Source organism: Rutilus rutilus (genome assembly GCF_951802725.1).
Source record: "Rutilus rutilus genome assembly, chromosome: 17".
Taxonomy (NCBI): domain Eukaryota; kingdom Metazoa; phylum Chordata; class Actinopteri; order Cypriniformes; family Leuciscidae; genus Rutilus; species Rutilus rutilus.
In genome coordinates this window covers 5,201,821-5,345,999 of record NC_140230.1, presented here as the reverse complement: position 1 = coordinate 5,345,999, position 144,179 = coordinate 5,201,821, and the positions used below count along the sequence as shown (strand labels likewise).

Genomic DNA, 144,179 nt, shown 5'->3' with positions numbered 1-144,179 from the left:
TTATCGTGAATAGGTTAGGGCCATTCAGTGACTGCTTGAACTTTGGATTCGTCCATCTTTTCACCTTGATGGGTGATGTAATATCCCAAGAAGGTTGTTTGTTTAACATGAAACTTGCACTTCTCAGCCTTGACAAAAATCTCATTAATGAAGGACTGAAAGACTGCAGGGGCATTAGCAAGTCCACTGGACATGACCAGATATTCGTAGTGCCCCCTAGTGGTGAGGAAGGTCATCTTCCATTCATCCCCTTCGCAAATTCTGATCAAGTTATAAGCACTTCTGAGATCAAGTTTTGTGTAGATCTTGGCTTCACATTTTACATTTGACTCACGTTTTTCTAGGGGTGTAGGAACCAGTGGAAGGGTGTAACGGAATTTGACTGTGGCATTATTCAATCTCCTGTAATCGATAAATGGGCATAAGCCTCCATATTTCTTCTCAACAAAGAAAAACTCTGCAGCAGCTGGGGAAGGGCGGATAAACACAGAGTTCATGGTCCCTTCTATATACTCCTCCACTACGTGACAGAGGATACACTTTGCTTTTAGGGGGCATGGCACTGGGCAACAGGTCAATGGCAAGTTGCGTGGTCTTTGTTTTACTAAACGCTTCAGTGAGGTCATTATAACAGGCTGGAATCTTCGTGGTTTGCTTGGTGTCTGGGCTTTCAATACTTGTAGTGAAACATGGCTGGACTATGGTGGAGTGCATGCAATGGACTAAGCAAAATTCAGACCAATGAGTCAGCTCACCATGATGCCAGGAGATAACTGGGTTGTGGACAGATAACATGTGCCTCTGACACCGGCTCAATCAAGCAGTTGAGATTTCCCATAGCGTCAAGCCATGTTACAGCGTCTTGTTCCCTTCTCAGGGAACTGAGTTACATATGTAACCTGAGATGTTCAATTCCCAGGGTATGAAATGAATAAAAAAATAAATAAACATAAAAATATTTGAATACAGTGTAAGTTGCTTAGGGTAAAAGCATCTGCAAATTCATGAATGTAAATGTAAATATATCTGTAAATAGTGGGACATGATGCAGGTAGAAGCTTGTCTTTTTTTTTTTTTTTTTTTTTACTTAAAAGGAGGTAATTCCCTCAGCAATCTTTTCCCACTCCCATGCTGTTCCACCTCCGTCAAATGAAAATATCACCCCCGTATTAGATTCTCATGATGTATCTCTCCGTCATCAATTTACTTGTTCTCCATAAATGGCAGATCTTCTTTTGGCTGACCTCTCAGAACATAGGCATGCCCTGGCAAAGGCACAGGGGTAACTCTGAGTCAACCATGAACCTAATGAAGCAACCACAATTCCTCCCCAGCTTTGATTGATTAATACTTTCTGGGTGGTTGTAACTGTGATATTAGGTGTGGTCTGTAAGGTAACAAGAGACAAACTGATTTAGCTTTCTCGCAATCATGAAGTACATTTTTTTCTTTTTATTAAAATCAGTAATAACATTTATTTGTAACCCATTATACTTATGTAATCTGCCGTATTAGCAAGTGAAACGATATGAAAATCTCAACTGCTTGATTGTTAAATTGTCGAAAAATGAAAACTATATTATTGCCAAGCAGTTTACGTACCTGCATTGGGACATACTGTATAAGAACGTCCAACTTTAACCACATACATACAGTACTCATGTAAAACAATTTATACTCTATAGCAAATCTCAACTGCTTGATTACTTGTATTGTCAAAATATAAACTATGGATGTGTTCACAATTGTAGTTCGGTACTCTTGGTCCTTTAAGTCGAGACTAAACATTTATTTTAGTCCTGGTTCACTTAGTGTTCACACTGTCAATTTTGTGAACTGGGATGCAAGATAGCCTTAATGTCGCCTGGAGCAAACTCCAGGTACCCATGAGATATAGAGAGCACCTGAAGGTCTCCTACTCTCCTCAGATAAGTAATGACTAATAAAAAAGCTACCTTGAGGGAAGGTTCTGGGCCTCAGCCAACTCCAGAGGTTCGAAGGAGGCCTCAACCAGCCCTTCGAGAACCACTACCAGGTCCCATGTGGGAACTCTGGTACGAGCCGCAGGTCTCATCCTCCGAGGCCCACGGAGGAAACGTACGACCAGCTGATGTCTCCCCAGAGGCCCATCACCCAGAGGAGCGTGGAAAGCTGCAATGGCAACAGGTCCCTCCTCAGACACTGGCCTGCCAGGAGTGCTACGATGTCTAAAAACCATACCCGGGCCGGCCAGTACGGGGCTACTAGAATTAGGCTGATCCCGTCTCGATGGACCCTCTCCAGAAAAAAAGCATACAGGCGTAGCCTCGGCCTCGTCTGTACCATGGCATTCAACCCAAATGGGGCTGGATGGGTAAGAGAAAACCACAGTGGACATTGGGATGTCCCTCGAGACGCAAACAAATCCACCTCCGCTGCCTCGGCAAACACGAGATCCCAGCCCCATAATCTTTATTGCAGAGTAGACCTGTAATCTACGCTCTGCCTCGGCAAACGCGAGATCCGAGTCACTGGATTCTATATTGCAATGCAGACCTTTATTTGGGACAATTCTTATGGGACAAACAACACCAAATAGGACAGACAGTTTGACACAGAGCGCTTGCTGAAGAGCAAAAAGCAACTCTGAGTGCCGGCGTCCCTTTGTAGCTTCCGTGTATGCAGTTACGTCATGACGCAGCAACAATCAGGAGTGGATTAGTTTCATTCATATTTCAGATGCGTTATGCTAAGGATGTTCCCCAAAGTGTCGTAGTTGACGCAGTTTGAGTTCCCTCGAAAGGGAACCAGGTATGCTTGAGCACACTGTCCTTTTTGGGTTGCATCTTGTGACATCACATCCTGTTTCGATAATTTAGATGTCTTTAATCTGTGTTGCATTCATAGATGATGTTAAAATATTCTAAACATTAACATCATGATTTTCTGTGAAGCTGATTTGAAACTAAATGTATTGTGAAAAGCGCTATACAAATAAATTGAAAAATTTTGTGGGACTTCATTTAATTCTTCAGGAACTGATTTCATGAAAATTGGGCAGAATGGCTATTTATACATTTCCATTTATGTCACTGGCTGATGCTGTTGTCCAAAGCAACTTACATTGCATTCAATGTATACATTTTATCAGTTCATCCATTCCCTGGGAATCGAACCCATGAACTTATCTCACAAGAGGTTGAGATACTAGCAACATATTATTTTGAAAAGGAAAGTGATGCATACTTTATTAAGAGGACATCCTTGTTAATTCCTATGGTTACATATTCATTCTCTGTCTCAAATGCCTGAGGAAGCATTGAGTTTGTGTACCGGGGAACGCCTCTCCGTTGTCCAATATGCGACGTGGCTCCTGTCTGTTTATTTGTAGACGTCAGAGATTCTCAGTGTGGTCAAGTGACTGCTGACTTCATGGACCGTGTGAGTTCTCCGTTGCTCTGAGAAGGTGACCTTGCCCTCATTGTCTATAAACATCTCCTGGAGGTCAGCCAGCAGTCAGACCACACCGAGGAACGTTTCCCGACTGGACTGCCACCACGGCACCCTGCTCTCTCAACTGTTGACTGAAACCTTGAGGATCTACTTTATCCATCTGTAAAGAGCATACAGCTTTGAATATTTACAGAAGCAAATGTCAAATATCAAGAGGCTTCCATGACATTATCCCTTAATGGGTTTAGGTGTACCAATACGTCATGAGTTGAAGAATGTTTTCCATCATCTTGTGACTGAGCCAACACCAAATATAACCAGGAAAGTAATTAACACCTGGTAAAGCAGTAAATACGGATTCATCAGATGTCACCACAATGGGTTCATGATTTATTGCTATTCATTAAATAATTCAGTGTTCAGTGTGTTTTATTTTCTTCATGCCATACTAATTTCAGAGGGGAACCAATGCACTAAGAGTGCTGTATGTATGTCAGCAGTAAGAGATGGGTTTTAAAATGGTTACATAATAAGACTGCATAACAACAGGCATTCTCTTTCTTACCCTCACTTTGAGAGTTAAGGTGACTCTTGGAGATTCCTGTGTTTGATCCAGCATCCATGACATCTGAAAGTATCACGGCAGCCTATGCTACTTTTAGCATATCCAACCTCATGATTGGACTCACTTGTCCTGGAATCCATCCAGAATATCCTTGCAGAATGTTTCATAAGGCCCCTTGTAAACACCATCCACTGGAACTTTTATATAAAACCTTTTCTTTTGGCTTTCTCAAATTCTTAAAGTCAAAATCTTGTGAGTAATTAGACTACACAAATAAAAACAAACAGTAAATACGGGATGGAACATCTTAGGTTGGACTTCTTGTTCTTTGGCATCCATGACTGCAGAAGCCCTGAAGACTTAAGAAAGTGGCTGATCTATTTTTCTATTAATATACCAAGATGGCCTGGTGACAAACTGCCTGTAGCAGTGGTGTTACCAGTCTTTGCTGGTTAAGCTAGTCAGGAAACCTGCACCAGCATCCAAACACAGAAATTAATCTAAATATAGTAACCAGAACAGCAATCCAAATATCCTAATAAAGTAGTAAGAGATAAACACAAGAATAAGTCAAAACTCACAATTACTTTCTGAAGTTGAAGACTGTACTTTACATAGATAAAGCTTTGAAACTATTTTTATTGTGTAAAGCGCTATATAAATAAAAGTGACTTGACTGTGTTTCCCATATTGAATAGAAATGCTTCACTGAGCTTGTTTTTATGGATTGGGATTGTTTTATCCATGAAAGTTACAAATGATGTTGCATAAACATCTTGTATCTCTGCTAAATGCATTTAGAAACCATTTTCATGTTAATATGGTGCTACAATATTAGGAAACTTAGGTAGGACATTTATTAGGTTTTGATAATCACTTGGGATTAAGCTGGAAATTACTGAGTGTGGATGTTGATGTGACATAACCTCCCTCACTTACGTTGACTCCTGACATGTGTATCTGGCAAATCTTGGTGAGTACTGACAATGTGAGCTGGGCTGCTGTCAACATCTTGTGGACTGTGGAGAAAGGGTTCAGGATGTGATTGTGTGGGTTTGACGGAGGACAGAGCTGGTTTTTAGTAAAATACATGCAATAGACCTTAGTCAGGTTAGACGCCATATTGAATTACACACAGATGAAACCAAGACTATGAGGGAGATTCAGTCTTTACAATGCCATGCACTGTAAAGGTACTAGATCACGTAGTTTTCACAACTCACAACTTTTTTTTTTTTTTTTTACAAATTAACCAAAAAATTGTTTTATGGAGTTTTTGTCAACTGAACTTTTATTCATTCCCATCAAAAATGAAATATGGTGCTACCCTGACTAAGGTCTATGTCAATAAATTTCTTACAGTTTGACAAGCTTCTTACATATTGACGTCAACAGCTTGACCTCTACTGCTACGCTGTACCCAGTCATCAATGGCATCAAACAGTGGAGAGTGGTATCTTAAAATGCATTGAAATATAACCATGGTGAATGGACTGGTTTGGGCATTCTGGGTATTTTCTGCTTGGGGAAGATACGCCTGCATGCCTTTGAAAAGATATCAATAGTAATTAGATTTGTAACCCCTAGGAATACCGATAGATCAATGATGAACAATGAAAGAGGCCTGTGCGGAAAGCATTTATTTACACAGGCTACTACTTATTAATCCACAATTAGCCCCTAACCTTTTCCCTAACCCTACCAAACCTAGTTTAGAATCTAGCATTTTTAATGATTATTATAAATGTTTTTAAGCTCATAATTACATGTATACCCATTTTCATTCTCCTGTCTCCATGGCTGGTCCGAATGCAGCAGGTTACCCGACACTGCTGACTCAGACAGCGTTGCTTAGGGTGATAAACAGGCATAAGTGAATGTTATATTGACAGATTACTTCCATTAGCGATGTTTGCTATGGGCCACACATCACCAAGCAGAGGCAGTGTGGGGAGATTTTGCCTATGGAAGCAAATAGAGTTTTCCCTTAAGTACACAATACCATCTGTGTGGGGAATATGAAAAAAGTTGAATACTAATAGCACATCTTGCTCACTCAGGATGCGTCCCAATTCTCATTAAATAATGATTTTTACAATTCTCATTCCTACTCGTGTATCATTAAAACACTGTTGCTTTCGCATATATCCACCACGTTTTTGGAAGGAAATTGTGTTTTCATCCACACAAATTACTAGCTATGTTTTCATCCGCATATTTTTATCCAAATTTTGAGGTTTTGCAAAAAATAAAAAATAAATAAAATGCATGCCCTCAATTGAAGCAGATCATTTTTGATTCAGTAAGAAAACATGCACATAAATTAAGATGGAAAAAAGATTTAACCAATACATTTCTGGATAACATATTCTCATTGAACACATTTTAAAATATTGACAAAACATTGTTTTAAATATTTAAAATATTTAAAATATTGCAATTGTTTAATCTGCACGCTCTGATGCGTAAGTCATTTATTATATAGGAAAAACGAGTCACAGGCTTCTTTTATTACTGATTCTTCTTGCCATGCAGTTTCCCAGGAAGTGAATATTTTTGTCTCTTGAACGTATGGGATGGGAACGGTGCTTTATTCGCAAATGCTTTATGTGATATTCCAATTTTTTGCACAAGTTTAATTAGAAATTTCTGATCGAAACAAAGCTGCTAACTAAATCATAGCACAAAAGGCTGTGGGTAACATTATTCGAGAAAAGACAGACAAACATACAGAAATAGCCGCGTGTTCAGATGGTAAATCTGAGTGGTGCTTACATGTGCAAAACTCACCATCACAATGTTAGGGTTTGAGCAAAAGTAATGGCTTGCCTAAGCAAACACAACTAATTACTGTAATTGTTTTAGTACATGAAAGAGCATGTTCTGGTAATATTCATAAATCAATCTTGTGCTTGCATGCATGATTTTCCTCATTACATTTCTGTCTCTCATTCTTTATTTAAAATGGGTGGCACTATATTTGTAACCATGCAGTTATGTCTAAATGCGTCTATGCATATTTGCGTGGGCGGCTTTTGTTGATTACAAGAAAATGGCCTTAACATGAAATGGGCAAATTCATGCTTCTCAGAGGTTAATGAATGGTTGAAAAGCGAAGCTGTCATCTGCAATGCTTGGCAACCCACAATCGCACCAAATCTGCTCACTTTCCCTTCATGTAATGTTCCTGTAAAAGCACAGTCTGCAAGAATCAGCAATTACAGAAAATCGCCTGTGTGATTATGACCTTTAACAGAAGCATGTTGCATAGTTGCCAGCAGATTAAGAAGATCGGTATGATGCATTTGCCTAGTTATCCATGTCCTACATCACAGTTTGGTCTGCTGTCAAAACCTCAATGATTTGAGCCTGAACTAGACGGGTTTTGTAATATTCATGGTACGGCATATTTTTTGAGTCCCAGTAGACACTGAGTTGTACACACCACAGTAAGTTGGTTAACCAAACTATTTAGCAATGCTGCTGCTCCAATAGAGCACAACAGTGACCGCTCTCTTCAACAGCGGCCTTAGTTCTGGAATTTTCTTTCTGAGAGGATTTCAAAAAATGTTCCAATAGGATATTAACCATACCAACTGGCAACAAGTCGAATCAGAAAACAGTTTTCACAAATTGCACTTCGTGATTCAGCATGTACCACAATATCTATTACTGTATGTTATGATAATGTAGAATAAAAAAATAATTTATTTTATGATTGAATGAACTGCTCATCCCAAGAAACCTTGTGATTAACGCCATCGAAACTACCAACAGTGACGACCCGTGTCTTCTGTGAGGCTTTCCCCAACACTTTCTAATATCTAGATGGATGACTTGTCCCCCAAATTGCTTCATAGTTTTACTGTAGACAGCTGTTGCTTAATTCACTATAGCATTGAAGTACATCTAAGAATGTTCACTAACATTTGCCAATCAGCTGCTTGATGCTTAATTAGGGCACGTGAACCACGAGCTGAAGGGGACGTTTATGTGGAATTATACAAAAACTTTTACTTGCTAAAAATTTAATTTTATCTTAAATTAGTCATTAAAATCATTGTAATTTATTTGGAAGGTGGAATGAAATGTCTGGAGTAGGCATGCTGCAATGGACGCTTCCAGTGGAGACAGCTTTATTCATCAGAACTGGAGTGATGCACTTTCAACATGCTGCAACGTGTCGCTCCTGTCCGGTGTGATTGATGGAGCGTTATTTCACTGAAAATCTGTCAATTACACACTTTTTAAAATTAAAGTTGAAATTACAGACTTGTGGCCTCTACTGTAGCATATATAAATAAATAATTGTAAATTATTTAATTCTGGAGTTCGTTAGATCTGTTTTGAAATGTTAAAATGTTGCTAAATAACAGTTTCTCTAGGAAGAAAATCAATGGGATTTTACCTAAATAACTCTTTTGGGGGTTCTAGAAACAGCATATAAGTTATAAAAAAAATAAAAAAAAAACAGTAGTCGTGGTCTTTTTTGAGCAGTGCATATTGCAGAATTAGCATCCTAATGGTTTCCTATAAGGTTAACATATCCTAGACATAGTAGGTGGGCTATGTGGACACAGATGACACAGGTCAAAGGCTTGAAATGCCCTCATTTAAACCTGTGACCTAAGTGTTTCTCTCTGGTTTAACACATACACAGACACACACACATGCTCAACCACCCCTGCCCACACAAGCTCAGTCATTTCCAAAGTAGCCGTTAAAATCAGTTGGCAGAGACCTCACACCATGTCACAAAAGACCTCACACACCCTCTGTGGAGCTGTCACACTGAAATACACACAGTGACCTTAACAGGTGTCCACAGTGGTCCAGGACCCATGTGAGATTCAAATCTGGACCTGGCTAAATGTCTTTAAGTCAACATGACGTGCTGTTCTCTTCCGAGTGAAACAGGATTTTAAACAAGAAAAATGTAGGATGGAACTGAAAAGATCTATAACACCTGGAGAAGTAATTCATTAGCATTTTTATTGATCTGGCAAAAATGCCACCAAAATTACTAAAATGTCCACAAAATTCAGGATATGGAGGCAAAGAAATGCACCTTTGTTCTTGTGTTTTTTTTTTTTTTTATGTTTATGGTATTATTAAAGGTACAATATGTAAGAATTTTGTATCAAAATATCCAAAAACCACTTGCACAGTGTTATATATTTCTTTCAATTGTGTACTTACATTATCCTAAATGTTTCTAAGAAAGTGCAAATTCAGAGAAGTTCACAATTTGAAATAGTGCCCGTCCCTTGTCACTTGTCGGCTGTCAATTATGTAATATCCGCGTTATCCCTGGTTTCCGCTTGTACTGCCATAGTAACCATGGCGACAGACGTGGACAACTGCATTACGTCTAGCGGCACACTCACGCTGTTGTTGTTTCGTTCAAACATTATGGACCATGGCAAGCAGACTTTGGGACAAAAGGAGAACTAAAATGAGGATCAATATCGGCGTGGCGTTTTCAATGTTAGAATATGATCAGTATGTTATTCTAATGTTGATCTAGCTTACTGCTAGTCTCATACAGCCAGCAAACTAACACATAGAATAACATTATAACTTTCAACTCACTCAAATGCAGTTTAGTATGATAGTGTAACGTTAGACCAAGTGAAACAGCGCTGCGTTACCTCACAAGTTAAATTCTTCAAATAAACGGACCATTTCAAATGAAATGTCTTCATTCCGTTATATCTGCGCGACTCGCGTGTGGTGCTGATATCTATCTGTCATCAGCAATCACAGCCTGCTTCATACCATAGTCATGTTAAAAAACATGAATGTATTCACTCATCCATAAACATTATTTCCCCTTAACATTATTAACGTTAGATCCACCGGCATGACGACAAGTTCCATGATTCCACGCTCATTTACTGCATCATCAATCTACGCCTTTGTTATTGTAAGAGGTTAGCGACCCCTTGAGGCGAAAAAATTACAGATTGTAGCTTTAATCAATATCACATGAGTGCTGTTTTCTCGCGAAAACAGGAATTTATATTTCACAACTTACATTAGACACATTATTTCCTGTTTTGAGTGTCAACACAATGGTGTTTTGTTACTGAATGAATCCACGGTTTTGAACAAATCGTTTGAGTGAATGATTCAATAGCTCATTTATGAAGACAGTATAATCTGTGCAGCTAAAATTTGACAATAGCTCCGCTTTTAGGCATGTCTGTAGCAAATGTGCTTATGTACAACCAATATACAACCAATATAATCAGCATCTACTCATGATGACTGCAGTTGGAAAAATGTAAGGTTTGTTTCTAAATGTGCAAAGTTAGTGTTTCACAGTAGGGGACGAGAAAATATATCGTAGCCTACACTCCGACTTTTTCTTTATGATAGAAATTTATTATTATGCAGTTGATGACATATAGTCAAAATGCAGAATCCCTAACTGCAAACATGAGACAGAATATGATTCTGTACAAATTTCTCACTGACATTTTGGACTGGGTTTTTAATGATCACATAAATTAAATACAAGTCAGGTACACCAATTATCACAACAGGGTTTTCTTGTGTTGCATGAAATGGTTTATTTCAAAAAGCTGATTTTTGGTAATCATATTGTTGTTCATGTAAACATGCTTATTGTGTCTGCATGGGTAACATGTAACAAATGTCTAGACATTGCTGTTTTTCAGTCAGTGATTTTGACCATTTCACTTCCCTTTGATTGAACCAAAATCATCTGCGATGTCATACAGGCCCAATGAAGGGTCTGCAATCCTGTTGTGAGGTCTCATTCAAGACAGATGCATTCATGCCATTATGTTATAGCTCCCCCGTGTGGTAGGGAATTTGATTTTAGAAAGACCGTAGTATTGGGGCCGGGGGTATTAAATAGTTTTTAGTGAATAGATGCCTCTGCATACATAGATAGAGGCACCTACATATGAAAAGAGTAAATATAAAAGATGCTATAACATGCAAATAAAAACAAACACCTAAAATGTCCTTATACTTATTAAGTGATTAAAATATTTGCACTTATAGCCGCGATATATTAATGTCTGTGCCAATATAGATATTCAACAAAAAATAAAAACTGAGCAAACCAACCACAGTCTCTCCTACATACACCACATTCATTCATCCTTGAAATATAGGAACAAAACAGTTTTCTTTGTTGTTTTTTTTTTTTTTTTTTTTACCAGAAAAAGTGACAAATTTTAGTGCATAATGTTTAGTGCACCATTCAACATCTTTTAAAGCATTATAATCATTTAAAATGTTCAAACTCCATAGCATTATAAGCTGCATACAGGCAAATTAGCTGTAGAGAGTGAGTGTTATCATGAGTTAAGACTAAACAAGACATTTATCCTTGTTCTGCAACAAATATGAAATCACTAAGTTTTGGATGATATGGCTACTGATGTGAATGATATGATTTCCATTTCTTCCAGCCAAAATAAGAACCAAAATTAAAGTATACAAGCACATGCTCTTTGGAGGATAACAAGAGATAGCAACCAATGAGAATAGTGTGACGTAGTGGTTAAAGATCTGAAGCATGATCCATGCACTATCATCATTGTGTCTTTGAGCAAGAGTTACTCAGGGAGGATTGTTAGGTGTAGGCCTATTGTAAGTCACTCAGGATAAAAGTTCCTGTTTAATTAAAGGTTCTTAGTGATTTAGATTCAGTGATCTTGTGAAGCATAAGGCAATCAAAGCACTTGATAATGGGTAGTGCTACAATGTATTCTGAACAGATAAAAAAAAAAAAAAAAAAAGGGTTTTGTTGTTTCAAACCTGTATGTGGTTATTCTACAGTGTGAGAATAAAGGTTAGGGTATGTATGGCGCTTTTATGTTATTATTTTTTGGAGCTTGATAATCATGGTCACTATGAACTGTTGTTGTTTGGAAAAGGTTGAATGGTTTGCACAAAAACATTAAAGGAATATTTCACCCAAACATGAAAATGATGTCATTAATTACTCACCCTCATGTCGTTCCAAATCCGTAAGACCTTTGTTCATCTTCAGAACACAAATGAAGATCTTTTTGATGAAATCTTTCTGATTTCTGTCCCTCCATTGACAGCTACGCAACTGAAACTTTGGCACTTCAAAAAGTTCATAAAGATATCGTAAAACTAATGAAATGAGCTGTTTAGTCCAAATTTTCTGAAGAGACTCAATCACTTTATATGATTAACAGATTGAATTTAGGCTTTTATTCGACATGAGGGTGAGTCATTTTAATTTTTTTTGGTGAACTATCTCTTTAAGCAGCACAACTGTTTTCAACTCTGATAACCAGAAATGTTTCTTGAGCTGCAAATCATCATATTATGGCACTTTTCCACTCCATGGTACGGTACGGCTCGGTTCGGTACGGCACGCTTTGGTTGCTTTTCCACTGCATGGTATGGTATGGCTCGGTTCGGTACGGCTCACTTATGGCGCATTTCCACTGCATGGTACGGTATGGTACGGCTCGCTTCGGCTCGCTTTAAATGGTACCACCTCTGTTGAGGTTCCAAGCGTACCGTACCGATACTAAAATGTGACGTGAAAACACTGCAGATCACTGATTGGTCAGACAGAATCATCTCTACCAGCGTCATTGTATTTATGACACGAGACACTTAAACCCGCTAGATTTAAATAACCAGTAGACAACAGCCAACGCTGAAGCACCTGTTTTAAAAGTATTTGCTTAAAAAAAAGAGTATAAACTTCCAAAAAAAAGAAAGAAATGGCTGAATCGTGGTCAGTGGACGAGGTGCAGACGTTCCTCTCGTTGGTTGCCGAGGAGTGGATGGGGAAACACGGAATGAAAAATTCGCATTTAATATGATGATGTCATGGTAGTAGAGACGGCAACTATATAACGATCAGTCCCACCCACTTTGAAGCGGTACTAACTGCAGTGGAAAAGCAACCGAGCTAAAGCGAGCCGAACCGTGCCGTACTGAGTCGAGTCGTACCACGCAGTGGAAAAGCAAAGCGAGCCGAACCGTTCCGCGCCGAGTCGAACCGTACCGAGCCGAACCGAGCCGTACCATCCAGTGGAAAAGCGCCATTAGAATGATTTCTGAAGGATCATGTGACACTGAAGACTGGAGTAATGATGCTGAAATTTCAGCTTTGCATCACAGGAATACATTACAAGGCAAAATATATTACAATATTTATTTTTTTCTTGTTGATTAGTTCTTTGATTGTTCCCAGATGTGTCTTGTTTACCAATTACCCCTTGTGTAATTAAACCCCAGTGTTTCTAAAGGCGAGCATACACTGTGCGATTTTCGTCTGAGTTTGAGCCGAATTCTGACTCGTGCGACTCTTTTTCGGGTCGGGCCGATTTTCAGCTTTGTCGTGCGTCGTTTGTCGTGCAGTGTTCGTGCAGTGTACACGGGGAAACGAGAGGCGATTAACCTCTCCCGACCGGCATCCGATTGGATGAATTTCTGGCATGTTAGAAATTTTGGTGCTCCTCGTGACTATAATTTTGGTCGCTCCTCGTGACTATATCCGCAATTATATCGCACAGTTGAAGCAGAGATACGAACCGATTGCCCTAAACTCAGTGTTTTTTTCCCTCACTGCGCCTGCGCGAAAACAGAAGTTTAACCATTTCATCTGCAGCAAAAAATTAAAAAAAAATAAAATAAAAAAAACGAAAAGAGGGAGATCTTTAAGTTCTGTAGTTCAAACTAGCTACAAATTACTGTTGCTTACCTCCAGTTCGTGTTGCAAAATTGATTAACCATTACCCACTTCTTCCAAGCCACCTGCGATGTACACTTTGCTTCTTTTATTAATATGTTAAACAATGTTTTTGAAATAAAGCTGTTTTTAATTTTCAGTGATGAATTATTGCAGTGTTCGGACATATTATAGACGGTTAATAATTAATTATATGTCTATAATTCATTGTAATCGACCTAAATGTTTTAGACAATTTTCAATGAGGAGGAGCTTCTGTGTGATATTTTATTATCCTCACAGTGCGTTGGTTTTGCGGTGAAGCGCTATGAAATTATTGCGTGGCAATTTAACAGCCAGTTAATTATCACTAATTATCACCAGTTTATTATCACTTTAATAATAAAAGTAGCCTAGGCCTTCCCTAATAATAATAATAATAATATACAATAATAATACTAATAATAATTTAATACATAAATTGGAAATGCTAATCATCTTGATATTGATAGCTGATGCTTGTTTTGACAATATCTCTGGATACATGATATCATCTAGGCGCAACCCGGCACGAGGGTTTATCGCGCTGATTCGCGCATATTTCACACGTATAGTGTGAGCAGTCAAGTCGCAGCTCTACGTTCGGACCGTATAGTGTGAGCACAGAAATCCTGAGCTTTGGCTTTACATCGCATGCGATCTACTCGTTCAGTGTGAGTAGGTACCTTGCTGAAATCGCACAGACATCGCACAGGGTATGCCCGCCTTTATGTTCCTTGTCGAGTCTTGTCCTTCATGGCAGTATGTTTGGTGTGCTCATTCTGTTCCTAGTTCTCTGGTTTGTTTATTTTTTGTAAAATATGTCCTATTGTTATGTTACATACAGTAGAGCTATGTGCAGCTCTTCCTTTGTTTCTGAGTTCACCCATTAATGAAAGCTTTAGCGTAAGTTCTGCCGGGACGACTCAATTGTTACACCACTTATTACCTTCTCATCTATCCAATCGCGTTCTAATACTTGTAGTATAAAAGATCGGTACTTACACGTCTGAGTTTGCAGATGCTGACGCCTACATTCACCTCCATCCTCCCCACCACCACCAGGATGGTCCCTTACCATACCTCCCAGGGCTCACTGTAACTCTAACCCTAACCCATACCTCCTGGGGGTCGGCTGCGCCCCTGCCTTCGTCTTCAGGTAGGAAATGCAGTTTCGACCATCTTGCAGGAACATACTATTGAGCAACGGTACCATGCATGTTTACGTTGGATGTATTGCAATGGCACGAAGACACGCAGTCGTTCAAGCATTTCAGTTCGACCCAGAATCGGATCCAGATGGAGAAGCAACGGATGAAGAAGTTGCAACTCAGCGGCACCAGCAGGACGTTTCCAAATGGTTAGTTTAAAATATTATGTCTGGATACGGTACTTTAGTGAATAACAATAATACTTAAAATTAGATCTATGAAACGACAAAATGATATTACATAATTTATTTGTTTAAATAATTTATATTTCATTTATATTAAAAGTAATATATATATATATATATATATATATATATATAGCATGGGGGGAAAACTGTTTATTGTGCCTAGATGTTCTAGTACAGAGATCTGTAACGTCTGTAATTTATCTTATTACAATTACATCAAGCTCTGCGATCTTGAAATGCGGATATCGCGCGCACCATATAACCAACAGGAAAACGGTTATCCAAATAACAAAGAAGTGTACAACACTCGCGTTACAGTGTGTGTGTCCACATTCTACGTGTAACAAGCTAGGTAACCATAAACAGTAAACAAGCAACACACTTATATATCATTAGTTGACTTGCTTGTCCGAGGTGTGTAGTTGAGCCAAAGAGAGTTGGTACTGATCCAGACTTTAGTTTCAGACGTTCAGCAAGCCCAGCTCTGTATTGACCCAAGTTGAGGGAACAGTCGTCGGTGAAATGTTTGCCGCAGACATGCAAAACTTGGGGAAGTTGTGTCGGCGCATTTCCAGAGAAAATGAAATTAATCCACTGGTTCTTCTGGGGCTTGGATGAAGGCTTCGGTGTTCATTTGTACATCCAGTTATTGAGCAATTATTCGCTCGCTCAAAAGCCATGATATCTCTCGTGGACAAACTAAAATCGCGCGCGCGCGTTCCTACTTCCTAGCTCATTTTCTCATGGTCGGGAAATATTCTCTGGGCGGGCAAAGCAGAGAAAGGGGAGGTAACATTTCTCCTTATGACGTCATAAGGAGGAGATTCAAGATCAGCCTGATTGAGCCTCCATTTTCTCAAAGGCAGAGAAAGATAGCAAAAGCTCGATTTACACCGATTCAAATTTCTAGAAACTTGGGGACCATATACAGGCTAGGGGAACTCATATTAATGTTAAAAAACCTCAGAAAGTGAAAATTTCATGTCATGGGACCTTTAATAAAGTTTGGCTGCTGTTAATGGATTCTCTACGTGCTTCCTTGTGGAACCAACCCTTGGCAACCGTTCAAAAGTGTGGGGTTGGAAAGATTTTTTTTGTTTTTGAAAGAAGCCTCTTGTTCTCATCAGGGCAATTATTTGATAAAAAAAATTAATTAAAATGTACTGTTTTCTATGTGAATATATTGAAAAATTTATTTATTTTGAATGAATTTTCAGCATCATTACTCAGTGTCACATGATTCTTCAGAAATCATTATAATATGCTGATTTGCTGCTCAAGAAAAACAAGAAAGAAAAACAAAGACGTTTTACTGACCCCAAACATTTTAAATGGAAGGATAGCAATGTTTGGGACATGTTTAGTTCTACACAGAATGAAGAAGAGAAAGGTCACACAAGGTTGAAATGTTCCTCCTTTAGTGTTTATTCTTCCAGTACTATCCTCTAAAGTTAGACTAGGCATCTGTTAATCAACCTGTTATCAAGTGTACACAGACAAACATAGATGGAAACTTCCAGAGTTAGCGACCAACATATTTGGAGATTGGAAAAAACATATGGAAAATTCAGAGAAGGACAGTACATGGGGGGGACCAGTTGTCCTGGGCCTTGTGATGAAATGAAAATTTATATTTTCTAAATGCATGTTGATCTTATTGTGAACAATTCATCCATGTTTCTTTTTTTTTTCTTTTTTTTTACCTTGCTATGTTTAATCAATATGACATAAGTGGATCTTCCAGTAAAACACCAGACTTCTCTCTGGTGACATTTGCAGGACTTCTCCTATCATTTAGTCTGTTAAACCCCGCCCCTTTAAGCACACACTCATCTGCGTCCATTTTTGAGAGCCACGCTCACATCTTAACTTCTAATTTTCTCTTTTTTTTTTTTTTTTTTGACAACCTATCACACTCAGATATAAACTTCAGGGCCATTGGGAGCAGTTTTGTTTGGTTGTCCTGATTCAGAGAAGAAAGTACAGCTTACAGGAAGCCTGAGCAGAGATGATGTTTACATGTGTCATTCCTCGACGGGTTTGGCAAAGCATCCCTCTCCAATGCGAATGTCAGCCACTGCTGCGTTTATTTATAAAGGTGTTTATCAAGGTTGGCTATTTCAGCCTCTAGTCTTGCACATTCTCATGCACAGCTGATCGTGTCCCTTGGCTGACAGTGTGAGGAACAGGCAGAACAGAATAGCTTGTTCCTCAGAGTGTTTTGTCTTTGGTTTTTATGAGGGATGACAGCACATGTGATGAAGTAAAATTAAGTGTTTTAGACCGAAGGGGCAGTCAAGACAAAGTCATACCTGATATCTGACTCGTGATGAGTTCATTGGATCTTTTGGTTAAACTTTATTTTAAGGTGATGAAGTAACCTTCTACCTACTCAAATAAATACTGAGTAATATTAACTACTTGTACTTAGTATAGAGTTACGGTTAGAGTTAGGTTTTTTTAGGGTTATTTACTGTAGTTATTACTATCGTAAGTCTATGTAACATGTAACAAGGACACTGTAAAGTTTTACTGACTTTTTAATGTTTTTGAAAGAAGTCTCTTATGTTTATTGTTGTTTATTGGCTTTAGTAATTTCAGAATTATTGCAGGTTCTTAAAGGGGTCATATAATGGTACATGCACTTTTATTGTACTATTTTATTGTACTGAAATGTGTGTTGGCAGTGCCTGTACACAACCATCATAAAATGATAAAAATCCATCCAGTGGTTTTAAAAAAAAATCTTCTTATATGTTTTCCCCCATCTCAAATCAAGCCGTTCGATTTTGTGACGTCACAAAATCGACGCCCCTCCCACAATTGTTGATTGACAGCAGCGTTTCAACACAGACCCGCCCTCGCTCGTGTCAATCATAGTCTGCGCGGACCGGCGCGGTCATTGTTGATACGCTGGAGCAGAATGGCGTCTAAGCGAGTGTGGTGTTCTTTTCTTGGGTGTAATAAGGAACACAGCATCATTTTGATGTTCCTAAATCCGAACCGCTGAAGACGCAGTGGCTGAGTTTGTTTTCGAAGGGAATATTCCCCACGATCAACGTCAATGCTTTCATGTTTGCGCAAATCATTTCACACACCAGACTGCTTTACAAACGAGGTCAGTATAAAGCTGGTTTTGCTAAGAAGCTGCTCCTGAAAAAAGGATCGGTACCAACTATTCGTGTTCCTGCTGCACCTCCAGAAGAAGTGAGTGTAACGTTTTATTAACCTTTATATTAATCTTTGCAAATCGCTTGCTGCACGCTTCACGATGAATGCGGCTGTTTACACTCAGGGTACATTACGGCATGTTTTCTATGTACGACATTCTCAATATAATTCATAATCCCACGTTTATAATGAACAACGCGTTATTGTGTTACAAAGGGTGTACGCACAGAACAGAGGGGCGGGGTGAGCAAAGCTCATTATCATTTAAAGACACATGCACTTAAACGGCGTGCTGAAAACAGAGCTGTTTTTGACCAGTGTTTTCTTACAATACTAATGAGAATTTTTAATTAAAGTATATTACAAACTTTTAATTTAGACCCTAAAGAATCATATTAGCTTGTACAAAAATGGCATTATATGACCCCTTTAAAGGAATAGTTCACTTAAAAATGAAAATTCAGTCATCATTTACTCACCCTCAAGTTGTTTCAAACCTATATGAATATCTTTCTTCTGCTGAACACAAACGAAGATATTTTGAAGAATGTCAGTAAACAAACAATTGATGGACCCCATTGACTTCCATGGTATTTTTTCTCCTACTATGGAAGTCAGTGGGGTCCATCAACTGTCTGGTTACCCGACATGGTAACACTTTATAATAACTGCACTCTATTCATTATTAGTTAAGCATTAGTAAACAGTTAATTGATATTTTATAAAACATTAATAGACATTAGCAGTTTACAAATAAAGCTTTAAATGCTTTATTCTTATTTTATAAGCACTATAATGTGTTTAATAATTGTATTTTCATACTTTATTAATGATCAATGTATCATTTATAAATGAAGTATTGCATTATTTACAAACCAGTTATTTAGGAGTTGTCGGTGGTTCATAAGATCACATAGAAAGTGTAAGTAAATGATGAATAAACTATATTTGAATGTATCATACATCTTAAATATTTCTATGTTCTGTATCACTGTGTTGTGTTTGTTTCCTTTTTCTGTTTAGAAGAAAACTGAGCCTTTAAATCTCCGTTGTAAACGCTTTACAAAGCATAACTAGTCCTCACTTTAGATAAGCTCACAAAAATAGTTAACTGACCACTACTAAATGCTTTATAACTATACCTGAATTAACCATGCATTACAGTAGAAATACATGTTAATAAAGCATTTATTAACACACTAAGTAACTATTACTATATGTCTGAATAATAGGATGTATGAATGTACATTTAAATAGTTTATTAATCATTTACTTAGACTTTCTATTTGATCTTATGAACCACTGACAACTCCTAAATAACTGGTCTGTAAATAATGCAATACTTCATTTACAATTGATAAACTGATCATTAATAAAGTATGAAAATACAATTATTAAAAACTTTATAGATATGCTTATAAATCATGAATAAAGCATTTATAGTTGTATTTATAAACTGCTATTAATGTCTATTAATGCTTTAAAAATGATGAATTAACTGTTTACTAATGCTTAACTAATGATTAATAGCGTGCAGTTATTATAAAGTGTTACCAAATAAACAAAATGCAAAATACACAGACTTGACTTGAAACATGAACTTGAACTAGAACTAAACAAACTCACCAACAGCAGTTATAAGGAACAAAGCTAGACAAAGTAACGATGAAAAACAAGGACTATTTATACACTAAGATTTACGAGTCAAGTCAAGTCACCATTATTAACATATCGCTTTTTACAATACAGATTGTTTCAAAGCAGCTTAACAACAGGAAAATGGTGCATTTCAGCTGTTCAGCTGAAGTCAGTTCAGCATTGATTCAGTTCGGTTGTAAAGATCATCAATTATTAAATTAATCCTAATCCTGATTCCCTAATGGAACACCCACTCCAAAACAAAAACAGCACAAAAAATCCAGGAGGGTGGAGGAGCGGAGGTGGTCAAGAAGGAAGGACGGAGAGCCAGGCCCCTGAAGAGAACAAGGATCTGCATGGCCTAGATCATGAAGCAGTGGTGGGCCTGGGCCATGAAGCAGTGGTGGGCCTGGGCCATGAAGCAGTGGTGGGCCTGGGCCATGAAGCAGTGGTGGGCCTGGGCCATGAAGCAGTGGTGGGCCTGGACCATGAAGGAGTGGTGGGCCTGGACCATGAAGCAGTGGTGGGCCTGGACCATGAAGCAGTGGTGGGCCTGGGCCATGAAGCAGTGGTGGGCCTGGGCCATGAAGCAGTGGTGGGCCTGGGCCATGAAGCAGTGGTGGGCCTGGCCCATGAAGCAGTGGTGGGCCTGGGCCATGAAGCAGTGGTGGGCCATGAAGCAGTGGTGGGCCATGAAGCAGTGGTGGGCCATGAAGCAGTGGTGGGCCTGGGCCGTAGAGCAGTGGCTGAGACCAAGGACCATGGAGCAGTGGCTGAGACCAAGGACCGTGGAGCAGTGGCTGAGACCAAGGACCGTGGAGCAGTGCCGGTCTCCTTTACTCCGGCACCGACTCACTATGATCCCTGGGTGCATCAGCAGCAGAAGGTGCGAGCCAGACCCCAAGCGAGGACCTCTCCCCCTCCACTGCCCCAAATCTTTGCGATCTCCACCGGCAACCGCTTCGCCCCTCTTCGCGAGACTGAACATCATGCTCTGGTCATCGGCGACTCCATCGTTCGTCACGTCCACGCTACCTCAGCTAAAGGTAAGGTGCGCAGTCACTACTTTCCTGGTGCTTGTGTTCTCGATGTCCTTGCACAGGTACCCACGATCCAGAAGGGTGACGAGAGCATTGGAGCTGTCGTGCTGCACGCGGCAGTGAACGACATCAGGCTGTGGCAGGCGGAGGCTCTGAAGCAGAACTTCAGGAGCCTGATCGAGACCTGATCGAGCCTGATCTGTTCTCTTCAACACGGCACATTGACTGCGACAAGGATCATTGTGTCCATCTAAATTTGAGCATTTTCAGAAGAATTGGAGAAGAGCTGGAATCTTGTCGGATGCTTAGCAAGCATCACCAAATTGATATCTTCCTATATGTCATGATGGCTTTGTCTAAGATTAAGTTATGACTAGCTGAACAGAATTAAATCTGGATGACTGATTTAGCTTTGAACATCACAAGAGTCAAATCATATAACCCAACCAAAAGCGTGTGGACAGATAGTCTATGATAGTCCGGATTTGTCCTTCATTACAGATAAAATAAGATTGTGCACCCTCTGGCTCATGCTGTTTTACAGGTGTTAAAGCGTGTGGGTTCACAGAGTCTCCCCATGACAGTGACAATCTCAGTCGAGCAATGTCTATGGCTGTCATCATCGCAACTGTCTTTGTCCATCATTCTACAGTCCTGTCTGCACTTGCATAACTCAATGTAGGCTTATAAAACTTGGACCATTTACTTAAAAGCATTTCGAAGACCAAAGACAATTTAGACCATACAAAATGTAGACCATGTATTTAAGATTAGATTAGAGCTTTTAGATTAGTGCAGCAACAACTTCCTGTCTTGATGATTGATTAATTATTGATAATTTGATAATTGATTGATAATTGATTTTTCTATTAATCAAAGGATCTGACATTCTAGAGCTGCATTGAATGATAAATCATAACTTGGTTACGAATGGTAACTTAGACAGTTACCTCTGATAACAGATCACTGTAAATTGTAATGTGGACTTGCATTTTCTGTAACACTGCTTTGAAATTATGTGTATTGTAAAAAGCGCTATACAAATGTGAACTGAATTGAATTGAATTGAATTTTCAGTCTTTTGCAGTGTGTAAAATAAAAATAAAAATATTTTTTTTCTTAGGTAAGTCATTATGACAGTTGCCTTTTAACTGTTGTATCTCACAAATGAGTACAAACCTAAAGGTCTTAAACTCACTGAAAATGTTGTAGCTTCAATTTCTTTTCACTGCACTTATTTTAGTCAAACTTCTTGCAATGCTGGAGTGATGTGCAAATTTGGTGGGCAAATGTCTCTCTATTTCCTGTGAAGTGATGTATGTCAGTCTTCTCTCATTCCGTATGCCGTTTGCAATGCCCTTCATACTGAGCGCTTATGGATTTGAACCTCTCTTAATATGGTGGTATACCATGTGAAGTCAACTTGATAGGGCAATTATGGTAGATTGGAACACATCATAGTATGCTAGTTGCTCTCTAAACCTGTGGTTTAAAATAAGAAGTCATTTAAACAGTTTGAACACAGCAGAACAGCTGAAATAACCAAACTTTCCAAAGCACAAAGTGGTACTAAATAAACCCATTTTTTTATAAATCCATTTAAAGTTAGAATTCATAAATATTTATAATTACTTACAATGTTTATAACTTAAATGGGTTTAATTTGTGGTATATATGCTCTATGAATATTGAATTATATCTTACTGTCAGGGTGAAACTGTAAATATAAATGCTTTATTTACATTAGGTCTGATTCCAGTATGCCCTTTACATAAATGTGATATTGGATCTTACAAGTGCACACTACAGGACTGAATATTACCCTGAATACCCTTTCTTGTTTTAAAGGGATAGTTCACCCCAAAATAAAAATCATTCACTCAATCTCATGTCATTCCAAAAATTTGACTTCTGTGGAAAAACAAAAGTAGATATTTTAAAGGAATGTTTTAACTGCTTTTGTCCATATAGTGAAAGTCATTGGGGTTCAAAACAACATGCAGTTGCATGATAATAGAATTGTCCGTTTTGGAGTAAACTAGCCCTGTAAGTTTGCATCATACTGTACATCGGCACAGCAAAGGTCTGTTTCTGATATACTTGCAGACGCAGACAATAAATTCCAAACTGGTTTGAAATCTGGCCAACCAGATTGGCCATCAGGCATGCTCAATGTCTGACTAGCGAGAGAGCGGCGATGCGCGTCAGCCAATGAAATGACAAAAAGCCCCAAGATGATGGCGAAAACAAGGGAGTAGGGCTATGGGCGATAAAACGATAACGATAATTATCGCGATATAATTTTTCTCGATAAAACGATATCAAGAGTTCGATAAATGTTCGATGATGTTTATGCGCCAAAAGCGGAACGAAACTCATTTGAACAGCGCGCCACACGGACCATTCATCCGCTCGGCTCAAAGTCCAAACGGCAGCGCAGCGCGAGCGTTTACTCTGATCACTCTAGTCACGAGATCCAGTGAGAAGCGCAAGAACAAATGTCTCAGTGATTTAAACCAGTTTAAAGGCAGATGAAACAGCGCTGACAAACAGGAGAAACACTGTGCACAACGATACTGCCAGAAGGCTTTTCCGTCTACAAATTCCCATCATTTACCATGGATTTACTGTAACGTTAGCCTAGTAATATTAACTGCACCATGAAATGTGGGATATACATATTGAACTGTATTATATTATTAATGTAGACAATGTATTAAAGGACTAATGGAATATAATTACAGTATTTAATTAAAGCTGCAAGCAGCATTTATCGGGGTTCAAGCAGTTAAGGCCTTTAAGCACAAAAGCATCAAAAGTTAGTACGTTTTATTTAGCAAACATGTAACCACTGACATAATAGATGAAAAAGACCATTTCTCACAGGGATCACAGTGGTGTAAGACACTCGATCCTGGGACAAACGGTCTACGAGTTATGAGCAATTTTGAACTTTTGGTTGCTGTAGCGCCACCTATGGGCCATTCGGGGTCATACTCTGATAGGTTGTTCCCAAATTGAGGCCTACCATCTGGCCAGGTTTCAAGTCTCTAGGCTTTACGGTTTGGCCTGCACGATGCGTTTTACAAATCCTTACAATTACAATAGGGTTTCAGCATTTCATGCTTGAACCCCTAATAAGAAGGAAGGCTTTTTGCCAGTTATAGCGCCACCTATGGTCCGATCTCCATGAAACTCTGCATGCTTCCTCACCATGTTCTGACACATATGCTCATCAATTTTTGTGAATTTCTGAGTTTTCCTTTGGGATTTATAGGCTTTTGAGTGTATTTTGCCACGCCCCTTTTTCTAAGTGACCCTGTTACAGCCACCCAAATGCCAAAGTTCAACTTTTTTTTGATAATTATTGATCTAGAGAGTCCAGAGAACTGTCCTAGACTGGTTTGGTTCCGATCGGGCCAAAAACCAGGGACTAGTTCGCAAAAGTAGGTTTTGGACAAAATTCGACATAGCAGAAAATTTTCCCTGCCTAAATCAAAATCAGAGATAGCCAATTTTGAACTTTTGGTTGCTGTAGCGCCACCTATGGGCCATTCGGGGTCATACTCTGATAGGTTGTCCCCAAATTGAGGCCTACCATCTGGCCTGGTTTCAAGTCTCTAGGCCTTACGGTTTGGCCTGCACGATGCGTTTTACAAATCCTTACAATTACAATAGGGTTTCAGCATTTCATACAATAATGTATTTAGGCTACTGTTTTTCATACAAATACCATAGAAACCATAAAGTTACATTTTGCCATGATAGTGAGGTGCTGTAGGCTATGCCTGGTTTTATCTGTGGTTATCATGATCTAAATGCATGATACTGGATGACCAATGGTTAAGTTTAATAAAACTCAAACAGTCAGAATATTACATTTTACCAAATAAAAATTAGCACATGCAGAAACTAAGAAATTAATTGTCCAATAAAGATATATTGTTTTTTTTAAGGAAAAATGACAAATGTTTGAATGTTCAACCTCAGATTTGTGAAATGTTCACCAGTTTGGCAAGTGTTTGTCCTGATATGTTCTGACAATAAAGAGTAGTTTAAAACCACAATTAACGCTCTGGTTTCTACAACTTTCACTTAGGAGCAAAAATCTGCCTTTAAACTTGAAAGAAATAAAGATTTGACTTTTATCGTGATAATTATCGATATCGACTGATATAAAAAAAAAATTGCCCATATCGCCCAGCCCTACAAGGGAGCCAAAACAATTAACATGCCATCAAATAGTCAGTTAGCTGACTCCAAACAACTGTCTCCATATTTTTGTGTTTTGTGCAAAATCACTCGACCACAAACCCTTCCTCCAATCTTGTTTTGTTGACGTGTTGTCATGAATGTCATGACGAGCTTCAATCTTGTAGCATGCGCTTGGCCTAAGAGCACGCAGAGGTTATAGAGGACAAAATCAGTTAGTGACCTCCTTAGTCATAATATCCATGACAGACCTTCAGCAGATATCCTCTTGTTTTAAATATTAACCTTGCACAGCTGCCGTTATCTCAGGACCCTGGCAGGAATGTGTTAGGGAGGAGGAGGTGCTAAAAGAAAAGAGATACGGTCCAGATCTTCATGCACTGACCTCGCCATTATTTCCCTAACTGCAATGTGGAACAGTGGAACAAAGTGGATCTCATAACAATATGTTTTTTTCTTCTGTTATCCCTCAGCCTACCTGCTGCTCTCAACCAATGGTGGAACTATAAAGCGGACAGTCTAAACTCTTCATTAATAAAGTTTGAAATTCCCATCTTGTCCGATGACCTTTCTGGAAAAAAAATATAATTAACTGCTTATATGTTAAATGATTATGAACGGTTGTTGTAGTTAGACAAATATTTTGCTTCCAATATACATTTTTACAGTCTATTTCAAGAAAAAAATTGTCTTAAGCAAGACATAAAGTACAGAGATATAAACCCTTAAAGCAATAGAATCAGTAAAAGAAGAGTGCTGTTTGAGTCTTTTGAACACACTGGTAAACCTAACAAATGTCCATAATGCATTATTGTTGACTTTATTGTGTAAATCTTGCCATTTATTTGCAAACTATCCCTTGGTTAATCAGAAAAGTTCCCTCTAGTTTAGATTTGTACGAATACCATTTTTGTGATGGAAGTGAACGTTTTTTGAAACGGGTCAATCTCAATTGAATTATCACTCATTTTCCCGAATTATGCAGTTATCGTTCTTTTTAGTTTTGATCACTCATTTTCCAAAGTCAGCTTTAATTGCCAATACACATTAAATTTTGAGGGAGCACAACAGAAGTTGACTCCACACATCAATGTTGTCTTCCTGAAAATGGTTTTGTCACCATTTGTGATTAGTGTTTGCTTTGGCTGAGCATTTATGGAACTTGCCTTACATTAATAGAAGGGCAAGAAATCATGTTCTGGGGGCTGTGAAAGGAAGTCTATGGGATATGCTACTTCTTGAAAACTCTGGCTTTTAGTATGAATATGTTAGCCTTACTGTTATCTGTAAATAATCTATTGTGCTCTAAAACAATGCATTCGCATTTAGAAGATATAAGCATTCAAAACTTACAGCCTCACACTTCCTCCAGTATGGATCAATGATTTTGATGACATCACTCTGCACTTCAGCTTCTCATCAGATTTTCTTTCCAATCAAATGTTATCTAGAATCTGAAGCTCCGCCCCCTACTTTATAAATAGACGCTGAAGCTGCAGCTGAAATCGGTCACTTGTTCACACACTATTTTCGACATGGTGAATGGCACTTAGTGGATAGGGAACGATTCAGACAGTGTAAATATGCTTTCCATTGGGGCGAAGACCACAAAACATATCGGACCCATTTGAATTCTGCACAAAATGCTATATTTTTTAGCGATATGGAGGAGATTAGGAGGAAACTCAACTGCAGCTTTTGGCTATTTAAATAGCTGTTAAATATGTCCTGCCCTGTCTTCCTGTGTCAGTGGAAATTACATCACCACATTGAATAATGCTGCGCGTTTCAAGGCACTTCAGTGGGCCTTTAATGTTGTAATATAAAAGTATGATGCATCATCTTTCAGCTATTACACATTTATATGTTACACATCGTGGACATTAACATTTGTAACAAAGAGGGCTGATAAAGGACCCATAAAATTCTGACAATACCTTGGATATGACCTCAACGGGATTTGTGTTGAAACACACAGGCATCAACATTCAGCATGCACAACCCCACAGTTGTAACAATCAAATTATTTTATATAGTAAGATAAGACTTTGGACATTGGACAACAGTTTAGTAATAATGACAACAAACAATAACTGCAAATAAAACCTGAATGTAGCAACTGCGATGTACTTGTTGCTGAAAATAGATAAAGAGTATACTCATACGTTTATTCCAGGGTTCCTCGGATCTTGCCCCTGGATTTGAGGATCCCTTCCTGGTTTACACAGTGAAGAAATTACAACATATTTAACATCACAAGTTAAAAGTGATATGGTGACAAGTTATTGTGATGCCACACAAGAAGAAATCATGCTTCCTGGATGATGATCCAGTTTCGTGTTGTACTTGGTGAAATCAGATTCTGCATATTGAGTGGCACTCTGGTTCTAACCATATGATAAGTGTAATGTCATGTTTTTTGGGTTACAAGTAGTTCAATGCATTCTCAAACATTTAACACAAAACTTCACTACATTATTTTAAACCAGTGAATGCAATATTGATAATTTCCTTACAGCAAAATCAGATCCTGTATTAAAACAAGACCTGCCTGAGTAATACACCTTAGCCGCTTTCCGACCAAGTAGTTACAGGAACTTAGTTCTAGGAGCTGTCCACTTCTAAACAGTTCTATGAACTACTCTCCCCCAAACTCGGTTTTGCTGTTTGCGTTCGCACTGGCCAAGTGGCCATAGGAACTAGTAGGAGGAGTAAGGGAGTGACGTAAGCATGGTGACTTTTATTTTGACGGCGCGACGGACCTTTATTTTGGCGCCGCTGAGAACGCCAGAGCAAACAATGCTCGCATTCTCTGTGTTTATTAGTTAGCGATCTGTCTAACAGTACTGTTTAATATGTTATTAGATAGAACTGTTATAGAAAGTAGACAGTATATGAAAAAAAGGTTGATGTCCAGTGTTGCTAGCTGGGCAGATAAACATAATCATGTTTGGCTTGGTCCCCTCAAAGTTGCGTTGGATTTTCTCTTCAGCATAAAGGTTTAGAGACCCATCTATCACTGTTTTCCATGTTTGTATCTAGTTTCTGGAGTAAATATAGGCTATAATCTGTGTGTTTACATTCTAGCTGTTTTAAAATGGCGGGTGCTGGTGTTCCGCGTGCGTTCGGTCAATCAGCGTACACTAACGTCACGAGTAGTTCCTATAGTGCTGGTTTAGACCCTACTCTGAAGTAGGACCTAAATTAGTTCCTCCAAATGGAGTTCCTAGAACTAAAATCGTTCCTAGTTCCTGCGGTGCGAACACACCGACATCCGGGTACTTTAGCCAATAGTTCTAGGAACTGTGAAAAGGTTCTTCCGGTCGGAAAGCGGCTCTTGTGAGTGATGCTACTGATACAGTCAAACCAATCATCATCAAACTTGCAAATCACCAGAACAGTCGTCATAGAGAATGACCTCAACCTTTAAATGAACAGACTGCTCATTTGTATCAGGCCACAATCCACACTGTGTTTCCATAATGAATACAGAAAACATACACAATAAACATATCATTTGACTTCCAGAATGTCCTTATCAAGGGGTGCACTTTGTGCTGTGTTATCTTGCAAGTATTCTTCTCTATATGGTTTTACCAGCGCCCCAATGAAGCCTTGCGTGGCATTAACTTTCACCCACCCATTACTGGCAGCTGATAGATTGGATCTCTGCCAACCAAGCCACTGCAAACGTGCGCCTGCCCATGTAGGCACTTGGACTCAGCCCATAGAAATGAAAGCAATGCAAAGAGAGAGTTCATTCATTGATGAGTAAGAAACCTAAATGTTGTAGATTGTCTCATCAAAACAGGTGAAAAAAGATTACAAATGTAAACTGATTCAGTGAAAGCAATGCAACATTCTTCACATGGCTTTAATGTGGTCATGCATAATAATGTATTGTAGGAAGTAATTGGTTACATAACTGACATTTGAGTCTGGTAATTGCTTAGGTTCTACGTGCCACCGGTCAGGGGTGCTTTTTCCCATATAACGATGTAGCTCGCTTCTTAACTAGTACGATGCATTGTTGGAGAAATGATAACTAGCTAGTCAAGACTGTTTCCTGATATCATGTTAACATGGTCATACCTCTGTCATTTTAACCATGTTGGTTTAACAAAATATACAACTTGTCGTTATTGATGTCACATGTATGTGGTGGAGTAATAACTTCTGCTAATGAATCAAAGATGCAATTCAATGTCAGATTATTATAGTTCACTTACACAAGCTACAGAAAGCCGTTTTCAAATCACATTAACATGCAGTATATAACTGCCTTACACTTTACTCCCATATAAATCCAGTCATTAGCTTTCTCCATAAAGTAATTTCACAGACATGCTGCTGTAACTATCATGTCATCTGAGGACAACTTCACTGCTTTTGTTCCCTGTTGTTTGATTCAATGTAAGAACCCTCTTACGTCATACTCAGGGGTTCCCTTACCCATTTATGCGCATGCAATTTCTAAAGAAATGCTGATTGTTGACACGCTTAAATATATAGATTGAAATGTATATGTCACGTGTGGATGTATATAGTAAGCACACATAGACGAATAGCTCAATCAATAAAGTCTTTAATTCAATAATTCACAAAATAGGAAGGAGAAACTCAGAAAACACAACCATGAACATCGACGAAACCAGACAAAGAACTGAACAAAACAGAGAGTATATATACACAGACCAAATGAGGTAATTAATGAACCACAGGTGAACGGAATCATTAATCAAAACACATTAGGAAAGTAGGTAAAAATGACAAAGCACACAGGCAAACAGGAACAGAACAGGAGAGGGGCAAAAACAGTACATTTGGGAGTGGAAGGAAGAAGGAGCCAGGAGCAGAGGGAGCCAGGCAGGGACCCAAGCCACAGCCAGCAAGATGTTCCATGGCGGAGTCGCAGGAGGGAGGATCCATGGTGGAGGCTTGGGAGGAGGGACCAAGGATGCAATCTCCTGCGATGGAGCCGGCCGCAGTGGAGACCCAGACGGAGCCAAGGAGACACAAACCCAGGGTGACACCGCAGGTCTGAAGGGCCAAGGTGGAGCTGACGGCTCATGGGACTGAGGCAGAGGCAGGGATCTTGTGCGACAGAGGACAACGTTGGAGCCAGAGGGATGGAGGGCAGAGGTGTACCTGGGAGCCAGGAATCCCGTCGTGGAACCAGGGTGATGCCTGACCAAGGCGGAGACGGGGAATGAGGGAGCCCGGCAAAACTGGTAGGATGACAGGCCACGGTGCTCAGTGGCTGAAGGTGGAGAGGGGGATCCTCATGCCTAGGCGGAGCTGGGGACTTGAAGCAGATCCGCAACACTGAAGGTAGCCGACTGAGGATGAGCCGAGGGACTGACAGAAACCAGCAGTGGCATGGCTTGGGAGCTGGCTGGCTTTGGTAGAGGAGGTGGGAGAGGGAGGCTGGGAGGGATTTCTGTAGACTTTGAGCTGGACGGAATCAGCAGGAACGCAGGAGTTTCTGAATGGGGCAGAACCAGCGGGGACACAGGAAACTCTAAGCTGGACAGAACCATCAGGGGAGGGAAATTCAGGGGAATAATCTCTACCAAATCCAATTCATAATTAACATAGGCCAGTAGCAGTTCACCCTCAGTGGCGGGAGTGTGAGCGGTGCTCCATTCCATGCCCTCAAATTCCACCAGAACTCCCTCGGGGTCAAGCGTTTTTGCTGGATCGCGCACGGGGTCAGACATGTCCTTGCGTTCAGGCTCTGGGTTGGGGTATGGGGTATGGCTCAGGTGGGTCCTCTGGCTGTTGTGGGGCTGGTGTCGTCCTCCGCAAAAAGAAAAAAATCCCTGATGTGAGAGTCCAGGGAGCGATCCTTCTGCTCCAGGCATAACTAGAGGAAGTAACTGCGGGAAGGTCCATGGGGGAAAAAAGAAAATGCAGCGAATAATCCTTTGTTTTAAGTCCAATCTTCTGTCACAGGTGGCTGTATAAAGAAAAGAAAAGAAAAGAAAAGAAAAGAAAAGAAAAGAAAAGAAAAGAAAAGAAAAGAACCATAAAAAATGAATAAAACCCATAATAATTTCAAAATTAAGACAAACTGAACAAAACAAATTTCTGTCGTGACAACTGGTAATGGATATGACAGCTGATATGTTTGACCTTGGCTGAATAGATCTGCTGTGCTGCTGCTGTTGTTGCTGCTGCAGAGCAATACAGGACTTGCTACTGCTAATACACACACGACACGCTGCTGTGAGCAAGTAAGCCATACTGCTGCTATACAATATAGCATTACCCATAGCAGATCTATACTGGTGGAGCTGGGGAAGGTGGAGCGTTTCTGAAAGCGCACTGCAACTGCTACAGCAGGTTGAGCAGCGAGCTCATTGGCTACTGATACAGCAGGAACCAATCAGCTGTGCTGTAGAGAATGATGTGATTGCAAGCAGATTGAGTTGGGATTGACCTATAAGCCAACGCCATCTAGAGTTTCATGACAGAACTTTGTAATTAAACTGGAAATGATGATTTTCGATTAGACCAATATAAAAATGCACTATAAATGACACTGACATTTGATTTTTTCCGTGTATTCTATACATGATATATATACATGGTATTCTTACTATATTAACATCTTACTCTATCCAGACATATGATTCATACCAACTGAATAATTGATGCTGTTGATGAGGCTTTGTTTTGCAATGAATCATCAAAGTCAGATGCCCTCAATGAGTTAGCCAAGTGAGATTCCTTGCCAAGTTCCAGTGGGCTTTACGCAATGACAATCAGGTCTTTTATTCCACAAATGTCAGTTCCCATTCACAAAGACAACGCATATCACATGGCCAAATCACGCTGCTAAACACACTGAGCCATTGAAAACGGTGTCATCTTCTACAGATTATTGGATTACATTTATGTTTACACTTTATTTTGATGATCCCCTTTAGGCATTCTGTTGACATTCTTGCAAAGTTACTTATAGTCAATATAATGTCTGTTGGGGACCATCATGATAAAGAGTTAGCAGATATTAGTCTACTAATACTCTAATGAGAAATGTGAAATGTTACTTGATAAAAAGAATGTCAAAGGGAACCATCAAAATAAAGTGTTACCAGATTTATACTTTACATTTCCATCTTCAGTGCTTTTAGACTGTGATCCAATTTGGTTTCTTTTTCAGTTCATTTAATTGATGTGATTGACATAAAGCATATTACAACTTCACCATTTGTGTGACAAAATTCATTAAAGTTATTTAAATATATTATCTTTTCCATGTGTTAATTAAAAAAAAGTTAATATTTCTAGTAAAGATAATTGCAATAATGTTCAATGAGCAATTTCTCACTGGTGATTTCTCTTTTGTTTGGATGGGAATAGGCATTGTGGGAAAATGCTGCAGATGTCATTGAGCCTTTGGACCTGAACTGGGGAGCGGCTCTTTCTTTGTCTTTATGACATTCTTCAGTTCTTCATTTGTGTTAACGGGGTCAAATATGTTGTGCTTGGGGAAAGAGTTGTAAAAGAATGTCCAATACCAATGTTGTAATACATTACGTATTATTAACATAAGGCATTAGTCGTGCGATACGTTTGTACTGCGGCCAACACAAATACTTTTCTAACAAATCACTAACAATGTAACCAAGGGCCCTTTCCTCACAACTTAGTCTTGCTGGGTTATAAAAGCCAACAACATCAATAACACATGCCTATTCTCTTCTTTGTTCTTCCTTGCCTCAAAACGTGGAAAATCACAGGAAAGATCCTGCGGTGAAGCATCTGCTGGGAAAATATGTTTCCATGTCCCAAAAAAATCAGGCTGCATGAAACTGACATGAACACTGTAACCACATCAAGATCCTCTGTTTGTCTTACTAACACATAGGTTTTTTTTTTTTTTCAACCTTGGTAGTTTTATTTCCCAGGTTTTGTTTGTTTGTTTCAGAGTTATTATCGTTAACTAAAACTATAAAAAAAAAAAAAAATTAACTGTAGTTACAATTTAACTGAAATAAAATAATAAAAAGTATTGTTTCATTTCATTTAGTTTAATTTGAAGTATTAAAATAACTAAAACTACATAAAAATAATAAAACTGTATAGACATATTTTAATTAATTATAAAAGTGACAAAAACACACAACAAAATGTAACCAAATTTAAAGTGAAACCATAAAAACTAAACTAAATTCAAAATATTAACAAAAACTATAATACCTTTAATTAGCCTACCTATAATAGTACATAAAAAATACCTTGGACACTTTTCACCATGAATGAATATAAAAATGGCATATCAGTTTTTACATAAATCATGACAATCACGTTTACATTCTGCCACGACCAAACATTTAGCCCCATAAAAAATAAATAAAATAAAAATAACCAACAACATCAGATTAGTTTATCGAAACATTAATACATAACATGAGAAAATACAACAGGAAACAGAACACGCATACCGTTATGACACGGTAGATTCACACAAACAAGCTTTGTTGCTATGTGAACAGTGATGCTGTTGTGTGAGGATTCTGAGCATGCGCAGACGATCAGAGCTCCCTCACTGGTCAGCGTGCGCTCACCTCACACGTGCGTATGCAGAGAGACAGGAGATGTCCTTCAAAAAACTAACAGAGACAAACTGCATCTTGTGAGCATTTCAGTGTTCGATTTTAACACTGTTTTTAATCTGGAATAGACATATTTGTATAACTGTGTTTTGACAGGTATTTGTCATTGACAGGTATTATTCATGCCAAAGACTTTGCCCTTACAGCACCTGAGAGCACAGACCACCGGAGATGGACACAACTCGTCTCGCTTTCAATTCATCAGTGTGATTATGAATTGGTCGCACAACACAGGTTGTTGAACTGGAATGACAGGAAGAATTCAAAGAAATTCAAGATTGACATAACAAAGGAATTTTAATAGTCCAATACAAGCTTACAGATATGACAACAATTTTACATAATTAACAATTCCATCTTATTCTCCTCTTCTTTCATTTTATTTGATGGAATGAAAAAAAGTCTATCCATCAACACACCTCATATTCATATATGGGCCTCATATTCATGAAACACAAGCAGAATTAACTTTTCGGTTGCACTTTATTTTACTGTATGTGTAGTTAAAGTGTACCTAAAAAGTACTGGGTAATATAAGGTAACTACAGGGTCAGTACTAGTTATTACCCAGTTAGAAAGTAATTACATAGTTATTTACATGGGGAACAGGACTGCAATAAGTGCTACCATTTTTTGTGCAAATCTTTCAGTTATGTTGACGTACATTTTCAGATTCATGAAAGTGTTCGTATTTTCAAAATGTTAGTTGGTATGAGAAAATGTACACCTGCTCCCAACCACGGGCAAAACATCTAATTGTTTTGTGCTCTTTTAGGCAAACTGATTCATGGGGTTTATGCTAATTGTGAATGATGTTCTCCTCATTGGTGCGTAACTTAGTCACTATGAAATCAAAATTGACAAGTCTAATTTTTTAGGGAATATAGTGTTTATTATAAATGATTTATCCATGCACAATATTATATTTTTAAAATGTATCTGCTCTTGTAATCTTTCATCAGAATAAGTTTCCCTCCCTCTTGTAGCATAATGAGGGCGGGGCAACCTGTCACTCACACGAGATCCACCAATAACAAACCACAACCATCCAATTAATTCCATATAGACAAAATCAAGCCCCGCCCAACAATTTTTCTTGTTCCAGATGCCATTTGACTCAGATATACGTCACAATAGGGAAGCAAAGACTTTAACACATTTAACTTATCAAACCTGAGGTTTACGAAGTGTTTGTGTATCGGAAAGGCACATAATAAGTGCAAATTTCTCTGTCTGAATTTACTTACACTCACCTAAAGGATTATTAGGAACACCTGTTCAATTTCTCATTAATGCAATTATCTAATCAACCAATCACATGGCAGTTGCTTCAATGCATTTAGGGGTGTGGTCCTGGTCAAGACAATCTCCTGAACTCCAAACTGAATGTCAGAATGGGAAAGAAAGGTGATTTAAGCAATTTTGAGCGTGGCATGGTTGTTGGTGCCAGACGGGCCGATCTGAGTATTTCACAATGTGCTCAGTTACTGGGATTTTCACGCACAACCATTTCTAGGGTTTACAAAGAATGGTGTGAAAAGGGAAAAACCTCCAGTATGCGGCAGTCCTGTGGGCGAAAATGCCTTGTTGATGCTAGAGGTCAGAGGAGAATGGGCCGACTGATTCAAGCTGATAGAAGAGCAACTTTGACTGAAATAACCACTCGTTACAACCGAGGTATGCAGCAAAGCATTTGTGAAGCCACAACACGCACAACCTTGAGGCGGATGGGCTACAACAGCAGAAGACCCCACCGGGTACCACTCATCTCCACTACAAATAGGAAAAAGAGGCTACAATTTGCACGAGCTCACCAAAATTGGACAGTTGAAGACTGGAAAAATGTTGCCTGGTCTGATGAGTCTCGATTTCTGTTGAGACATTCAGATGGTAGAGTCAGAATTTGGCGTAAACAGAATGAGAACATGGATCCATCATGCCTTGTTACCACTGTGCAGGCTGGTGGCGGTGGTGTAATGGTGTGGGGGATGTTTTCTTGGCACACTTTAGGCCCCTTAGTGCCAACTGGGCATCGTTTAAATGCCACGGCCTACCTGAGCATTGTTTCTGACCATGTCCATCCCTTTATGACCACCATGTACCCATCCTCTGATGGCTACTTCCAGCAGGATAATGCACCATGTCACAAAGCTCGAATCATTTCAAATTGGTTTCTTGAACATGACAATGAGTTCACTGTACTAAAATGGCCCCCACAGTCACCAGATCTCAACCCAATAGGGTTTTAAAACCCATAAAACCCATAAACCCATAAAATATCCTTTGGGATGTGGTGGAACGGGAGCTTCGTGCCCTGGATGTGCATCCCACAAATCTCCATCAACTGCAAGATGCTATCCTATCAATATGGGCCAACATTTCTAAAGAATGCTTTCAGCACCTTGTTGAATCAATGCCACGTAGAATTAAGGCAGTTCTGAAGGCGAAAGGGGGTCAAACACAGTATTAGTATGGTGTTCCTAATAATGCTTTAGGTGAGTGTATATATATATATATATATATATATATATATATATATATATATATATATATATATATATATATATATATATATATATATATATGGAAGTGTCATGAATGTGGCCCATTGTGGTAAACTACCGTGAATGTATGTCAAGCAGTAAATTTCTACTGTATCCATGGAGAGTATAAGGCCACAGTCATATTTTTTTTGTGAACAATTGTTTTTATTGAGTAGTCAGTTCAATATATATGTAAAAAAAAGATACAACATATTAAAGTTTAAACCACACCCAGGTCACACTTATATTGATGATGATGTGGTTATGACAGGCTGATCTACTCTGCTGTGGATGGAAGAAGACAGTGGCCCTGGTTTGTGGTTTTAGTAGTGTTTTCCACCCTCTAGTGGTCATTTTTTTCTAAATGTGTCACATCTTGAAAGAAAATAGATCTAATTTCTGGTTTACTACTCAACTTCTGAAGACTGGGTTAATATGTCAAATAACAATGCCAGATGGATTGATTGACATGTGTTAGCCATGATCATTACATTATATTACCAGAAAGGTTGTAGAAAGAACGTCAAAATTAGAGTTACTGTTTATGTGATATATTGTTAAAAGCGCTATATAAATGAAGGTGACTTGACTTGACTTGATATCATAAGAAGAGTATGAAGTAATGTGAAAAATTCTGAAAAAAGGCTCAGGTTGTTTTTCTCTTGTTCTTCAGCCAAAAATCAATAATAATAAAAAATATATTGCATTCGGAGAATTTATCACTGGCACCGGGAAACTAGATTCTGACATTTTAATATTTGACACTTGTCACCATACTACAGTATATTATTATGTAGACAAAATACTCCAAGACACTCATGTGGTAAGTAAACAGCCTTTTATGAACTGGGCTAAATCATTAAAACCAGTTAAAAAATGCATTACATGCTACATTATTGTTCAATTGTTTGATTTTAATTTAGTTCATTTTGTTAGGTGTAGTTATTACCTTTATGTTTTTATGTTTTGTTTTGTTTTTTTGTACAGGTGAAATTACAGTACTGTTCGATATATATTCTCTGAAAAGTCTTAATATCTAAAACATGTTTACCTATCAGGGAAATGGTCTTGTTTTTAAACCTGGTAAAGTCTGACATATACAATAATTACAATATATAATAATATGTTGGAATAGTTTATTGGGCTTTCAGACAAAAAAAAAAAAAAAAAAGAAATTGCCCACATATAGTATAATATAAATAGAATATGGAGCTTAAAAACCTCACTTTTAATCAAGAAGCCAAAAATTTGCACTTTGGTGCAGTTTCTGGTATTTATATGACCAAAAAGTAAAATAAAATTTTGATGCTTTTAATGTAAATCAATGAGATTTTTATAACAGTAAATGCACATGAATATCAGTTGTCACTCTATATCAGCCAATATTATGTCTTAGTTAGATGATATAAATGCTTAGTTTTATGATGAAAACTGTAGTTTTAATAATGCAATACAATACAATGTTGATTGAGAGATGAATCATATCGCATACACACATTTTAACATGATTTTTCTGAACATGATGTATGGATAATCAAGTAAACGCTGCTACAGTACAGTGAATGTTCATCTTGAAATATTACTAACAATATCAAAGTTATTCTTACATTTACTTTATAAAAATCATGATCTCACAACAAAAATATATTTGTAACACAACATGAAAAAAAAAGTATAAACTATTAATTATCATATGAAGCACTACATCCACTGTTATATAGTCCATAGAGGCTGAATCTTGCCATTCCATTAGTATCATGGCATTTCAAAAAAGATTTGTCATGGCAAAAATGTATGCCACACACACCTGAACCCCTATTTTAACAATGTCCCACTTTCCAAACACCAAAAGGCCAAAGATCATCCCAGCAGTGGTTGCTATTGTTCCTCCCCATGAGGATGATTTCACAGCTAAAGCTGCAGCTCCTCCCATGGACACACCAGCCGCTCCAGCCGCCCCGCACAAAGCCCCCGCCGTACCACCTACTCCCAGCATCAGCGCCAACGCTTCAACTATCATCAAAACACCCACTGCAACTACAGACGCCCACACTATCACCTTTCCTCCAGCCTCTCGTGCCATCGGACCACCGACTGTTGCACCTAAACCAACCTGACACACTTCTGACACGAAGAATCCTGCAGAAACTGCCTGTACGGAGGATGTGTGTGTCATCCAGATGCTAATGTTCTCCCTGCTTATGTTTAGTCCTGCCCTTCGCATTTTTACAGACATGCCTGCCACCTCCTGTCCGGCATGAACAGTCAGCACAGCAATGGCAAATGTGGCAAACATTGCCATGCATCCCGTAAACATCCAAAAGCTCATACGCCGTGACCTCATGAGCCAAAACGACATGCTCAACACCAACACTAACAGGATGACAAAAACAAATCTGTAATCTCCAAACCCAAAGATGCCAAAGCCAGCGGTCACGAATGCAGTCACGGTCATCGGAATGCCAGAGAATGCAAGAAACTCCATGTATTTGTCCACCGCTTTGAGCAGCCGTTGTCGAGAAGTCCTTTTCTGCATTTCCAGTTCAACGCCCTTCCTTTGCTGTCTCTTAATTTCTACTCTTTCTCTTTGTTGGGCCTTCCAAGCCTCTAGATCTTCCTCTTTCAGTTCCTCCATCTTGCTGGCAATGATCCGCTGTTCCATTTCCATTGCTGCCCGCTGTCTTAGATCGACTTCCATAGCAAATAGTTTTGCTTGTTCTTTCCTGTTAAGTTCAGTAAATATTCCACAGAATTCCCATTCCGTGCATGTAAACTTCACCAGGACGTACATGAATAGTTTTAAGACTGTGAAAATCCCAAATGCCCAAAGCAGGCTGACCATCCCGTAGCTCATGCTCAGTTTTTCAATGACGGCCCCTAGTGTTGCCCCGCTTGAGGTTGTGGCGATGCCCGCGGCCAGTCCTGCGGATGCCCATCCCTCACTCTTCCTCACTCTTAAAAGAAACAAGGCCACAGAAGCGGCTCCGACGACCCCCGTCACCACCGCTGTCATTGATGTGATGAGCGCTGTAGTTCCTAGAAGCGAGCCCAGTCCCAGAGCCCCAACACTCTTAATGCCAGATACGACGGGTTTCAGATGGGTTCCTGAGATGATCCCGGTCATAATCTGATTCACTGGCACCTCCATGGCTCCCAGCGTACTTCCAGCCACTGATCCAAGCACAAAGCTAATTGCATACTCCATTAATGGGCTCGTTGTCTCTGGAAAAAAGTGAAGTGCCAGCTGTTACAAGTTATTAACATAAAGTCAATAACAGAAAACATTAATGTTTTTTTTTTTTGTTTTTTTTTTTCAAAAATCTAAAGTTGTGTCACTAAATGGAATAATCACAGCATTTTTTTGGACCAAAAACCAAATTCCTCTGCTTCTTGTCCCATTTTTAAACTTGGTTCCACCCCTTAAAGGCACAATGAAATGACATATTTTTTTTCCACCATATTGTGATGTACATCCGAGATTGTGATTCACAAAAGAAAATGCAAGCGGGGCTTGGTTATATCCATTGGTTGTTTATTGGCTGGAGGCAGATCTGAATGTAAGCTTGCAGTTGATAAGAAAGGGGCGGGGTTAAATGATTGGAGAAGTCCTGCATACATCACCAGAGAGAAGTGTGATATTTCACTGGAAGATCCAGTTATGACATTTAGATTAAGAAGAAAATAGAAAGGGTGAATTATCTGGTGACTAAGTTTTTGTATTAAATAAAATTTTATCAGCTAAATGAAATGTTAGTTCAAAAGTTACTTTTTTTGAATATATTTTCTAGAGGAAAGAGTGTTGACTGAAACATGTCGAGCCAGTTTAACCAGGTGCCATACAACATGATGGTGTGGGTATTGTGTCAACATGCAGGTTGTAGTTAAATATGAATATGACAACATAGGTTTTAACTTCAGTCAACAAAACTGTTTTCCTTAATACTGAAGTAACAATATCTCCTTGTATACTTTTCCAACCATTTGTCCACTGCACTTTAAATACACTTTATTCACACTTTAATTATGTGACATTCATTATACAGAATTGTCAAGTCATTGTCAGTGATTGTCAGTTTAGATTAAATGTTTGTAAATCAGAATTGCACAAAACAATAAATTTATTTTTTAAATGGCCGTCTTTTATACCTAATATGTTCTATACCTGTAGAAGGGTATCTGACACATACTGTAACATGTCCATTATTTTTTTTATTTTAAGATTTTTTGTAAATATTTAGATATTAGACCATGTATTCTCAATTAATATGCCGTTTTATAACAAATACATGCATAATAAATATCTAAGAATTAACAAGATGGTACACAAAAGTAGTTTTAGATGGAATTTAGCATATTACACCAGAGGACATTTCAGCTTTCTAAAAATATTCCATGTTAACTACCCAAATATCTATTTCAGAATTGAACAATGGTAAGGTAAAACAACACTGCAGATATTATTATATGTAATTTATCCAACCTGCCATACCTTATCAAAGTCTTCAATAACATCTCTGACCTTCAAGTTTATTTTCACCATTGTTAAATGTTAATCGGGTTTTGTCTTACTCTGCTGTGATGGCACCATGGTGATTCGGGCAAACAGGTAAAGTCCTTCCGCTTGAGTGTGTAGATATCACTCGCCCCGGCTCTCTCCTTTCCTTCAGTGCAGCTGAGACAGCAGCTCCTTTGCTGACAGCTCTGTATGTGTGTGTGTGTGTGGTAATACCAGTCATTTTTGACCTTGTGGGGACTTTTTTTTTGGTCCCCATGAGAAGAGAGAGAGAAAAAACTCATATTAAATTATTATTATTATTATTTTGAAGCCTCATAGCATAATTGCCTAAGTTTTTTTTAAATATTACTTAGGCAATTATGCTATGAGGCTAACGATATGTAAAATTGCAGATAGCGTATTGTAATGGGTAAATTGGGGAGAATATACAGTTTGTTCAGTAAGCCATTGTGTCTATGGAAAGTTCCTATAAAACACGTGTGTGTGTGTGTGTGTGTGTGTGTGTGTGTGTGTGTGTGTGTGTGTGTGTGTGTGTGTGTGTGTGTGTGTGTGTGTTTGTTTTTATCACATGGTGGGGTCCTCAGCATGTTGTGTGTGTGTGTGTGTGTGTGTGTGTGTGTGTGTGTGTGTGTGTGTGTGTGTGTGTGTGTGTGTGTGTGTGTGTGTGTGTGCGTGTGTGTGTGTGTGTGTGTGTGGCCAAGTAAACCCTACATTTTGGGGACAAAAAGATGGCAATAACCAAAATCCTTGTCCTTGTGGGGAGATTTGTTTGGTCCCCATGAGGAAAAAAAGCTTATAAATACTAATTGATTTTTTTGAAAATGTAAAAATGCAGATGGGTAGGTTTAGGGGTAGTGTAAGGTGGTAGAATATACAGTTTGTACAGTAATTAATATGTCTATGGAAATTCCCCATACAATAAAGTTACCAGTGTGTCCTTGATGAATGTTTGTGTATGGGCTTCCTTTGGTTTCCTCTCAGGAGTCCTAATTTTATCTAACTATCTTTTTTCTTTGCAACGTCGCCTTTGTTTTTGTTTTTATTGGGGGTGTGTGATGTTCTGTCATGTTTTGCAATGATCGTGACAGGGATAACGTTACACGAAGAAAACGTCAAAACTAAATAGATGCGGAACCTTTCCTGAGCGGCTCTTGTTTCACACGGACTGTTTAGAGAGTACTCGTAAATATTAGTAAAGATGGCGACGCTCGTGAAGAAGCCACATGTCGTTGTTGAAGATGGAAATGGTGAGAAATTGTACTTTTACAGTCAAATCATAATGTAGCACACATAGCATGTCCTTTTCCTAGGTTACGTATTATTAATCGTTAATCAAACGACCGTTCTTGACTCAAGCTGGAACTCAGAAAGGAGTGATTCAAACTCGTTTACAGTAGATTGTACAGTATTTAGAATACAGTCATCCTCTTTGCAATATTTAGTGACATGTTGGACAGCTGACTTGTCTTTGCTAAAAAAGGTTTGTTTTTTTTATCTCAATGGATTACATTTAAACTGGCTAGAATTACACAGTTTAGGGTCATTCTAACTTTACGTACATACAACGTGACTGCAAATTCTCTCAACTAACTTCATAGGGTGCATCCTGAGATGCTGTTAACATGCAGTTCATATATTTGAATTATATAACAAATTTCAAGCATTTAAGCCTTTTGATCAAGAGATTCTGAAGATTCAGTCATTTGTGATTAACATTTCACTTCTTGTGTCTAACATTTGGTAAATTTTAAAATTAAGCAGAAACTGCTTGAACATAAACTGCGATGCCGTAACTATGTATGAAATTGATGTTGCATTGAATTTATTTTTCTTTCTTTCTGTGATCTGGATGTTCAGATGAAGAGTATGGAGTTTCTGATGACAGCATCAGTAATGATGGAGAGAGTGGACCAAGAAGTGATCAGGAGGGATCCGATGGGGAAAGTGATGTAGAAGACAGCGGTGATCAGGATGGAAAGAGTGAAGAAGAACAGAATGATGCTGAGGAAAATCCCAACGCTGGATGGGCCGAGGCCATGGCCAAAATCCTGGGGAAAAAGACGCCAGACAGCAAACCCAGCATCCTCCTGAAGAACAAGGAGCTGGACAAGATCAAGGAGAAGGAGAAGAAAGAGCGTCTTGAAAAAAAGAAACAGGTGAACTTAACATTTAGTATAATTTGACCTTTGGCAAAACTGGACTTTACCAAATCTCACATGAATTTAAAAAAAATTGTGAACTGCAATTTTTTCAAATCTAGACAGGGGTCACATTTTATTTCATATTAAGCTATCAAGGGCTGCAATGAACCGTGACATTGCAAAGCATTTTTATCTGCTTTTTATTTTTTGGTAAAGAAATGTTACATTTAGCCAAATGCTTAAAGGGATAGTTCACCCAAAAATGAAAATTGTCATCACTCACTCTCAAGTTGTTCCAAACCTGTACAAGTTTTTTCTTCTGTTGAACACAAAAGATATTTTGAAGAATGCTGGTAATCAAACAGTTGACGTCACCCATTGACTTCCATAGTGTTTTGTTCCTACTGTGGAAATCAGTGGCTACCGTCAACTGTATGATTACCAACATTCTTCAGAATATCTTTTGTGTTCAACAGAAGAAAAAACTCATACAGGTTTGGAACAACTGAGTGAGTAATGACAAAAATTTCATTTTTGGGTGAACTATCCCTTTAACACAGTCAAGTGAAATAAGTAAATTAAGTGTACAAAACTGCTAATCACTAGTACCATAAATTTCAAAATAAATTTATGGAAATGTATTAGTTTCATTAATTTATCTTGGAGCAAATGCTCAGTATGAACTTCTAAACATTTGAAGTAAAATTTAAAAAGGCTGAAAAACACCAGTTTTCTTCATTGCATTGGATAAGTTTTAAAAAGGCACATAACCTCAAAACATGTTTTTTATACATGTATAATGTACAGATTGATAAGAAACGAACATGGGAGAATATGTGCCGAGAGAAGCCTGATGTGGTCCGAGACCGAGAGCATGAGAGGAACCTACAAAGAGTTGCTACCAGGTGAAACCTCGTTCAGTTCCCATCTACCAACACTATTGTGATTAGCCAAGCAATTTATGACCTCTTGTGCTATTTTCAGTTTAATGTAGTTCATTGTTTCTTTGTGTGATGCCTTTAGAGGTGTGGTGCAGTTGTTCAATGCGCTGAAGAAACATCAGAAGAATGTGGATGAAAAGATGAAGGAAGTTGGGGGTTCAGAGAGAAAGAAATCCAAAGTTCTGTCCACCGTGTCCAAGAAGGACTTCATTGATGTACTCCGAGGAGCAGATGTGGCTCACGCGTCGACCATGAAGAAGGAGAAAGTGGTGAGATTACTTTCCCCATACACTTGCTCTCTCTCTTTCCTCTTTTACATGGCACATTTTCCTTGCTTCAAGTCAACATGGTCAAAATGTACTCTATTTACCAGTGCTGTTATTGTAAACTAAAACAAAATCAATTGAATTAAAATATAAATATTAGATGAAAAAATAGATATTATGTTTTTAACTGAAATAAGATTAAGTTGAAGTACTAAATTCAAGATAAATGTAAAATGTTTTATAAAAAAAAAACAACAACCTCAAACTAATAAAAATAAAAATTCTTTTCCATTCAGCAATACACATGACGGAAGTAAAATCAGTTGTGAATGCCATTTTTATGTTAATTTTATATAATAACAGCATTGTATTCAGTGTAGATTTACGGTAGTCAAATTATTAACCACTGCCACAAAACAATTTTTTTGCTCCTTTGGTCAAAAGGTGTCTCGAAGATCTTCACAGATCATGTCCTTAAAGGGCATGTTGCAGGTTTTTTTTCTTTTTTCAAAATTAATATAACCTTGTGTGAAAATACCATATGAAAAGTAAATGCAGGATTAAAAATAGTTTTGCAAGACATAAGGGCTAAAATTTAATAGAAAACGTGACAGTTTCCTTGACGTGTTGAAAACCATCGCATCATATGATGTCACCAGAGGGAGTCGTTCGCCGGCTCTGCGTTCGCTCAGTGTGGAGTAGGTTGGTATTCAGTTGGAGCGGTCATGATTCAGTGTGTTTCGGTGCTTATTGTATTTCAATTAATCATCGTCATGGTAAATGATTGTTAATTATGGCCTGTCAAGGAAAAGGATGGTGCGATCTTCCGTGCCTGTAATGAACTACGTTTTGTGCCGGGTAAGAGACGGGACTTCACTTCTGCTTCTGCTTTGAATAACGCGGTAGTGTGTAGCATTCACTATAGACGGAATGATTATAATCTATAAGCTAACACTGTTCTCTCGCCCTGTTCTCCTCCCACCACAACTCACCGTTGTTCTGTCTAATCCTGGCCTGTCCTGCTCACTTGGCTTCATATCAGGCTCATAATTATATGATATCATCATATATATCAATTATATGAATTATATATATATATCATACGAGTAAACATTTAGGCTACAATTTCCTCAGCTTCCGAGCTGTCATTGCAATCCATTGCTTTCCTATTGTTTACTTTGACCGCTCTCCCTCCCGTTACGTCACTTCCGGTACGGCGGTTTTCAAATGCGGAAGTAAAATTTTCTCACAAAAACAACACCAGAAGTATATGTTTATATTTAAATCTAGTTCCTACATTATTTTTCTATACATTGGCTTACTGGGTACTCTATCCTGCAACATGCCCTTTAATCGCAGTCTTTGGCATTTAATTATTTTTTTACTTGTTCTCAATATTACTGAATATTTAAGGTTATGTAGAATGAGTTGTGAGCAGCATGTAGACATTGAAGTCAAGAAATGCATTGTTCTTTTTAAGGATGTCCCGAGCTGATCTCAAGGATCGGTATCAGGGGCCGATTACGTTTTTTTTTTTTTTTTTTTTTTACTGATCGGTATCCGCTATCCTGAGCCCGATCTTTATTTTAATGTCAGGTGTCATGCAGTAGGTGGCGTTATGCACCTTCAAGTGGGTTTGCTAACGGCCATCAAAAGAAGCTCAAATGTGTGTGCGTGATGCTCGAGAACGTCATGCATGTTCGAGCTTCCATGTTTTGCATATTTGATGCGCACTTTTGTAGCAAAACACTTGAAAGTCTTTTATGTATTGTTTATTTATATCTGCAGTTCGACTGTCTGATCTTCTAATGAACTTGAAGTGAGCATCAAGCACTAGGAAAATACAAGTATCGGGACTCGCCATCGGCAGACACTCTATATTCAGTGACTCAGATCAAATCGGGGGCATAAAAAACTTGATCAGGACATCCAAGTTACCCTGTAGTCAATAATTGTATCCCTTAACTCATTTTTGATCACCAAAACTATATTTAAATGTTTTTTTTTTTTCTTAAAACAAATTCTTAATGCCTTAAAATAGCTTTAATGTAACTCTGCACCCTTGCCTCATATAGTATACGCGGTTCTATGAATATGCAAATGAGCCCCGCCTCCACTCACTCACTCAGCTCAGACATCCACTCGTTGACGATCACACGTTGATCTGATTGGTTACAAGGTAGTTTTGACGTCAGAAACACCAGCGATTTCAAAGCGTGTTTTTGAGACTGTCTTTGGTTCACTGCAGTTTTAAGAAGAAAATACTCAGCAATGGTGTCGACTTATGAATTTACACATGGTTTGTCTTAAAGCTTATTAAAAACACCACATAGACATATAAACAACATTAAAAGCTTGATTTTCTCCACTTGGGACTTCAATTTCACTCATTGTGTCCACTTGCTGGCACTGCTTTTTGAATTCATTCATGTGTGTGATTTATGAGACTGATTCTTCTAACTTGTTCTCTTGATTGATCGTAGCGGCCTGCAGAGGTGAAGGTGGAGAATCCATCCTGGAGCGTGTTAAAGGACGATTTCATGATGGGCGCATCCATGAAGGACTGGGATAAAGAGAGTGATGAAGAGGACAGACATGAGCCTTCTGAAGACTACAGCAGTGAATCGGACTGATCCGTGTGCATCGTGTAGTGCATACATATATACAAGTCTATTTCCAGACCCTGCGCACAGAGAGAGAAGACTCGACGTTACCCAGAGTTCTCAGTGGGTGGATTAATGATACTGGAGTTAGGGACAGACACTCATCTGTGATGTTGCCCTGATCTCCTAGTAAAGCTGGGTCTTTTTCTGAGTGCATTGATGAGTGCTGCAGGTTTAGCCAAACTTCAGCACTCTATTTCTGTATATAGTCATTTATATCAGTGTTGTTTTTTTGCTAATAAATCATTTCTGTCATGAGTTCTGTTGTTTTTTATATTGGTGCAGTATATATCATGTTGCAGATAAAGTGAGCAGTACGGAGAATCATGGCTGTTAGTTTCAAAATATTAGACCAATCCAAATACTGCAAATTTAAAATGTAAGATTTTTTTAAACTTTATTAAGTGTTTATAATGTCATGTTCTTTTTGCCTTATTTTGGTAAAAATGTGTAAGATACTGCATTCTAAAGTAACATTTCCATGCTTTCGACAGGCAAGAACTCACTTGCACATAACATGTTGTTCAGCACAACCATGTTTATCCTTGCTGCTAGCGAACAAGGGATTCTCTTTAACGCTGTGCGGTTTTGTTCTTGGTTTGAGGGTGAGATGACATGCAACTTGTCCATTATTGGCCTAGCTAAGTACTGCATAGTTTAATTTAATGCTGAGCCCTTAACAACAGAAACCATGGGTGCTTTTCTTATTGTGCATCCTCATTTCCTTTCCTAGCTTTCTCCCGTCTCGTCTCCACCCCTCGTAGGGTGCAAGAAAAGAAAATGAGGAATCAAAGGAAATCTTATTTGTATTTTGGAATATTCTTGATCATGCAAATGTCACTTAAAAGCGTCATCAGCTGTGCTTAAGGGATCTGTAAAAGTTTGGTTATTTAAGAAATTCATAATAATAAAGCAAGATGCCCTTTTGAAATATGTGAGATGTATTGTTTATTTAAACTGAAGAGGTAAAATAGTTACAATTTTAAAGTTAAAATGATTGTGACAGATGTGAAGGGAGGAGAATTTATACATGCATTGGACACACCTGTGTATCTTCACTCATTGCTCATTTGGAAGCTTCCTCACTCTTTGCAGTGCAATTAGAGAATCGAGATGTTCTTCAAGATTGGTAATTTTGATCCGTTTGTTGGTCACAGGCTGGAGGACGGAGGAGCAAGTAATCAAGGACGCATCAATTTGAGAATTGAAAAGCACCCCATGTTGTTGGGCAAAGTTAAGTTCATAGACCGTTAAACAGATGTCCAATCTTGGACGTGGAGGCCAAACGTATTGGAGAGTTTAGCTCCAACTTTACCCAACACACCTGACTGGTATTTCTTATTTGTGCATCCTTGTTTCATTCCCTCACTTCTAAACCTCTCTCGCTCCTCGTGTCTAAACTCCTCCCCCTTAGGATGCGAAGGAAGGATACACCTGTGTATCCTCACTCATGACTCCTCAGGAATCTTCCTCGCTCCTCATTCCTGGCCTCCTCGCGGTGCAATTAGAGCATTGAGATGTCCTTCAAGTTCGACCAGTTTCCGGATCACGAGCTGGAGGAGGGAGGAAACAAGGGAGCCATCAATGTGAGTATTGAGAAGCACCTGAAGTTTCTAGTAAAGGTCCAGAAGACCTTGATTACTTTGGTTCAGGTGTGTTTAATAAGGGTTGGAGCTAAGCTCTGCAGGACAGTGGACCTCCAGGAGCAGAATAATCCTAATTTAGGTACTTTAAATCTGATTGTTACATTAGGTGTGAAATATGTAGTTCATCACATCTCACAAATACTTCTTGTATCACTGTGACCTTAGTCAGGGGGTTTAATTCTGCTTATGAAGGGTCTATGTTCTGCACATTCAGTGCCATCTTTCCCCAGCACACCAGCCTAGAAGCTTCTAGTAGTCCTGAAGATCTTGATTAGCTGGTTCAAGAGTTTGATTAGGTTTGCAGCTGGATAGTGGCCCTTCAGAAGTAAGGTTGGACACCATTGGCTTTAGTGATGCTTTAGTTGACCACAGGGAGGCGCTGCTGTCAAAGTAGTTCAGTGCTCATCCGCTGGTTTGACTCTCTGACCTCTATGAGAAGCCGGTTCTGTACATGCAATCTGAACTCCTAATGAATGCATACTTTCCATCATGATATGGGCCATATGGTGTATTCTATTCTCTTCAGCTCATTAGGATTGTAGGATGTAATAAAACAGGCCCTGTGCACTGTTGGCCTCTCTGATTGGAGGATTGCCAGGAGTTGACCTTTGACCTTTAAGGGTGCAGTCTTGCCGGAATGACAGTTGTGCTGATTCTAGACGTTCTTTTCTTTATCTCTCTCAGTCCAGCTATGTGTACACACCCAGTTGAGATATATTTACCCAGTGTCTGAGAGGGTACGCTATCACCCTCAGAGGAGCACTTCATTTTGGCCAACGTAAATGGCCCATTTGTCACGACAACACTGTGACCTGCCACTCAGGAATGCCCGCCCTCTCCAGGGCATGTTGACAGAGCGCCCTAGAAAGGGTCAAGCTCCTCTGTTGCTCCCTTACTCATCTTTTCATAGTCGCCAATTGCCTGTATCACAAAACCTCTTCCTCATTTCATCGGCTTGCTTGAGTCAAAGCAAGTGATTGTGAGAAATATCACGTGGACCATGCAGAAGAAACAAATTGTGCAATTTTCTACACTTAATATGATTTGGCTTATTCCTTAACATCCTTAACCTTTTTCTCCCTCGGTCTTACATCTGTCTTTGTTGGTACTGATTTAGTGATAACATCTGGTTTACAGCAGTTGGTAGGGCTGTCGGTGGGGTTCTGAAGGCCTGTCATTCCTGATAGATTACTGGAGTGTGGGCCGGGTACAAAAGGCTTTGGCAAATGATGATTTTTTTTAAGCATAAGCTCAAGGAATGGGAGAGTAAATCAAGCAGGTGCTTTGAGGGAGCCTGCCGTTACTTGTTCCACACAGAGAATCTGCCTCTGCCCTGTGATCCAACCTCCCCAAAATGGGTTATCAGCTAGATGTTTATGCACTGATGTAACAGCTGGGCCTGCTTTCTCATTCCTTATCAGTTGCCTGTGTCATAACAGTAGTAATAACATAAGCTACTATTTGCAATTTTTTTTTTTTTTTTTTTTTGGACCATACATAATGAAGCAAGATAACAGTTCAGATTAGATGGGTGGTTTTATACTAAGACTTCTCTGTCTCATTTCATTGAATTTATAAAGGCTATAAATATAAACTGCACCACACTGCAGAATAATAAAGTCAATATTTTATGCCTGAACCCTTAATGCTGTTTGCCTGATGATGGATATCCTACATGAAGACAGTGAAATATGAATGATCATTTTGTTGTTTAAAAAATAAATAAATAAATCAACCCTGTTACCATGATTTTGTACTGTAAACAACTGATAACTGGTTACACGAGCGTTTTTACGCAGCTGAAATAGCCTGTGCCACTTTGGCTTCTCGACATATTTTTCATGCTATATTTTTTTGGTTTGCTTTGACTTTCTATTGGGAAGGTTCAAATTAGGGAGGCCAGCCCCCCTGTCTGCTTTTGCCAGAGCTAAAGTAGCCTACCCAGCCCGTGGGCGTTAGGACCTGGCCGCAGTGCTGAAGCGAAATGACACGCTGAGATATTTACACTGAAGTGCTCGGTAAACCCGCGCGCTGACGAATCTCCCGGTCTCACCGTGATGACCACAACCACGTGGTGAAGTCAGTCCTATATAAATCTCTCTCTCCAGCCGGCTGCCTTCAGATGTGCATGTGTGTGCTGGCACAGGGACTGTTGTTTTCCACCAGAAGGAATGGAGGCGTGCGTAAACTGAAAAGGAAATCGCTTTTACCTGCTCTTACAGTAATTTACCCCATCAGTCCGTACTCTTTTCTGTTCCACGACTTTAGGACGCGTGAGACGGGTACAGCTTTATTTTCTTCAGCATCTGCCGGTGCCAAACGCGCAAACCTGTGCGTCAGAGGAGAGGCAATGCGACTTGCGGACTGAGCAGAGGCTTTTCCTGGACCTCCACATCTTCTCATAGAGTGAGGGCGAGTGGGAGGCGTGATTGCGCGGCGGTTTGGAGAGAGTTCGCGGCGCTCTGATGCGGTGGAAGTGCGCGCAAAAAGCCCGCAGGCGACGCGTCTGTCATCAACAACTGCATCAACAGAGCTCTGAGAAGCAGAAACTTTTGATGGCCGAAACAATAACTGTTTTAGTGCCCCGTGCTTTTGTGCACTCACTATGAAGTGATTTGGAATGAAGATCTTAGTTTCTCACCAGAATATAACGGATCTGACAGACCATTTCATGTTGGCACGTCGGATGGATTTGCAGGTACAATAAAAAGAGAGAGAGAGAGACGTTTGCCATTGATAATAGTGCGCAAACGCGCAAAGTTTGAAGTTGGCAAAATATATTTTATTGCAATGATTGGGCTTCTGCGTGACTTAATTCATTAATTAGAATTTTCAGACTCGCTTCTGGTACAAACAAAAGCACAAAATGAACTTGTACGTCTTGAGTCTTCTTCTGACCTTGGATTTAGCCACAGTGGCCGTCAGTTTATCCACATGCAGCACTCTGGACATGAACCAGTTCAAAAAGAAGCGGATCGAGGCCATCCGCGGTCAGATCCTCAGTAAACTCAAGCTGAGCAGTCCTCCTGAGATCTACCCCGAGCCCGAGGAGGTGTCCCGGGACATCATCGCCATCTATAACAGCACACGGGACCTGCTTCAGGAGAAAGCCAACGAGCGCGCGGCCACCTGCGAGAGACAGCGCAGCGAGGAGGAGTACTACGCCAAAGAAGTGCACAAGATAGACATGCAGCCCTTCTACCCTGCCGAGAGTGAGTGTTTCAAACCTGTTTCTGGGGTGGGGTTGGGGAACTTGTGACTTAAAGCTTGTAGGTTCAAACCTCGTCATCACTGTTCATTGGGAGTGTAAGTCCAGTAGTGTAAATAGGATCTTATGGGCCCCAGTGCAATAACACTTGATGGGCTCCCTGCCACCCCCACCCTCCCTCAGCCCAAATGAAAGAATGCAAATAGGAATAGCCTACATGTAAACAGTCTTATTCAATCAATGTTTGTAATACGCAAATCATCTCAAAGCACTTTTTTAACTATCAAAGTACCAACAATGCACAGGATAATTTAGTGTCTTTTTGGTATTTTATAGAGTTTTAGCATCATTTCGCTTTGGATAAAATGTATAAATGTAATATGTGTGAGAGCTTACAAAATGTAAAATTGGCATTTACTCAGTTACCACAATCTTTTAACATTGTGTCTGGTGGTTTCGGCTGTCCCGGCACCCCAGATCTACAGGTCCCTCCACCCGCATCGCAGATAGTGGCACCACTGTATAAATCACTTTCGATATAAGAACCAGCTAAATGGCTATGTAACCTTCCGTGCTAAAAATTATCATTGTTATCACAACCAGAAGGTTTATGCTCTGCATGTCGTTCCCCTAATCGATAGATAACTCTTGTAGATCTGGTTTATGGTTTATTTTCTTCTTTATACTCTGTTATTGTTGTCTAACGTGAACCTCATGTAAAGTGGGATTATTTTACTTTGCTAACTATTGCCAGATTCTTGACTACATTCTAAATGACTAGTTTGTCATTTAGTTCACATTAGAGGTTCAGTCCCACTGGAATAACCAGGCTCCTTTTTCAAGCACACAGTGGCAATGCGGGTTTAAATCCACAGGCTTTCAGTTGCAGTGCAGATTTAACCACTGAGCCACAGTCACCACATCACAGGCTATAGTGTGGTGTCTCCTGATCAATATTTGTGCAGCTGTAGTGAGGACCGTCAACGCTCCTGCAACATCTTTACATTATTTACGCAAATTAGCTGGGCTGAGCAATCATTTGAAAGGATATTTCATGTTCTCTTTTAGCAACCAGAATGTTATCCTCATCCCCCCCCCCACCCCCGCCCGTTACACACACACACACACACACACACACACCACGTTTGAATAATGCTTCTCAGTGAACTGAAATACTACCCCACTGTGTCTTGAAAGTCGGTCCTATTTAAGCAAATCAATGCTTTTAAATGTCCTTATTGTACCATTAATTATGTAATTGTTTTGAGTTCCTGGATCAAATGTGAGTATACAGCATAAAAAGCTAAATAAATGAGGAGATATTTAATGCCCCGAGGTATATTTTGGATTAAATGTTATTCTTGGCTCTGCCTGCTGTATAAATACTCCAAATATGAATAGAGATGGCCCAGTGCCAGCCCCAGTCAGTTTACAGGATATAAATAATCCCGTGTCAACAATCAGAGAAACGGCGCTGATTATTTTAGAATTGAACTTTGGCAATCTGCACTTTTAGATTGTGGGTTAGATCACAATGGCTCTGCTCCAAAACCTGAGCTGCCTTCGTAGTTAGCATTTGAAGGCATCATAGGCACGCTCCGTTGGATAAAGTATAATATGCATCACTTTTTGTAATCGAATTCAATGGTTTGAGCTGTTTTTTGTTAATACACCAAATGAATCAAATCCACTTTGTTCATTCTTGAAATGAACTTTTGCCTGTATGGTGATTAGATTCACTGTTTTGGACGTCTGCCTTGAACTTGAGCATGCGAGTACAGAATGGCTCGTCTGGTTTGTGATGTGAGTTGTCTGCGACAGGTTTAAAGCAGTATCATATGTGTCCCTACTGGGTATTGAAATCACAGAATGCATTGCGACGAGCTCAAGCGAAGCGAAACAGAAATGTTGATTAGGGTATAATGGGGCTAACCTTAAGGAAAATGTACTTTCCAATTCTCAATTTAAATCCTCATTCTTTTTAAGAATGCATAAAATAATATATTTAAAAAAAAAAAGTAGAGATTCTGAAAGCTTTGCAGTAGTTACAGTACATATATTTTATTATATGATATGATTAATATTATTTTTAATATGATCGTTTCATTACAAAGATGGTGTTCATCTCTCAGCTAGACACCCAATTAACCTAATAAATGATTTTTAACTTCTGAATCTAACCATATCATGATAACAAATGGAAAAGTTAGACAGCTATTTATTATCATGTTAATTAAGGTGCCTTTCATCCCAACAGCAGGGGCACTCTTTACCCTAAATACCAAACTTTTGCATAGTCTTCAGTTATTGAAAATATGCTGATTTAATTACTTGAACAAAACTGAAAATCATTAACAAGACCTTTGTCTCAAAACATATGTTCAGTAATTGTATCAATTCTCATTTGCTACATAAATTTACAACATTTTAAGGTTTCACTTTATTTTGATGGTCCCTTTAACACATCCTGTTGACTATAGCTCTCAGTAGAGTATTAGTAGACTGGTAGGGTTAAGGTTAGAATAAGTTGACATGTAGTTGCAAGGTTTCTTATAGTCAGTAGAATGTGTGTTGAGGAGCATCACAATAAAGTGTTAGCAGATATTGAGCAGACAGTCTACTAATACTCTAATGAGAGTTAGTTGACATGCAAAGTTACTTAATATCAACAGAATGTTCAAAAGTGACCATCAAAATAAAGTGTTAACCATTTTTAATATTAAATATATTGAAAGAGTCAGCCAAATTTTCATGTGAATCGTGAAACAACGATGTTTAGAAAAGCGCTGCGGTGAGTTTTGTGCTATCTAGTGGTTTTAGAGGAGAATAAAATCAATTGCGCCTTTTACCACAGTGTGAATTTAGCCCCGTTGTACCCTATAAATATAGTTAAAAAGTGTGTAAAAAGAAAAAAATAGTTCAGTCTAATTAAAAATGAACAAAATGTATCAAATATTTGTGTGCTATGTATTTTCTTTAAAGTTTACTGGTGTTAGCTTAGCAACACGCTAACACCAATCTTTACAGAAACCAATGGTGAGTCAAGCATCCAGTGCACTTCCTGTGAGGAGTGCTATTTGTAGTCACTGATTATGTAGAGCGTTCCAAAATGGTCAGTTGTGAGATTCCATTTCAGATCAGAATCATTAGCAGGCAGCTGCCTATGAAGATAGTGCAGATTCTGGAGCAGAGCCAATGTGTGGCAAAGAAACAAAGAGCAAATAGAAAAGAACGAAGAATACATAGGACATAGTTAACTTTTTCCTGGACTTGGAATGAAGTGTCCTGTGTCAGAATAATGTGCTGGCTAATAAACACATACAGGCTATCTGCCTTATTTGGTGGGGCGCCAGGAAGCGCTCGCAGGGCACAACGGCACTGGAAGCCACACAAATATGTGAGAGAGAAAGAGAGAGATATAGAGTGGGGCTCATGCGGAGACAGAGCGCTGGCAGAGCCCACACAGCACTATTTAAACTCGAGAGCAGTGTGCGTATGCCACATGCTCCATGGAAAATTCCAGCCCGAGACCCACTGTTGCTGGGGTGTGGAGCTGGAGTCACTGGAGAGGTTCTCCCCTCTCCCCACCTCCAGCCAATCTCATGTGCTCTCACAAATAAAGCTTCTTCAGTGGCTCGTGGGTTCAGCAAAGAACTCTCTTCTGATCAAGAGTTGGCCGGATGGTTCTGCGGAGTTTAAAGGGGAACTATTATGCTTTTTATTTTAACATTTTCAACTTACTTGTAATGTTGCTGTTTGAGCATAAAAAATGTCTGCAAAGTCCCTCCAAAGGCAGTTATTCTGAATATCAGTGTCAGTGTTTCTGAACTCCCTGAATCGCCTCCATTGTAGTCTTGAGTTTTCTTCCGGAATGAACACACAATATTCCTCATTTAAATAATTCATACGCAGAATAAAGGGGCGGGGCCTGGTTGAGTGAGTTAGTAGTGTGTTGAAACTGGCGGTTATGGAAAGGGGCGGAACGTTTCCCAAACACACTCAAAGCACTCGACCAATCACAACACACTGCTCCAGCTGACCAATCAGAGCACAGTATGCTTTTCAGAAGGAGGGGCTTCATAGAGACAGGAACTAAACAGAGTGTTACTGACAGACTGGGAAGAGAGGAGCTGCAACAATGGAGGATTTTTTTTTTTTTTTTTTACATTCAAGCATGAAAACCTGTTCTTATAGAGCCCAAAAATGAAATCAAGGCTTTGTAAAAGGGCTTGATATGGCCTCTTTAAATAGTTATTGTGGTGCATTATGGTTTCTTTAGAACAACATACTGGTATAGGGTATAGATCTTTAAAGCACCAAAATAAAATTCTTCACTTTTAAATATAAAGGTTATTTATTTGCATCGATGAAGAACCATTAACATCCACAGAAGAACGGAATTCTTAGTAGAATGGAAATGTTGTAAGTCAAAAAATGTTCTTTAGATTATTAAAATATTAAAAGACAAAAATGTTTATTTTAAGAACTGTTCACTGAAAGGTTATTTGTGGAACCAAAAATGGTTGTTCTATGGAATTTGATACATACTGTACAGGGTTAATTATTTTTTAACGGTTAAAATATTTAAATATTTTTGAAATAAAACACTTCTGCTCACTAAAGCTGCATTTATTTAATCAAAAATACAAAACAAATTGTATATATTATTAAATATTATTGCAATTTAAAACAATTGTTTTCTATGTGAATATATAGTAAAATGTAATTGATTCCTTATGATTTCTGATGATTATCAATGTTGAAAACTGCTGTGCTGCTTTATATAATTTTAGGATTCTTTTATAAATAGAAAGTTCAAAAGAACAGCATTTATTTGAAATTGGATTTTTTTGGAACAATATAAAGTCTTTAACTGTAACTTTTGATCAATTTAATACAGTCTTGCTGAATAAAAGTATTGTTATTATTATTATTATTATTAACATTATTTCTAAATCGGATTGACTTCAAACTTTTGAACAGTAATGTGTGTTCTTGCATTGATTGAGTTCTTGGGGTGTAAAAAAGTTTTTACACAGGCTCTAAAACCCGGTTTGGTTCTAATTGGAATCATTATTTTTAACAGTATTTTTATTCACCAAATTGCATCAATTTCTAGTTTACTGCTTTATTATTAGCAATAACGTTGCTCATACATCATTCACAAAGTGAACTTTCCAACAGTAAACACACACACACACACACCCCTGTTATTTACTGCAGTCTCATGATACATGGATTTTTCTGCCCCGTTATTTAAGAAACAAACCAACTCGTTCAAAGATCGTCCGTCCTGCAGGAACGTCCATTAAATCTAATGTCCCATACAGCTCAACAGGTCCGCATGTTTTCACTGTGGTATTAAATGTCCATGCATGCATAAATGCTAACATACCGTGGCCCCACCGGTCTGTTTTTAAACGCAGGTCTCTTGGAGCCCAGTACAGAGCTCCCTTGTGACTGCACACACAGGAACACAAGGCCGTCTCTGTGCACCGGGACCAGGCTCTAGGAAATGGTTTATGTTGCAGCCGTTTTATGACTTTGTGTGGTTTATGCTGTTCAAGAGTATATGACTTAGTATATATGTGCTTTGAGTGCTTGCTGAAGTATGCTCTCTGTTTGCGCTGGATATCAGCACCATTTTTTTTTTTTTTTTGCCTCTAACACACCTAACCTGTTAAAAAAAATGACAGTGAGTCATTGAGCAAAAACAGCTGGACGTGGCTGTTAAACTTCTTAGCGTTATCTCCTCCGACCAACTAAAATAACACTCGTGATTACACTGTTAAACCAACTTTCATGCAATTAATAACTAGCCAAACAAAAGCAATATCTTAGCATTAACCCATCAGCTAACAGGGAATATTCTCAGGAAGTTCTAGCAATATTTTCTCAGAGTTATGAACAAACGTTCTTCCAGTACCGTTACCAGAACATTCTTTCAAAGTTATCTGCTATTTAATAATGTTCTCAAAACATTAGCACAAAAACATACATCATTCATGGAACGTCCCCCCCGTTAGGGTTCGAGTAAGTAGAATAAATTGACATGTAGTTGTAAAGTAACTTACAGTCAGTGGAATGTCAGTTGATGAGCATCAAAATAAAGTGTTTGCAGATATTAAGCAGACGGTCTACTAATACTCTAATGAGAGTCAGTTGACATGGAGTTGCAAAGTTACCTATAGTTAGTTGAATGGAGTCAGATGGAGTCGAAATAAAGTGTCACCAATCTTTTAAATGTTATACAGTTACTTTTGAATGTTCTCTGAACATTCAGCAACATTTCCATAATGTTTGCAAAATGATAAAATAGAATATTCCCTAAACATTCGCACAACAAAGAAAAAAAGTGTTTAAAACGTTTAAAATGCCAGACAGAATGATAAAAAATATCATTTCAAAACATTCTTAGAAAATATTTTTGTTAGCTGGGAATATCATTCATGCTTCCCAATTATTTACAATATAGCTTAAATCTAAATTTTTATAAAAGGAATTAGCTAAATTGAGCTTTGCAGTTTTAGACTGACTTGATCATTGCTTTAGTTTGTTGGCATCGTAGAAATGCAATATTTTGAGCTCCTACACTCTTTTAATGATTGTTCAGCACAGTAACCGTTAGATAAAAACGTTCCAGTTTTCATATAGACAGCTTCATATGATTTATTATAGACCATTAATCATTACAGGAGTTTGTACAATATTTGATTTGTGTTTATTTAATCACTTTCCGGACAAAAATTAAGCCTTTCATGAATGAATGTACTGAACTATAGCAAGATACCTGTAACAGTGTAGTTCACAGAGTAAATATACGTTGTCTCCCGTACATTACTATACCTAAATGTTCCTCAAAATGAAGAATGTCTGCAGTCAGTGCCAGACGGCTCACTTTCTACCCTGTGGGTAAAATCACTGAGAATGCCTAAGGATCCAGATCATACTCAACTCAGTTATGCTCATTTTCACTAATATATCATTAACAAGCACTTTGCTCAACATATCAGTCGTTCTTGTACAACCAAATGAAGGAATGTTTGTGAAAATGTGTGAGTCAAGTTTTCATTACTTCATCAGAATGTACATTAAGTAGTGATTTGTTGAGAGTTATATAATGCACTAATGAACATTGATGAAGTCATTATGAAGTGTTACCCAAACCTCTGTGACAGTGAGGTTTTGTCTCTAAGCAAACATTCAGTCATGAAAAGGTTCGCAAACACCCTAAATTTAAACGCGCATCGAAACAATATTGCTTTTGTTGCTATTTCTGCTCGTCTGAGGTCAGCCGTTTTGTTAGTTTAAGAGCAAAATAATTTGTGCCTTTTAACACAGTTGTAGACAGAAGTTCCTCTTTTATCTCTGAGAAAATTACAGGGTGTACGAACTAATTTGTTACACATGGCAAACGGAGCTGAGCTAATTTTACCCAAATAACGAAATAGTCCAGAGAATATCTGCCCTGCTGTATAAACACGCTCACAAGTTGATACTAAATGAATCACAGATAGATGAGAAATTAAATAGTAGCTAAACGATCTGAAGATCTTATCATTTGAAACCTAACACGCTTACAATAGAAAAGTCTGCTTGTACCATCACCTTTTTTGATCAATCGCAGTGACATTCAATCATTTGCTTTGTGCAAATACAGGATCCTCTGTGTGTATGCAGTACTGCTTGTTTAGAAAGTTGAAGTTGTTCTCGAGTGTGTTTGGAGTGCATGGGTGTAAGAAGTGTGTCAGCATTTGTGTATGTTCCAGAAGAGGCCGGTGCGTGTGCATGACGGATTATGTTTAGTGACTCTGAGAGATCTCCCAGCGCCTCTCCCTCTGTAAATAAACACAGGCGTGCGGACAGGCCATCCCAAAAACAACCCAACACACCAGAGCGAGTGGGCCAAGGGCGGCGCTTGAACTGCACTGCCTGTCACACTCACGTCAGCTCTTCTAGGCCTGCGTGGCTCTTTTCTGAGGGATATTGATGGATACAAAAGGAGCGACCTGCAGGGAGAAAACGTGCATGGCATCGTACAGCCAGCCAATCAGAGCATGGGTGACACTTTATTTCGATGGTCCACTGTAGACAGTAACTTTGCAACTACATGTCAGCTAACTCTCATTAGAGTATTAGTAGACTGTCTGTTTAATATCTGCTAACACTTTATTTTGATGCTCCCTAACAGACATTCAACTGACTATAAGTAACCTTGCAACTACATGTCAACTTATTCAACTAACCCGAACTCTAACCTAACAGTCTATTAATACTGCGTGGCTGTTTCTATCCAGCCCTTATGAGTGATATTAATGGATATAAAAGGAGTTTGAACTCAATCAGAGCATGGGTAACACTTTATTTCGATGGTCCACTGTAGACGTTCGACTAACTATAAGTAACTTTGCAACTACATGTCAATTAACTCTCATTAGAGTATTAGTAGACTTAACATCAGCTAACTCTTTATTTTGATGCTCCCCAACAGACACTCTACTGACTATAAGTAACTTTGCAACTTGGCAACTTATTCTACTAACCCGAACTCTAACAGTCTATTAATACTCTAATGAGCGTTAGTTGACATGTAGTTGCAAAGTTACTTGTAGTTAGTAGAATGTCTAAAGTGGACCGTCGAAATAAAGTGTTACCAGAGCATGTCATCCACCAGCTTTGATTCCATTCCCACAAATGTATATTGCACACAAAACTGGAAAGCATTTTATTGCACTGGCAAACTCTAATCTGTCTAATCGTGGAGTTTAGGCAACTTCCAAGAGTTGAATGTTTTCAATCACACTGCCTGGAAACAGTTGCTTACAGGATAACAGGTTGATACAATGAGTTTTGTCTTAGTAGCAAGTAAACTAGATATTCACAGAAGATGTGCATATTCTGCTTTGCTTTCGGAGTTGTCAATGAAATAATTGGCCAGATTCACAGACAATGTGTAAGTTAGTCCCAGACTAAAATGCATGTTTGAGCTGTTTTACCTGAAAGCAACTTGCACTGCCATTGTTTTGTCTCGAGATGCAACCAGTAAGGTTTTTTTTCTTTCTTTTTCTAAGGCACATTTTAATCTAAGCCCTGTCTGTGAAACCGGGCCATTGGTTCTTATCTTTTGGACTGGCAGAAAATATGTTTTCTGACCTATTATTTTAAGTTTAATGTATTTGAAGTCTCTAACGCTCACCAAGGCTCCATTTAGTAGAACAAAAATACAGGGACATTTTTCTATTTTAATGTCACATGATCCTTCATTTTGATTTGCTGCTTAAGAAACATTTCTGATTATTACCAATGTTGAAAACAGTTGTGCTGCGTCATATTTGTGTTGAAATTGTGATACGTTTTTTTCAGGATACTTTGATGAATAGAAAGTTCAAAAGTTCAACATTTATTTGAAAAATAAATATTTTGTAACATTATAAATGTCTTTACTGTTGCTATTGATCAATTTAATGCATTTTTTTTCTCTCCACACAACAACCTATTATTGTGGTATAATCTATTTCTAACATAACATAAATGCACCTCTAGGAAGCTAAAAAAACATGTTCTACATGTCAGTCAGTCTTTTCTTGTCTATATGGGCGGTTCTTTACCAGAATGAGCTGCGATGTGGACCAGTCATTTTAGCAATTTAGTCAGTGGTCTGGCTGAGTGAGATTATCCACCAGCTATTTATTTATGAACGTCTACTTTTGCACATTTCTTTGGGTTCCCCTCAGATGTGAGTGTGAACTGTTGATGTTATGAAAGCTTGGGGAGAAATGTACCAAGTTGGATCGGAGTAGACTGAGTGCAGATTTACCGCCTGTGTGTTTATACAGAACATCCTGATCACAAAACCCTCGGTTTCCTCATAGCTGCCTTGAGAGATTTGATTTTGGTCCACTAAACATCTCTCGGTGAGATTCTCGAGTGGGGTTATTGTCGAAAAAGAGGGACTCGGTACTTACGCAAGACCTGGACCCTCTTCTGCTTCTACTCGGGAGTTAGCGACAGCCAAACTGAATTGCGTAACAGGGAAAGAGTGAAAGGGAGTGAGAAAGAGTAAAGGATGAGAGAGGGAGAGAGAGAGAGATTGTGAAAGAATAACAACTGCTCTTCCAACGCTTTTATACTGTTTACAGGCAGAGCGCAGGTCTCATGTAATACAATACTCTAACACGAGCTCAGCACAGTGTGGGAATGAAATCTGGGGCCCTTCGACGTGTCCAGGGCCTCGAAAGAAGCGAGAAAGGAAGATCGAGATGCTCTGGGTGGACGGACAGATGTTACGTTTCCATGCATACTGAGCTTCCAAAGAAAGACAAATAATTTTTTTGTCATAATCATTTTGGATACCACACAATATTCTATATCACATAATATTCTATACCACGTGATCATATTTGACATTTTAACATGCAGAAATGTGGAGCAGGGCAATGAGGTTTAGTGGTGGTCCTGGCTGGTAACACAGTTTTGATTTACTTGTATACTATCGGTAATATGTCAAGATGAACACTTACTGGACTAAAGCACCTTATTATCCATACATCATTTTTTGAAAAATCATGAATATCAAATATAATCGTCAGGCTTTTGAGGTCCAAGGTTTATTTGTTCATCTCTCAGTCATCATTGCCCACACAATAAAAAACGACAGAGTTTTGATCATAAAATTAACCTCCTTTCTAAGACGTATCATTCACTGTAAAAAAAAATTACATCCCCAAGTCAAAAATTTCACGTGACCGATAACATCTACATTTTTCAATTAGTCTGACGTATTATTTCTCATTGAGCCAATGTTAACAGACTATTGCAACAAGAATTTCACTTGGGCCAATTGAAAAATTTAGATGTTATCGGTCACTTGAAATTTTTGATTTGGGAGGGTTAGAAATTTTTTACAGTGTTGGGAAATATAGAGCAACAAGTGGTATTTATAAGCATATTATGTCAGTAGTCTGTTATACTGTTATAATTATGAAAATCTCATTTATTTACATTACAAGATGTCAGAATTTCATTGCACTTTTGTTTCCATATAAATATCAGCATCTGCACCAAATTGCATATTTTTGCTCAGTTTGAATCTCTGAAAAAAAACTGAGGTGTTTTTCCTCTTCTGGTATGAGCTCCATATTCTCACTATATCATACTATATGAGCCATAAAAGCCTGATATATCAAATGTGATCTTCAACAACAACAAAAAAAAAAAATATATATATATATATATATATTTATTAAATAATTTATAAAATAAATATTCCATTTCAAATGTCAGGCTTTACAGGGTTAAGGATTTTAACTCTGGTGTTAAATGTTATCCAGAACCATTCGTGCTACGGATATGATTCATTTTCAGGGAAACGCACGGCTAAAGTAGTTCCAGGCAGGTCTTGACTGCAGTACAGTTCTATATCACTTCGCCAAATGATTTCAGTTATTTCAAAGGTCCTTACAGGCTACAACAGCAAAAGAACCAAAACCCGCAGCGACACTGACCAAGCAAATAAACATAATAAACAATAGGATAAAAATGACAAATTATTTCCATGTTTTTGCCACAAAATTACATTTTATTATGTACAGAAAGCCTGTACTCTTTCTCCCGTTTAAACGCACATCCAGTACGGACACACACTCGCACAGAAACGTGTTGTCAGTGCTGCTCTGACGATTTTATCGGTAAAATAGTTTAACAACTTTGACAACAATGACATTTCTCACTAGCGAGGTAATAACGGCCCTGTTCTTGAAGCAGATAAACTTACAGTTTCGCTATTAGTATACGCTGCTGCTGAACACTATTGTGAGATGCACAGACTCGGGTAATTCACACACACTTGATAACTCTCTCTCTCTCTCTCTCTCTCTCTCTCTCTCTCTCTCTCTCTCTCTCTAACTCTCTCTTGCTCTAACTCTCTCTTGCTCTAAAAATGGCATAGACTTTGCTTTAGTCTGCTATCAGTGGCTCAAGCCTCTGTTACTAACTAGCAATGGAGAATTAGCAATGGAGGCTTGGGATTTAATGCGAAAGAAATTAGTCCAACACAAGAGCGTTTTAAGGACAATATCTTGAAATACATCATCTGAACAATGTTTCGAGGTGTGGTAACCCAGCCCGTTCTCATTCCAAGGCGTCATATACTGATGCTTTTGACATTTCGTCTACATCGAACGCACATGGCACCCTAAATATGAGACGCAGATAGATATGGGCCAGAAGGCACCTCCTAGCGGTCTAACCCTAACCCTACACCAGACCTAAACCTACCCATTACTGAACAAAGCTCTGTGCGTGTCATATTGACACTAAAGGGTGCCATGTGCGTTCGATGTAGACGAAATGTCAAAAGCGTCAGTATATGACGCCCTAGGATGAGAATGCGTTGGGTAACCGTAGTATGAGCGGAATAATTGACTCCGGCCCATTGAATTATTCGAAAAATAATGCACACCCGAGGTAGTAATGCGTGGCCGTTACACCTTGGGTGTGCATACATAATCAAACGTTGTTAATTATCAATTAGTTACTACTCTTATAACTATTACTCTAAGAGTAACTACTCTTATCTACCAATAAAAGTTCCTAATAGCACCTTAAGGGTGCATATTACTACTCTAAGTGTATTGCCCCAGAGACTAGCAGTTGTACCCCTAAAGGTAAAATTTTTGTAAATTTTTCTGACAGTGCAGCACGCATATTGGCAGTCACACACACACACACACACACTCCTAGCTTTGTGACAGCAGCTTTTGCATGGCAAGAACTAATCACACTTTCTTAAAAAAAAGAAGGAAAAAAGATCGCTTTGAATTTTTAAATTTTTTCGGATTCAAATTAAAGTGCCAATATAAATTCTTCCAGCTCTTTGTCTATCATTTTTCTGTGTGTGTGTGTTTTGGACGGTTGCTCAGAAGGAGTCTTGCGGGGACTAAGCAGCCTTCATGGAAGGGCCTTCAAAAGTATGGGGTATTTTTAGTTCCTAGGGATTATGAACAGAGTTGTTTTCAATTTGCTATTGGCAGGTGAGCGTCAGGGTGGAGGGAAGAACTCTTCCATCTCACATTCCCTCTCTTTATTTCTCTCTCTGTTTTCCCTCTCAGTCACTTTTCTCCCTCCCACTCTTTCCCAGTCTTTCATTTCTTTCCCAGCATTCCCTTGTCTTCCCACTCCCACTCCTCTGCCCTCGCTGCTTAATCTGGCTTCCGTTCGGCCTCTCAAGGCTTCGACTCTCAGTAGCAGTTTTTTGGAAGCTACTTTGGCTGCTTCCACGCAGTGTTCGAGATCGGAAAAACAGTGTTTACTAACAGGTGCAAGTCGAGCGACTCTCCAAATGTCCTGTACATACAACAGCAGACAGGAAGAGAAAAATGTCTGCATGAACAGGTCACCACAGTCAATTTCCAAGTTGAGTCATTGTTTATTTGTGGAATGCAGGTTTACTAAATCTCTTGACTTTTCATTGCATTATCTTTTTATTTCTAAAAAGCAGCTCCCAATGCTTTCATCCTCTGCAGCCAAAGATCTGGCTTGTTTTTTCTCTCTTTCTCTTCTGCACAAACACTTAACTGGAGTTTTGTCTAGCTTTATGACTGTGCATTACCACTATATTGTGGCAGTTTTCATTATATTGTGCCAGCGAATTGCTTATTGCCATATTTATGTCAAAGACGTAACAGACAACTATAGCTGTCATGCAGCACAAATTCAATCCAAGCCCTGAAAATGCATGGTATATGCTTGGGTTATAGTATGCTGTTGGCAGTCTCTGAGTTTGAACAGAATTTAATGTGGTGCTTTAAACAAAACTGACTCCTGTATTCTGCGGTTGTGTGATTTTAGCCTTGGAAACTAAGTTACTCACTATTTAAGTAGCTAAACTACAGTAAGTAGTTAGTTTCACTAATACAAATCAGCTAACACCATTGAAGATATGTGGGGGAGGTGGGCTATTTCAAAGCTATTTAAAGGGGTAATATATTTTTTTACAACTATCAGGTGACATAACTTTGTTGTTGTTTTTTTTTCTCTCCAATCTGAACATTTGAACAGATCAATTTACACTTTTAAATACCACTTTTAGAAAACTATAGGAGAAAAAACATAATTCATACACTCTTCCTTTTGAAGGTTTGGGGTCAGTATAAGATGTTTTTCAATGAAGCCTCTTCTGCTCACCAAGGCTGCATTATATAAGTAAAAACAATAGTATTGTGATTTTAAAACATTATTTATTTATTGGTCATGTAGCATTTTTTCCGGAAACGTTTTAGTTGGACATTCATCCAACATTTTTAAATGTTACTGCTTGTTTTAGAATGTTCAGAGAACATGTTCCCTTAAATTTCGCATGTAACCAACACTCTTAAAAAAGGCTGAGTTAAAAACAACCCGATAGGAAACCCAGTGCTGGGTAAATATTGGACAGAACACATGCTGGGTTAAAGTAACCCATCCAATGTCAGCTCATATTGACTAAAAGCTGGGTTTATTTTACCTCATAAATGTTTTTTTCTTATTTTTGTCTTGCAGCAGATGTTATTTATATATTGATTTAATTTATATAAATTATTTAGCGGAGCAAATCAACTGTAAATGTAATTGAAAAAAATTTAAACTACAGATGTTTTTGTCTGTACAGTAGGCTAATTATTGAATACTTTAAACTTCAAACTTTAAAGTTGTTCAGGAAAATGTACCTGTACCTATAGAAGTTTTCTCTCAGAACAGGAGACGAAAATCATCCGGTTTGGCAAACAAGCAGTGAGTTACTATAACCCAGCAGGCTGAGTAGTTTGTGAGGTAGTGCGTAATTTCCACTGTGGGTTACAGAAAACTACCCAAAATAACCCAACAAATTGACCCAACATCAGTCTGGGTTAAAAAATAACCCAGCAATTTTTAGAGTGAAGAAAAACATTTAAAATTTTTGGAAATTATGAATCGATTGGAAATTTTGAACGCTCAGAGAACCTTCCGAAATAATGTTTTCATAACTCAATGGGAATCTTAGCAAAATGTTCTTAAAGCGTATTTTTCTTAGCTGGGGATTTAGAATTTCAACACACTGTGCTCAACTGAATGGAAAAAGTAGGAAAGGCAAATTACTGGAAAGGCAACAATGTCTTGAAAAGAGTTTAACTACTGTCATGTTATTGAAATGTTGTTCTAGTTAGTACTTGAAGTACTACTGTCGAACAGCACATCCCAGCAGCAGCTTACAGTGTGAGGTTCACCTCTCCGCCTCCGGTCAGCCTGCACTGTCCCGTTTCCTCTCTCTTACCCTCACAGGACAGGACGAGAGCAGCGCGTCCTGCTGAGGGAACGGGGGAATCCGAGAGCATGTCTTACAGAAGTGAGAAATGCTCAAAAGTAGGTCAAATGCTTTCCCTCCGCTCTCCTTCCCGGAGTTTTAGCACAGTGCTACCAGTATTTGGTCTCAGTTTCCATTTTCAAATGGTAAAAATGACTCTGAGGTTGCAAACGGTTGCATCCGGCAATTTCTTGAACTCATAAATCAGGATCAAGTCTTTTGAATGTGAACAAACGTTTGAATATTTTCCTTATAATTCACTGCTTGTAAAAACTGAGAAAACTAATATATCCCCATAAATAAGGCCCTTAATGTCATCGTTTTATTGAAGCCACATGCCGTGCCATAAGTCTCCACGGTAACTAAAACTTATACCTTTGAAAATAATATAAACACTATTCTGTGTCTGTGTGTTAAACATAAGTAAGCGTCTGTGTTTGTTTTGTAATATTTAAGGCTAAAAAGGCTTTTTGTGTTGGAAAGCTTTTGCTCAGCTGTTTAAAGGAATAGTTCACTCATAAAAAAACATGGTAACACTTTATTTTGATTGTCCACTTTAAATATTATTCGGTAACGCTTTAGATTACAGCCCGGAAAGTACTGCGTAATTAAAATGAAAGTACAGTGTAACTTTCGGTAATTACAGTGTACCTATAAAGTACTTGCGTGTAAGTATAGGGGAACAATATGTAAAGTCTTGGGAATAAAGGTGTAACAACCAGGAAAATACTGCGTTATTAAAACGAAATTTCAGTGTAACTTTCGGTAATTACAGTGTACCTATAAAGTGCGTCCGTGTAAGTATAGGGGAATAATATGTAAAGTTTTGGGAATAAAGGGGTAACAACCAGGAAAATAACAAATTATTTAGGCAAATTATTTAGACTAAGTATTTTAGAATCTTACTTTTGGGAGCAATTTAGCGAGAACATACACTGCACCTTTTTGTAATAATAGTGTATAAAAATACATAAAGGCTTTTTTTTTAAATTACGGGGTACATATCAGTGCATTTATAAAGTAGGCTAATTTGTTATTATTGCAAAGGTGCACTGATTAAGTTTCAAGGCAAGTAAAACTAGTGCAACTTTTTTTTTTTTTAAATGCTAGGAAAATATACTCTTGTTCCATGTAGTTACAGGGTAAGTATGACATTGCGGGCTGTAAATTAAAGTGGTGTTTCTTACCCTCGTTTCATGTAGTTACAGGGTAAGTATGACATTGCGGGCTGTAAATTAAAGTGGTGTTTCTTACCCTCGTTTCATGTAGTTACAGGGTAAGTATGACATTGCGGGCTGTAAATTAAAGTGGTGCTTCTTACCCTCTTGTTTCATGTAGTTACAGGGTAAGTACAATAAAAACACATGTACACACACACAATCTGATATCACTCAGAAAACTTTATTTGAAAAACAACTTATTTCAAAACGGATTTACAGCACTTTGTTTCTCTTGCTTGGTTTCCTCCTCCTCTTGTTCCTCTTCTTCTGAAGTGAAACGATAAGCGTTTGTAAGAAAAATACCAAATATTTTAAATTTTTAAACTGTAGACTATCGCTTCCGACCAACTGTCACCTGCGCGTTCATGAGAGGGTTGAGAGAAAGTATAATACAAGTTGTCCGCGTCCGAGCTGCGCAGCTGTCGTGTACGCGTGAGGCTTAAAGCGTGACGTAAGCGCACCGAAAAACCAATGTTGAATTATTATTTTTTTTAAATGTTTTTATTATTGCTCACAACAAAATACAAACAATAACAGATAATAATAATGAAAAACAAACCATGCAGAAGAACAGAGACACCAGTTCTCGAGCACGTTTCACATCAAACTCCCGCGAGAATGCAATGAACTTAAAGCTTCACCAAACGCGAAGCCATTCAAGCCGCCCCTATGAAGCCGACTCTCATGCACTCGCTGGTGAAAGTTGGTCTGTAGCGAAAAGATGAGTAAATTATGAGAACATTTCTGGGTGTAGGCTACTGTATTTTCTTTTAATACATAATACAGAATAGAAAAAGACTCCTTAAGATTAGGCTAATCAGTGGAACGATAGAAAAAGAAGAGGAGGACCAAGAGGAGGAAGAAGCCATGCAAGAGAAACAAAAAAGGACAAAACATGCTACTTTATGTCAGGACTTTAGAATTTGAAATGAAAAGTTGATTTAAAAAAATATATAATAAATTAAATTTATAAGAAGTGTAATATGTTGTAAATCTGTTTTGAAATAAGTTGTTTTTCAAATAAAGGTTTTCCAAGTGATGTCAGATTGTACATGTGTTTTTCATTGTACTTACCCTGTAACTACATGAAACAAGAGGGTAAGAAGCACCACTTTAATTTACAGCCCGCAATGTCTTACCCTGTAACTACATGAAACGAGGGTAAGAAACACCACTTTAATTTACAGCCCGCAATGTCATACTTACCCTGTAACTACATGGAATACTTACAGTCTAAATAATTTGCCTAAATAATTTGTTATTTTCCTGGTTGTTACCCCTTTATTCCCAAAACTTTACATATTATTCCCCTATACTTACACGTACGCACTTTATAGGTACACTGTAATTACCGAAAGTTACACTGAAATTTCGTTTTAATAACGCAGTATTTTCCTGGTTGTTACGCCTTTATTACCAAGACTTTACATATTGTTCCCCTATACTTACACGCAAGTACTTTATAGGTACACTGTAATTACCGAAAGTTACACTGTACTTTCATTTTAATTACGCAGTACTTTCCGGGCTGTAATCTAAAGCGTTACCTATTATTCTAACTATAAGTAACTTTGCATCTGCATGTCAAGCAGTCATTAGAGTATTAGTAGACTTAATATCTGCAAACACTTTATTTTGATGCTCCCCAACAGACTACTGATTATAAGTAACTTTGCATGTACATGTCAACTTATTCTACTAACCCAAACCCAAACCTAACAGTCTAGTAATACTCTCATGAGAGTTAGTTGACATGTACTTGCAGTTACTAGTTAGTAGAATGTCTAAAGTGGACTATTGAAATAAAGTGTAACCAAAGCCTCTACAAACACATGGTAGCTTTGTATGGGGAAACAGACTCAAATTTACATTATTATTCAGTTAAAATATTCTTTTCTGCTGTAGCTTTCAGATCTCGACATGATGGTGAGTAAATGGGACAGAATTTACGTTGCTGAGTGACTGATCCCTTTAAAGGGTTAGTTCACCCAAAAATGAAACTTCTGTCACCAATTACTTCCAATTGAGGTTTGATCTTACACATCAAGTTAAGGTGTCAAGGTGTCAATATTTTGGTGGAGGGACAGAAATTTGTCAGATTTCATAAAAAATGTATTAAAGGCATACTTTGCAGTTTCCGTTTTTGTCAAACAGCGACCCGAGTCGCTGTGGAGTACTTGTATTTAATGTTACTGTGGTAAATACCACTCACGCAGAGTTTTTCTTTTCTTTTCCTTGACTCTTCTGACCGCGCTTTCTTCATTTTCTTCGTCGACTCTGCCATGATTCACGTCTGAAATGCGTGCTAGTGTCTTCCATAGAGGCTGCTTCATATGTTGCTGTAAATCAAGACGTGATTCTCGCGAGATTTGGCAGGGATTGACACCTCTCAAACCTGCAAGTTCCCCCCCTTGCTTTGCTATCGGGATGATTCGCCCTACTACGAGTTAGTTTACCATCGAAATGACTTCCAAGCTGTTATATTACAAATCTTGCATAGTGTGGCTTTAATTTGTGTGTCAATGATGAACAGAAGTCTTACGGGTTTGGAACGACATGACGGGTCAAGCAGAGCGGAAGCAGTGCAGGAAGCTGTGCTTTCACACTGGCAGTGTAATACAGTCAACTATCATCGAGTGTGTCAGCTTTTTCAGCTGTTCTCCTCTCACCACTGTCTGTCACGTGCTTTGATTTATGATGGGCAGCATACTCTGCTGTGTATATTGTGACACATTTAAAAAATGCTGTATATATGCAGTTTATATGATACAATTAATCTTCTAAAGTTAAGATATACCCTTAGTTTTAATAATTTAAACAGACTTTTGACATTTGGGCAAATAATGTTTTCGTGTAATAGTGCTGAAAGTCAAATGGTCACTGTGAAACACAGAACACGTCATATGATTTTATGGTGAAATTAGTTATTTTTCGTGTTAACGCAGGTGTAAATTTTTTTCCCAGAACAATGCATCCTGGCTTTAATTCAGTGTGAGTGTCTTTAATTCTTAAGAGTCAATGATTGGATCAATATTGCAGTGATTATTATGTTTCTGGAATGTTATATGTTTGGCAACAGTTCTTCTAACCCTAACTGATGGAGTGTGTAGCTTTTTATTTCTTAAACCACCATGTTGGAAGACTCATCATAGCCATATTCCAGGATGACAAAGTCAAGATTCATCAGGCTTCAATTGTGAAAGAATGGTTGTGAGGAGCATGAAGAATCATTTTCACACATGAATCGTCTCCTCTGAGTTCAGACCTTACATTCACTGAGAGTCTTTGGGATGTGCTGGACTCTTGCATTGTCAATACAACATCTTGATGGAAATAAATTACGTTATGTTATTTTGATGTTATTGCAAATAACATGCTAGAAACATAATAATCTGCAATAATGATCCAATCATAGACTCTTAAGCATTTGCCTATTTAAATCCAAACAGTGGCTTTTTTTTTTTGGCCATGCAGTGTATGTGAAACAGGCATTTGTGAAGGTAAAAGGTTTTAGATGTCGAGCTACAGTGAAATGAATGCTTTATCAATTCTGTTGCTACCTAGAAATACAAGTTGTGATTTGCTTGCAAACTGTACATCATTAAATAGCAATGTCATTATTATTTATTATAATCCCACACAGAGCTATCATGCCTGAGGAATTTAAGTTGTTCATTGAAAAAACTTTGATTATGATCAAAAGTAAATTAAATTCACTTAGATATTGCTCAAATTGTATGTCCTTCCTTAATGTTGTGCCAATTTTTCACTCTGATATCAACTATCAATATTTTTCAGGGTAATGCATCAAAGTTATAGCTAACACTCTAATGTAAATATAATGTCAGTATAACAAATATGTGGGTCCCACTTTATATTAGATATATTTAACTACTTTGTACTAACATTTTAATTAATCATTTGATACAATTGTGTAATTACACAGTTGACCCTTCCCTACCCGTACCACCAAACCTGTCCCTAATCTTACCCGTAACACACCTCAATAACAGCAAGTGTTTCACAATGCAATATGAACACTATAAGTAAACTGTACTTATTTTTTTATTGAAATACATAGTAGTTAAAGACACCTAATATAAAGTGTGACCGATATTTGTTGTTAACAAGGCCAAATAGCTTTTCCTCCAAGAGTTTTGGCCACTAATGACAGACGACCTGAAACATCTGCAGGAGATGAGTGGGGCGTTTTACTGTAATGTAGATAGGTATACGCTCAAGTGTTAGTGTGTGTTGCGGAGGCGTAGCGCTGTATGTGTAATTTGATTCAAACGCTAACTCTTTCCCTGTCAACCACACATCTGACAGCGTTTTCCAGCCAGAGAGAGAGAGAGATTGTCCGCTCAGCAACAGGAGTTATTTCGAGACTGAAGGACGGACAGCCGTGTCATCGAGCAGACAAGCTCACTAATCTATCAGTTTCATTAAAGCCTGGAGGAAATCCAGCACACAGGAAGAAGGACTGGGGTCAGTGGGGGAGCAAAGGACACTGGGAGGCATTTACTGGCACAGGTGTTTGATCAGTGAGCGTTCAGATCAGTAACCAGGATCCAGTCTCCATGTCTATTTAACTACTTAATGCCTTCAAGATGTATATTCCACATAGGGTAAACAGCTTATTCACCGGCAGGGCTTACGGTTTTAGTGTTTAAATTGAACATGATGTCATGTATTCACAGATGTGCGTACGAGGGTTCAGTTAAGGTTTACATATTGGAAACTGTGCAGAAGCGTCAGATAAGCGTTTTGCGATAACTAAACACAGTGAAGGTCTGTAATGTCTTTCCTCTCAGGAAGGAAGCTCTTGTGAGATCAAGCCACTGTGCATATTTTTTGGAGCACATCACAAGTGCTCCTCGTTCACAAAGACTTCCTGAGTTTAAGATCCAAGTGTTTGCAATGGCAAACCTGATGAGTGATTTATAGGGACTTAAAAAGGCTATTTGCTGTTATTAATGTGTGTGTGTGTGTGTGTGTATGTGCGTGCCTGCGTGCATGTGTGTGAGAGAATCATTAATCAGGGCTATTGCTCTTTGTGGGCACTTTATATCGGGTTCAACCAGTTCAATTTCAGAAGTAGATCTGACTAATCTTTTCCAATGTTATCTCTTTTTATTGAAAAATTGTTACATTATTTTATATTACACCATTTTTTTTTTTGTATGTTTGGTAACGAGGTGCTATCAACGAGCTTATGTAAGCCAGTAAAATTCCTTAGATGGGAATATTAAGCCCTTGCGAGATATTTTCATTCTTGCACGATCAAAAAGAAAATACAGCCAAGCTGAGAGTGTCAGTTTCACTTTTTACAGTACCTATAAAGTTAGGTCATACAGTAGTGGCCAAAAGTCATGTCTGGCCTTGGAAAATTGACATTTTCACCTCTTATTGAAATATTATTAAAAATGTCTTAAAGATTTTATAGGCATATTGTGTAGATGTGCTTGGAGTCGATTGTTTTATTTGTGATGATAACGCAATGAAACATGCACAATTTTTGGCCAGGCTGTCAAGAAAGAAACTATGCACACATGCAAAAACAAGAGAGAACCAACGGAAAATGAATAACTGATTATGATGTAGTCAATCTGCTTTTGTGAGCTTTTTGTTTTTCTATGCTTTTTTTTCATAGTAAAATAAAACCTGTAGCTGTAGTTTGCCTTTTTTAATAATGCTTATTCCGCAGCTAGCCATATTTTAACCATGTTCATACTTTTTAGCTGAATAATTGTTTAGTAATAGTTAATAATAAACTATGACTTGATTTTTCTTTAATTTATGATAAATATGCATCACGCTGAGGTCATTGTTTTATGTTAAAACTGTGTAATGCAATTCAAATGCATAAATCTTACATTGAGGCCTAAATATTTTTTGAGTGTGTCACATGACCTTTAATTTCAGATGACACGCCCATAGTCTGTTTACTGGCCATCTGGACATAAAACTCAAAGGCACATTCTCGATCTGGCATACTCTAATCTGATTGGTTGGCTGACTTTTGAGGAAGAACTAATCACTGAATTTTCAAAGCTTTCGGTCAGTAGCATCTAATCATTGAAAGAGTTTGATGTTGGAGGCACTTAGGAAAGATTAAACCACATGTCCACGGGTAGCACTATATGTCCTGCTTTGTTTATGCGCAATAATCAGTACTTATCGCTTTTGGATGTCTATACACATTCTAATATTTTCTGTGTGTTTCACTGTAATTATAATACATTCGCTCTGTGTATGTTAATGTGGTTCTGATGAGTTTGTTCAGACCACAGCGGCACCACATGTAACTAATCATTTTTATGTCACGTTCGTATAAATCAGCGGTTACAGAGTCTCCGCTACTGAATCTCTGTAAATCAGCGGTTTTCTTCCTGCGTCAGCCCAGATTCCCCAGTGGACTGCAGAGTGACAGGAAGCTTGCGGTGTATAGAGATTAGAAGGATCATTATACGTATGTGCGCTCTCACTGGTGTGTGAACTCAGAAGAGCGTGCGCTGTGGTTTCCAGTGAACCCTGCTCAAAGCGTCCAGTGTAGAACCAGCACAGCAGAGTCTTTCATGGAGTCGAGATGTAAATACTGCGCCTTACGCTGGCTCATTGTAAGAGTGACTTAGTCTGTTGATGGAGTGAGAAAGCTTCAGAGAAGTGCCCTAGTCTTGGCCCTTCTGTCCAGCTGGTCAAGAGAAGAGTTGGAGTTGGCTCCTGCATAAATTCGATCATGCTTATAAGGATATATAGACTTCTGGTGCTTGAGATCTTGAGCCTTTGAGAACTGACGCTTGACGTTTTTGCAATAGGATTAAACGCAGGAACCATCACAACAGGGCTTTCCTTTAAAACCCTGATTGTTCTTACAGTCACTGCAGCTGCCAAATGTTTTCTTCTGTCCGTCTCATGTGCGTAGGCTTATTAAACAAACCGTTGAGCCTCTGTGATCCCTGGCTTCTGTGCAACGCTCAGGGTCCGTTTAGTGCTTCAGGCCTCATCATACACCGTCTGACAGCATCACACACATGGTTTCTCTCTGTAGGCATGCTAAGCTCATGGTTGCTGTTTTATGTGTGTTGTGGTAGGTTAACCCTCTCGAATCACATGGGAACTGAGTATATTGCTGTGTGTCACACGACATCGCGCCACCGTAATTCATGCGGAGTCACGCCGGCCTGCTGCCGTATCCCTCAGATGTTAGCTTACACAGTTGTGCATGTGGCTTTGGTTGTCTTTGTTAATTTGTTGAGCTACTGTGCCGAGTGTCGCTCTCATCTCGCTGTTGCACACATGGTTCTCGGCACACGCAGTGTGTGTGTGTGTGTACGGAGCCTGTCAAGCACATGACATTCACACATGGTTTTGAGTACTGAATGAATGTTGGGCTACTGGGTTCACTCGGGAACATATGGAGCGGGTCTGTACCCCAGCTGACCCTCGCGTGACAGCTCGGCCCGAGAGGTGTGTCCCTCCACTGTTTCATCACACTTTGAGTGTACACACTACATCACTGCCCAACATGCACCAGGGCTCGCACGTAAACAGTGACATCATCGCAGCACTGTGCGTTGCCTCTACAAGACTTTGTTTTGCTCAGTCAAAGTTCAACCGCCTTGAGTGCCATGAGCTGTGTGCAATATGCAGACCCTTGTGAAAAAGAAGTATACTTTAGTATACTGAACTGAATATGAATGCAATTAAATGTATTGTATTATAGTTAAAATTGATGTTAAATGCAATTAGTAGTTCTTAAGAGTGCTTTTTGACACACTTTAGTAGGACTTAAGTACATCTTTATTTGTTATTTTATACACATTTATACATTTTTATAAGGGTGTGGGCTTTACTTTGAAACGATTTTCACTCAGAAATTGCTTGAAAATTTCACAAATAATTACACAGAAATGGCAAGTAACACATTAAATTAAACAACATTTTGAAGTAGAAAGTGTGAAAATTGTATTTTCTTGTAAAGCTTTCTCCAATAATTGTTTAATTTACAACTTTACTAAATCAATTTCTACTGTGTAATTACTTCTATTGTCTTTAAAATATGGTTAAAGCTTACTGACAAGCATTTATGGTTAACTAAACTACATACAGTACCTTAATGTCATGTTAAGTTGCAATTTAGTACATTTAAAATATATTAACGGTAACACTTTATTTTGATGGTCCACTTTAGACATTCTACTAACTATAAGTAACTTTGAATCTACAGGTCACCTTCAGTCATTAGAGTATTAGTTGACTGTCTGCTTAATATCGGCGAACACTTTATTTTGATGCTTCCCAACTTTGCATGTACATGCCAACTTATTTAACAGTTATGATTCTTGTCTTGTTTCCCCTATTTTGTGTTTAGGACTCTTATGTTGAAGCGTATATTCCTTGTTCCCATTGTTCCAGTGTTTCACTTCCATTTGTCCCAAATGACACACTTTACACTATGCACTTATACTCTATGTACTTATGCACTGTGTACTCAACCATGTAGTGCATGAATTGTATATGGTTATTTTGTCATTCAACTTTGGAGTCTGATAGCTCCTCCGCTACGTGATTAAAGCTGCGACAGTTGAGTGCATGAAGTGTCCAACATTCCATACTTCTTTTTCCCTTAATTAAGTGCATCATCCGGGTTTTTAAAGCGTACTTTTTTTTTCAGTGTAAACACACTTATTGCAATATTTATACTCCAAAACGTCATAGAATAGTTCATGAGTACGTGAATTTGGACACACCTCCTGTGTTTAGACTCTGTTTGCTTTTGTTTTTGTTAGTTGACATGTAGTTGCATGTAGTTGTCTAAAGTGGACCATATTAACTTTAAAAGTAATATTGAAGAACACTCTACAGATACAATTATAATCAACTACTTTAGTACATCTGCTGTAGAATGTTAGTCAACATATCAAAATAAGTGTACTTCTTTAAAGCATGACAGAAGGATATTCATCATAATAAATTAAAATGTACTTTAAAGGTGCATTGCGCAAGTCTCTGAGTTTTTGCAGAACTATGCCCCCTTCTGGCGACACGCGAAACTGCAACCAGAGTTGTGCACGCGGTTACGTGGAGTTTGCGTTGGGGTTTGGGATGAACTAGAAGCCGGTCTCTTTGAATCCATCTTCTACTTTTGCAAAAGTCGCTTGAGTTGTCTTCGCTGATGCGGATTATGGCGGCGAATACACAAACCTGCCAGACATAGCCAGGTGAGCGTGAACGCGCATGACGTCACGCCCAGTCGATTCCGACCCGAATCCCTCTTATTTATTTTACTGTACAGGATTATAGAGGCAATCGCAGTGATCATAGAAGGGCTCATTCAGCCCATCAGGCAATTGTTTAAGCATGTATGGGTTCGAAAAACCGGTATTTTTAACATGAAATGTTGCGCAATGCACCTTTAAGGTAAAACTTTTATTTTGACATTAATACCAAGTTTACTTAAGTAAACAGTTACGAAAGTATACTCCCTTATGTGGCCGATTATTTCATTTATAATATATTACCTTAAAATTTTGTTTGCAAAAAACAAACAAAAAACATTCAATGCAATTAAGTAGGCCTACATTTCTTTTCACAAGGGGAGGTTCCTGCAACTGCTTCCCTGGCAAGTCAGTTTTGATTTCATGTTGACCAGGCTAACACTACTCCATTTATACAAAAGTACTAAACAATGGTGTAAAAGATTTACTGGTAAAGGGACTGGATGTACATACTGTAACATAACATACTGTAACTCCACACATGCAGGTACATAAGGAAAGTGTCTTAGTAGGTCAGTAACGGTGCCCACTGTGTTTGTTCCAGATGTCATCTCTCCAACACATTACAACCCGTACTTCAGGAGGCTAAGGTTTGACGTGAGCTCCATGGAGAAAAACGCTTCAAACCTGGTGAAGGCCGAGCTCAGGATCTTCAGGCTGCAGAACCCAAAGGCCCGTGTGTCTGAGCAGCGGATTGAGCTTTACCAGGTAAGTCTTCTCCTGTCCCTCAGCCCTTCATCATTCTTGCATTTCCTTTGACTTCATGCACTCATTCAACTCCCCGAACAACTGTCATGACAGCAGCAGTACAAAAATCTTGTCTGGACAATTACTTGCATGCAAGCTTTGGTTTTTACACGTGAGAATTAATATATAAAGTAAAATATTTTTCTAAGAAATACTATTCAAAGTTTGTGTCAAACTATTACAATTTCCTCATTTATGAGATCAGATATGATGTATTTTTTATTTTTTTTACTTTTATGCCCCCAAATATTTTTTATTATTTCAGAAAACATGATTATCCTCGAAGAGGTGTATTCAAGTGTAGTCATTGTATGTACAAATTCCAATTTAATGTATTTTTAAAGGTATATTATGTAACTTTTTTGTTAATTATCAATCCTTCTGAAAAAAAAAAATTGTTTTACCTTTGTCTTACCCTGATTCACTATGCTATTGCGTACATGCGTCACTCGCCCGTGTGTATCTCGTCATATCTGTAAATAGAGTAAATTTTAGAGGTTGGTTGTCACAACGAGTGAGAAAGGTTGACATGTAGCCTCGAGCCTCCAAGGAATCACCCGTTTTAAACAAACGCTAAACAGAGGAGAGTTTGCTGGAGAAGAGAACGACAGAGCTCGTAATAAAACAAGAATCAACATTAGCTTAGCTTTTGAGAGATGTCGAGGACTGAGGAATTTAAAATGTTGTAAAAGCGATGCAGAGATGGCTTTTTTATTACTCAACAGATGAAATAAGGTATGTTATTGAACAGATAAATTGCCATATGTAGCTCTCTGACAGAGTTCATTGTAAAGCATTATCAATAGTGAAGGCTCATTTCATTATGGTTGTTGTAGCGCTGTGATGGAGTTTATTTTTAAGAAAGTAACATGTCTATTAATGGGTAAAGCTACAGTAATGTTTTCAGCTAGTCAGCTTGAGATGCTTTTTTCTATCTAAACTGGTTATATCTCTTAATAGTGAATGTTTTATGAGCAGTAGGATAATCTCGCTCTATCTTTTTTAGTTATGAGGAACCATATTCATCTGCACAGTCATGCAGAGCCGAAACGCAATAAAAAAACAATGTTCTTTCACAAAATACATGCAGTTTTGTTTTTTAAATGCCAGAAAGCCAAAAGATCAGGGCAAATCATGTATTATGTCATTGACCCATTCACTACAATAGCACTCTTGCTGATGTGATATTGCTTAAATAAAGGTGCCATGCAGAGATGCAAATTATATGTCGTCTATAGCAATTCACCTCTTTAATCTTATTAATATTTCAGCTGTTTCTCATAAACTGCAATTAGATTGAATGGAGAGCAAATGGAGACTTGCATCTCCGGCTTCTCATATTTTCCTCCTGAGAACAAAACTTCAAAATTCAGAGATTTCAATAAGAACTCAAACATTTCTCATCAAATACTCCCGAAACCAAATGATCTGAGCTATGCCATCCAAATTATAGACCTAACCTCTTAATGTATTTATATTAACTATGGAAGCTTGTTTCCGCCAAAGAATAAAAATAATAATAAGGAAATTCTGACTTTTTTTCTGGCAATTGTGAGTTTATAGCTTTCAATTCTGACTTCTTTCTCAGAAATTCAGCTGTGAATTATAAAGTCCAAATTGTGAGATAAAAACTCACTATTGCGAGACAAAAGTCTTGCAAAAATATATTTTATTCCTTGGAAACAAGCGTCCATAATCAACTCTTGTTTTATATGTTTTATATGTACGAGGTCTAGGAAATACACTGAAAATGCCACTCAGAAATTGCTAGTGCATTTCATAACTTTTTTTTTACAGTGTACAGATAAATAAATAATAAAGAAGTCTTCTGAGCTATGAATGAGCCTGTGAATCATACCAGAGTTAATAGTAACCCGGGCCACTTTTCAGATGGACTCACCAACACACACTCAAGTTCAGAAAACCGTTTTCACACCAACCAAGTGAACCAAACTCTGACGTCAAACAGGCTTGTGTACGCAGTGTGAAAGCGCCCACACATGCACTTTTTAACCTCTCTTCTCCTCCTCCTCTTTCCTCGTATGTTCGTTTATTTATCTTAAGGGTGCTGTAGAGCTCCGGCCCATCGATCAGCGGGGTTTTATGTGTGTGTGGAGAGAAGTGAGTGTGGAATGCTGTTTGGTGATTTAGAGTTCCGAGGGTCTCGAGGGCCAAATAAAATCCCAGTGCTGTCGAGGTCTGTGCTCCCCTCCTCCCACCTGCCTCTCCATTTAACCTCGCTCCCCTCCTCTCTGTTCATGTGTCAGGTCTGTCATGACAGGTGCAGTAAACACTGTCCCACTAACACAGAGATGGTGAATGTGTTAGGGAGGTTTTAAAAGGAGTTTGCAGGGAAGGGAGAGGTTGATCCTGTTCCATTTTTATTACTCATGTTAATGATCCTGTTGTAGCTGGTCAGGAAAATATGGTCATTATAATTAAAGTGACCTTTAATTAAAGTGCAAAATAATACATTTAATATAGTTCATCTGCATATAACATTGAAAAGTTCAAGATGGGAGTCAAAAGCAGTCAATCTAGTCAGGCAAAAGTTTGCTTTAAGAATGGACTGTTGTCTGAAGTGAACTGGTGAAACAGCTCAAACTGAAAGAGTAGAAAGAGTGATATTTTATGCAATTTCCCTATATTTAGTATATACTTTATTCACGCTGTCAATCCACACATCTTTTTCTAATATCATGAATTATTATGAAGACGAAATACTCCAAGGCACTCGCGAGGTGAAGTAAAAAACATTTAATTAACTGGGCTAAATCATAAAAAAAAAAAAAATTAAAGTGTAGATATAAGCATTTCGGCTATACCGCCTTCTTCAGGATACATATCAATTGTCTTCTTAAACTATTAGTAATTAGTGGATCACCAAAGACAGCTGGTTAAACAACATGAATTATTATTTGATGAATATCAGTGACATTGACAGTCGTCACATAAGTAATTGCGGGCATGAATAGCATTTATAATGTTACACTGGCGTTTAAAAATTTGGGGCAAAGTCGCCAAGGCTCCATTTATTTGATCAAAAATGTAGTAAAAACAGTTATATTGGGTACAATTTAAAATAATAATAAAAAAAATTAGAGACATTTATTAAGAAACATTTCTTATTATTATCAGCGTTGAGTTGCTGTTTCAAATTTTGTGGAAAACATGATACTTTTTTCAGGATTCTTTGATCAACAGAAAGTTCAAAAGAACAGCATTTATTTGATAGAAATATTTTTTAACATTAAAAATATCTTTACTATAATTTTTGAGCTCTTTAATGCATCCATGCTGAATAAAATATACATTTATTTAAAAACGAAATTTATAATAAATGAATATATCCCTCATTAAGAAATTCAACTCTCCTGTTAAACCAATCAAGTGTTATTTCAGTTCAGCATGGAGATTTATCTCCATATCAGCAGTTGTGTAACTACAGTAGATTCCAAACTGTCCCAAAAGCCCCTCGACTGCTTTATGGACAGCCGACCCCTGTAGCTCAAGTCTAAAGATCCTACAATTAGTATCTCCATTTTGGCCTCCATCTGAGCCTCTCCATCCCACATTCACCTCCACGGCCCGATGGAAGGAAGCTGAGCCATTGCAGATCTACAGCTGAAGCAGTGTTTTACGCATTAAGAGCTGCTCTGTCCAATGTAAACACGCAGCCACGAAGGACAGAGGAATAACAGTGCACCCTGTCCAGCATCTGTTTCCGCCACCACAGCCTCTCCAAGCATTTCCCAGACCTGGCTAATCAATCAGGGAGCTTCCAATGGGAAGAAGGGAACCGCTGTTGAGGCACTGGATAAGGGTACCATTTCATATGGGGTGAACGAGGGCTAGCACATCGATGACATCGTTTGCAGTCTGCTAATGCGTTTCCTGTTTCTTTAGATTTTAGGTCATAAAGAGCTCACATCACCCACACAGCGCTACATCGACAGCAAGGTGGTGCGCACCCGTATGGAGGGCGAGTGGCTGTCATTCGACGTGACCGAGGCCGTCAGTGAGTGGCTGCTGCACAGAGGTAAAGGAGTGTAAGACATTGTTTTACTAGAAATGTCTTGTGCATATTTATGTCTAATTCCTGCTGTAAAATCTAAAAACTCAAAATCAACTTAAAACCAAAATTGAAGATTAATGGTATATTTTTCTCCAATTTTCTCATATCTTTCTCGACCAAAAATATTGATGACTCATCTTGCACTCAAGGGTGTGTCCCTTGTGAAAAAGAGGAGTGCTTAATTGTATTGAATGTGCACTTGTAGTGTACTAGATGAATATAGGTAATATAATATGAATTTGAATAAGGCCAGTACTTTTATGACTATGTTTCTCAACTTATGAACACTTTCAAAAGGTGCACTGTAATATCAAATTAATAGTTTTACTTAAAGTACATTAAGTTTTGTATTCAGCTAATTGCATGTAATTTTACAATACATTTTCATTTAACTGTGCAATTCATTCACTTTCATTTAACATGCAATTCAGTGTCCAAAAAATAAGTAGCTACCAGTTTCCTTTTCAGTGATCTAGCTTGACCACCTTAGGCTGTTTCCCTTTCATGACGGTCACTCCAACGTTCGTCGGAGGGATCCGACAGAAATGGGATCTTCGCAGAGAGACCAATCTACTTTGAGAGAAACTAAACTAGTCAATGCACATTGGCATGCGATAATTGCACCAGCTGTTTCTATCACGCAGTGAGGATATATAATGAGCAGCAGGTGCAACGCATCATTGCATTTCGCTTCGGAGCCGAGCTGATTCATGGTCTGTTCCAGCAGTCTTACTTCTAAAGAAGAGACAACTTTTCGTGTGCTCTTTTTGGATGAAGCCCTCACCTTCATGTTGCGTGTCCCGGCTGGATCACAGCAGGATTACCTCAGAAAAAAACCAGCTGTTTTCACAGCTCTGAGCATGGCGGTTCGGTTGAGTGCCTCAGCGGATTGCACTATTTCCCGCTGTTGGCCGCAAACATCCCCCTGTAGTTCTAGTACAGCACTAGAGAGAGCAAATTTTCCTAAAAGAGCTTACACGTGTGTGACTTTCCACTCGTGTGTTTCTGGATGCGGTCGTTCCCTGTCCTCATGTGACGGCCACGATCACTGTATCACATGCCTGGGCTTAAGCATGCTGAAACTGTGTTCGTGGGTGGTTCATGTTCTCTCAGGAGAGAACCGTCGAGCTGCCGGTGCACGGGTTGTCACGGCAACCCACCGCATCGTGCGGCGCTCTAGATGCGCGGTCGAGACTCGAGTAGCTCACACGAGGTGGAGTCCCTTTGCCTATTCCCCGATCTAGCACCAGAAGATGGTGGCCACCAGAAAATGGCCAGCAGACAGCAGCATGCGGTTCGAGAACGCAGTCAAGCCTTCCCACACATCCTCTGTCCACCCATGGGCCGGTCGGGTCGGGTCCCTGTCCTCCACCTCACTGCCCCTCCGCAGTACGTCTGTGGTTCCGTTGGTCCCGCTGGTACGGTCTCTCGGAGCCTGGCTAGTGCTCCCGAGACCATCCTGCTGGCTCATCTGCACCATCAGACTCGGCTATGCGATTCAGTTCAAGGGCATCCGGTTCACCACAGTGATGGCTACTGGTGCTCCTGTCTTATGGGCAGAGATCGAAGTCCAACCGCAGAAGGACGTGATCGAGCCAGTCCCTCCAGCCGATATGAAGTCAGGGTTCTACAGCCCCTACTTCATTGTACCCAAAAAAGGGGGTGGGTTACGGCCAATCTTGGACCTGCAAGTTTTGAATCGGGCCCTGCACTAGCTCCTATTCAAAATGCTCTCGCAGAGACGCATTTTCGAATGCATCCATCCCCAAGATTGGGTTGCAGTGATCGACCTGAAGGACGCGTACTTTCACGTCTCGATTCTTCCTCGACACAGGCCCTTCCTGCGCTTTGCTTTTGAGGGTCAGGCATATCAGTACAAAGTCTTTCCCTTCGGGCACCTCAGCCTGTTGGGACTTTGGTTCAACTGGGACAAGAGCAAACTCTCCCCTGCACAGAGGATCTCTCATCTCGGTATGGAGCTGGACTCGGTCAACCAGACAGCGCGCCTCACTGAGGAGCGCATCCAGTCGGTGTTGAACTGCTTGAATTCGTTCAGACGCAGGACAGCGGCTCCACTGAAACTTTTTCAGAAGCTCCTGGGACATATGGCATCCACAGCCGCAGGAACGTTACTCGGGTTGCTTCATATGAGGCCACTTCAACACTGGCTACACGGTCGGGTCCCGAGATGGACGTGGCAGAGCAGCACATACCGGGCTTCCATTACCCTGCACTGTCACCAAACCTTCAGCCCATGGTCGGACCCTTCGTTTCTACGGGCAGGTGTTCCCCTAGAACAAGTGTCCAGGCATGCTGTGATCTTCACGGATGCCTCTGCCACCAGCTGGGGGGCCATGTACAATGGGCATGCAGCTTCGGGTCTGTGGATGGGGCCTCAGCTGCATTGGCATATCAATTGCCTCGAGTTGCTAGCAGTACGTCTTGATCTTAGCCGCTTCAAGGTGCCGCTTCAAGACAAGCATGTACTGGTCCGTATGGACAGCACTGTGACTGTTACGTACATCAACCGACAAGGTGGTCTGCACTCCCGTCGCATGTGGCAACTCGCCTGCCATCTCCTCCTTTGGAGTCAGAAGCATCTGAGGTCGCTTCATGCCATCCACATCCTTGGTGAGCTCAATCGTGCAGCCGACAAGCTCTCATGACAGCTTACGCTTCCGGGAGAGTGGCAGGTGGTCCAGCTGATTTGGAGGCACTTCGGGGCCGCACAGGTAGATCTGTTTGCCTCCCCGGACACGTCACATTGGCAGTTGTTCTTCTCCCTGACCGACGGAACCCTCGGCACAGATGCACTGGCACACAGCTGGCCCTGGGCCCTAAGCAAGTATGCGTTTCCCCCGGTGAGCCTTCTTGCACAGACCTTGTGCAAAGTCAGAGAGGACGAGGAGCAGGTCCTGTTAGTGGCCCCCTATTGGCCCAACTGGATCTCGTTCCCAGAACTAGTACTCTTCGCGACAGTCCCTCCCTGGCCCATTCCTCTGAGGAAGGACCTGCTTTCTCAGAGAAGGGGCACCCAATGGGAACCGCGTCCAGACCTCTGGAAACTCCATGTCTCTGGACAGGACGCGGAGGTTCTAGGTGACCTACCCCAGGCGGTGGTATACACCATCACTTCTGCTAGAGCCCCCTCTACGATGCACCTCTATGCGTTGAAGTGGAACCTGTTCATTGAGTGGTGTTCTTACCCTCAAAGTGTATGTTGCCGCTATTGCCTCGCATCACGATGCAGTTGAAGGTAAGTCATTGGGAAAGCATGACCTGATCGTCAGGTTCCTGAGGGGGGCAAGGAGACTAAATCCGCCTCGCCCCCCCTCTATACCCTCTTGGGACCTGTCTCTGGTGCTCAGCACACTGCAGAGACCTCCCTTCGAAACACTGCAGTCAGCAGAGCTATAGATCCTATCACTAAAGACAGTGCTCCTGACGGCGCTGGCTTCTATCAAGAGGGTAGGGGACCTGCAAGCGTTTTCGGTTGATGAATCGTGCCTAGAATTCGGACCGGTTCTCTCTCACGTTGTCCTGAGACCCCGGCCCGGATATGTGCCCAAGGTTTCTACCACGCCCTTTAGAGACCAGGTAGTGAACCTGCAAGCGCTGCCCTCAGAGGAGGCAGACCCAGCCCTGGCTTTTCTCTGTCCCGTCCGCTCCTTGTGGTTATACGTGGACAAAACGCAAAGCTTTAGGACCTCAGACCAGCTCTTCATCTGTTACGGAGGCCAGCAGAAGGGAAAGGCAGTTTCCAAGCAGAGGTTAGCCCACTTGATAGTGGATGCTATTGTCTTGGCATATCAATCCCAAGACGTGCCTTGCCCATTCGGGTTGCGAGCGCACTCAACTAGAAGTGTTGCTTCCTCCTGGGCGTTGGCTCAAGGCGCCTCGCTGACATATATATTGTAGAGCTGCGGGCTGGGCGACACCCAACACATTCACTAGATTTTATAGCCTTCGTGTAGAGCCGGTATCCTCATGTATACTCGCCCCAAGTGGCCAGTAGCATGAGGAACCCGCTCAAGTGTCGGCTTGCTACGCCATTCTCGCCTGGTCAGCCAGATACGTGCGTTTATTTGCTCCAGTGTGTTCCCCGGAGACGGCTAACCCTGTTGAGTTCCTCCGTCATCCCTACGGCAGGCCTAACACTCGTATGCATTGAGGAACCTGTGCTAGGACGGGTGTCCATATGTAGCGGTCCCTGCGGCGACCCCACATGTGTAAATTCCACGGTACGGCTACCCTGTCGGCTAGCCAGTGTCTTTCCCTTGGCAGAGCCCGCTCTGCCAGTGCGCTGCCTCCCTAGGTTTAGGCTGGAACCACCCCAGAGACTTCCATGTGTTGTACTACCATGCTTGGCTGGTCCATATGTGTATTCTCCACGTTACCTCCCTCCGGGCAGGTCGTGGCTTCTGCAGCGTTCTCCTTGCCCTAGAAAGGGCATGCTTTCCCAGTGTTATCCAATGTTCTCACTGAGTGGGTCTTTCGGAACATCAGTGGCCAGGACTCCCCGCATGAGCTTCTGCCCCTAATAAAGGGAAGAGAGGCTTATGCAGGGCACTGGAAGGGCCAACAACATGGCATGTTGGTAGGGATCCCATTTCTGGCGGATCCCTCCGACGAACGTTGGAGTGACCGACATGAAAGGGAACGTCTCGGTTACGTATGGTAACCCATGTTTCCCGAAAGAGGGAACGGAGACGTTCGTCCCGTCGCCATGTTGTTGTACCATAGCTGCAGACGGCCGGGTCCCTGGCTCGGCTCCTCAGTGAAAACCAAGGATGTGTTGCACCTTTTGCTCATTATATACCCGCACCCGCATATATGTGCATTGGTTCGTTTAGTTTTTCTCAAAGTATATGGGTCTCTCTGCGAAGAACGTCTCCATTCCCTCTTTCAGGGAACGTGGGTTACCATACGTAACCGAAACGTTTTCTAGCAGCAAGAAAATAAGAATTAGTCAAAATTTCTATTTGAGTTAAACATGACATTTTGAAGTAGAAAGTGTGAAATAGAATTTCCTTGTAAAAAATAACTTTAATGATTAAAAAAAAAATCTAATCCTTCATGCATGCAAAGTTTAGTGAGTTTTCACCATAGCTTATCAAAGTGCATGAGAATAGCAGTTATAACAGGCCAGAGCATGAAGGTGTCATCGTCAGCATACATGAGCTCATAACAGTTGGAGCCCAGCGGTTCTCCATCACATTACGCAAGAGAGCGATAGACATCCGCGCAGCAGCAGAGATATTCAGCATTACTAGCGGTTGTGATGAATGCTGGAGCTGAGAGACAGCAGTGACGGTGTGTGACTCCTGAGGGATCATGGGAGTGGGCTCACTCACATCAGATGAGCTCATTTATCTGCTGTAGATTATCTGACCTTGCTGTGCAAGTGTTTTATTTTTCTCTGTTTTTCTCTCCCACCAGACAGAAACAATGGATTCAAGATCAGCCTGCACTGTCCCTGCTGCACATTTGTGCCGTCAAATAATTACATCATCCCCAACAAGAGCGAGGAGCTGGAGACACGCTTTGCAGGTGGCTTTGGGTGGGGGTGCGTGTGTTTGTGTGTGTGAGTGTGCGTGTGCGAATGTGTGTGTGTGTGTGTGTGTGTGTGTGTGTGTGTGTGTGTGTGTGTGTGTGTGTGTGTGTGTGTGTGTGTGTGTGTGTGTGTGTGTGTGAGAGAGAGAGAGAAAAATGGAAATAAATGTTTGTCAGAAAGAAGTGGGTCTGATTGAGGCCCAAATCCCCCCGAATAAATTAGAGGCAAAAGGGTGCTTAAAAAGTCCACTACCAGTCCAAAGTCTGGACACACCTACTCATTCTAGATTATGCCTATTTGTCACATTTTAGAATAATAATCATAGTCATCAAAACTATGAAACAACACAACTGAAGACATGGGAATTATGTAGTGACCAAAAAATGTGACACAAAAGAAAACTAGCTTATATTTGAACTTCTTTAAAGTTTCCACCCTTTGTCTAGATTCCAGATTCTAGTCAGATAATGTTTTTTTAAACTGTATTGAACCGTGACTATCTGGTCCTATTAAAAAGTGTATGTTTTGACAGTGCTTTCAAGCAATATTTCATCAACCCAAAAAGTTACATTACAAATTAGTCAGATCACAGTTTAAGGGGTATTAATGCACCTGTTAATATCATCTAATGTTCCTGAAATACTCCATATGTTGTGTGCATTAAAGCATACTGAAACATGTATGATTAAAAATTACACTTACAGCAGTTTTATGTTTTTTCTATGAATTTTAATTATGCAACTCCTAGTAAAATCACTGTCGCCTCTCATGGTTAATTGTTTTGGCAATGATTTATGCATTTGGCAAATCTGATTTGGCAGATTTGATCCAAAGCGACTTGCATTGTTTTCAAGGTACACTGAAAAAAATAATTACACTTTTATTTAATATAATACTCTTAATTTGTTAAAAAAAAAATATATATATGTATGGTTTGTTAAAATCGTACATTTTATTTTATAAGTTCAAAAATATTTATTTCCGCAAAGACACAAGCCAAAAACGCACTTAATATAGATTGATATAATATATTTTTTGGCTTTTTACCACTTAATTTTGCCCTAAACAAAAGCTATAGCTATAGCATGAAAGTAGAATTTTCACCTAGGATAAAAAACATTGTATTAGTCAATGATTAATTTAGTTTACTATAGTATAAATAAAGACAACTTCAAAAGACCTTAATGGCGATGTCTTTTTGATGAATTCATCATACTAACAAATAAATTACAACAGAGAAACAGAGGTTTTTTTAAATTCCCAATAATTTGTTTCTTTTAATTTTTTCTATGGAGTGCATTAACAAAACAGGTTTAAACCGGAAACCATGACTTTAAATTAGACCAGTATACAAATGCACTTTAAATGAAATGACTCAGTCATTTGATTTTTTTTTCAGTGTATGCAATGTTCTAGTTCATGCATTCCCTGGGAATGGAACCCATGACCTTCTCCACACCATGCTCAACAGGAATGCCCTGTATAATTTGTTAAATTTCTGTCTGATTTCTGGTTCACAGGTATAGATGACAGCTTTGTGCACGGAGGGGATCTGAAGATGTTTAAAAAGCGCCGTCACAGTGGCCAGTCTCCACACCTGCTGCTGATGTTGCTTCCATCGTACCGTCTGGAGTCCCAACACAAGAGCCACCGACAGAAGAGAGCTCTGGACGCAGCCTTCTGCTCCAGGTAGGACCTTTTCCCACAGTCTGTATCTGAACCACAACATAATGTTTAAAACTGCACTTCTGGTGTCTGTATAGATACTCATCTGTCATTAGTTAAAAACAGCCAGATGTCAGTCCAGGATTATGCAATCGATGAGCCATATATCAAAGCAGACTGGACCACCTATCAATGTGGACTGAACTTAATCAATGAACTGGAAAACTTTTCACTGTTAGATTAAAGCTAATGTGACTTGATTGTCTTTTAATAAAAATCATCTGTACTCTCTCTCTCATCCAACCCATTGCTGACACGATCATATAACAATGTGCTGTTAATTTTATACTTCCTGACATATCCAAGATAACATCCAGTATTAACAAGCTGAGAAAATATCAGACATTTCTGTCCAAATCCTAAAGAGAAAAATCGACATTAAAATGAAAAAGTGGACTGATCTGATTATCAGTGGTTTAAGAAATCACAAGAAAGAACCGTGGTTGTTTTTTTTTGTGTGGTTTTTTTTTTCCTTTGTTGACAAATTATCAGAATAGAGGGTTTGGGTGGGACGTCTCCTTTTTTCCTTTTTTTTTTTTTATAGCCAGTAGACATTGAACACATCACAGCTGTGAACCATTATTTGCTTCTTTCTAGTCAGTTATGGGTTATATTAGAGGGAGGAACATTTTCATTCTAGAAAGCATTTGATTGGTCAGAAAACTGTGTAGTGCAGGATGAGTCATCAATATTTTAAATGTGTATACATTAATTAGAATTGAATTAGCCACAGTGATATTACATTTATCCAATACTCGTTTGGCAATATGTTTTAAATATTTTTAATATGAGGGAAGAACCAAATATTAAACTTGGTTAAGGTATTTATCTGAAAAAAAAAAAAAAAAAAAGGCAAACTGCAGTTACATTTTTTAAATTGTACTATGCAAAAAAAGCATAGAAAAACAAAAAGCTCACAGGAAAAAGCACACACTGACGACAACATAATCAGTTATTAATATTTGGTTGGTTCTCTCTTGTTTTTGCATGTGTTCATCATTTCTTTGTATGACAGCATGACCAAAAATTTCGTCAGCACAATTTGCCATGTTTCATTGCATTATCACAAATAAAACAATCAACTCCAAGCACAACTACGCAATTTGCTCACAAAATCTTTAACACATTTTTAAGAATATTTGAATGAAGGGTGATGTCATCAATTTTCCTGCCCACTACTGTACGTTGTGTGTATGAAAATGTTTATGGGTAAAAATATCACATGTATTATTAAAAACTATATTTAGAGTAGTTATATGATTTTCTTTAAATCTAATTCCATGCTAAATTTAGGTTCAAGAACTGAAATTAAATTGCAATTGCATTTACAATTGCATTCATAGAACAGAAAAGCTAAATTTGCTGTGGGATTCAATGGTAGAAAATCTGTTGATGTAAAACTAATCATGTCAACATATGCTATAGAGAAGCTATAGAGAACGTTACTGCCATTATTTCTGTCAAAAATATTTTTTTCTTTACTCATTTTAAGCTTATAGTTGATTTTTTATATTTTTAAAAATATGGAGTTTTATGTGCATGTAATATCAAAGTGTAGCAAACCATTTTTCCATGCCAAACTTCTCTGGCCCTCAAGCCATTGGGTTAAACATCAGTTATGTTTATCATACCACAGAAATGTGCAGGACAACTGCTGTTTACGCTCTCTCTACATCGACTTCAAGAAGGATTTGGGCTGGAGGTGGATCCACGAACCGAAAGGTTATAACGCCAACTTCTGTGCAGGAGCCTGTCCGTATCTGTGGAGCGCGGACACTCAACACAGCAATGTAAGACAGATTTCAGCTGCTTTTGCAACTGGTTAGAACGAAAACTTGTACAAGTAATTACCTGTAGCTGCGTTTCCATTACCCTTCAAATTGCGCAAATTGAACGGAAACACGTCAATTTCGCAAAAACTCCCGTAGATGACGCGGTGTGTTTGGACAGAATACAAGACAGAGTTCTTTATTAAATTCGTAAAAGGCAAAAGAATAACAGGAATAATGGATTCTAAACCTCAAATAAATGCCACAATCAAGACCTCGAAGCAGATATGAGGGAGAAACACCCAGAAACACCTCATATGTGCCGCTCACGAGTATAATAAGGGTCGTTCCTTACCATTAATGCTTGGAAAACAAACATACATCTCCTTCGATTAATAATAATGGCCAGTAATGGTAATTGTACAGTGCAATGGCTGGGATATAGTACATAAACCTACAAACGTCCGTTGCCATGGTTTTTGGAATGATTTTACTTATCACGAGAGGAAGAAATGAAGTTTTAGTCGCATAACATCGGTTAATGGAAACGCCGCTAATGAAAATCGCTAAAGTTTTGTGCAAATCTGTAATGGAAACGAGCCTTGTGTCTGGTTGGGATGAGCTGGTGATTCTAGATGTAAAGCTACTAAGTGCTGAAGACAACAGATGAATTATAAATAGTATGAATAACTGCATTTTATGTCCTGTTTCAGATCCTTGGCCTCTATAACACCATTAATCCAGAAGCTTCTGCATCTCCTTGCTGTGTGTCTCAGGATCTGGAACCCCTCACAATCCTTTACTACATCGGCAAAACCCCCAAAATTGAGCAGCTCTCCAACATGATTGTCAAGTCCTGCAAGTGCAGCTAGGAACCGATTAACTCAGTTTCCAAGAACACACATCCACACAAACAAACACACAATAATTTAAACCCAATCACAAACATGCTGGACAGGGTGTCAAGGTACAGCAGAGTAATTCCTACAGAATAGTTCCTACAAGAAGTACAGACCATTAAAAACTCTCCAAAACCAAGATGATACGTAAAAACACACATCTGAATGGTGTGTGGATGTGTGAACTTGTGCTGGAAACAGCCCTGTCGGCATGTGTCACATCACCCGCTCATCACTCTATGGATGTGAGTTTGGCAAACACTGGAAGTTTGTTATAGGTGTCTATATGTGAAGCAAGCGGAAGAAAAATCCCTTGTTCCATTTATTTCAAACAAACACTTCTTTCTGTTTTATTTTTTTTATTTTTTTATTGTTGTTTTGTTTCCCCTAAATTCAGATATTGTTTGCTTGACTATTTGATCATATTTAAAACCCATGATATTGTTCACCAACACTGGTGAAGAGCTGGAAATTTCTGAAAAGCATTTGTCTCAAACTGTGTTGCTGCCACAAATGACCTCCATGTCTGGCGCGAATGACCTGTTTTTGCAAGGGGGTAGAGTTGGCGACTGACAGATGAAATATTTTTAAAGTTAATGCACGCCTCAGAAAGACATAGTTTTACCACCTTACATGGTGTAAAAAAGGCCAAGACCAACAAGTCATGTTGCTCCAAGCAGCCAAAGACGTTTTGTTCCATTGCGAACAGTCATTTAGGTCAGAAACATTCTCTACACAACTGCAGTCATGAATGCATGGCCAACACATTGCAAGCAAAACCGTTGCACACTCTACATTCTTGCATTATTGTGGCAGCAACAAATAGATTTTCCATCAAATGTCTGTGCCATTAAGCCAAATGTTTTATCATGCAGATAGCTAGATGTAAACATGTTGACAGTGCCAAGCAAGATTATCTTCAAATTGTTGTTCCAGCATGAGAGTTATTGATCTGAAAGAGAAAAGTGACTAGAAGTTTATGCAAAAAGATGGCGTTTCTGAAAAGAATGACCATGACTTTTTGATGCTCACCACACAGAGCTATACCAGAGCATATATAGTGCCTGGTTAAACTGGAATACGGGTGGTTAGTGAATAAAACGCTGGTTTTGCGCTGAAATACGGCACACGCAAAAGTGGCAACTTCGTGAATTCACCCCTTGGCCCCTTATTACAGAGTGAGTGCAGCTATGATGTCAGCAACTCAGCAGTGTTGAAAGGAAGTGATGTCTAGTAATGAAATGGGTATGTTTACATGCACTAAGTTTCATCAGTCGAATGGATCAAATCCGATTTCATATTCTAAAAGTTCCCTAAGAGTTGGAATCCAATCCACATATTCGGTTACATTCGTGTGTATTACATATATTCCAAACAAACCTTCACGTGACTAGACTTACCCCAAGTAGAATTGCAATTTTTTGCCTTAATGACATGTAAATATCGACCATTTCGGAAGACGTGAGAAGTCATGGCTCGCATGTAAATGTAGCTATTGATGTGAGAGGAGTTGTGTCAGTAAAGTCAGATTTTGATGAAAGGATGAAGAATGTGAGCAGACATGTAATGGACAGGTCATGTAAGTGAGAGACAGTAACCCCAGTTCATCCTTGTGAACATGTTGTGCAGAGGCCAGCTTGACAAATGCACTGCAGCAGCCGCGGACGCTGACGTCGACGTCCAAAACGTTTTCGTGGAGAAATGTTTTATACACATCTCAAAGTGTCTTCCTGAATTTGTGATTTTGTTTTCTCTCAGAGAAAGTGATCATTTGTTATGAAGAATTGCACTGACTATTTTATTTCTACAATTTTTTTTTTTTATTATTATTATTATTTGTAACTATTGTTTGCTGGTTTTTATTCGTAGTTATAGCTTCACCCACATAACATGAGCTGATGATGTGAGTAGCTTCCAAGTTGAGGTTCACCTTTTAAGTCCTTATCTTAACCAGAATTAGAGAAACTGGTGCCAGATCAGTTTAAAAGAGAAACGTTGACTCATGGCCAGGATTTTTAGGTGACACTTATTTTATTTGTATTAGGGCAAGAATGCCAGTGGATTTCCTGCAGACACAGGAAGCAGAAGGAGACACCAGCATTGTCACACTAGAGCTGTTTATTGTTATTGTTGTCTATGATGATGATGATGATGTCGATATTGTTGACCCACTATGATGTATTGTAACACATTACTGTTGTGGTGCTCTAGTGGTAAATAAATTATTTAAGTGACAAGGGATGGTGTGTGTGCTCTTGTGTGTATTACATTTTCTTGTCAGACGAGTTAAATACAGAAAATAAAACTTATTTTTAGGACCATCAAGATTTTTTTTATATATACTGTATTCAAACAATCTTTATGGTCTCCTAAAAGTACGTTTTATTTTCTTTAATAATCCTCGGCTAACATAAACAGACGACATTACACTGCCTTATGATGAAACCCTAAACATTTAATCTCCATTTATTCCATTTGTTTATTTAACTTGCACACTGTGTGGGCAAGTCGACATAAACTACAGTACAAACCCTTGAGATTATTCTGACGATGCTCTGATACTGTATTTCCTCCCAATGGCCCTTAAACTCTGGAGGCTTGCCAAGCTCATTAGCCGAGAGTTTGTGGTTCCTTATTTAGGAGTGGGACTCGAGCAGCAGAAAGCTCTGGAGACTGTCAATCTGGAATTAGGTTTGGATTGATTAAGACTCAACATTCTACAGATAAATGCTCTGCAAACGGATGATGTCAGACATGTAGGCTGTGTGAAAATTACTGGTTTTTACCAAGTTCTTGGGACTGGCGTTTTCAGTCGGATGCCATCTTGGTACTCCACAAGAGTCTTTCATAATTAAACACAGCAGCGCAAATTCTGACATAGGACACAATTATAAAAATTAGTTTGCGAAATTTATTCCACTGTGTGTGGGAATATTTCTGGGTAAAAATACTGATAATAAGTCAGATTATTTGTAAAGATTTATATATATCTAATCGAATCCTTTCTAATTACCTGCTCTTGAAAAGACAAAAACAAAAAATCCTGGGTTTTCTCAATGGATATAAGATATGATTTCATATCTTACCTTATGGATTACTTTTAAGAAAAACAAACTTGTGGTTTATTTAGAAAGTGTTTGATTTTTTTTAGAAAACCTCCATGGTAACTCTTATTGACTTGATAGACAGTATAAACAATTAAAGAGGTTAATTGTCACACAATGGGTTGCAAACATCTAAATAAAGGATTTATTCAAGCACTAATTTCGAATTAAATTTCTTTAATTTTAAAAAGCAGAATACACTCAATTACACTTTTCAAGAAATCTGGGAATAAAAACACAGAAAACTAAACAACCACAGTAGACAAGATTGAACAACTGAAAATCGGGGCTATATATACAAACTCAAACCAATCAAAAGCAAGAAACAGGCATTACAACTTTAATTAAACAATTAACAACTATGGCAACAAATGAAAACAAGGAAACAGAACATCTCCAGTTCCCATGGAGAGCCTTCCAGGAGAGACACCAGGTCTGCAGACCATACCCATACCTGCCTGCCGGAATGTGGCTACCAGAATCAACCGCAACTCTTTCTGACAGACCCTCACCAAAACTCCCGGGAGCAGAGCAATCGGAGGAAAGGCATCCATAGCATCCAATCCCAGAGTAGCTGGAGGATGGAGAGAGAACCAAAGTGGACAGTGGGTTGACTCCTCTGAGGTAAACAAGTCCACTTCTGCCTGGCCAAACTTCTGCAATATGGGCTCCACTGTTTAAGTGTGGAGTTGCCAATCCCCGGGCCTCAGCCCCTGTCTGACCTGCTGCCTTATAAGCCTTGCCAACTAAAGACGATGTAACTCTACATGGCTTTAAGGGCAAGGCTGGCCTCTTCAACGACAAAGCAGATGCGGGAGAGAGATAGCCCGCAAGCATCTTTTCTACCTCAGGCATAGACTTATGCACAGTGAACCCAGATGACAACTACCCGCTGGTCGAACTCGACTCATAAACCTCCCTCTATGTCTAGTTCCTTGAATCTAGACCCCCCTGAGAGCAGAGCGAGCTTCCAACTCCTGGGTGGGACCCACAGAGTCAGTAGATAAAGCGAGAGAAAAGGCAGCGCCCGTCTCACGCTCCTGTAACAGCGCCATCTGTGAGCTCCATGATCGAAGTCGACGCGCTGCATCAGCAGACGTGGGACACGAACCACGGGTGCAGATATAAAATTCCCTTTATCATCAAAGAGGGCGAGGCAGGAGTGGAGCTTCCTGACTGTAAAACACTCACAGTGAGGGCAATCAGCTCCCTCGAGAGCACATAACTCGTGTCCGTCGGCCCCGGGAATAGAGCGGGGGGCACTGTGAAACACGTCTCCTAAACTTAGACAGTTTTTCTGGTAACACTTTACAATAAGGTTCATTAGTTAACATTAGTTAATGTATAAATAACTAACATGAACTTACCATGAGCAGTCCATTTGTTAATGTATTTGTTCAATTTTGTTAACGTTATTGTTAAAAATACAGCTGTTCATTGTTAGTTCATGTTAGTTCACAGTGCATTAACTAACGTAAACAAGATTTTAATAAAGTATTAGTAAATGTTGAAATTAACATTAACAAAGATGAATAAAAGCTGTATGCGTGCAGTTCATTATTAGTTCATGTTAACTAAGTTAACTAGCGAACCTTAAGTGTTACCGTTTTTCTTTTCTTTTTTTCCTCCTGTTAAAGTCAAATAGTTTGCACACACAGTGACAGACAAAGTGGCTTCTGAAGACAAGAAGCTGGTGACACCCCTGGACAGGTATTATTTATAGATTTGATTACGCACATCTTTGCATCACCTGACTTGGTCCTAGGCCAATAGCTTGGCATGTACTACTTTTGGCCGGTCATTTACACGACAACAGCGTTTTGAGGACCTGAAAATGCAAACTTTTGAAATCGGGATTCAAAGTGCAAGTGTTTGAAAACGATATCATTGTCTTCACCATGTAAACTACAAAAACATGAATTTGTGAAAACTGTGACGCCATGTGGACGTATTATGTGTTCAGTCTATAGGCGTATAGTGTTTCTTTACAAAGTTACATCGCCAACTACTGACCTGACAGCAGAATACAGCGTTTTTTGTCGTTTTCGCGGACACATGTGAACGGGCATCATTTTGACAACATTGTCGTCTGACGCGAAAAAAGGCGAAGGAATTTTTTTCCCGTTTTTAGTCAAATTTTTAAAGCTGCATTACATAATGACAAATTCATAAAACAATCAGTCCTTCAAGTCCCATTACAGTCCCAGTTTAAGGTCCTTTCCTAATCCTTTTCCACTTTCTACTACAGATTAATGATGGCAAAAGGTTTGGGACAAGCTGTTTTTGCTGATTATTTTCAATAAATGCCCTTCCAGTTTAGGGGGGTCTGAAAGTCACTATGTTTTATACTACAATGAAGTTATTTCAAAAGATCAAGGACATATCGATTCCTCATGCAATAAATTTTGTTTGCTAATAAGCTGACTTTCACTCATCCCAACAGGGTGTGCAAACACAGAACTGATGTGCAACTAGCTCAGCTGTGGCTTTGTGTTTGTTTTGGACTCTCACATGAATCTTTAGTCCAAGGTCCCTTTCTTTAAATGTGGCTTAATCAGTTAGCTGGATTTTTCAAGATAACCTGGCATAAAGAAGCATAAACCAAGATTTTCCATTCTTTTGAAGCAAACTTAAATTGACCAAGCTAAATAAGTAGGCCTACAGCCAAAACATACTTTATGCTAGGACGCAAATGGAGATAGAAATGGTTCGCTGACCCTTGCAAGTGCACGGTGCTGTTGTACAGACGTTATTAAAGGTCACAAATCTAATTTCTCAATTCTTTCAAATGTATGTGCTATTAAACTAGGTTGTTTTTTTATTCAGGTAGCTAGATATAAATGTGTTGAAAACTTGCTCAGCAGGATTCTCTTCAAACTGTTTCTCCATGCAAACCCAAAAGGGAGCTCAGTTGTATTTGAATGTGCACTTTTAGTCTGCTTCAAATCTTAAAAGTATATTTTTTTAAAACTGTACTTGCAGATAATATTAAAGAAATAAAAAGTCACTTAAGTGTACTTAGAGTACACTTTCATGACTGTGTTTTTGAACACATTTTAGTGCACTTTATAATCATGTCAAATTAAAAGTTTTACCATCCAGTACATTTTAAATCGTTACGTTTCAGTCATTAACAATGCTTTGTCATGCTTAAAAGTGCACTATAGCATTGACTAAAATCACATGTAAAGTACTTGATTATAATTTTAACTGCATTGCGTTGTATGAAATTACATTTAAAGTTAATACATAAATATGTACTTAAGTCATACTTAAGTGATACTTAAGTGGGTCAAAAAGCACTCTAAATTTCAGCTAATTGGATTTTATATACATTTTCATTTAATTGTAAATAACATGCAATTAATTGTTCAAAGCCAGTACATTCAGGAAACACTAAAGTGTATTATTTTAATGAATATAATTTTTTTAATAAGTAATCTTTTTAAAAGTATGCTAAAGTGTATTATTTTCCACACGGGATTATAGTTGCTAATACACAAATGACTGGCATATTACTTTATAAATTGAACTATGCACAGGTTCATAATTTTACTTTGTTCTCACACTCTCTTGTAGAAAACAAAAACACTTTTTCCTTTTATCACTTCTCAGTTTCTCTCATCGACTACTTGCTCCCTGCTTTCATTCTATCAAGTGTTCACGTGCGCGCGCACACACACACACACACACACAGCTCTTGTAATGCAGTAGGAGAGGTTCGAGGTGAAAAGGTCTCCGGTCCCTTGGGATCTGAATGTTTTGGGGATTCAGTGATTCAGCCACAGCTGGCTGCACACAACAATATGAAATTAGTGAGAAGCATTTGCAGCGGTGATGTCAGCACTAAACCATGCAGGGACCCCATTAGCACACAGAGGAATTTTGGGACTACTTGTCAAAGGCTGTTTGTGTGTCCATTCATGCAGAGAGAAAAAAAAATGATAGGAAAGCAATGTTCCTCTTGTCTCAAATGTTTGTATGAAAAATGCAAAGAATTCCTTTGATGCCGTCTTGACATCTGTCTCTAGTGCTCTTGGCCTGTCTCATGTGTGTCAACACTAATTGCCCTGCAGACAGATGCTTGTATTGCATCTGTAATTACACAGGAAAGCCTGTTCCTTTGAGCTGTGGATTAGTAACTCTTTGTGTTAGCATTGAAAAAGGGGCACGAAGGCAGTCCGAGTCAAGCACCACACAGAATCCGAGTACAAAGTGTTCCTCCACTCAACCCTTCCCTTGAGTTTGACAGGCGTCTTGGAGATGTCATGAAAGAGAGAGATCTGTGGATATTCAATCCCTGCAGCGCCGGTCTGCCTGGCGACGGGGCCAGACTCTGGACCCCCATTACCCTCGCACAACATATACGGTCATATCGTATACAGCCTAAAGCGTGGGAGGAATGAGGACAAACACAGTTGAAGAAGGGTGAGGATGTATTTATAGCACGTACTCGAGGCTAACTGAGGAGATGGGGTGGTCTGTATCAATCCCTCTGGGAAAAAAAAGGCGATGTGCTGCAGTCATTAGTCCAATTTTCACAAAGTCGGTGCTCAGTTGGGAACTGTTGCATGCATTTCCACTTCAGAAAAAGCCGTTATGAGCCAGAAAAACAGGCTCTGCAATAGAAAATGCTTTAGATGCTCCTGGACACTCATGTTAAAATCTCTTTATTCCAAATTTGTATGCATTTCTTTGTTTTGTGGAATGCAATTGAAGCTATATTGAAGAATGTCTCAGTGTCAGGGTGAGGTTGTTGTGTTGTTTTTGTCCAATGGACAAAATGTTGTTTGGACCCTAACATTCTTCAAACTATTTTCTCTCGGTTATTGCAGAAAAACTGTTTGTACAGGTTTAGAACAAGGGTTGGAACAATGTGATGGTAACTATGACATCATTTTAATTTTTGGGAGGACTACACCATTAAGACAACCACCATGTTAACACTTGAGGAACCTAAACCCATACCTATCTATTTACTAATCGGTAACAATTTACAATAAGGTATAATTTGTTATTTTTAAAGCATTTAATAATCTTTGTTAATTTAATAACAAATATAATTGTTCATTGTTTGTTTACAGTGCATTAACTAATGTTAAAAAATACAACTTTTGAGTTTAAAAACGGGTTAAATTTTATTTTGATAGTCCACTTCCGATGTTCGTTCTACTAACTATAAGTAACTTTATTTTTAGTAACTACAGTAGTGGCCAAAAGTGATGTCCATCCTTGGAAAATTGACATCTTCACCCTCTATTCAAAGATTATTGAAAACGTGTTAAAGATTTTTTTAAGCATATTGTGTAGTTGTTCTTGGAGACAATTGTTTTATTTGTTATAACACAATGGAATCATGCCAATTTGTGCAGAAATAGTTTTGGGCCAGGCTGTCATGCAGTCATTAAATGTTTTTTTTTTTTTTTTTTTTTTTTTTTTTTTATGCTTTTTGTTTTTCATAAATAAAAAGTTAAATAAAACAAAACAATTCCAAATAATTTTGTCAGATAAATAACTTAACCAAGTTTAGTGTTTTGTTCTTCCCTCATATTTAAAATATTGAAAATATACAGTTTCCCTCATATTTTGATGGTTTAATCTAAATTGTAGGGTCATTAAAAACAAATATCCTCTCCGGACAGCACTTTTAGCCACTAATGTACATGTGAACTAACTCTCAGAGTATTAGTAGATAGGTTAGTGTTAGGGTTAGTTGAATAAGTTGACATAGTTACAAAGTTACTCATAGTTAGTCTAAAGTGGACTATCGAAATAAAGTGTCACCTGAAATAAAATATTTTTAAATGTTGAAATTGGAAAATGAATATGATGTATAATAATTTTTCATTGTTAATTAATGTTAACTAATGTAGTTAATTAATGATAACAAATGAAACCTTATTAAGTGTTACCAATCTAACCATTAAAATCAAATGAGTTCAGTCTCCCATGTGCTGCATATGTGAGCAGAACTATTTAAATGACATGTAGAGCTTTCCAAATCAGCCACCAGCATCAAACCAGCACTAACCAGCACCAATATAGACCAGTATGGATATTAGGTCTGGTCTACCACAGCTAACAGGAAACATTCTCTGAACTTAAACAAACATGAATGAACAAACGTTCTTCCATTCATGCTGAAACAACTTGGGTGCGAAAAGGAACAACCTGCCGCAACAAACAGTCATGAAAAAAGAGTGTACCTATAAAGCTGTAATCCAAAAATGGATCAAATACTTTGAAGCGAAGCATACTGTGCGCCTCAAAGCAATGAGAATTGATACAGAGAAATTAACCCAACAGACATGAGTTCCTGGGGTTGAGTCCATATCCAGACTGTAAAACTTTATGAATGTGTGCGGGGAGGACCAGACTGCCACACCACAAACATCTTGCAATGACGCACCTTTAGCTAGCACATTAGAGGCGCCACTCCAAGTAGAATGAGCCCTGAAACCTAGAGGCGAAGCCATACTGCATGCCTCATAGGCAAAATCTAAAGCAGCAACAATCCAGTCTGCTCAGAGATTGGAGAACCTCTGCCACGGCCTTCAAAGACCAGAAACTGATAGGATTTATGCCACAAACCTGAGTGGTCAACGTAAATCCTCAGTGCTCTGACTGGACACAAAAGGTGATGCATTTCTTGCTCCGGCAATTCAAAAGGCAGGGAAGAAAAGGCTAGAAGGACGACCAGATGGACTGTCGAAAATGGCACCTTTGGAACGTATCCCAGCTTCGGGAGCAATATGACCTAAACTAGTCCAGGGGCAAAGTCTAGACAGGATGGGGCAACTGACAAGGCCTGCAAATGTCCTACCCTTTTTAATGAAGTTTATTCTAATAACAGAGCCTCCTTGAGAGTCAGAAACTTCTCTGATGCTGACTCCAGCGGCTCAAATGGGGCCTCTGATAAACCTTCCAGGACTATTGAAAGATCCCGGGAAGGAACTCGCAGTCTGCAGATAGGCCTCAGCCATCTGGCACCATGAAGAAAGCAACATATCAGGGGATGCCTCCTCACAGCAGATGTAGCAGCCGCGGGCACATTAAGCATAGTAGAGGATAAACCATCCTAAAAGGCACTTCATTAAAAACTCCAGCACTGAACCACTGAACTGGGCAATCGACTGAGTTAGATTTGCGACTTTTGCACCATGACTCGAAGAGACCACTTCAGGGCATATAGTTTCCTAGTGGACGGAGCTCTAGCATTCAGAATGGTCTGTCTCAACATCCTCGGTTGAGAGACCTAAATCTAAGAGCTGGTAGCCCTCAGAGGCCAAACCCACGGCTTCCATATCTTGAGCCTGGAATGAAAGATTGTGCCCTGAGCCTGGGAGAAAAGGTCCCTCCTGGTTGGAATCTCCCACGGAGAGCCTTCCAGGAGATATATTAGGTCTAAGAACCATACTCGGGCTGACCAGAACAGAACAACTAGCAATAAGCAAGCTCTGTCCTCACAAACTCTGGCTTCGGGGGAAAGGCGTACAGATGTAGATTTGGCCACGCCTGTACCATAGCATCCAACCCTAATGGAGCTGAAGGTATGAGGGAGAACCATAGAGGACAGTGGGTTGATTCCTCGGAGGCGACCAGATCTACATCCATTTTGCTGAACCTCTGCCAGATTTGCACCACTAATTCTAGGTAAAGTCTCCATTCCCCAGGCCTCAGCCCCTGCCTTGATATGATGTCTGCTCCCACATACATGTGCCCTGGAATGTAAACTGCACTCAGAGACAACAGTGTGCCTTGAGCACAGAGCAGAATCTGCTGCACCAACCTGAACAGGGGGCACAAACGCAGACCACTCTGGTGATTTATTTATGAGACTACCAACGTATTGTCAGTCCACACCAACATGAGGTTACCCCTCAGTTCCGGGAGAAAGTACTTCAAAGCAAGAAATACAGCCTTCATCTCCAGGCAATTTATTTATTCATATAAATATTTATATTTATATATATACAAATATAGAATGGACTCAACTCAAGCAGGAGACAATCATGCCCGCATGGAGGTTGAATTCCATACCAACCCGAATTTGTTAATGAAGTTGACTAGACTGTGCACGCTGCATGCACGTGCAACTCACTAGGACAATTATAGAAAGACATGGTTTCTTGCCATTATTTTGCATGGTACACTTAATTTGAAGCGCTGCTGCTGTAAAGCAGTACAGGAAAAAATACTTAAAATATTATTTCATACTGGGATAATTCTAGGGTGTCAGATGGGGTGGCAATGCTTTTTCTTATGTTGGCAGTTGCCACCCCATGCTGCTCCTGCCTCTGCCCCTGCCCCTGGACTCGAGCAAAGTATGGGTTGACCCAAGACCCAGTATGGAGATCCGGGAAGAATGGCAGATTCCTACGAGGCTGCTGACTTCCTCCACTAGAGAGGAAGCGATCATCCAGCTTACTACTTCATTTTTTCTCATCTAGCCATTCTAATTTATGCTCACCCATTTGGGAACCGCATGATTTAACCTGCCGTGCTGCCTGGGTATTAATGAGGGCAATCGGCTCCCTCGAGATCCAATCAAACGTGCTCCGCTCCTAAGCAGATGAAACATCGATTGTTTTCATCATCCCTGGTGATATAGCGGCTTGTAATTCTTTGAAGCTATTTCTTTACACACAAAGACTGTAGACAATCTTCATTTCTTTTCTTTTTTTTTTCTTTTTTTTTTTTTTACTTTAACTTAAGTTTTTAACTTAAGTTTAACTTTTAACTTTTAACTTCTAACACACAGAACAAGACTTCCCACTCACATGCAAACAAACGGCATCCTGAAGACAAAGAAGTTGGTGACGTGTTTCAGGCACCTATTTATGATCTCAGTGATGCGCTGACGCTAAGTCACCTTACCACACTTTTGGCCAATCAAGATTTGTGTTTCCCACATGTGCTTCAGACACCGGCTCATGCATAAGCGTTCCCATAGCAAAAACATCATGACGCAGCATTTAGTTCCACTCGAAAAGGAGACTGGATGTATTGATGTTCAAAGAACATTCATTTTCATAACCTAATGGGAGCGTTAGCACAACATTCTTAGAACATTTTTTTTGCTTGCTGGGACACTGGTCAGAAATATAACAATATATGTTCCAAATCAAATTTTGGGAGGAGCATGTTCATATCATCCCAGCGATCACAAAGCTACTAGGCTACAACATATTTAAACTGTCACTTAACCCTAGTTTGCACAACCCTAATCATCTGTCACACACATAATGATGAAAAATGCAGTCTGGATTAGAAAATCACCAAAACTGTTGATAATACTTCTGAAAGAATAATCATAATTGTGAGATTATCTGTAAAGTGCTACACATTGATATATGAGAGCTCTGCTCAACATTAGGAGGTGCATTAAATGCATTTCAGTGTGGGAACTCAATGTCTCTCTGCTGCTGCTGTGAGAAACCTTGCCTGCTACTGAGTGAGGGGAAGTTTAGGATCCCTGTGGAGCATTCCAGCTTTACATATAAAATATGACCCACCACAGTATAAAATAACAATTAAAACTCAGCAGCCCCTGGAAATAACCCAGCTTCTCATTGGAGGTGCAGAGAAGCTCAATGTGTTTTGGGTGTATGATGATCATTCATGTTAGTTGTACAAATAGTATTCTGGACTTGTTTTTAAAGGGAGCCTGACATATGCAAGCCCGCTTATATTCACAAAAACCTCTATAACAGTTAAGGACTTCACATCTATCAGTTTTTCCTCTTTGTCGCCATTTGTGTTCGAAATCTGCAATTGCAGTTATTTGCGGAATTATCAACTTTACGTGGGTTGTGCCTTGGCACGGCACAGCGCGGATGAATCCAATGTTTTGAGGAGAATGTGCGGCTGTCAGTCGCCGCCGGTGTGGACCCTGGCATTCACAATCACAGATTCTACTTTTTGGAAATATGACCAGCATAAGAATTTTCACCGGAAAATGTGAAATCTGAACAAGTAACATCCACTCCTGACCAACTAAGGGGAAAAAAGCATAGCAGTAAATCGCACTGATTAAAGGAGACATATCATGCTTTTAAATTGTTCCTTTTTACATATAAATCATACATTTGTAGTCTATATAAAGCGGAACTGCAATGCTTGGGTCTGAATTCTTCATTATTATAGCTCCACAGGCCCCTTTTCTACCCCTTTTCTGATGTGCGTCTGAGAGCAACTCGTTTTGGTGCGGTCTCTTTAAATACAATTGAGACACTTCATACCCCGCCCCCTCTCCAGGTTGCAGAGGTTCAACTCCACCCCGTTCGGCCATTTTTGTAGTTTGATAGCAGAGATACGATTATCTAGCGGCACAGAAACTTTTTATTCACACGTTATTAACAAAATGTCAACAACGGAAGACTTGTCCAGCCAGCCTTACATGTTCGAGCCAGAGTCGGAGCCGGAGCGAGATGAAAATGAAGACGACGAACCTGTAGAACAACGTATTCATATGGATGTATCGCACTGGTGTGTACTGTATTTACACATGAAACTTTGGTCTTCCGACCTTTTACCACCGTGTCGATTTATTTCGATTAATATGTGCGAGGGAGAGAGAGCAAGACAGCGTCTAGTTTGGAGACGGTGATGTCTTGTTTACACTTTCGCCTGGCTCTGAAGAGAGAGAGAGAGAGAGAGTGCGCGCGCGCGACCGGGTCTCTCTCTCTCTGCTCGTTCTTTCAGTTAAACATGCGCCCTTGTCACAAGCGCGGCAGTTTATCTACATTAGACGGTGTAATGAAGCGTGTGGGTTACTACATCCAACAACCGAACATTTTAACTTACCCTCTCGTAACTTCTGCATCCTTTAGCTTGGACTACAAAATTGCAGCGAGAAATAAAAATGGCGGATTGCTCGAAGTGGTGGGCCGGAAGTCAATGTCCTTATTTGGCAGTTCCGCTGCAAATACTGTGACGTAATAGTTCAAAAAACGTCATAGATAACAGAAAAATCGGAACAGGTTGAAAAATATGACCAAAACAGAATATAAAGATATCAACGAAGCACCTGAAGAGAATAATTTCATATTTTCTGTACTTCTAAACACTCCAAATATACAACAAAATGCATTTAAGGGCTAAAAAAGTGCATTTGGCATGATATGTCCCCTTTAAATCTAATGATCGCTTATCATATCACGTAAAATCGTGCAAATTATACTTTGTTATCAAACTGTTAATGTTAACAACATCAGCATTGCGTGACTACATTTAATGCCCTTCCGATATTTATCCTTGTTTTCGCATGGGCCGGTTGCAGTCTCTTTTTTTCTGTAGCCGCTCCGAAGTCCGAAGTATTTTGCATTTTACAACGGGTGAATCTCCAGTTGTCAGGTGATTGTCGTTTGAACCTTTCTGGATCCGCCATCAAATTGATAAGTTTAATTATATCAAGGGCTGTGAGAAAAGGCTATAAATCTCCACCTCCACCATCCTCACACGCAATATAGCCTACTAGCCGAGACTCTTCTTTATGTGGACAGATGTGACGTAATGATGCAAAGACATGCTTGAATTTCCCACGGAAATGCACAAGTAGTTGGGGAACAGAATTGTGAGATGGAACTCAAAAAAAGTCAGAAAAAAAAAAAAAGTCAGAATTGTGAGATATAAAGTTGTAATTACCTCTTCCGTGGTGGAAACAAGCTTCCATATCTATTTCTCTTTATTTATCTATTTTAATATTCAACAATATTATTGATCTGTCTGCATTGACACCATTATATGAGAACTGAACTGAGCTGGACCATGACATGACATCATTTTCTCCAAAGCAGCTATATGATAAATGATAAATGAACTACACTAAGAACTTTTTTACAACAGAAATGAACCATCACTGAATTTTTTTTAAGTTGATTCTTAGCAAAAAACACTTTGTTCTTTCAAAATGATATGTGCTCAATCATGTGCTCAATCAATTTACTTCCACCAACTAATCAAGTATTCTTGTAAGCGTAGAATCTGCCATTCAGAATACATACGAGCGAGTTGCTCAGCCATGTTGCGCCTCCATCTTGAAAATACATTAGCCAAAGAGGGACATACCTGGAAATTCCAGGGGGGCAGGGTTTCATATTATTTTGAAGTTTCCCCGGGTGCCGCCATTGGCTAGCGGACCCCCACCTGCTGTTAGCATCCCATTAACTCCCATTCATTTTGGCGTTACTTTGACAGCGAATAACTTTACATCTGAGGTGTTTAAAGACTCCATTTATCCATTATTTATTTCTAAAGAAACACGAAAATGTATAAAAGGCTCCATTACCTTGTATCTTACGTTATGGCCCCGTAGAAGCAGTTTTTGTAAAAATAGGCTAACGATTGCGTCATAACCACGCGACTCTCTGTCGCACAGTAGAGAGATGACCGTATGGACAGGAGGAGAAGCTCGCGGGCAATCGGGGGGACGTGGAGGCAAAGTGACAAAATAATTAATCAGAATACATAGCAAAAGTTCTCCTGCTCCTAGCTCATGGACAGCTCCTACTCACACTCTCCGTCTCTGCAAGTTTCGGAAGGGAATGCTTTAGATTTCTCTTGGCACAGCTACTAGAAGACAGACGGGTTGCTCACGTCACATCTACGTCGTCAAGCTCAGTTTGAGTCTGCGCAGTACGCTCGACCCCCAGGAAGTAAGAGCTTCTAATTGACTTCACTTGTCTCCGTTGAATCCAATGGTGTCGCTGTGTCCAGTTTATATACTGTCTATGGGAAATTCAAGCTTCACCTTTCGCGCTTTTACACTCAGTGGCACCGTGACGAATGCGAGGGAGAGATTACTCGCGACTGCCAGCCACCGTAGGAGTTAAAACGCCCTCGGAACGGGAGGGGCTAGACAGTAATATTCAGTTGGTAGTCATATACAATTTCACCGCTAGATGGGAGAAAATCCTACACAGTGTAGCTTTAAGCTGGATACTGTTTCTTCTAGATCTGCTGTACAGCAGAAACAAACTTTGTTGCATAATTTTCCTGTTATCATTGTAAAGCTGCTTTGAAACAATCTGTATTGCAAAAACGCTATATAAATAAAGGTAACTTGACTTGACTATTTAATTTAGTTGAACCTAAGTTGGCTGAACTTGAACTGGTCAAACGGAGGTAGTAACACTCACATTTCCTGGTTATCTATAAAACACACACAAGTTACCCAAGAAATGTTATAGTAAGCTTTGTCAACCCAAAAGTGATGGACTACTTGCAAATGTCCTCAGGTTCTCTAAGTAAATACAGCTTATTATGGTGGCTTCTGGGACAGAGCGGTTATGAAGATTGTATCCAGATCAGAGATCATCTTCCAGATGTAGCCGAACTGCCACTGAGATGAATGGGAATGCTAACAGTTACTTACTCTCTCCAAGTATATGTGGACTCTTCACATGCATTAAATCATCATCTCATTTCTTTATGAACATTTATCTAACTGAGGCTAACTCCTGTCGGCTGCTCGTCTCACCTCTAACTGTGATGAGCAGGTTTATTTGGATGGTCTCAGGTGAGACATTCCTCATAGCTGTGTCGGTCACCATAAGCTTATTCAGCACATACGCATCCAGTGTGTTTCATCACCTCACGAGAATGAAGCTCTGTGTGTGAGAAAGGTTTCATTCAGTTAATTTTGTTTCTCAAACCTACTGGTCAGGATTCGTTAGCTCCTGGCCTAGATAGTGCAGCAACAGAACATTTAGATTGTGAAGCTGGTCAACCAGTATAGTCTTTCTGGTGATGCTGGTTTACCAAGGTCAAGCTAGTTAAGCAGCCTGCTAGTTATGCTGGTGACCAGTTAAACTAGTCTCTTTCAGTATGGATACCCTCGAGAAAGAGAAGTGTGCTTAATTGTATTGAATTTGCACTTTTAGTGTACTTGAAAAAAACTGTACTTGCAGATATATTATATTAATGAAATAAAAGGCTACTTAAGTGTACTTAAAGAGTGTACTTTCTTAATACTTAAGTACTATTTTAAAAGTGCACTTTGCAATCATGTCAGATTAAAAGTTTTACCTTAAAGTACATTTTAAATCGTTGTTGTAATAACAAAATTGTAGTGCTTTAAATACTTATACATATTTTTATGTGTTGACTAACATATTAAAGCACATGTACAGTACTTGATTTTAACTAGTATGTTATTTAATATTACATTTAAAGTGAATATAGGTAACACTGTATTTTACAGTGTCCTTGTTACTCCTTGTTACATGTACTTACTGTAGTAATTACTATAATGTATGCATCATTACATGCAACTAACCCTAAACCAAATCCCAACCCTAACCCTGTAATAAGTACTGTACATGTAGTTAATTATTATTACACAGCACTTACATGCAGAATTACACCGTAACACGGACACCTTTAAAAAAAAAGTGTAAACTCAATATATTTTAAATGTACTAAATTGCAACTGCTTCCTTACAAATGTGTCATTAAAAATATATTTAAATATATGATATACAAGTTAATAGAAATGACGTTCAGTTATTTTAGTTTACCATAAATGCTTGTCAGTGCATTCAGCAGTAGGCTACACTTCAACTATCACGTAGTGTTGCATTAATCCAAAACGCGGGACGCAGAGATGACAAACAAAGTATTTAATGAACACAGAGAATAACACAGGAGAAGACTCCTACTCTCACAGGAGAATATAGTACAGTAAACACGTAAATTAAGCATGATAACAGACAAAGAAGCAGAGAGTATAAATACACTGAGAACAGAAACTAAACAGAGTAGGGAAACAGAAACAAAAGGAAACAAAACATAATATCAAAATAAGAGTCTGGTGAAGTTCAAACTAAACATCAGAATGTGGAAGAAAGGTGATTTAAGTGACTTTAAATGTGTAATGGTTGTTGGTGCCAGACGTGCTGGTACTTCAGAAACTGCTGATCTACTGGGATTTTCACGCACAACCGTCTCTAGGGTTTACAGAGAATGGTCCGAAAAAGAGAAAATAACCAGTGAGTGGCAGTTCTGTGTGCGAAAACACCTTGTTGATGCCAGAGGTCAGAGGAGAATGACCAGACAGGTTCAGCTGATAGAAAGGCAACATTGACTCAAATAACCACTCGTTACAACCAAGGTCTGCAGAACATCATCTCTGAATCGAACCTTGAAGCAGATTTACATTTACATTTATTCATTTAGCAGACACTTTTATCCAAAGCGACTTACAAATGAGAACAATAGAAGCAGTTAAACTATCAATAGGACAACAGTGCTATGATCCTTTCCAGTTTAATGATGAGATGAGCTACAGCAGCAGAAGACACACCAGTTGATCCAATAGAGATTCACATCATGGATGAGCAGCCGACAAATATGCAGTAACTGGTTAATGCTATCATGACAATATGGACCAAAATCTCTGATGAGAAATGTTTCCAGCTTATTTAAGGCAGTTCTGAAGGCAAAAGAGGGTCCAACCCAGTACTTGCAAGGTGTACCTAATAAAGTGGCCGGAGTGTGTTTATACATACGTATATAGTTAGACACGTGTCCTAACAGGAGAAAGCATTTGAGCACATCTATCAGTTCCTGTGGATGAGATGTATTGGTGGAGGGCAGCGAGGTCAGAGCAAGGTAACAATAACCATGACTCCTTTAACCCTGTTGTACTTTGTATGTGTAAGGAAGCAATTAAACGGCACTCAATCTTTGGTGGTGATGAATGCTCTGTACTCTGGTACCAGTAGGGATCCGAGCGTGACCCGAGGAACCCGCTCAGCTTGTGGTCACGGACGCTGCACCCCGCATTTAAAGATTAATGGCGTATAATGGGTCGCACCCAGCTTGCTGAGATTAATAGCACGTAATGACTCGCGCCAGCCTCCAAGATTAATGGCACATAATGGTTTGCTTTGCTGGGCGTAATCGAGCTGTCAGAGGTGGCTTTGAGAAATTGCAGAGCTAACATCATTTTTCACATGTCCCTAAAAAGTCCTGCACAGCTCTGATAATTCCCAAGTTTGCCAGGCCTCCGGGGAACTGGTGCACCTCTGCTGTGTCTCAAGAGCTTCAAGACCTTCAGCCTTTCCTGCTGTGTGTTTGAGTGTGTGCTGTTAATCTTGCACATATTTGTGACTGCAGTTTTAGGACACCCACTCTGACATATTGTCTCTGTACACTCTTAAAAACAAAGGTTCCAAAAGAGTGTTTTCTCAATGATGCCATAGAAGAACTATTTTTGGTTTCACAAAGAAACATTTAGTTCTTAAAAGAACATTTGAATAATAATCTAAAGAACTTTTTTACATTATATAAAAAAAAAAAAACTTTGTGGAATGGAAAGATATCATGGATGTTGAAGGATAACCATCAAGGTTTTAAGTTTTAATAAGAGTATTAGTGCATTTCAGACAGCATCCATGCAGTCAAATCACGTCTCTGAATAGCCGATAACATCTTTTGTGAGTATGAACTACAGGCTACAAAAGCAAACAGAGGATGTCTCGCTTTTTTGCCATTTTGTGGAAAACACAGAGGCAGAAAAAAGGGTAATGGCTGCAAATGACCTCCCAAGTAAATGATTCCTCTCCTTCATCTCCTTGCATCCGCTCCACACAAATAGACAGACCCAATTATAGCTGCCATGAGTCTGCTGTTTACCAAAGGTTTATCTCCATCCAATAAACTACAGCTTGGCTCGTGTTCAACAGCTCTGGCTGTTACATATATGGGAATCAGCTGAGCGACTTTTAGGAGAGACTTCGGACAATCCATCCCTGTTGGCTGGCATTACGAGCTCCAGCACGCAAACTCAAACAAAGACGAAAGACACAACCCTGCACACCAAATACACAAATGCATTCATGGACGTTCATGCAATTACAGCGTGCAGAAACACAGAAACTACATGCATGCACATGCTCGACACACTCTAGTCCACAATTTATTCGGCGAGGTCAAGCACATGAAAAATAACTGAATGCTAGAGCCTCCATGTGAAATGCGATTTTAATTGAATAAAGCATTTCTTGATTTGCAGCCAGGAAACCCAACTGTCCCTGTCCATCAGTTCGACGGGTTTAATCGAGGTTACCTGCCAACCCATCCGCGAGCATGTGTGTGTGTGTGTGTGTGTGTGTGTGTGGTTAGCACTCTCTGAAGCAGCCCTCCCTCTTATACTAAACAATGTGCTGCCTTTCTCTCTGCCAACATGGATACACTATAGCGGGCGTCTCAATGCCACAGGCTGTGTGCACTGATACCACACTAATGCCCTACAAGAGCAAGATCAAAACAGACCACTGCACAAGCTTAGAGCCCTGGTGGTCTCGTAACTCAGCACACACACAGACAAATACACACTCATTCAAAGTGTTTATCAAATCAGCCAGTAATCTTACATCTGAGGTCAGATCTTTTGGAGCATGACAAGGCCAGGTTAGTTGAGTTTTGTTTTTCTCCCCAGTATCAAAGCTTTGTCCATTGAATTTGCTTATTAGTGGTGCTTGATTACTATTACTACACTTATGGAAATGTTGTACACTTAGCATACTTTAAAAAAAGAGTATTTATCACAGAAATAATATAATTAATATACTTAAAGGAATATACTTAAAGTGCCCCTATTTATGCCATTTTAAAGGCTCCTTATTTTGTTTTGGAGGTCTCCTACAACAGGTTTACATGCATCCAAGGTAAAAAAAACGATCATTCTCTCCCGAAACAGAATTTCAAGATTTGAGAAGCAGTCGTCAGTAAAATGACTTGTTGTGGGCTGGTCAAGTTGTTCGCGGGGGTACAACGTACAACATAGGCGGGCATTATGCAAATGTCTTTTTTAGTAACGTAATACCGCAAAATAAGTATTGAGTAATATTAATTAACATCATGTACTTACTATAGAGTTAGATTTTTGGTTTAGGGTACGTTACTTGTAAGTTTGCATAATTTACTGTTATTACTGGAGGACATTTTTCAGAAAAAAAGTTTTTACAAATAAATGAAAATGTATTATAGTTTAAATTTATATGAAATGCGATTAGCTGAACTCATGAGTGTTTTTCTACCCACTATATGTAGCCTAATTTCATAATTATTTCTATTGTCTTTAAAATATGATTCAAGTGCACTGCCGAATGATCTTGTAAGCACTTATGGTTGTGGTAGATTTGTCTCTTTCTGCACCTGACTTAAGTCTACCTGGGTCTCGTCTACAGTCGATGTCCCGAACGTCTACATTCGACGTTAGTTTGACTAACCCTAACTTGCTGCGCAGCAATAACAAAATAGACTCCAGACAATGCCTTCGAATATGCTTTAATCACGGCCGGAGGATCTCAGATAAATTTCAGAGAGAATCCCACCAGCAAAAAGAATACAACAGTTTTTATAGAATAGGAGCATTGCGAAAATGGCATGATACATTGCATAATTTCCCTACAATTTGATTGGTTTTTCATATGTAAACCCTTCTGTTACTATGTAGAAGCAAACTTAGCAAATCATTAAAAAATGGAAAAGGTTAGAATTTCAGTTGATTACTCAATATGTCATGAGACTATTCTAGACAGTATATTTTTGATATTGTCTGGTCAACATCTCAGAATTTTCCATCGACACAAACATTTTTCTGAGTACATTTTGTTCAAGGGTTTAGAATGTTAGGCCTAAAAGAAAAGTAAGGAAAAGAAAATCCATCACATGGTAAACTACAATATACAATAATGTATTTTCTTTAAAGCATGACAAAATATTATTAATACAGAATTATTTTAAAATGTACTTTAAGTAAAACTATTAATTTGAAATAATTTCAAATGGCACTTTGTAAATGTGTGCTTAAGTGTGTTAAGAAACAGTATTAAGTGCATTTAATAAAAATAAAAAAAGTTTATATAGTTGAGTAAAATTTTTACAAAGAAAACAATTAATGAACGTACATTTGACTTAAATAATTAGCCATACCCTAAAAGAGAGTTACATTCAGAATTGACCTTAAATAATATACTGAATTGCAATTTAAAGCATTCTGGGAAATTAGGTGTACTTGAAATGTCAGCAGGTGGCATTTAAAGCATTTTTCCTTGCCTTTCTAGTTAAGAATTACAGTTATATGAATTTCTTTGAATTTCATAAATCCATTTTCCAAACGGCTTGTCCTATAGGGTCAAGAGGATGCTGGAGCCGATCAACAGGAAAACAGTCTGGAAGGATGACCAGCTTCCCACTTCTGAAGTCATAATTACGAGTCACATTTAAGCGCATTGCCTAACTGTAGCCCGACTCCTAGATTGAGGTCCTGTTCCCTGCTGCTTCCTTTCTCTTGTGTACTATATTGTTTAAAAAAGCCCACAAAATAACTTCAAATAAAAGTAAAACTCTGCTTTGTATCAGCAATGCTTCAACATAGATATTCTAGAATAAAGGTCCCACAATTCTTTTAAACACACACACCACAAAACGTGTACAGATATACACACACAAAATGATAATGTTATTATTCTGCACTCAGAATTTTTCACTGTTATGTTTGGTGGTAAATGTTATTGAATACTTCCACATTAGCACATATTCTCTGTTTCCGCCCTAGTCTCATAACTCTTACGCTGTGAGACTGGCCGACTCCAGCGCTGACAGACGTTAGTGGTGCATCCTGGGTGGTTTGCTGAGGGTGTAGTACCTGCTGGCTGCCTTCACCGACTGCTGGAGCTGACACTATCTCTCCTCGCAGTGATGTACGGTACCTGTATATCTCGCTGGGTGGTTTGAGGAGGTGAACTCCCGAACTCCCCCTGAGGCTGCAGTGACTGACAGGGAGAGAACGCCTCCTGGGCACAGGTGTGAGCGATGGGGGAAGCGCTATTGAATGTGAGGCTGGCGGGATCGTGTGAAAAAAACAAGGTAATGCTTTCACAGGACAGAGATAAAGAAAGAAAGGAGGAACTCAGATAGACACTCTTCTAAACAGCTCATGACTTCACACAGGTTAACTCCTGAGTCGTGACTGACACTACAGACACCTCTCTCATCCATTCTCACCTTTCAACGAAATTCTGTTTTGTGTAACAGTAGCTTTCAAATGATGATGAGGAGGAATGACCAAACACCCTTAAAGGGATAGTTTACCCCAAAATATAAAGTCTGTCATCATTTACTCTCATGCTGTTCTAAACCAGTATGACTTTCTTTCTTTCACTGAATGCAAAGGAGTATTTGTTGGTAACAATTTTTTTGGTAACAAATAGAACCTTGTTGTATTGTGTTAATATTAGTTTACTGAAGTAGTTAACATGAACTAATCTATCTTTCCATCTAAAGTCACAAACATAACTTGCAAAATTGGAATATTGCATTAAACATTTGCGAATAAAGCAGCGTTTCCATCCCATGTGCTCAAAAGAACAAAATCGTCACTTCCTGGGAAATTGGTGCAAAATATGTGTAATATAAATGGAAGTTGCTGCAATCGGGGAAGCCACAGTGGCTCTTTTTTACCTATATCATAAATGACTGTCAAAAAATGGCAATATCACATTATATTGTGCATTCGGATACCTGATTTTTGGGAACGCAATCATGTGAGACGCTTCTGGGAGATCATTATACCAAATCATTCTGATGACAAACTTTGGCTCAGGCATTTCAGAATGATCAAACCAACATTGAGATGCTGTGCAATGAAATTGATCTGCTGTTTAGTCCAGTTATCCAATCCACTGTTGAGTTTATTTTTTGTTGCGCATCGATGAAATGATAAGGCAAGTGTGTTTCCATCATAGTTTATGTGCATGTCTTCTTATTGGATAAAAAATGTAACCGCCTCAATTGAGCGCATACGTTTTTTTGCGCATACGTGCATTTTTATGCACATTTTTAGAATTTAAATGCACATCTTGGCATTTCCATCCAGTGGTACAATAGAATAGGTGGATGGAAACACAGATACTGAGAAATATTTCTAAAGCATTTAATTAATCTATTTCAATGTTAATTTCAACATTTACTAATAATTAATTAAAATCAAAAATTAAATCAAAATTTGATTTAACTTGAAATAACAATGAACAGCTGTATTTTTAGTAACCAATTTTAACAAAGATTAAATACTACAACAAATAAATCGCTCATTGTTACTTAATGTTAAATTAGCATTACTATTGGGACTTTATTGTAAAATCTTACTGAAATTTTAAAGAATGTGTTGGTTTGTGTTGAATAATGTATGTTAAGGTTGAACTGAAAGTGTTGTAGACAACTTTTCTACAATTTCTGATCATGATGACAATGAAAAAAAAAACCTAACAACATGACTTAACTCAAAACTTCCAGATAAACCTGGAAATGGGATCTAGTTGTTTTGTTTTTTAGAGAGGAATATGTTTTATCGGTCAGAAGTTTCTCTTACATAGCTTATGAAGCTTGGATAATCTACACCTGTGAAAAAGAAATGGGCTCAGTTGTATTGAATGTGCACTTGTAAGGTACTTAAAATCTTAAAAGTATAATATATAATCTTACATTTATATATTTTTGACATGTAAAAGCTCATCGTACTGTTAAAACATCCTGTAAGTTTCAGAACTCAAAACTTCCTTGTTAGTCTAAAATAAGCATTTATGTTGAAACCAAGCTTGAAAGACTTGCTAGGAAAGTGGTCATTTTCTAAAATGTCTCAGTAGAGCATTATTTATTTGTGTTCGGTACATTTCCCTTTGGATTCTTTGGTATATCAGTTGCAATTTCGGCGCAGGCTTTGCAAACATGTAAGATATGGACCCAACAGTAATGCCACTACATGTAAGTAACAGTGTTAATTCTAATGCCTGATCTGTGACTGGTGATTTCTGATATGTAATGATTAATACAGGCAAACGTGTGTTTATCAGTGACTGAGTTCTGGACTCCCGTTATAATCAATGACGCTGTCTACACTGCACAATGAATCTCTTATTTACATCGTTTTTGCACTGTTAGTTATGACGAAAGCATAAATCAAGTTGCATTGACGAGATCACTGCATTCATGTCTGTCATCGGCTACAAGCTCATCGCTGCAACCTTTCATCTGACGGAAGTAGACCTAAGTATAATGCTATAATCAACACTTTTCACGGGTAGTTAATCTCGACAGCTGTAATAGCAAAAACGTAGTAAAAGTTTTCAAGAGAGTTTGACACTATACTTTACGTGGGCATTTACGTTGAAGTCTCACAGCAGACGCCCCTTCCAACAGAGGGTTTAAATGAAATATCTAACTTTTTTTTTTAAGTTTAAGAATTAAATTCTTAGTAGCAAACCAATTAGAAAGTAAATGTACACTTTTTGATTTGTCTGATACTACGATTTTTGTCCATTTAGTTCCATTGTTGTCTAGGAGAAACAACTGAGCTGTCTATTAAAGAGAACTTCTTGTTATTTTTATCTAAGAGCTCTGTGTGTTTAACTGGAGAGTAAAACAGAAGGCCGCTGGTCTGACAGAGGGCATCTGATGTTCTTCACTCCAGCAAGGAAAGCCCCTCTCCACCATATCTTATCCAAACACAGCGAGCTCCGTGCGATTCTCTGTGTCTGTGGCCAGTTTTATAGACAGACTGTGTGTGGGAGGCAGACAGAACAGAGAAAAGCAGAGTGTGTGATGGACTATATGTAGGGGTGTGTGTGTTTAAGCAGGGCTGGTGTGTGTCTGCTGCACTGTCAGCAAGTGCTGGTGCTTTCCTGTGTGAAGATCTAAGCTCTTTCTGTCATTGGCCAGTGAGTCAGAGTGGCATGAGAACATCTTTCTCATACCCATTGTATCCCAAATTCAAACAAGAGGCATTCTTTTCCAGTGCTCGTTCTAATCCATGGATATCTAATCATGCTCCTGAAGGGCCAATGTTCTGCAGAATTAACCTCAAACTTCCCCCAATGCACCTGCCTGCATGTTTATAGTTTATGAAAGACCTTGATTAGCTGATTCAGGTGTGTTTAATTAGGGCTGAACATGATTCAAATTTGGCTAGCTGCGAAACAAGCGATATTCAATTTAGTTGGAGTTTGAAACCATTCAGATTTATTGATAATAAACCTTGTTATTGTGAACTTAAAACTCATTTATGATGACTGACATCCATCAAATCGCAAGTTTATTTGTTTGTTTATGCTAAAACTGTGTAAACCAAATGGCTGGCAATTTTATATGCAATTAAAATACATAAATTGTACATTTAGGCCTAAATATTTTTTTAAGTGCACCCTAATCTGATAATCTAATAATAATAATAAAAAAGTACCATAAAAGTACTATAAAAATAGTCTTGTGAGCTTGTGACTTGTGAGCTATTTTTCAAGTACAGAAATTTGAGAGGAACAGATAAAATAAAAAAATAAAATAAAATTATTGCGGCGCCCCAAAATTTCTGCAGCCAAATATATTCATCTGAAACTGCCAAAAAAATTATAATAATTCAGAATGGACCGAAATCATTGATCAAAACAGATGCGTTTTGACTGCATCAGCATCAGCTACAACAGGTAAACATGTCAGCAATGTGGACACATTTCACTGTGACCAAAAATTATGCTAGAGTAAGCAATATGTAGGATTTTGTTCTGCTAAAATTTCAAGAGGTGGTTCGTTGCCGAAGAACGTTACTACAATTGGTTTAAAACTGGTTTGATACCACAAACATTTTTCGATTTTGGGTTTTGGGTTTTGTTATGGTGCATCACTAGTTTTTAACTGAAAATCTTTCCATCAACTGACATTTAGAATGACCAACAAAATCTCATTTTAATTTGTAACTATTTTATGCTTTGGTGAATTGGTGGCCAATTTGTATTAACTGCTGAACATCTGGAACATCTCATTTGAAGGTTTTTGTACGATTTGCTTAAGCCTCACTGATGGTTTTCGTGTGACTCACATCGCACAAATCACCACCTCGTAAAATAGTTAAGGTTTCCTGCAAGATCAGGTTGAAAATGGCATGTTAAAGAGCAGTGCCAGCTATGACGTCATTGATGACACTTTGTTGCGTTCTAACCTGAATGCAATGTGTCAGTTTTAATATTTGGCAAAGATAAGCTGTGCTGGTCCACCAGTTAGACCAGCACCAAACCAGCTTTGACTTTTCTTCACCAAGAAGGCGAATTCATCCTGGACTTTTCAGTAAGGTCGAAGGGGGTCGTGTTACTCTGGAAGCAGGAAACCAGGGGTTGTAGGTTATCTCTCAGCAGTGTAGAAGATGTTAGACAGCCTGCTACTTTGACACACAGTTGTTTCTCATTACCCCCTCTTCTCCTCTTGTTTCTTCCCGGTCTCTGTGACCTGAGATTCCCTCCAAAACACATTTTTGACTTTATCTGATGTCATCTCCCAGCCAGCTGTTAACTGATAACATTAACCTGTACTCCACTGAATGGGATCCCACTCATTAGCTGTGACATGCCAAAGCCTTTATGAAAATCTCTCACGTAACTGTTGCGCACCAACAGTTTGGAGAATGGCCGACCATCATGCATCATGAGTTTAGATGCACGGCGAATGGCAATTAACCGACTCGACTGACAAGCATGTCCTCTTGACCCTCCCACATAGAAAAAGGCTGCTCTAAATCGCTCATTCCTACATTCCCACACAATTTAAAACACACATCTGCAACCAAACACAAGTGAACCAGGGATGAACCCTGTAACTTCAGAGGCAGTTCCTGGCCTTCCCAGTCAGTTCTCATCTCACTTTTCCGGAGCATTATGAAAATGGGGAAAGAATGTGAAAAATTCACAGCATTATGGCCAAAGAGAATAATCTCCCAGGTATGACGGGGGTGGAGGACAGCCGAAGTGAACCGCTGCGGAGGAATCCGCAGTATGCACATTCTTAAGTGGGTGTAAGAGGTGCCGTAACTCATGGAGTGCATTGTCTCTGAGTCTGAAGGTGGTGGGTAGATGTTTTGATCAGAATCAGGGGATGAAACCCATGAAAACCCTTCTTACCCTTGGCAGCAACCCATGAGATTTATGGCAATGGGGGATTAACTATTGAAGGCTGCTGCAGAATTGGACTAAGTTGCACGTGTGCTTCAGAATCAGTCATGCTGAAGGCGTTCCCCAGAGTGTCATCATACGACGCAGCGCAAGTTCCCTCGAAAGGGAAGCTGACATTTATGTCAGTAGAGCTTTTTAACAAATATTTAGTACATTTTCATTCTCATACACTTTCCAGTTCGTAAGTGTAACGAACACACCAAACATGAAGATAGAGTTGGGGCCCAAGTTCAGGAGTTTATTAACAGCAGTGGTACCAGACAGGTAAATATGCAGGTGAGGATACAGTCGATAGCACAGGAGCGAAGTAGCTGGATACAGGTTGACAACAGGAGACTAAAACTGGGAAGCCCCAGCCATCTACGTCCAGCTCCTCAAACCAACAGGCACAGAAGGAGAGTGATCCCCCCTCAATAATCACGGGGGTTGAGGCAACACTTTCAGTCGAAGCCTGTGAAGGAGAAAATGGATCTGAGGACCGTTATTCTTTCGAAACGGGATTCGGGAAAGAAGTCCTGACAGTCAGGTGCCCCCTCCAGGGGTGGAGCGAACTACACCTGCTCCTCCTCGGAGCCCTCAGGAAATTGATTTGTTAACCCCAACGATTTCCATCGAACCCAAACCCTGATTTCCGTCCATCAACACTGTGGTCGTGGGGGGTTTGCGCTCCAGAAGCCTCTCTCTACAGAAGCCTGTAGAAACAATGATTTGGTTAAACCCTGTCATGAATTCGCTTCAGGGTACCGAGTCTGCTCTTCTAAATACATCGAGTGCCAGCCTTGGGAGGCTGGTTCCTCTAGTAAATTTCCTGCACGCATGGGAAGCGCCTCCCAGTATATCTCATTGGGTGGTGTGCACAGTCCACAAGTGGTACAGACTACAGTTTGGGTCTCACCCACCGAAGTTCAATGGTATTTTGTAAACAGTGGTGGGCGCCGAACAGGCACAGGTTATGGAGCAATAAGTTCAGTCTCTTCTGGCGAAGGAGGCCATAGATCTTATTCCTCCCCCAGAGAGAAACACCTGGTTCTATAGTTCCGAAAAAGGATGGAGGGTTACGTCCTATCATAGATCTTCGTCAGCTAAACCAGTCTCTGGGGAGATTCAAGTTCAAGATGCTGACGATCCCTCTTATTGTGAGCCAACTCAGGTCCGAGGACTGGTTTGTCACGATCAATCTAAGGGATGTTTATTTTCATGTCTCCATCCTGCCGGAACACTGGATGTTCCTGAGGTTCCCTTTCAGGGGACTTCCATTTGGCCTAGCACTGTCACCGCACATTTTCACAAAATGTATGGACGCATCCCTGGCACCTCTCAGACTCCATTGTGTACGAGTTCTCAATTGCATAGATGACTGGCTGATACTAGCTCAGTCTCAGGAGAGCTAGTTCCAGAGACTGTAAGGGCTCATGGCAGCTGCATCCAACGTGATACCTTTCGCCCTACTGCACATGAGACCCCTGCAGTGGGGCAACCCATTTCAAACGATCAAGGTTATGCGCAGGTGCCTTCTTCCCTTGATCATGTGGAAGACACCTTGGTTCCTGGCCCACAGCCCTGTTTTAGGAGCACCTAGTCATTGCAAGATACTGTCGACAGATGCATCCTGCAGAGGGTGGGGTGCGGTCATGGAAGGCCGCTCAATCCAGGGTCTGTGGAAAGAACATCATCTCTTGACACATAAATTGCCTAGAGATGTTAGTGGTACTGCTAGCCTTGAGGCCTTTTCTCCCAGACCTCTGAGGCCATCATGTTCTAATTCGAATGGAAAATATGTCATGGTCTCATACATAAACCATCAAGGGGGTCTGCCCTCTGTGCAGACTGGCGCATCAGATCCTCCTGTGGTCCCAGGGCAAGCTACTCTCTCTAAATCCACTTTACATCCCTGGGCACCTGAATGTGCCAGCTCCTCTGGGACTGGACGCTATGGTACAGCCTTGGCCGAGGTAAACAAGTAAACAAATATGTGAATTTTTGTATTGCATGTCATCATACCTAATAAGAATTATTAATAAGGCAATAAGGCAATCAAGATTTTATGTGTGTGTGTGTGTGTGTGTGTGTGTGTGTGTGTGTGTGTGTGTGTGTGTGTGTGTGTGTGTGTGTGTGTGTGTGTGTGTGTGTCAATGTAGCCAGGTTGAATTGTTTCCATGTTTCCAACTTTCCATGCCATCATTCTACATCATAGGTTCAATAATTTTTTGATCACTGACCTATCTTTTCAGCAGGAAAAACATTTCACAATTCCAGTCTGTGCACTGCCAACCTGTTGCTGGAAAAGGTTTGATTGTGGTTGTCTGATGTCATTCAGTTGTGTGTAGATTCTATAGTCATGGTTTTATTGTGGTAAAACACTTGTTTGTTTCTGTCTCTTTGAAACTTAGGGCTCAATCTAATCCTGGGTCTCTAACATGTTTGTTTTGCAGCTCAAAGACTCATCCGGGGTCACAACATAACATAACACACAAATCAACCCTGCGCTGCCCTAGAACAATAAAGCCTTGTTTTATTAACGGCCATTTCCTGTCGGAAGTCTGAGATTCTCATCTGCTTAAACCTTAACAGTTTGCTGACATAGCTAGTCACTGCAAAGTCTCTCATGGCCCAGTCTTTAGCCATAATTTCTGAGAAGTCCTCATCTCAGGCCAGATGTTCTAACACAAATGTATAAACTATAACCAAATTTGTACATTACATTGCTAGAGTTAGGGATGTTTATTAGGTAAATATATATTTTGATAGTCCACATTAGAAATTCTACTAACTATAAGTAGCTGTGCATCTACATGTTGACTAACTCTCATTAGAGAGTAGACTGTCTGCTTAATATCTCCAAATACTTTATTGTGATGCTCCTCAACAGACATCCAACTGACTATAAGTAACTTTGCAACTACATGTCAACTTATTCTACTAACCCAAGCCCTAACCTAATAGTCTAATAATATTCTAATGAGAGTTAGATGACATGTATTTCCAAAGTTTATTAATTTTTAGGGATGTTAATTCATTAAATTAATATTTTTGCCCTTTTTTTCAGTAAAAATATCTAAAAAAAATATTTTACAAATCTCTGTTTTACATGGTTTTGCTTCTCAGCATGTCTTGTTTTCTTAGGATATTTTTTACTAGAAACCGAAACATACATAATTTGTGAGCTATTATCTCTTCAGACATACAGGAGCTGTACAGAGCCGAGAAAACAGAAATCGAGAGTGAGAGGATGGGAAGCCTGCATAAGAGAGGTGTCTGTGCTGAAAGAAGATCTTTCTGTAGCGTGTGAAGCTGGAGGATCCATGTGCCAAATCTGAGACATGTGAGGCCGTCGCCTCTTCTAAACGAGCTGTCCGACGTGCAGGCACCTGCTGCGGTCCCACCCAGCAGCCCTAACACACACACACTGTCTCCCTTACACCTTGGCCGCCATCTGATCCTTTAGTTGCACATAATCCTGGACAGACGGTTTCTTTTTTTCCTACACACAAATGCATAATAACCATTACATAAGCAGCCACACTGCTTTCTGTCAAACAGTTATTTTGCATGAAATATGTGCAAATGCTATAATTGGTGAACCACATAAATGTGCAGTGACATGCTCAGAAACAGTGTGGCCCATATAATGTGTTTTTTTTGTGCTTATAATGACAACGTGACTTTACAAAGTGATGCACATTTTTGTTGTTTATGTGTGTATTATTTAGCATCCTTTAGGAGATATGGCACAGGGCACATTACCTTGTATTTACTTTAGTATGATAGCATGCTGTGTGTCGTCTTTCTTATCATTCTTTTGTGTATATGGCGTCAGTTCAGGACTGTACCTAGTTCACACTCGAATCTGATATTGGCCACATTTAAAAGATAGTGTGAACAGCCAAACAAGAAAATAGTATCTGAGCAATAAATCAGAATTGAGCATTACGGCTTGCAGTGTGAACGTAGCCTAACAGTCCAGTCTCAGAATAGCATGCAAATAAATACATGGTGGGTAAGCTTGCAATATCCCAGATAACACAGAACGTTGGCACAACATACCCAACCTTCTAACAATGTTTTAACAACATGGCCAAAAGGTTGTTATTACTACATTGTGTGGTGAAGGTTGTTACAGCGTTGTCACAATGTTGACATTGAACCACCGTTCAGGGCCATTGCTTAAGGTTGTGCCTAGGGTGTCTGGACAACCACTGGACGACACGTAATCGACATGTACCTTTTAAATTTCAATCGCCCGTTGGCCCGTCTCATTCTTCATCGAGCAAGGATACGAGAGAATTGCGTTTCATTTACCTCAGCTAAATAAGATACGTAATTATTCAAACACAACCTACAACTTCCTTGTCTAATGTGACATGTATTTGTTCAGTCTAACTGGAGGGACAGAATAACGTTAGCTGATCATTCATGGAGTTTGCGATCTTGTGTAAATTACAGTACGCTAACGTTAGCTAAGCCTAAATTTCTTTTAGCCATTTGCAGTTTTAATAAAGTTGAATTAACGTAACCTTCTGGCATTTTTACTCTTCAAAGTGTACACTTGTAGGTGTTGATTATAATTAATTTACTGTTAGGCCCATTAAATAATAATAAGGATAAACAATATTTAAAAAGTATATAATTATCTAACATCTGACTAATTAAAAACATAACAGGCTAAATGGGGGATATCTATATCTAGCATTAAAAAAATTAATTGTCAGAACGTCGTCTCGCAGTTGCTGAATGTCGCACAGCAACATTGCTACAGCCCTGTCGCGTCTTACAATTCTACGTTGTTACAATGTTGCGAGCACGTAGACAGCGACGTTGCCATAGTAGAAATGCAACGTGCCACAGACGTTGCCATAGTAGAAATGCAACGTGCCACAGACGTTGCTACAACGTAAATGCGTTTGCTGGGAAGTTTGCAATATTGCTCACCTTATCAGCCAACATAGTTGTTCTTGGCTTTTGAAATCATTTAGCTATTAAATGCATGTGTAGATCCACTGTAATTCTGATAGTGGTTTATTTATGACAGTAAATCACACTCACTTAAATGAAAGGGGCTCCAAAGTTGCAAAAATACACACAACTACAAACAGTTGCTCTAATTAAATTATATTTAGTATGTGCTATGTGTAACATGTAGTTCTATGTCTGTTTAGTTTCATTGTGTTTTGGTTGTATTTTCCCTGTTGTGGTTTGCCTGAGTTCCCTGTGCTTATTAGTTTCCATAGTTCCTAATGTACGCTCCTGTTCTGCTTTCTGTTGATTGCATAGTCTGTGTATTTAAGCCTTCAGTTCATTTAGTTCATTGTTCGGTCTAGTTTACATGTATTGTTTGTGGTTGCTTTTCCTGAAAGTTGCTTCCTGTGTTTTTCCTGAAGATTTGTAATGAAAGATTATTCTAGTTGGGTGTATCATCGTACGCTTCATTGCAGCCACTCACCTGTGACAGAAGACCGAACCCCAACACAATTTTTCTTTGCTGCGTCAGATTCTTTGCCTCGAGCAAAAGGACCGTTAACCGGAGGACCACACTAAGGACTTTTTTAGATCTGCCGTGCCTAACCCACTATCCAAACTGCTTGCTCTGCATTTTTTACCACACCAGCCTCAGTGAGCGGTTCAAGGCACGCCTGCCGGTGAATGGTCCTAGGGGAGATTTTGCCGCATATGTGGAGTGGGTGCTGGTGAACTGTGGATCCTCATTCACCATCTGTCCAGCCATGGAGGACGTAACCAGCCCCACTCCGGACCCAGAGCCCAGCCAGCCACCGCACACACACTGCGCAGAGCTAACACCAGAGCCCACCGCAGACAGTGAGCCCGAGCCTGCCGCATTGCACAAGGCAGACAAGAACTGACTGACAGACTCTCACAGTGCTTTCACACTGGCAGTCACAGTTCGCATGAAAAATTGCTATTGTGAAAGCTGTCATGCTGACCCGGGTGCTCACCGGGGTACCGAACCCGAGACTACCTGAAGGAGCAGGTCTGAGTTCGGTTGCACTCGAACTGTCGCACGATTCACGTGACTGTGAAACACGGACATGGACTTGTGTGCGAACTTTTTCGGGAAGAAAAGTAACCTGTGCAAGTGTTTTAGCTGATGATGATGTATTTAGTTCAATAAAACACATGTAAGGGATAATAGTGTTGATGATTTACCTTGGATACGCACATACAGTAAACCCAAGTGTCATTTACTCTGCTGTGCATAATGGCACCAAATTAATAAAAAACACAATATTTTGACCTCGTTCTGTTTTCTATCATGCGGCGTGCACATTTGTGATGACGTAAGATGAACGCAAGTGCACCAGGGTTCGATAGAATCAGGTTGAGTGTGAAAGCAGACCAACGCTGGCCAACCTTGATATCTTAAAGGTCTCCAGCTCCGCCGAGTCCATCACTCCACCTCGACTTGTTGAACTGTCGGCTCCACCTTGGCTAACTTTTCTCACACAGTATTTCATCAATACTTTCATTTGGTCCTCATTGTGAAGACCAAAAAAATAAAATTATATATAAAAGAGAATTTGGTCAGAAAATGGTATTTTAGAAGCCAGCATAATGTCGCTGCCTATCTATTGAAATTGCACTTGCCTGCAATGCCTTAAAATGCAGCTCACTGGGTTTTGGAGCAGAGTCTCTCTTAAATTTCTCCCATTCTCTGTGTATGTGTGGACACAGGACGTGCCTCTGTGGCCTCAGAGCCAATAGAGTTTCCCCTCCAAATAGCCCCTCACCCCCACCTCCATCCCTCTTTCCCAAACTGTGGAAAATCTGACCGTTTTGCTCCAGGGATTCTCCACTGTCAAACAATAACGATGTAACATTACAGTTCTTCCCCACTCATTTTTATTTTTTGCTCATTTTTATTCCCTCTGAATGGAACAAGGTTATCTGTGCTACATTACCTGAGGTTATCCTTAGACCCTCTTTACACTGACAGTGAGAAAAACATTTCCACAAAAATATGAAGCAGCACAACTGTTTGCAACAGTTAATAATAATACTAAATGTTTCTTGAGCATCAAATCAGCATATTAGAATGATTTCTGAGTAATGATGGTGAAAATTCAGCTTTGCATGTCAGGAATAAATTACACTTAACCTCCTGAGACCCGAGAGCTTGCCTGGTGTGCATTTTATAATTGTTCTTGCTATTTGGGATAAGTTGGACCTAATAAGTATAATAACTAAAATTTGTTTTTGTACTGGAAGTAGTTTTTGCAGAAAATGATGTCCTCATGCGAGGACAGTGGGTCTATGTTTTACCATTAAGATGTCCTCATGCAAGGACAGTGGGTCTATAATTTACCATTTTTCTAGCAATTATGTGAAGTGTCAGTACAAATGAAGTGATAAACACTTGACAAAATCTTTACTATTATTATTATTTACTATTATACAATTTTATAATAGTACTGGTAATGGCCAGCAGGGAGCAGTAGAAGGCCACTTATTGGCTCACTTTCATTTTGAAATTCTTGATTTTTACCAGTTTTCTGCACTACAGCAAACCAGTTTTTCCATGTTAACTCAATAATTCATGCTTACACACACACACACACACACACACACACACATACACACACAGACAAATGTTGTTTTTTCAATGCTATTGTGATCCGTCTAAAAATTCCCAAGTTTAGCTAACCACATGGTAGAATAAATAACGTAATATAGTCCCAATGTCCTCAAACGAGTACTTCACATTTACTGATGTCCTGGAGTGCTACTATTACTAAAATATGTCAAATTTTAATCCCCATATGATGATGGAGACAGTATTGTACATAAATACATTTGTTTCATTCATATAATTTGAATAGATTTTTTACCTGGGTCATTTTTCTTTCGGGAAGTGTTTTGCTGATATTTTGCTGATTTTCCAGCCATTTTCTTCTCACTGACATTGGTGTAATGTTGTTATATCACCACAAGATGGTGTGGGCAGTGTCCCTAAATGTGGCCAACATGTCTAAGATTTACAAATTTGACTATCATTGTGTCAAGAGGCAAAAATGTAATGTCCTCATATGAGGACGCAGGGACTCAGGAGGTTAAAAATATATTACAATATAAAACAGCTATTTTAAATTGTAATATTTTACAAAATGCACTGTGTTTTTGATCAAACAAATGCCTCGGTGAGTATAAGATAACTATTTCACTATAAAAATGTAAGAAACATTTTTGTTAAAAAATCCCCTAACTTTTAAATGGTAGAGTCTGTTTTTCCAAAATGTTTTATTTTGTGTTTCATAGAATAAGGAAATGCATTCAAGGTTTGGCCCATGAAGATAAGAAAATTATGACATCTTTTTTTATATATATATATATATTTTTTTTTTTACAACAATAAACATAGATTAGGGAAAATTTGCTGTGGAAGTCGAGAAACATCCAATATTAAATGACAAATCCCTGAAGTTCCACAATGAACATCATACAAATCCTCCTATCTAAAGTAGTTTCACAGAAGTCATGAAAATACAAAGTTGGCTCTAGATGTGTTTTAGTTTTACTGAGTGTACTTTTGTTCACACACTGCTCTGATTATCTGTTATTTAGTTTCGTCACGCAGCATTTTTGCATTCATTGTGGACTGAAAAAACGCTTTTTACTGGAATCCTGCCACTTTATACCTACATTGAGCGCCACTAAACAGCTCTGTTGATTATAATGGAAGTGATCTAGTTTTCTACGGACATGCTGCATGCTTGCATTGGAGACGGTGTTACTGTGTGTGGAGATTTCCAGAATCCATTCTAGCAGCTTCAGGCAGCGGATCCAGCATACGGCAGGAGATGAATCATAACATCGGGAAACAGTTGTTAGATATAAATTCTAATAAGGCCATATAAAAGCACATGGAGCAAGTATTAGAGGCATGCAGTGGGGAACTACGGCCAGAGAGTGTGGGACCAGGATGGAGAGAGAGGTAAAAGAGAGGTCAGTGGGAGGAGGACAGGCTGTAGATTGGGGTGAAGAAGAAACTTGTGGGGCTCTAAATGGAAGAAAGATGGAGAGGGAGAGTGAATACAAAATCTGAAAGGAAGACAAATAATTTCATACTAAAAATAATTTCCTTCTTTATACTTTTGGTCTGGGTTTCCAGAACAAACATCTAAACATTCTTAAATGAAGATGAATTTACTTGTGAAGCAAAACAGTATAAGATAGCAATTCTTATTTTCTGAAAAAGTGAATCAACATGCACCAATGCAACATTATTGTAATCATCATGTTCACAACATGTAATAATTACTTTAATGAGCACATTGTTTCTGCCTTAAAATGTATACATGATGTTAGCTAACTGCATGAAATACATTACCTGGACACAGTCACCTCTGATAACAGATCACTCTAAATTGTAGACACATGCATTTTCTGTAAACCTGCTTTGAAACAATATTTGAAGATTGTGGAAAAAAAATATTACGCCATTGACAGAAAATGTTCTTGTTTTAAACTTCTCGAGTAAATGTAACTTGATTTAAAAATATTTAGATATTTGTTGAGGAAGAAAATCCTTTTTTGCAGTGTTTAAAGATTCATGTTTCAAGTTTGTCATTTTTTATAATTTGTGTGTTGAGGTTGTGGGTCAATGACAAATAAGAGTGCCAGTGATAAAAGATAAGTGTATCATCAATGTAATTTAAAAGACGTGCTAAGCTCTTACAAATGTTCTGTTTGTAGGCCTAATTATTGGGGTCTCCGTTTTCGATATAAAAAAAGATTATATCTCTGAAAATGTCATTTGGTGTGACTATTGAGTACGTTTTGCTTACACCTTGAATTCACCACACACAAAAAACACTGTGTTTGGCATGAAGAATGTTTATTCTAGCAGAAAGTGAACCCATATTTAATGTAATTTTGTTGATGGTTTTTGAGGATGTGGGCATGTCACTCAACCAGGGTTAATAGTTAACTTAAACCAAAACCATATTTTTGTTACCTGAGATAAAATAAATGTTAAAGGGGCTATATATAAGAATTTTCATGTATTAATCACTTTTTTTATTGCAAATGTGTGAACAGCTTGAAACGAAAAACGGAAAAATAAAAATAAAAAAAACGGGGGAAAAAAACTTCCTAGGTTGTCTTTGAAAGCCTGTAGACTGATTTTTATGTGATAAATATCTATATATATATGGTGGCCCAGTAGTGCACAACTCAACACAATTTAAAAAGCAAACATAAGTTCACAACACAACGAAATTAAGCCACAACACAACGAAATGAATCCACAATATAACGGAAATGAGCCACAACACAACGGAAAATGTACAACACAACAGAAAAAAGCCACAACACAACGAAATAAAGCCGCAACACAACGGAAATGCTCCCGACCACTAGAGGGCTCTCGGAGCGCGATAAAGTTAGTTTTCCATGCCACTGTTCTATAGAGTCAGCTGTCTAAAAAATATATCAACACCACGATTAGTTTTAACAGTATGTAGCTAACCATTGTATATCGACATTAATTAATAAAATATCACCTACGTGCATTATAGCTGCATATTTATACTCTAGAATGCTTTGATGCACCACCAAGGGAAGGTCTGCCAGTTCCTCCAAGTTGTTAAAACGTAGGCTATAATTTGTATTAATTAAAATTACTTTTTAACATTTTAAAACAGTCATGTTCAAAATCCAAAGCTTGATTGTATTGGTAAGACTGACGTACTACAGGTGTCTTTTTTTCCAATACCTCCCTTCATGTATTTACAGTAAACAATTATTTGTAGGAAATTTAGGGAATTTCTGTCATATAATAAAAAACATTTTTTATTTTTTTTTATCATGTTTCAAAGGTTGTAGTTCCTAGTAACGAGACTGACTTACTATAGGTGAAATTGTGCCAATAGCTTCCTTGTATAGTGTACAATTTGTTTTTTATAAAAACATTAGGCCTACTGTAATTCACCTAAAGATTTTTTTTTTTCATGTCCCAAAGCTTGTGGTAGGTTCCTAGTGACCAGACTGACTTACAGTAGCCTGGTAATACCAGACTCTGCTACTTCACTTTGCTTCGTAGACAGAGTCTGGAATAGCATAATAGAGAAGTGTTTTCTCTCTCGCAGGGGGGGCGCTTGTCTGAAGTTTAAAATCATTGGTTACCCGTAAGCCAATCACATAACGTTTGGTTATGGCGTGTGTTATGCGCATGCTCAGCCGCATCTAACTTCCACTGTAAACACATGTATGATGCAAAAACTAAACCATCGAGCGAAATACCGGAGTGAACATGGCTGTGAACGACTTTTGCAGATTATGTGAAGTAAATCTACGCATCCACGGTACAATCAGCGTCTACGTCACGGCTCTCAGCCCGCCCTCTGTTCGTTGATTGGCCGGCTGTTTTCAGGCCGGTGGAAAACTGAAAGATAGGCTGCTATCTCAGACTGACTACAGAGCGAAATGAAATTAGCGGAAGTAGGAAGTCTGACGTAGTCAGGCTAGACTTACAGGTGAAATTGTGCCAATATGAATTGTGGCAATTCACCATATGGTTTTTATTTTTATTTATCAAATTATATTATAATAAATTATACGTTTGAACCACTTGGTGGAATTGCCAGACGTTGCCTTAGGGATCATGCGCTGTGGAAGCGGGTCAAAGCATTCTCGAGGATAAATACGCAGCTATAATTCAAGTAGGTGATTTTGAAGTCATATTTTATGTTGACATACAACGGTTACATACTGTTAAAATGGATCGTGGTATTGATATCTTAAGACTGTCGACTCTAAAGAGCAATGGCCAGGAAAACTTTATCGCGCTCCGAGAGCCCTCTAGTGGTCGGGAGCATTTCTGTTGTGGCTTTATTTTGTTGTGTTGTGGCTCATTTCCATTGTGTTGTGGATTCATTTCCATTGTGTTGTGGATTCATTTCATTGTGTTGTGCTTAATTTGTTGTGTTGTGAACTTATGTTTGCTTTTAAAATTGTGTTGTGTTGTGCACTACTGGGCCACCGTATATATATAGTCTCAAATATACTTTAAAATCAAACTATCATAACAGTGTAATTTTAATCACCTCTTCTGTCGACATGATAACGGTGAATTGCGGAGCTTGTGCAAATATATTCACATCGTATGATCAGATGTTTTCTTAACTGCTGTTTTCTCACTGCTGTCATTTTTGTTGTAAATTTCATTATTGAGAGGAAAGTACGCAGCACATATTTACATATTAGTCTAACTGTTGCTCTCAACAGCGTGGACGACGTCTGAATGTTCATTAACAGTATACCCTTGCAAAGGTACTTCCAACTTCTTTTTACTTTTCAGCGAAAAACGAAAAATAACTTTGTCAAGTCAAGCTTTATTGTCATTCCGCTACATTTGGGGACCACAGTGTTACAGATTTAAACATAATATAAACATACAACAGTAATAATATAAATATACAACATAATATAAACATACAACAATAGAAGTAAAACCAAGTATAAACCTATACATAGCTAACCTACTGAGAGAGGTACTCTAACTATACATGTACTATAAATAGTTGACTATACATATACATAATCTAAGAAAAACGACTCAAATACTTTACATTAATACTGTACACGAGATTGTGCAAAAAGAGACATTGTGAGATATTCCTGGTTTCAGGAGGTAGAGGTTTGGATGAGGGGCTCTCACAGCCTGGGGGAAAAAGTTGTTGAGCAGTCTGGCAGAGTGGGTTCTGTCGCTCCGGTACCGTCTTCCTGATGGCAGGAGCTGGAAGAGACTGTGGAAGGAATGGGTGGGGTCCTTCACGATACTGATGGCTTTGCTGGACCATTGTGCAAGAAAAATGTCCAGGATGGAGGGGAGAGGGGCACCGATGATCTTTGCAGCTGTGTTCACTGTGCACTGTAGGGTCTTGGGGCCTTTTCAGTTCTTGGAGAGTGACGTGATGTTGGTGGTCCAGGTGAGATCCTTTGTGATGTGCACTCCGAGGAATTTAGTGCTGCTGACTCTCTCCACAGTCGAGCTGGCGATAGTCAGTAGGGGGTGGTCAGCAGAGTTTCTCCTGAAGTCCATCACAACCTCCTTTGTCTTCCCCACATTGAGGGACAGGTTGTGTGCTCCACACCATTCAGCCAGCTGTGCCACTTCCGCTCTGTAGTGTGTTTCATCATTGTTGCTGATGAGGCCTACCACAGTTGTATCATCAGAAAACTTGATGATGTGGTGGAGCTGAACTTGGCAGTGCAGTCGTCGGTCATCAGCGTGAAAAGCAGCGGGCTGAGCACACAGCCTTGTGGGGCACCTGTGCACCTGTGTGGTAGTGCTCGAGTTGCTGTGGCCGACACGGACTGACTGAGGTCTTCTAGTTAAAAAGTCAAGGATCCAATTATAGAGGAACGTGTTGAGGCCCAGCAAGTATGCTGCTGATAAACTGCTGAGGGATTATTGTGTTGAATGCTGAGCTGAAGTCGATGAACAGCATTCTTACATAACGTTCTAGGTGGGTAAGAGCCAGGTGTAGGGTGGAGGATATTGCATTGTCCGCAGAACAGTTTGGATGGTATGCAAACTGGAATGGGTCCAGCGTGTTAGGGAGACTGGACTCAATGTGATGCATGACTAACCACTTCATCATGATTGGGGTCATTGCTATGGGATGATAGTCATTCAGGCAGGACTTTCTTTGGTACTGGAATTATGGTGGTGGATTTAAGACATGTGGGGACGACTGGGTGGCTCAGTGAGGTGTTGAAGATATCTGTTAGGACATCTGTCAGCTGTGCAGCACAGTCTCAGTACACGACCAGGTATTTTGTCAGGACCCGCAGCCTTACGTGGGTTTATCCTGGACAGGGTCTTCCTTACGTTGGCTGGAGACAGACAGAGCCAGTGCCGGCTCCAGGATTTTTTTTTCTTGGGGGTGCTAAGGGGGGACTAAACAGTTCAAAGGGGGTGCTAAGAATAAACAATCCCTAATGAAAAAAAGTATACTTTATTGTATTTGAAATATATTCCTTTTTTCAATAGTACATTGCAAATATACTAAAACATTTTTTTACTATCTTTAAAGCTGCCGTCGGCAACATTTTTTTGATCATATTCAGTGAAATCGACACTATAATCCGACAGAACAACATAAATAAGGTGGTTTTAGAAAAAAAACAGAGCTTCTAACTCCACCTGGAGCGTGTTATTTGTTTTGCAAAAATCCAACGCTCCCAGATCATCGGGTCCAATCAGCGCAGGGGGGTGTGAGATCTGACTGTCAATCACAGGTCGTGCACACGCCACAGATCCCACTCCCCCCTCGCGCACGTTACAATCACATGCACACGTCTGAAGTTCGCGCAGTAACGAAGAGTGATGGCGGAAAAGATTCCAATTCCTCGGTTAACCTCAAGAGCTAGGAGGTCAGAGCTTGCAACATTTCTTCTCGACAGGTAATTGTGCTTTATCAACCATTTACTTTATGAGTACTCCATGGTGTTGATCGATGCTGATGAGACGGGCGCGTTCACAGAAAATCTGGTGCACACGCACTGACCCTCACGAACTCGATGGGAGGGTATTAGTTGATAGTGGGGGAGGGGCATGAGAGTTGTAAACATTCAAAATTTTGGCTAAGTCCACTCAATCTTCCAGGGTTGCCGACGGCAGCTTTAAATATATTCAAAGTATTAGCATCATGCTTTTATCTATTGTCACAATAGAACTTTTAACACACTTTAAAATAATTGTACTTTAGTATATTCTCTAAAAATATATTTTAGAATTTTTGAAATGTATTTATTTGCACTTTACTTAAAAATATATTTTATGTATATTTATAACTGTGTGCTGGAAATGATCATTGTAATAATGCATTGAAGTATACTTTCAAAATACATTATAGTATACAAAAGTCTATTGTGTAAAGTATAGCTAAGTAATATTTGTTTATTAATGTGCATTTGTTATTGAAGACAAAGTGTGCAATTTGTAGTATTTGGAATAAGCCAAAGGTATTACTGAGCATTCTTTTTACTCAAATATAAAACACTTATGGTATATTGATTGTATGTTTCGAAGACACTGGTAATGAAATTGTAATGTACTTGGAACACAAATAAAGTACACTTTAATCCCTAATCAAGCATGAAAGTAGTCCCTACACAGGCATATACTTAAAGTATACTAAGTATACTTGAAGTTGTTCCAATTTAGCACACAAAAGTACACTAAATACAGTTATGCTTTACTACAATTTAATTACAACTAAAATATATTTAGTACTAAATTAGTTGTTCCAAAATAGCACACTTCAAGTTAACTAATCATAAACACACTTGACGTATACTGAATAAGTCTGGTTGCAAGTATACTTAGCATATATATATATATATATATATATATATATATATATATATATATATATATATACAGTGGGGAGAACAAGTATTTGATACACTGCCGATTTTGCAGGTTTTCCCACTTACAAAGCATGTAGAAGTCTATAATTTTTATCATAGGTACTCTTCAACTGTGAGTGACGGAATCTAAAACAAAAATCCAGAAAATCACATTGTATGATTTTTAAGTAATTAATTTGCATTTTATTGCATGACATAAGTATTTGATCACCTACCAACCAGTAAGAATTCCGGCTCTCACAGACCTGTTAGTTTTTCTTTAAGAAGCCCTCTTGTTCTCCACCTGTATTAACTGCACCTGTTTGAACTCGTTACCTGTATAAAAGACACTTGTCCACACACTCAATCAAACAGACTCCAACCTCTCCACAATGGCCAAGACCAGAGAGCTGTGTAAGGACATCAGGGATAAAATTGTAGACCTGCACAAGGCTGGGATGGGCTACAGGACAATAGGCAAGCAGCTTGGTGAGAAGGCAACAACTGTTGGCACAATTATCAGAAAATGGAAGAAGTTCAAGATGACGGTCAGTGTCCCTCGGTCTGGGGCACCATGCAAGATCTCACCTCGTGGGGCATCAATGATCATGAGGAAGGTGAGGGATCAGCCCAGAACTACACGGCAGGACCTGGTCAATGACCTGAAGAGAGCTGGGACCACAGTCTTAAAGAAAACCATTAGTAACACACTAGGCCGTCATGGATTAAAATCCTGCAGCGCACGCAAGGTCCCCCTGCTCAAGCCAGCACATGTCCAGGCCTGTCTGAAGTTTGCCAATGACCATCTGGATGATCCAGAGGAGGAATGGGAGAAGGTCATGTGGTCTGATGAGACAAAAATAGAGCTTTTTGGAAACATCATTCTTTGGGGATGCTTTTCTGCAAAGGGGACAGGACGACTGCACCGTATTGAGGGGAGGATGGATGGGGCCATGTATCGTGAGATCTTGGCCAACAACTTCCTTCCCTCAGTAAGAGCATTGAAGATGGGTCGTGGCTGGGTCTTCCAGCATGACAACGACCTGAACCCAATAGAAAATCTTTGGAGGGAGCTGAAAGTCTGTATTGCCCAGCGACAGCCCCGAAACCTGAAGGATCTGGAGAAGGTCTGTATGGAGGAGTGGGCCAAAATCCCTGCTGCAGTGTGTGCAAACCTGGTCAAGAACTACAGGAAACGTATGATCTCTGTAATTGCAAACAAAGGTTTCTGTACCAAATATTAAGTTCTGCTTTTTTGATGTATCAAATAATTATGTCATGCAATAAAATGCAAATTAATTACTTAAAAATCTGGATTTTTGTTTTAGATTCCGTCACTCACAGTTGAAGAGTACCTATGATAAAAATTACAGACTTCTACATGCTTTGTAAGTGGGAAAACCTGCAAAATCGGCAGTGTATCAAATACTTGTTCTCCCCACTATATACAGTATATATATATATATATATTTTTTTTTTTTTTTCTTTACCAGGGATTCATTGCATCAATTACTTCAATACCCTGCATTTATTGCATTTTATTTATTTAATTTTCCATTTTATCTTAAGGTCACATTGTAAAGTGTACACAGAACTAAGCACAGAATCAAGTTTGCTTAACACCTTTATATATTACCTTATCGGCTCTTTGAATCAATAATGGTTTATTGAAACTTGTCGACTTGCAGTCCCATAGACATATAGCCTATAGGCGTAGCTATGTATTATGTCCATGTGAAGGCTTTAAAACTGCAATAAGCTAAATTAAGGAACGCACTTGTGCTTTTAAAACGCAAACAAAATGGAAAAGAGTGCGGGTGTCTAGACATGTTTTCAAAAGTTTAACTTTTAACTTGACAAGGCGTTTTAAAACATGGCGTGAGAAACTGAAAAAGCAGAAGAGATGCAATAACGCTCAAAGACGCTTGTTTAACGCATTAATCTATATGTTTAGATCTAAAACAAAATTTTCTCTTTATTTTTTTTTTCATCACCAGGCTAGCTAGAGCAAACAAAGTGCAAGAATTTATATTAAAATCTATATTATTTGACGTTTATAACGTGAGTGAATCTTCAAAAAGATTATGGTAGCTACTCACCAATAGCAGATTACAAGACGATATGTCTGTTATCTTCTGAACTGTTCTGAGAAGTGTCAAAAGTCTGCAGTCTTTTTCTTCTTATTTAATAGCTCTCCAATATGACCATGGTTGATGAGGAGCTTAATATGATGATCACCATTCGCCAATTGCGCACGCCGTACCAGCGCATGCAATTGACTCCTCCCCCATAAAAACTTTTGTAGACACATTTACAACATTTATTACTCCCCTTTTTTAGGTTTTTAATGACTTCTTTTTTAATGAAAGTGACAATGAGAGTTAAAAACAGGATAAATCATTAGGAAATCCTTGGGGGGGCTGCGCCGGTGCTAAGCTAATTTTTGGTGGGGCTACAGCCCCAGCAAGCCACGGTCTAGTGCCGCCACTGGACAGAGCACTTGGTCGTTGGGAAGTGTGATTCATTTTTGAATCAATTCAAGTGGAGTGCATCTGGGAGGGATGAGTCCTCATCACAGGCCTGTGACAGGGGCTTGTAGTCAGTGATGCTCTGATTTGCTGATTTGATTTGCCACAGGCTCAGAGTGTCTCTGCTATCGTGTTGGTTGATTTTTTTTTGTGTGCATACAGCCGTTTTGCCTTCTTGATGCCATGGGACAGATTGGCCCTTGCTGTTTTGAGGGCTGCTTTATCTTCTGATCTGAATGCTTTGTCTTGGGTTCTTAGCAGCCCACGAACCTCTGCTCTCATCCACGGCTTCTGGTTGGCATGTGTGGTGATGGTCTTGGTGACTGTCACATAATCGATGCACTTTTTGATGTAAGCAGTCACTGTTTCAGTGTACACTTGTAGGTCTGTATGATCGTTGTAGGTGGCTGCCTCTCTGAACATGTTCCAGTCAGTGTCCTGGAAGCAGTCCTGGAGTGTTGAGGTATAGCACAATCTGGCCATACTGTGATCTGTTTTAGAAATGGTTTGGCGAGTTTAAGAAGTGGTCTGTATGCTGGAATTAACATAACAGAGATGTGATCCGAGTACCCAAGGTGGTACAGCTTTGTATGCACTTTTTTCCCGTTGTGTAAACCAGGTCCAGTGTGTTGTTTCCCCTTGTTGCAAAGTTCTCGTGCTGGTAGAACTTCGGCAAAACTGTCTTTAGATTTGCATGGTTGAAATTGCCAGCTATAATAAAAAAGCAGTCAGGGTTGTTTGTTTGTTGTTCACTGATAAAGTTGTACAGTTCGTGAAAAGCATCGTTAGCATTTGCACATGGGGGATATACACAGCGACAATAACAAGAGCCGGCCTAGTGGGGATAGCCCTTAGCCTAGCTCGAATACAGTACCTCCACACTTGCCGTGTTTCAATCCCCTCTCGTTGCCTTGTGCAGTTAGCATCAGTGGGCAAGGCTGTGGTCTCAGGTTCTGGCTTCAGCAGTAAACAGAGGCCTCGTAGCTTCTCGGTTGTCATTGGCGAAAGCTTCAGGTTACCTGATGATTTTGCGGTAAAGTAAGACTATTTGGAAACGAGGAGACGAAACTAAAAGACATCAACTTCAAGTTTATTTATAAAGCACATTTAAAAACAACAAACATTGAACCAAAGTGCTGTACAATTAGGGAAATACAGTAAAAGAAAAGGTAAAAAGAACCTGAATTAGATCAAATTAACAGCGTAAGATATTTGTCATACAAATACAATAGGTGGTTTGCAGTCACATGATTGTGATGACGCGCGAAATTCAGATGGAGGGCAGGAAGTGAAGAGCGGAATGGACGAGATGGCGGAAAGTCCGTACTGGACTACTTTTGACGCTATTACAAGAGAAATATACAACAAAAAAATCGAAACATATGTTGGACGTGATCCTTACGTTATGAAGAGGAGCGATTTTTCAACTGAATTGAAAGATTTTGCCTGTAACGTTACGAGTTTGTCTTCAGTTACAGGGGTAACTTACAAACTCAAAGAAAAGAAGAAACAATTACTTTGACTTTACAAAGTTCAGAAACTGGTACGTTACACAAACATAGCCACATAAGTTAATTCACCTTTGACAAAGTGATCACTGCACACACAGGCATTTTCCGACGTAGGTTTGCAAGCCATTTTTTTTCGGCGTTTTTCGGTCAATTTCTTGCCTTTTTCCCCCTTATGAACAACAACTTTTGGTACTCGATAAAAACTCCTCGTGGTTTCATCGATTTGAGCAACCATAAACGACGCAAAACATAGGCATTTTGAGTTTGTTATAGTGGTTCTAAATGTAGCAAATCACTTCCTGCCCTCCATCTGCATTTCGCGCCATGGCAACGCAGTGAGGTGACGTCATATGCAAACAAGCTATTGGGACTCATAAAACTAAAACCCTTATAGATCTCAAGCAACACCACAGGCTAAGAAGAAAATATGTGTCTTCAAATTAGATTTTAATGTGGACAATGTGATAGAGGACCTGAGAGAGAATGAGAGTGGATTCCACAACTTGGGGGCCGCAATTACAAATGCCTGATCGCCCTTGGTTTTTAAGCTGGAGCGAGGAACAGAGAAAAGCAACTGATTTGATGAGCGAAGAGATCTCACTGCATAATATGGTTAAAGCAGATCAACAATGTACTGTATTGTTAAACCATGTAAGACTTTATAAACATATAGCTAAACCTTAAATTCGACTTGGTAGCCAACTGCTAACCAGTGTAAGGAAGCAAGAACAGGGGTGATATGATTTTGCTTCCTTTTACAAGTCAGAAGTCTAGCTGCTGAATTTTGAACAAATTGCAAACATTGGTGAGTAGATATAGGCAAAAATATAAGGTTGGAACACTATTTATTTTGGTTTTGAGTGGTGGTGAAACCAACTGTTTTTGTGTGCAGATCTCAGAGCCTAGGCTGCCTACAGAGATGCGTTTTTTTGACGGCATGCTTATGGGGCGGGCAGCTAGCGGATCGTTAGGTAAGATTAGATGAATGTGATCATTTATGTTTGGGCCTGAAATCGCTGATACAACCTTTAATTCTGTCGTGCAATGTTAAAGACAGGGTACCTAACTGGTTTGCAATATTAGTGACACACAATGAAGAGCCAAAAGCAAAGGTCTCAATTTTATCCCTATTAAGCTTGAGGAAGTTCTCAGACATCCACAATTTTACTCCCCCAAGGCAGGAGATGAGATTATTTAGGGAGCTACCATCGTTAGACTTGACAGGGAGATAAAGTTGTGTATCGTCTGCATAACTGTGATAAGATACACCATACTTCAGAAAAATAGAGCCTAGAGAAAAGCATGTATAGAGAAAAAAGTAAGGGACTCAAAAACGAGCCTTGTGGGACACCACGTGCAATCAGTTTTAAAGATGAGTTGTAATTACTAATACTGACAGAAAATGTTTGCCCTTTGAGAAATGAGGAAAACCAGCTTAATGCAACCCCCTGGATACCAACCACTCTCTCAAGATGGTTTAACAGAATGGAATGATCTATTAAATGCTGCACTAAGATCTAAAAGAATTAAAAATAACACCATCACCAGAATCCAAGGAACGCACAACATCATTAGTCACCTTTAGCAAAGCAGTCTCAGTACTGAGACATGACCTAAAGCCTGACTGAAATTTGTCAAGTAAAAGTAGTCAAGTAAGAATAGAGCTTTTTAGAATTTTGGACAGAATTTGGAACTTTGAAATAAGCTTATAATTATTTACAGTTGGTGCAGTAGGATGACCTACCATGGAAGGGTTCATAACATAATCTATTGTATTAAAAACTTATTTTTTATATCGCAGCGATTTGAAAGGGGCTACCTGGTCTAGGATGTCAGTACAAGTAGTATTAAAGACTTCAATCAACTGTGTGATGTCTGCAGAGCTAGTTATTACTTATGTGACTTGAGAAAGATAGGTAGAGGCATACATCTCTTCAAACTGCATGACTGTGGGGGAATATATACACACACACACAAAATTACTACAGCTTTAACTAAATTTTACATTAAAACAGAAAATATAAAAACTAATTCAAACTATTAATAAAAACTATAATAGTATCTCAAATAACACTGCAGGCTAGGTATCCATGTCTGTACATTATCTTTCTAATTTTATGAGCTTTTGCCAAGATTTTATAATAAATTACATAGAGCTTTGTCGGTCAATGGCCTTTTTTATGTAAATAAAAGAGAAGTGTTCTCAAGTCCAGTTGACAAGTCCATTTAATTTGCAATCCTAACAGTGCATGATTAATTGGTTAGTTGCATTTTAAAATTTGGTTTTAGCATAGTTTTTAATCACTCTGAACCACATAACCACTGGCTTAATGTATTGGATTGAAGATGTTACTCATTTTAAAACACAGGATTCCACCATTTGGATCATTTGTAACATGAGAAAAAGCCTGAAAGCCACTGTGGTTGAGTTCTCTCTCCCCATTTTCTTTCTAGCTTCCCTCTTTGCCTCATTTCCTTAACATCCCGTGCCCCCTTGTTTGCCCAGGCCAATTTCAGCATAAGTGAGAGAATGGAAAAACTGATTGCTCTTTCTCTCTGTCTAAATTCTCATTTCAGCTATGATGAATATAACATGTCGGAAATGATGAAATCTAACTGAACATGAAAAGTCTGGTGGCAAAAAAAAAAAAAAAAAAACTATTCAAAGAAAGCATCTGTTAAAATATAGTTGCAAAAGTTGTAGAGTTTGAGAGGATCTGAACTCAATGACACCACCTGCTAGAAAACACACTTCCTTTCCTAATTGCTCAGAATTGTTTAAATGATAGGGATTATCATTATTTATTAGTGCTGTTTTCCATATCCTACCAGATCCTTTTCATTTCTTTATGTCCCATGAACAAGCCTTCACACCATGGGTGAATTCCCATCTCTGCATTGTGCACTGCCTAAACCTTCAAGAGAGATCTCTCCAGCAGGCCTGTTTGCAGCTGGTCTTTTTCTTGTGAGTTCAAAAATAACTCTTTTTGTCCATTGTCATAAAACAATGTGAATGATATAGAGTCGTTCTCCCAATGCTCTCAAACTACTTAAATATGTATATGGATATTTTGCACTAAATGTAAAATATGTTGTTCCCTATCAGTCACTCACGTTCGACGTTACGAGCCGGTCTTTCCAGCCGGTATGAAGACCGGCTTCTACAGCCCATACTTAATTGTACCCAAGAAAAGTGGTTGGTTATGGCCAATCTTGGTCCTGCTTGTCCTGAACCGGTCCCTTCACAGGCTGCCGTTCAAGATGCTTATGCAGAAACGAATTTTCAAGTGCATCCTTCCCCAAGATTGGTTTGCAGCGATCGACCTGAAGGACGCATACTTTTATGTCTCGATTCTCCCTCGACACAGACCGTTTCTTCGCTTTGAGGATGCAGTTGAGGGTAAGTCACTGGGAAAGCACGACCTGATCGTCCACTCTCGATTCCCTCTTGGGATTTGTCTCTAGTCCTTTCGGACCACCAAGAGACCATCCTTTGAGCCTTTGCAATCAGCAGAGTTAAAAATTCTGTCCTTTAAGACAGTGCTCCTGGTTGCATTGGCCTCCATCAAGAGGGTAGGGGACCTGCATGCATTTACGGTCGACAAATCGTGCCTAGAACTCGGCCCGGCTAACTCTCACATGATCCTGAGACCCCAGCCCGGATACGTGCCCAAGGTTCCTACCACTCCCTTCTGGGACCAGGTGGTGCACCTGCAAGCGCTGCCTTCGGAGGAGCCAGACTCAGCCCTGGCTTTTCTCTGTCCCGCCCGCTGATGCCATCGCCTTGTATCCACGAACGAACCTAACACGTTCGCTAGGTTTTATAGCCTACGTGTTGAGCCGGTTTCTTCCTGTGTGCTCGCCTCAACCTGCCGGTAATACCGAAGTTCCTGGTCTAGTGTCGGTTTGCTGCGCCACTCCCCTCCACATGGAGCAGATACGTGCGCTATTTTCTCCAGTCGAGTTCCCCACTTAGGCGAACCCTGTAGAGTTCCTCCGCACCCCGTTTATAACCGCACTGCGGGGCGGGGCGTGTGATGAGATTCACGCATGCCAACGTTCATTGGCTCGTTCTGTAGACACTCGAAGATGATAGGGCTCCCTGAAGTGATCCCAATTACATCGTCACGTCGTTCCATTTAAGGGAACTCTACGCTGCTTCTGTTTTGATGATGCTATGGGAACGCTCCTGCGTGATTGCGCCTGAAGCACATGTCCAACTAAGTCCAATGTCATTGGCGCAACGTCACCACAACACAGCACCAGCTTCTGTGCATTCAAGAAGTGCTCTGTCTTTTGTCCATGTCTATTTATTGTTTGTACATCCCAT

At 39.3% G+C, this 144,179-nt stretch overlaps 3 protein-coding genes across 3 annotated transcripts; 2 read left to right on the top strand and 1 right to left on the bottom strand.

Moving 5' to 3' along the window:
• Nucleotides 1-37,784: 37,784 nt before the first annotated feature.
• On the bottom strand, nucleotides 37,785-41,072 carry LOC311276513 (uncharacterized protein). Its single transcript, XM_084386212.1, has 2 exons — nucleotides 40,933-41,072; nucleotides 37,785-39,585 (listed from the first exon to the last, which is right to left on the bottom strand). The coding sequence occupies exons 1-2, from the start codon at nucleotides 40,949-40,951 to the stop codon at nucleotides 38,129-38,131; spliced, it is 1,476 nt and encodes a 491-aa protein (XP_084242338.1). The 5' UTR covers nucleotides 40,952-41,072; the 3' UTR covers nucleotides 37,785-38,128.
• Nucleotides 41,073-42,032: 960 nt separating this feature from the next.
• rrp15 (ribosomal RNA processing 15 homolog) lies at nucleotides 42,033-47,148 on the top strand. Its single transcript, XM_084435534.1, has 5 exons — nucleotides 42,033-42,126; nucleotides 42,737-43,035; nucleotides 43,828-43,925; nucleotides 44,044-44,230; nucleotides 46,711-47,148. Exons 1-5 carry the CDS (start codon nucleotides 42,078-42,080, stop codon nucleotides 46,858-46,860), a joined length of 783 nt encoding a protein of 260 aa, XP_084291660.1. The 5' UTR covers nucleotides 42,033-42,077; the 3' UTR covers nucleotides 46,861-47,148.
• Nucleotides 47,149-50,656: 3,508 nt separating this feature from the next.
• On the top strand, nucleotides 50,657-92,440 carry tgfb2 (transforming growth factor, beta 2). Its single transcript, XM_084435273.1, has 7 exons — nucleotides 50,657-51,748; nucleotides 78,109-78,272; nucleotides 82,218-82,350; nucleotides 87,826-87,936; nucleotides 89,461-89,629; nucleotides 91,302-91,455; nucleotides 92,148-92,440. Exons 1-7 carry the CDS (start codon nucleotides 51,403-51,405, stop codon nucleotides 92,304-92,306), a joined length of 1,236 nt encoding a protein of 411 aa, XP_084291399.1. The 5' UTR covers nucleotides 50,657-51,402; the 3' UTR covers nucleotides 92,307-92,440.
• Nucleotides 92,441-144,179: the final 51,739 nt, after the last annotated feature.

Bases quoted from the DNA above. Each gene is read 5' to 3' on its own strand.
- rrp15 (XM_084435534.1), top strand. From the start codon at position 42,078: ATGGCGACGCTCGTGAAGAAGCCACATGTCGTTGTTGAAGATGGAAAT. The intron at 42,127-42,736 runs GTGAGAAATTGT...CTGGATGTTCAG, and splicing joins CGTTGTTGAAGATGGAAATG to ATGAAGAGTATGGAGTTTCT. The intron at 44,231-46,710 runs GTGAGATTACTT...GATTGATCGTAG, and splicing joins CCATGAAGAAGGAGAAAGTG to CGGCCTGCAGAGGTGAAGGT.
- tgfb2 (XM_084435273.1), top strand. From the start codon at position 51,403: ATGAACTTGTACGTCTTGAGTCTTCTTCTGACCTTGGATTTAGCCACA. The intron at 78,273-82,217 runs GTAAGTCTTCTC...CTGTTTCTTTAG, and splicing joins AGCGGATTGAGCTTTACCAG to ATTTTAGGTCATAAAGAGCT. The intron at 89,630-91,301 runs GTAGGACCTTTT...ATCATACCACAG, and splicing joins GACGCAGCCTTCTGCTCCAG to AAATGTGCAGGACAACTGCT.